Source organism: Rhinoderma darwinii, chromosome 5 (assembly GCF_050947455.1).
Source record: "Rhinoderma darwinii isolate aRhiDar2 chromosome 5, aRhiDar2.hap1, whole genome shotgun sequence".
NCBI classification, from domain to species: domain Eukaryota; kingdom Metazoa; phylum Chordata; class Amphibia; order Anura; family Rhinodermatidae; genus Rhinoderma; species Rhinoderma darwinii.
The window spans coordinates 268,271,746-268,415,924 of NC_134691.1; the positions used below are offsets into that span (position 1 = coordinate 268,271,746).

A 144,179-nucleotide genomic window follows, 5' to 3' on the forward strand; every position below is an offset into this window, starting at 1 on the left:
ATTCTAATAACATAGCCCCTGTACGATCAGCACGCAGATGAAATTGATAATATATTATACAGTGTGCATAAAAACTAGTGCAGAAAAATAGTAGTAAGTAGATTTAGCAGTAATGCAAATTTATTTATATTTAGTGGCTTAGGTGACATTGGCGTTCGCAGTGTGCTCTCGCCATTTTCTTGTGTGCTATCTCTCTATCTATCTATCATCTATCTATCTATCTATCTATCTATCTATCTATCTATCTATCTATCATCTATCTATCTATCTATCTATCTATCTATCTATCTATTATCTATCTATCTATCTATCTATCTATCTATCTATCTATCTATCTATCTATCTATCTATCTATCTATCTATCTATCTATCTATCATCTATCTATCTATCTATCTATCTATCTATCTATCTATCTATCTATCTATCTATCTATCTATCTATCTATCTATCTATCTATCTATCTATCTATCTATCTATCTATCTATCTATCTATCTATCATCTATCTATCATCTATCTATCTATCTATCTATCTATCTATCTATCTATCTATCTATCTATCTATCTATCTATCTATCTATCTATCTATCTATCTATCTATCTATCTCATATATATGTATATCCTATCTATCTATATCCTATCTATCTATCTATCTATCTATCTATCTATCTATCTATCTATCTATCTATCTATCTATCTATCTATCTATCTATCTATCTATCTATCTATCTATCTATCTATCTATCTATCTATCCATCTCATATATATTGATATATAGTATAGTCTAGGCTGGGGGGGGGGGGGGGTACTGTATGTGTGTGGCTGTGTGTTGGGGGGTGGTGTTTTTTTTTGGAGCGGCTGCATGTGTGAGGGAGGTTTGTGGGGGGAGCATCATGATGCCCCAGAATTATTAATATTCCTCCTGCATCTCTAGTTCCCGTCCCAGATCATTGACCTCCAGTTTCTTTTGCGGCGCAGGGGAGAAGACGGACGTCTGCTGTAGGTGAGTATTTTTATTTTTCATATTACTAACTTTATTTTTTTGTTTTGCAGGTTCCTCTGGACCTATTGGACTACATCGTAGATGGACTACTGCAATGATCTACGAGTTGTTATTTTAATAAAAAAATATTTTCTTATGTCTCTGTGTCTTATTAATACTTTATTAGCACCTTAGTAATGGCAGTTGTCTGTTTGACGACGTCCATTACTAAGGCGGGTCTTAGTATTAACCAGTAAAAAGGCTGGCAGTAACCCCCCCCCCCATTATTACCCTGATATCCACCGCCACCAGGGGTATCGGGAAGAGCTGGGTACAATCCAGTACCCGACCATCTGTAGTAATGGTCGGGCAGTGGGGCGGCCGCAGGTGCTATTATGAGGCTGGGAAGGGCCAAAAACAGTGCTGCTGGTATTGCTAGGCTGCTGCTGCTAGGCTGCTGCTGCTATGTTGTAACTGGCTAGTTATGAAAAAAATCAATAAATCACGTGGGGTCTCCCTCATTTTTATAACGAGCCAGATGCAACATTGACGTTGTTTTAACGCGCATAACACGGACGTGAAATACGCTCGTGTGAATAAGGCCTAAACGGCGGATGCGTGCTTTTACGCTGCATGAAAGATTAAGGCCTAATTCACACGAGCGTAGTTCACGTCAGTGTTACGCGCGTTAAAACAATGGACGTCACACGGACCTATGTAATTCAATGGGGCCATTCAGACATTCAGTGTTTTTCATGCAGCGTGTGTCCGCTGCGTGAAACTCACTGCATGTCCTATACTTGTGCGTTTTTTGCACGTCCGTGTGCTGTCCGTGATTCATGCAACAGTTGCTAAAGAAATGATGAGAAAAAGAAAACTACCTCCTTCGGTTATTTTTGCTGACGTAAAAAACGTGTGACATACGGATGACATACACGCGTAAAAAACTGAACTGCAACGCAAGAAAAACGCTGTTTTTTACGTGCGCAAAATGGACACGTGTGTGTGAATAAGGCCTAAGGCTGAGTTCACACAGGTCGGATATGCAGCGTAAAAGCACGCATCCGGCCTGTGTGCCGCAGGAATTCCGGGTGAAAAACAGCACCAAACCGTGATGCAGTTGTTCGCCCGGAATGTCTGCTGCGAAAACCTGCAGAACTTAGGCGGCCTGCTAGCAGGCCGGCCTCTTGGATGACGTCTCATCCCAGTAGACCGCTGCAGCCTGTGATTGGCTGCAGCGGTAGTCACATGGGATGAAGCATCAATATATTTTTTGTTTTCTGAGTTGCATTTTTTGCGGGAAAACTGTTCGACAACTGTTCTTTTTTTTTGCGGGATTTACCTCCCCATTGTATTTAATGGGGAAATCCTGCAACAAATAAGCAGCGTTTACGTAAATACAATTGACATGCTGCTGAATAAAACTCTGCTCCGCAGGTCAATTTGGAGCGTTTTTTTCTGCTCAGTATTTACGCAGCGTGTGGATGAGATTTGTTTTATCTCATCCACTTTTCTGCTACTGTATTTGCTGCAGAAAATCTGCAGTATTTATGCAACGTGTGAACTGACCCTGACAGCTCCATCCTGCTTGTCAGAGACACACAGGACCCGCCGACACTGAACTAGTCAGTCCTGTAGACCTGACGGATACAGGATTCAGTGCAAGATACAGCTGCTCTGTATACAGAACACAAAGCAGCTGTATCTCAAAAAGTAAAAATAATTGTTAATAAAATGTATTTAGGAAGTTGCACCAATCACTCTGATGCACAATTATTATAATTTTTTACAAAACAAAAAGATTTAAAAAAAGGTGTTCATAGCCTTTAGGCCTTATTTACACGAGTGTGTTAAACGTCCGTTGAAACAACGGCCGTCCCACGGACCTTTGTAATTCAATGGGGCCGTTCACACAGCCGTTGTTTCAACGGACCACGTGAAGGGTCCGTGAGAAAATACGACATGTCCTACCTTTTCACGCTTCACGCATCCCTCCATAGACTCTCATCTATGGGGGATGCGAGGATCACTTCAAACAGCCATATCTCGGGCTGTGGACCACCTAGAACAGTGATTCTGGTGGCATATGAAAGAGGAGATTCTAATCTTTTATATGACACCAGGATCGCAGATGTGACACAACCGGAGATATCAACAGTTGAGTACACAGTTAGGAATGGAAGCTGTATAATATATGATCACACTGTGTTGCTGGGCAGGAAAGTGGGAGAAGCTGTATGCTGATTGGACAGCGTCATACAGAAAACATTACACCGCCCAGAGTGAAAAGAAAGAGTCGCCTCCTATTTGGCTATTAGAGCGACATCAGCATATTTAGAAAAATGATCAGATCTTTGCAAATAATAATTTTTAAAAAACCAACAACAAATCACACTGGAGTTATCAGCAGCAAAGCGCCTATTAGATCAGTCAGGAGATAGGGAAATGAATTGATAAACTGGTGGACAGAGCAAACCAGTCAGGAGAATGAGGACTATCACTACACAGTTGTAAGATCTACGATCAAGCACTCTAGGAAAGCTGGGTGACAACCTTCATGGGAGTAGTTGGCAGATATATATAATAACTTCTTGATAGAATAGGACTTTTTGTGGAAAAGTATTCTTTATTGCAGGCTCCCAGCAAGCTTTCTTGGCATTTGGTTAATTTATGCTATACAATCTTTTATGCAAGCTTTCAGTGCTGTATTATTATTTCATTAATATTAATGCATCAATTCCTCCATAGATCTCTTTCATTAAAAAAAAACGACACGATCCCTCGTCACTTGTAGGCATTGGCATTCAGAAACGCGGCACGAGTGCAAAGTAGAGACGGAACCTTTCTTCCCGGCTTCCTGTTTCCGGGCGGAGGCACAGAGTGACGCACAGGAAGAGTTGGGTGACTGTCTCATGCCTCCGCAGAGGACAAGATTCTTGTGCCATTAAAGCTATACCCAGCGCTCATTATCAGTGGTAAACCTCCGGGTGGTCATGGCTGCGGGTCTGGGCTGGAGGGTTTTCTCTGCTCGGTGCACGTTGTTGGGCAGGAGGAGCTGTTCTTTGAAGGACAGGTGAGTGACAGGCAGCATGGCTCTCCCTGTATACTGCAGAGGAATGTTATGGGCATATGTATGGCTCATATAGAGCCATGTTATACTGCTTAGACATTGTATATCCTGCATTAATATGGGATCATGACATTTCTGACCGTTCCTCAATGGACAAGGTTTACAGTGCCCCTCTATAGTGCCAGTGTGAGCTGTCAGAAGATTCATCCCTTATTCTTATAATTGGCAGCTATTGTTCCCCCACAGTGCCCCCATAACTATGACCGTTTATAGAGCTGGTACATTTCACACTTTCATGCTGCGTGACATGTCGACACTTGAATTGAAGAAAGTGGTAAAAGTGGCATCGCTGATTCTAAACAGGGCCATGTGATGCGGTCATGTCTTACATGCCACAGGACGTGGCACCACATCAACCAATGACTCTAGTGTTGTCGGTACATTAGCCAGGTGTAACTGGAATGTGGCTGATCTACTGGATTATGCTGGAATAGTACTTATCTTTGGAGTTGGATTCTTTGTTTTTTGTTGACTTTTGCCCTATTTCTCCACAGCTGTACATCCAGTGTCCTACTAGTCAGATACAACGGCACCGACACTTGGTGGAATGAACATCTCTCTGAAACAAATCAACAATATCTGAAAAAGCTGACGTCACAGGAGTACAATGATATGACCACAAGCAAGCTTTGCCCTCTGAAAGATGAGCCATGGCCTTTAAAGCCCTGGGAACCAGGTACCTTAATAGATTTATAGGTTAGAAAATGCAAAACTACTGTTAACCGTGCTTAGTATTAATGAATGGTTGGCACAAGGCATTGCCAGCTTCCTGTACAAGTCTTGTACATCTGTGATAGGATAGGCCCATTTGTGTACCTCCAGTTTTATACAAATCCCTCACAGAGGAATATTACTGTCAATGCAGCCTAAGGCTCTGTTCACACATTGTTTTTGCCTTCTGTCAGCAGTATACGTTGGGATTATTTCCTGACCTATACCACTGACGGAAGTTTCCAACGTATGCCACTTCATAGGCATGCGTCGCTCATAGGCTCCCATTGTAAAAACACTAAAACGTATGCTGTGTGGTATACAGTATATATATATATAAAAAGTATGTCTCTGCATAGGAAAGTACAGCAGACTATGATTTTCCTATACAGTGGAAAAAAAAGTTCTGTGGATGTCTTATGGATACGTTCTGTACTTCCCCTTAGGAAAAAACCCTTCAAAAACTATGTGAACATATGAGCTTTACTTACATGCGACTAAATGCACACGTACACCTGGTAGTGAAGTGGTTAATAGGAGTGTGTCTCCACTAATTATTCTGCGTGAAGTCTATGCTTTATTGTTTATATTTAAATAAATATACCTGCCCTATGTAAAACAATAGTGAAGGGGATGATGTCTATACAGGGCAGAGATGGCATGGTTGTCCACAAGAAATCAACGGAGGCCAGGCCTGTTGGCACCTACTGAATAAATAGCATAAAGGGGGTATGTGAGGTTAGAATGTCTGGCATTGCAGCTCAGCCCCATTCACATGAAAGAGACAGATCTGCAATACCTGAAACAGCCCATGGACAAGAGTGCAAATGTTTCTGAGGAAAACAAAAAAGCATCCATTTTTTTTTTTTCTGAGCTCATACAATCTATTTAACCCCTTAACGCAACAAGGTTTATACGTACGTCATGGTGATTGTGGGGACACAGAAGCAGGCAACACCAGCAGCCTGGCTGTGATTGAACCTTAGATGTTGTGGTCAATAGTGACTGCGGCATCTAAGAATTTGACAGTGCGGGGCTCCCTCTGTCTACCCATTGGGGTTCTGATGGGCTACCATAGCAACCGAAGGCCTAACAAAGGATACCAGATTTGGTATGAGTATATAACTATTAGGTCATGGTATAGGCACCGCTTACTAGATTGCCTGTCAGTGTAACATTGATAGTCAATAATGCTTTAGAATTCTAAGTATTCCAAAGCATTATGTATGCAATCAAACAATCGCCGGTTCAAGTTCCCTAATGGAACACAAAAAAAGTATAAAAAAAAATATTTTTAAAGTTAAGTAAAAGAAAAAAAAAGGCTCCCACCCCCCACCCAAAATATATTAAACAATAAAAAAAATACATATAGGGCACCACCGCAATCGTAACAACTGAAAGAATAACGTTAAAATAATATATGTACTGTATGACACATGGCGTAAAAAGGTATATGGCTTTTTGTTCCCCATACTCCCAAAGGTTTTTTTTTTTTAAAGTTTATTTAATACATTTTATTATGTGTCCCCCAAAATCATGCCAATAAGAATTACTATTATTCCCGCAAAAAACAAGCCGTCATACGGCTACGTTAATGGAAAAATAAAAAGTTATCAAAACACAAAAAATAGCTTGGTCCAGAAATCCCAAGATAGGCCGTTCCAGCGTCCCTCCAATTTTATCTAGAAATGTACGTTTGCTGGGGAATGAAGAGTTTACTTACCTGGTGCCCATTCGGACGCTCCCCTGCTGACGCTCCACTGCGTGAGCAGTGCTAGCCAATCGAATAGCAGGGAGGAGTGTCTCGGATTACCGAAGCAGTGTGCATCAGGAAGTCCGGGAAGTCCTGCAACCATCTAGAATGACAGAACAGGGGGCCCGGGAATAGACGGATCGGTGGAACAAATGCAAATGGAGGGCGCCAGGCAAGTAAACTCAGCAGTCCCCAGCAAACATAATTTTTTTTTTAGCTAAAACCGAAGGGTTGTCTTCTCTTCATGTTGCCTGGGTATCTAAAGAGTGCACTGGGAAAGTAGAGCACATATTGTACAGTTTGGAGTAGGGTTACACGATGCATCGAAACGTCGATACTGTTTCAATACCGTGCACCCTCAAACGGTTCAATACTGTTATTTCATGTATTTCGATACTAAGCTGTGCTGCCACACATATTAGTATAGGAACACATGAATGTAGTGAGAGCGGGGCCGCGGCTGTGTGATACAGCCATTGACCCGCTCCTGAGTCCCGACAAGTGTGCGCGGTCAGCATGAAGTGATGTGACCAGTGTTGCACTAATGATTGCCGGCACTGAAGCCAAAACATGGTGGGCGCACTAAAAAAACACCCTCATGTTCTGTCTTCAGTGCATGCGTTCATTAGTGCAGTGCCAGCCGCATCACCTTATGCTGACCACACGCACGCGCTTATTGTCAGGAGCGGGGCAATGGCTGTATTACACAGCCGCAGCCCCGCTCTAACGGCGGAGATCAGAGAAACCGCTCATCTCCACCGTTATTCCCTTGAATGTTGTGATCAAACTGACAGCAGCATTCAAGGGGTAAATGAGAAGAAGGATGCCATTTGGATTGCGTCACAGGGAATCCCTGTGACGCGATCGAGGGACATACCATATATGGGCAGACAGCCCAGGGTCCATTGAAGGACCCCTGGACTGTCTGACCATATTTCCTGTTAGGGCATACTGAGGTATGTCCTAACAACTGCCTGTGTACAATCGGTATGTAGATATATTCCAGTACAGTAAAGTTTTTTTGTTTTTTTTTAAAGTGTGTATTTTTTTAATTTGTTATTTAACATTACATTTTTTTTTTACAATAAACATTAAAATAAGTTTTAATACTAAAATATACATATTCGGTATTGTAGCAACCGTAATAACAAATTTATAGCGTCATTTATGATATTTACACGGTTATAAAATAAAACCTGCTTTCTTTCACTTATTAATGTGAGGCTCGTGGTGTTATGAGTTTTGAACCTCCATGTGCCTCACATTAATATCAATTAACCCCATCATGTACCTCACACATTAACCCAATGTTTATTATGACTGAGGAACATGATGGGGTTAATTACTATTAATGTGAGGCACGTGGAGGTATAAAAAATTCATCACACCACGCGCCTCACATCAGGAAAACGGAGGAACTTTATTTTTATTGTTGGCAAAGTATAGTTTTGGTATCGAGTATCACAATACTACACAAAGTATCGGTATCTAAGTCCAAATTCTGGTATCGTGACATCCCTAGTTTGGAGTACTACTTGTCATGAATCTTTTGAGGAGCATTTGTATTCATTGCAGCTATTTGATGGTGGTCGGTCTCAACAAGTTTTGCATTTCTTTTTATAAATGGTATATACAGTGGGGTTTTAAAGTATAAGAACACTAGTAAAAATGCTCCTATTTTGCAGCATTTCTTTTTAAAGTTCTCTTCAGGGTTTCCAAGAATGATCTTTTATGAGCCCACAATATAAAATGTTAGGCCTCATGCACACGGCCGTGCCCTTAATCACAGCCCGTGATTGCGGGCACGGCTGGACGTGGACAGCCCCCCGCCTTTTCGGCCCGTGTATGGGAGCACGGTCCGTAAAAAGCAAAAGATAGGTCATGTCCTATGTTTTCTGGTGGCTTTGTACGGGCTGGACACCTTCCCGTAAATATAAGAGAAAGTGTCCGTGGACAATAGAAGCGAATGGTTCCGTAATTGCGGACGTGTGCATGTGATCTTACTGTTTTTCTGCCTTTCCAATGTCGCTGGTGTCGTGATGACATTTCAATCCTGTGGTGAATCACCATCTGCTGCCATGACGTTTCATCCATATTAGCGTCACCTCACATGACTCCAAATGGTAATCTAAAAACAGTTTATAAAGTAGAAAAATATGATTTTATTTTGGGCTTGTAGAAATAAATCTTTTCGAAACCACTTAAATCCAGAATTTGCCGTTACAAACTATATTATCAGCACAATAATTTAGTAGAATCCTAAATATTTTCATGAATTTTAGAATTTTCTTTTCTTTTAGTTACTGTGTGCACGTGAGCGAGCATGGACGCCACACGTTTGTGCAATACCCGATGATTCAGGTTATCCCTGCATGGTTTGAGAATGTCCAGAGCACCTTGTGATGTTACTGAATACTTGACTTTCTCACTCTTCAAGTGGCTCCATAAATTGCTTGATCTGGTTGAGTAGAGGTGACACTAGAGGGAAGTCCACGGCACAACTCTTCTATCTCTTCAAGGTTTGGATCATTATCCTGCTGTATTCTCAATTCTCCTATATAAATAACCTGAAGAATGGAGTGGTTTCTTTCCTTTGTTGGGGTGAAGTTGATTCTGTACAATGTGTCCAGTTCAAGAGTAGGCAGAGGCCGCCAGACTTGAATATTCCCACCACCATGAGACCTTTTTCCAGTGATCTAGCATGAGATGCTGGTTTAACTTGACTCCTGTCAGTGTTTGGCCTTGCTTACCTTTCTATAAGGTGCTGTTGGAACTGCTACTGATTCTTTTGACAAAACTTTGTTCACTGAGAGAGACTCCAATCAGAAAAAGTACAAGGTATTGATTTTCTGATGGTGTGATCATTTTTGGTCTGGCTGATCATTCATTGGGTACAACAGACCCAGTATCGTATTTTAGGGTGCCGTCTACAGTCCCTTTAGGACCTTACATCTTTGCCATGATTTGCTGCTTATACAGCTCTTCTTTTCTAAGAATAAATATTTGACTTCTGACACTTAGATCTGAATCCATGTTTCCAATGTCACTGCTGAGGCTTCGTACACATGGCCATATTACAGCACCGTGCTTGAGCCGTAATTTTAGAGTGAAGCTCATTTATTAATCGCTCTTACAGAAAATCACACCACTACTGCACAGAAAATACGGCATATAAAAATGGGTTTGCTTTTTTTGGGCTGGTGTGTCTGTGATGAGACAACCCCTTTAAATTTAAATACCGTCTTAGAAATAGCTCAAAATCTTGAGTATATCTTTTATGAAAACTTTTGTTTGTGCTTAGAGGTCTTCCTATCTTAAGTATTTATGGCACAAAAGAGAGAAAGGTCCAGCGATGTGTGGTATAAGTGGGGGAAACTCCGTTTCCACTTTATTGAAGATAGTACACCGACAAACAAAAAATCCAACAGAATGACGGATAACACCAGGAGAATAACGAGGTGGTTGAAATGGCAAGAAATGAAGCCTACGCGTTTCGAGCACTGGCTGTGCTCTTAATCATGGCTAAGACAAATGTCTCGTTATTCTCCTGGTGTTATCCGTCATTCTGTTGGATTTTTTGTTTGTCGGTGTACTATCTTCAATAAAGTGGAAACGGAGTTTCCCCCACTTATACCACACATCGCTGGACCTTTCTCTCTTTTTTGCCACTATTTCTTGCCGTGAGCCGTCGCGGTTGATCCGGGCGATACCGAGCACAGGAGTGTGAAGCTGGTGAGCTGGAGGTTTCCTCCCATCCCTTTTTCCTTGCTATTATTACTATTTATGGCACATCAACATACAAAATGCCTAATAAAAAAAATGACCCCATGATTTCTCCTTTTAATCTCATCCTCCTCCTCCTCTTCCTCCTCCTCCTCTTTTTGATCTGGTTTTCTCTCATTTTGCAATTAAAACTGAGGAATCTATACGTAAATCTTCTCTGTCTCCCAGGATATCAGCCATTTTCCTCCCTTCTCCTCACAATCCTGTATCTGGCTGTAAGACCATGGCTGTAGCAGGAGCCTCTGCACTAGGATACTCTGATTTTGTTAAAACCCCCTGCCCCTTTTAGCAGGGATTAACGCATGGCCACGGAGCGTACTATTGCCTGACGCCGGGCAACGTCAGGACCTTATATGTAACGCAGCAAATAATTTCCTAATGCTGGATGTTGTGTGCTGTGAGCATGTATCGCATATAGCATCCTGATGCTGATTCACGTCAATACATTGTATGCGTCGTGGCCTAAGGTGTTCGCTTGAGAAGATACGGGAGAGAAGCGGGGGGTGGTGAGATGAGTAAAAAAAATAAAATCATGTTGTTTTTTTTTGTCCGAGAGGAATAGGCCCGCCAGTGTCATCACGATTGTGGCGAGCGGAAAGGTGCAACAGATTTATTAAGAGGTGTGCATCTTATTCCAACAGAGCAGAAAGCGTATGAAGTGCCCGTCTTATTGGTCCAGTGTGTTCTTTGATCACTCCTATTAGCCAAATGGCACAATATTTATTGTGTCCTTTTGCCTAATAGGAGAATGGACATTTTGCCCTTAACTAGATGCTATTCATCTGACCGTTCCACTTTAAATGGACACTAACTTTTCAAACAATTTATGCTCCTCTAATAGTATACCGATATAAAACATTTGTCATTTACTTTCTGTTAAAATGCATTTGTTTAATCCATGCAATTTCTGTGTGAAGTTACTGCCACTAGGTGTCTCCCTACATGTAATCTGTTGTCAAGCATTGGCCATCGCTGGTTACATAGCAGACGGTGGGGATATGTCACTTCACTGCCTGGCTATAGCTTTCTATGGAGAGGGGAGCAGGAGAAGGACGGAGAGCGAGTGTGAGTCAGCAACACACATGTTGCATGTAGGTCTATGAAGGGGGTAGAGTTGAGCAGGGGGAGGAAAGAGGAGCAGATAGAAATCTTACCAGCAGTGTATGTGTGTTTCTATGTCACTCCAGTGCTGGATTCTCAGCTACACTGGTCTGTACTTCTGTATAATCTCCTCCATGCTGCTGCAGCTTCTATATACGTGATCTATATAGATAGGAGAGCAGGATTCTCCTCTCCTATGTGTGCAGTGTATAGCAGACATGATAGCAGTTAGGCTCCATCCACTATCTTTGACAACTGAGAACCTGCCGTGGGGAAAACTGCTAAATAATGGCACTAAAAAAATCATACCATATAATGGCCAGAAATAGTGTTACACACGTATGACCGCTTATTCTGAAAAGTTAGGTACGCTCTAAGCCCTACCCTTAGGCATTCACCTCCTGAAATGGAACTGATCAGCAGGAAATTACCCTGTGTTTTCTGCAGGATTTCTACAAGACTGTTTGTCAGTCTGTAGGATCTTTTGCATGTTCCTGAAACAAGTAGTGAGGGCAAGTTTATCTCATGTTTACTTTAAGCATTTATGGCATTTCTTCTGCAAACTCTTCATACAGTTTAATGGAGAGTTGTGGAATGAGCCAAGTGCTGATTGGCTCTTTCCATAAATTTCAATAGGTAAGGTTTCGTGAAAGCGCGTCCACCTCTTCATTGATGTGCGTAACTAATGTGGATGCATATGGTTCTAGCAAATAAACCCCATTCAGTAAAAGGTTTGGTGGTGGCGAATACCTGCTACAAATCCTGACAGATGGAAAGAGAAAACTGACAACCCATGGATCGAGAATTTCTGCGCTTTGACAACTTGTTTGTTTGGCTGAGTAATGATGTATCACCTTCAGTATGATGATGGTTGGAGTGCCACTTATCTCGCGGTGAGCCCCTGAACTTACGTTGGGGGTCGGGTATCAATAGCATTACTTGTATAGCATTCCCTTTAGTTGATGAATAGATTCTTTCATTAATTGCATATCTTTTTGCTCCACACGACTGAATCTCTACCTTATCACAATTCTCTGACCCCTTCGTGTATTAAAACGTTTACACGTGTAATGTAGGTAACAGCAGTGTTTTTTTTTTTATTTAGAAAAACTATCTATTTTCACCAAGTTATGAGCGATTTTAGCTTTATGCTAATGACTTTCTTAACCGCTTCCCGACATTTGACTTATCCATACGCCAAAGTCGGGTAGGGGAAGTATGGAGCGGAATGAACCCGCTCCATACGATGCCGGTGTCAGCTGTATGTTACAGCTACAGCCGACACTTCAGAGTAACGAGTGGGATCGCGCTCCAGCGCGATCCCGCTCGTTTAACTCGTTAAATGCTGCGGTCATTAGCGACCGCAGCATTTAAATCGTTAGAGGGGGTCGCCCCCCTCTTTCTAACAACTCATCGCGCCCCCGCAGCGCAATCACGCGGGGGGGGGGGGGTGATGGTTGCTATGGCTGCCTGGGGGCCTAATGAAGTCCCCCAGGTCCGCCATCTTTGTGCACCTACATTAGTATTGCAGTATATCGTGCAAACGATCTAACGGTCGCTGGTTGAAGTAAAAATGTGTTAAAGTTATTTTTTTTGTGTAAAAAAAAAAATAAAAATAAAAATATTAAAAGTTCAAAAAAACGCACCTTTTCCCATTTTCCCCCTAGAGCATAGTAAAAAAATAAATAAACATAATTGGTATCACCGCGTCCGTAAAAGTCTGAACTATAACAATATATCATTATTTAACCCGCACGGTGAACGTCGTAAAAGATAAAAAAAATTGTAAACGCCAGAATCTCTATTTTTTGGTCACCTAATCGCCCACAAAAAATGAAATAAAAAGTGATCAAACTGTCGCATGTACACCAAAATGGTATTATTAAAAACTACAGTTTTTCCGCAAAAAATAAGCCCTCATATCACTTAATCAACGGAAAAATAAAAAAGTTATGGCTCTCGGAATTTGGCGACACAAAATAAATTTTCTTTTTTACACTTCGGTTTTTACTTGAAAAAGTAGTAAAATTTAGAAAAAAACAATATATATTTGGTATCGGCGTAATCGTATTAACCCACAGAATAAAGTTAACATGTTGTATTAATTGCACAGGGAATTCCGTAAAAACGGCGCGCAAAAAACCATAGAGGAATCGCTGTCTTTTTTTATTTTTTACCCCACAAATAATTTTTTTCCCATCTTCTAGTACATTATATGGCACAATAAATGGTGCTACGAAAAACTACAACTCGTCCCGCAAAAATCAAGCCCTCATAGTAGTATATCGACGGAAAAATAAAGACGTTATGGCTTTTGGAAGGTGGGGAGGAAGAAACGAAAATGAAAGTCTGAAAAAGGGCTGCGGCAGGAAGGTTAATGCCCAACTGGGCATGTTTTTACTTTTGACCAAGTGGGCGTTGTGGAGAGAAGTGTATGACGCTGACCAATCAGTGACCAATCAGCGTCATACACTTCTCTCCATTCATGTAATCAGCACAGCGTGTGCTGTCACTTACACCCACATTAACGTTACTGAAGTGCCTTGACAGTGAATAGACATCACCTCCAGCCAGGACGGGATGTCTATTCACAATCCCGATACTTAGGTAACGTTTGTGTGGGACTTGCAGCACAGCACATCGAGATCACGTTATGCTGTCATTTACAGCGTGATCTTGCGAGATTACACTTGTTGTGCTGTAAGTCCCACACAAACGTTACCTAAGTGTTGGGATTGTGAATAGACATCCCGTCCTGGCTGGAAGGAATGTCTATTCGCTGTCAAGACACTTCAGACACTTAGAAGCTGTATCTTTAAAAATAAAAAAATGTTTTATTAGAAAAGTGATTGTAAAAGTTGCATAAAAACACTAAACACAGGCCCTAAGATGGTAAAAAATTTCCAAGTTACCTCCATTCACATCCAGCGGTGCACATCTTTCACAGCCGAAATCTGTATTGCGGGTCAAGAAGCGAGGATGGTGTGTCGTCGCCACCACTACACAGCCGGCGCAGCTCCACCTCCCCTCACTCCCCAGAGTGGCTCCAGGACAGTAGGCTAGCATGTCAGAGAAAGTGTCTCCTCATAGTGGAGCTGCTATCAGTCCGTGCAGGTGCCGAAACCGCTGGGCTGCAGCAATAGACGTCACAAGCTCAGCCTCTGATTGGCTTTCTTAGCTGTTGACATCTATTGCTGCAGACCAGTAGGGTCGGCACCCACAGCTCTGTTATCTCCAGTATGAAAATGAGTTTAAAAGCATGCCAGAGCCTTTCCAGGCAATGCAATCACCTACAGTGGCCACTGTAGATTGTGCCCACTGTAGGTGGTGTTATTGTGCAGCCTGCGGCACAAAAAAGCGCAGAATTCCAGGGAAAGGAACCAATGGTTCCCTTGCCTCGTAGCGCTATCAATTGTATCCACGTGAATACATATTGAGTCCACTTGTGACGGATCATTTTTTAACAGTCGTCACATGGATTGATTTCTCAAAAACGGCCATTAAAAAAATTATTTATTGATTTCTATGGGGGCCGTCGGGCTGTGAAAACGGCCAAAAATAGAACATGTTCTATTTTTCGATGGCCGGTATAAAAAAAAACAGTTGTGTGAATACACTCCTAGAAATCCATTGTTCTGAAAACATGTGAATATAGTCTTCTATACAAAAGTCATCTTATGAACAAAAATGTATATTTGTTATTGTAAAGGATAGCACTGCATACACTACCAAAAATAATGCAAAAAAAAAAAGTGGATAATTTTCCCATAGCAACCGGTCTGATTTCATATAGTAGTTGACCATATAGGTGCCATACTGTGTTAAGGCCCTCTTACACAGGCCGATGATCAGGCAAATGCTCGTTCCCGATAATTCCCCTTTGTAGATCTTTTTAAAGGGGTTTTCCCATCAGGGACATGTCCACAACACAGAGCGTCAGAACGAGGTTTAGGGGGCCCCAATCTAGATCCCAGAAGTGGGACACGCATCTTTCTGACATTTATGGCATATCCTGTGGATATGTCATAAATGTCTCTGATGGGAAAACCCCTTTTAATTGCGGCTAATAGATTGGTTTCTATTCGGCAGCCCGTCTCCCTGTGTAATCAGGGAGATATGCTGCCAACCTGATGGAATTGTATGGGGACGAACAATCGTTGCTTCTAGTGAAAGGAGCTAATGACCCACCCCATCTCCGGCCCTGCACTTTCCCTAACACAGTGTATTGGTTTCATCCAGGGTGTTCTTTAATAACTGTCCCCCATGATGTTTAGTGTGATTTCTGATAGATTCTCACCTTGCATTACAGGCTCCAAGAGGGTTGGTTTAATAGCAGTTAAACTTGGAATGATGCCAATATGGACCAAATCTGGGGAAAGGCATGCAGTCACCATGTTGCAAGTAAGTTTATGTGAAGCGTTTTAGCCTATAATGTATTTTACTTTCTGCTTATGCTTATCTGTTTATTGGGTTCTATATTTATGCATTTTGTGTTATTTGTAGTTCTCAATTTTTCTCCTTTCTTTAACCCCTTCACGACGGCCATACGGCTATATACGTTCCAACTGCTGATGGGGTTTAATGAGTGCAGTGCTGCTTCAGTGTGAGCAGCGCTGCACTCTAATGTCTGCCGGGGTTATAAGAGCCCCTGGACTACACACCCCAATGTAGATAGCGCCACACACAAACCCCTGTAGATAGCGCCACATAAGCTCTCTCTAGGAGAGGAATCCCTGGCCAGCTCTTTGGGGATTTCCATCCTAGAAGGAGCCCACGATGTCCCCGCTGTTAATACTGCCACCCCTGTAGATAACATCGAACCCCCTTTCCCCCTGTATATCGCGCCACCTAAAATCCCACTAGGAGCGGAATCCCCGGTGACAGATCGCTCTGTGCCAGGGATTCCGCTTCTAGAGAGAGCCCCTGACGTCACTGTCCATTTGGACAGTGACGTCAGGTGCTCGCTCTCTAGGAGCGGAATCCCTGGCTGACACTCTGACTGGGGATTCTGCTACTGTAGAAGCCCCTGCTGTCACTATCCATATATGGACAGTGACGTCAGCGGCTTTCTAGGAGCGGAATCTCCATTGTTAGATGACTCTTTGCCGATCATTCCGCTACTGGTGAAGCCCCTGGCGTCACTATCCATATATGGAGAGTGATGTCAGGGGCTACTCCTGAAGCGGAATCCCCGGCCACAGCGCTACCGATGCTGAGGCAGGGGATTACGCTTTTAGAGTTAGCCCCTAACATCAGTGTCCATATCCATATGTGAACAGAGACATCATATGGACAGAGACATCAGGGGCTCCCTCTAGGAGCTGAATCCCCGGCCAGATGGCTTCTGCTCCTACAGGGAGCTGCAGTGTTACTATTTACAGGAAGGGGCTGCCAATTATGGGGTAGGGGTGCTGATGCATACAAGGGTAGTGGCGCTATCTGCGGAGGGGAAGTGTCGCTATCTACATGGTCACTGTGGCATTATATTGGCACTATCTACAGGGGACACTGTGGCGCTATCCCACATGGGCACTCTGTGTGGCACTATGTGGGCACTAGCTACAAAAACCCTTTTGAATAAATTGCATAATTTTTTTAATTTTTAACGCCCACGAAAAATGGATGGTGAAAAAAGGTCAGACTGCAGGGAAATGGGTTCAAATTTTGAGACATATCGTCGATATTAATCCGTTGTTAATTGCCTTTTTTTTTCCACGTTGTGTAAATATAGCTATATAGCCCTCTAATCTGCTCATAACGATCCAGGGTGACCGTGTGTGAATTAATTACAGTAGTCTAGAAAATGAAAACCTCATAAGTCTTAAGAAAAACCAAAGTAAAAATAGTTGTGATATTCAAGGCGGTTGCAAAGATATTATTGTTTAAAGAAGTGCATATCAGAAATGGAAAATTTGACCTGGACACGGGCATCAATGGCCCTTGGTCATGAAAGGGTTAATATATGGCTTTCTTAGGCCCCATGCACACGAACGTAAAAACGCCCGTAATTACGGCACGTTTTTACAGGCCCATGGACTTCTATTGGCCACGGGTACCTCCCCGTATGCTTACGGGAAGGTGCCCGTGCCGTTGAGATATATAGAACATGTCCTATTTCAGGCCGTAATTACGGCACGGGCAGGCCCATAGAAGTCTATGGGGCTCCCGTAATTACGGGTGACTACGTATGTGCACCCGTAATTACGGGAGCGTTGCTAGGCGACGTCAGGGGATAGTCGCTGTCCAGGGTGCTGAAAGAGTTAAACGATCGGCAGTTAGGGTATGTGCACACACACTAATTACGTCCGTAATATACGGACGTATTTCGGCAGCAAGTTCCGGACCAAACTCAGTGCAGGGAGCCGGGCTCCTAGCATCATACTTATGTACGATGCTAGGAGTCCCTGCCTCACTGCAGGACAACTGTCACGTACTGAAAACATGATTACAGTACGGGACAGTTGTCCGGCAGCGAGGCAGGGACTCCTAGCGTCGTACATAAGTATGATGCTAGGAGCCCGGCTCCCTGCACTGAGTTCGGTCCGGAACTTGCGGCCGAAATACGTCCGTAAATTACGGACGTAATTAGTGTGTGTGCACATACCCTTACTCTTTCAGCACCCTGGACAGTGACTTCCGATCACAATATAGATGAACCTGTAAAAAAAAAAAAGACGTTCATACTTACCCAGAACTCCCTGCTACTTAATAGAGAAACGATTGCTGTACATAAAAAAAAATGTAATTTCGCAAATGTTCTATAACCTGCCTTAGACGTCACTTGAGTTTTTGCCCCATGCCTTTCAGTGTTCAGAACACAGCTCCCTTTAATTGTAACCACAGCAGTGTCCACCCTTCCCCTGTAGTAGTAAAAATTGTGTTCGCCACCCTCTTCACTGAGGCGCCTGGTTTCAGAATTGTATAATGCCTTATTCACACGACAGGGTCCCGCACGAGCCCGAGTGTCGGCCGATAAAATCGGCCGTTTTTCCCGGCCGTTTTGCATTAGTTTTGCATCAGTTCCGGGCCGGACATATCTGGACAGTGACATCAGGGGCAACTCAAGGGGAATCCCCATGTGTTCGGGGATTCCGCTTCAGGAGTTTCCCCTGATGTCACTGCCCAGATATAGACAGAGACATCAAGCGCTCTGTCCAGGAGCGGAATCCCCGAACACACGGGGATTCCGCTCCTTCAGGGAGCTAAAGTGGGGCTAGCGCAGAGCAGGGAGATACCTCCCTGCTCTGCTATAGTGGCGTCGCTACAGTAGTAGCAGCCGCAGCTGCTAGTGGCGCCATCGGCCATGGAAGGTGTCGCCGGGCCAGGGAGCTTTTAAAACAAGCAGGGGAAGGGAGCCAGCGCAGTGCTCCCTTCCACCTGCTGTACACCCCGGCCCTGCCACACAGTGTATCTCCAGCGTACAGCCATTCGTCCGAATGGCATCAACTCCTCCTCCTCACATGCACTCTGCGCTGTGAGGAGGGAGCGAGCGACGGAATACATGGCCATCACTCGGGACACATTCCGGTGGTGGCCGTGTATTACCCGGCCCCATAGACTTCTATGGGGGCCGGGTAAACGGCTGAAAATAGGACATGTCGCATTTTTTGACGGCCAGGTTTCCCGGGCCGTCAAAAAATTGGTCGTGTGAATAGCCCCATTAGGGGTCTATTGTTCCTACAGCAGCCGGGTGACGGCCGTTTTATGAACGGCCGTCACCCGGCCGGGAAACCCTGTCGTGTGAATAAGCCTTAAGGCTTAGGCTCTATGGTAACACTTGGTTGCACGACCCCAATGTTTCCAGACAATGATTGCAGCAGTTCTAACTTTGTCAGAATCCACGTAAACCGTTGCCTAGCCCTCCTAGCCCTAGCCAGGTTTTGCCCAGCTCTGGCGTATCCTATGGATTTGCCTTTAGGCTTGGTTCCCATGGGTCAGATACGCTGCGTCAGAATTGCGCAGTGTATCCAACCTGGAACCCGCAATACATTCCGTCTGAAAAACCGCACCACGTTGTGGTGCGTTTTGTTGGACAGATTTTCTTCAGTGGCAAAAAATGCTCATACTTAGGTTGTTGTTATGGCGACACATCCATCCTGTGCAGTCCGGTCCGGCCTGACTGGATGACGCTGCAGCGGTGGTCACATAGGATGTAACGTCATTCCAGGAGGCTGGCCCTATGATGTCATCCAGGCCGGCCTCCTGGGATGACGTTTTATCCCATGTGACCGGCCCTGCAGCCTGTCATCCCAGGAGGCCGGACTGAACAAAGAAACACAGACTCTGTGTAAGTATGTTTTTTGTTGTTTTTTTTGCGTTTGCATCCACGTTGAATTCAATGAGGAAACCCGCAACGAGAAATCAACTAAAACGCAGCATAAATTGGCGTGCTGCAGAACTAAATTCCGCACCGCAGGTCAATTTATTAACGTTTACGCTGCGGTTTTTTTCTGCAGCGTGGGCATGAGATTTTCTAAATTTTATCCGCTTTGCTGCTGCTGCTGTAAATGCTGCGGAATTTCCCACAGAATTCCAGAAACCGCACCCAAATGGGCTTCCCCTGGTATTGCAGCTCAACCCACAGCCCATAAGCAAGAGTGGTGGTGTTTGTTAAAAAACAGAGCCTTTTTCTAATTTTGGACAACCCCTTTAACCCTTTTGCTGCCTGGCTTTTCGTGACAAATTTTACACGTATGACATATACAAATAAACCCTGAATTAATAAAACACAAGCGTAACGATTTGTAAAAAATGCATAAGAATTCTTGTGTACAGCTAGAAGTGTGATCCAATCAGATCCTTTAATGCACAACATCTTAAAATAAAAGCTCGACCTTTGCAGAGTTCATACATGCCACTTATGTCTATTTCTTCGTGTACATCTCCTCACATAATCGCAAAAAAATACCTGAAAAGACCAAATAGCTTGGTGATCCAGATGTCGGTTAACATCGGAGTCACAAAAGGCCTCATAGGTAGCTGGAGCAACTGCAAATCTTCATACCACTTAAGTAGGAAACAACAGGCCCCCTATGTGTGACAATCACAGAACATATATCCGCTCTGGTTGGTAAGGGGATTGATACCATGTACAAAAGTTCATATATCTCACAACTGGGGGTCACTGAAAAGTTGTACACCGGAGAGATGACAGTAACAGGCTGTGTACCTTCTTCCTGCTCTCACTTGCACAGTCCCATCCTATCTCCCTCCCCTACACAGACACAGAGTATGAAGTAAGACTTTTTATCCTGATTCCTGACTTGAAATGAGTACTGCTAGAGCTTTGATCCTGGCGTCAATGCTAAGATAGCTTTAAAATGATACCAAAGGAAAGCTCTAGCCCTTTTATTCGCACCAATCGTATACATTCATGACGTACGTCCTTGGCAGTGAAAGCGTTAATTGTCAGAATTCTCATTAAAGTGAGGCTCCACATTTTAACAACATTGGCTGGAAAGTCAGCAGTGTACAGCCTGATGAGCATGTGAGCACAAAAGTGTTGCAGCGGTAATGACCTGGGCTGCAGTGGGAATTGAGGCGTACCTGCGGTTACAAATAATTTTGCATTAATCAATAGTACAAGCGAATGTAAGAAACATTGTAATATATCTTATTAGGGGAAAATTGCCTTTTCCTCCTCTTATTAGGCTACTTTAAGGTAGCCGTAAACATTAAAATTTTATAAGCCAATGGGACCCACAGCCATGTCAAGAAATCTCATCTACACGTTGCTGTTTTTTTCTGCACGAAAAAAGACCTGCGGGGTATATTTTTAAATCCGTATCCTGTTAATTTATCTTGCCTTTCCGCTTGCGAATTGCATCTGATTAGTTTTAAAAAAGTAAAAATAAAAACGCACCTATTTCCACATCAAAAAGAAAAAAGAACCGCTCCTAAAAACGCATCAAACGCACTTTTAGGTGTGAGTTTTACCTGCGGAATGTGGTTTTGATGTGGATTTTCTGCACCAAATTTCGCAATGGGTGTATTTAGCCTATTTTTATTTTTTTTTTGATGATTTCCAAGGTGGTGGGAGATTTCTCTAAGCTATAAACCGCACACACTGCGCAATAGGTGAATAAAGCAAACGTAAAAAATGGATATAAGTGGGTAACGGTGGTAAATTATTCTTTATCAATGTGGTGACCCATATCTTCTGGGAGTAGTCGGAGTACAGTAATCAAAGGCTCCGTTGTCCCTTTCGTTTTTCATGACCATGTTGACAGCAGTGACCGCTGCGGATATGGTTGAAGGAAAAGGTGATTACATCGTTCATCACCACATAAAAACGACAAAGATAAGTTTTCTAAAAGTCAACGTTGATTAAAAGTGACACTTTTTATTTGTTTACTGCGAGATGAAATAACTGCTTTCCATACTCTGCTTCTGAGACGTCTCCTGCTGTACATGACTGGCAGTCAGATTTAGTCTGGCAAGCGCTCAGTGAATGCTACTGCACACGGGAAATGGAAGTGTGAAATCTTCCATTGTTACCCAGCTTCATATTTTATTCCTGTTTTAATTCAGAGATACTGTATCTGTAGTCAAGCTTTGTCACATTTGGTTAAATCCAAAAGGAAATTATGTATGAGTATACTCTAAAGCAACAGCGCCACCTACCTGCGTGCTCGTCTTGGTATAAAACACTCATCTGGAACCTAGAGGCTAATAATATACGGTAAGGACCACTACACAGTAATATTGTTTTCTTTTGCACTTTTATTGGTGAACTTTGTGTTTTAGATTTGGGAATTGCATAATCGCCTGTTTCCTACTGAACTTCTATTTCTCAAATCACTGACTTTTTTTTTTATTTTTAGCTGGAATGATTGTTGTAGTAAAGAACTGCAACTGCAGGGAAATCGTATTATCAGCTCTCCTAAAAGCAATTTACAGCCATTGCATCCTTTCTGTGGGAAGGGGCCGGCACAGTGTGGTGATGACCTTTACAGCAGCCCTTCTGTATACAATGCCTGCATTCTGCTGATGGCACCAGAAAGAGCAGCCATGGCTAATTTGGTTGCCCCTATTTACCCTAATCACTCCAAATTGTAAAGGAACAAATAAAATAGGACAATAGACACAGTATTAGGGAAATTCTAATTCCATAAAGTCATACTCATTATAGTCTGTGAGGTCTTAGGTGCAGTTTGCCATTGGTATTGCATTGTAGAGCTGCTTTCCCTGTAGAACAAATAAAGAAGAAACATGGTCACTAGTTGGGTTTCATGGTTCTGTAGTTTTTAGTTTTTTTTTTTTAACCCTGTAGAACTACTATTTAGGTTTTGTTAACATTTTAAGTTATTAGAGTTTTACAGTATTAAACAATATAAACCTTTTTTTGTTTTTTTATTTTCAATTTTCACTTCTGAGTCCGCATGTAGTAAGCCCAAAAAAATAACTAAAAGTGGTTTAGGCAGCAAACGCTACTCCGCTGTTAGCGTAAAGCGATCACATAACAGTACTGTAAATCAGCTGTCATTGGAGTTTTTATATCCTACTATAGGGTTTTTTTCCATAATCAATATTTCTCACCTATCCACAGAATAGGTGATAAATATCTGATTGGTGGGGGTCCGACTGCTGGGTCCTCCACCGATCACGAGAACGGGCATACCTTGCTATTCCTGGGTGCCCCATCGGAATGGAGCAGTAGTGCGCATGCTCAGCCACCGCTTCATTCATTTCTGTGGGGCTGCCGAAGAAACCCTTTATGCAATATATGTAATTAAAGCATGTCAAATAAAGAATAAATAAAGCATAATAAACAAAGACCTTGCGTTGCTTCTCCATCGTGGCGTACACTATATCATATCTTAACTAGACTTATGTTGCACCTCCAGTCATCTACCCTTAAGTACAAGTACATTTCGTTGAAATTCCTGCCGGCTTATTTACCTACTAGCCTCTGTTTCTGTATCGAGGTCGTGGCCTGGAATCATGTGTGCAATTTTTCCCTATTGCGTCTCGGAAGAAGGGAAATGAAACTGCCCCACAGTTGAAAGAAAGCTTAAATTTCGTTTCCTTAGTTTGTGCCGCTTTCACCCGGTACATTTTCATTATATAAGATAATGGTTCCCTGGGTTGTTTCCACACTAACTCGATTGATTTTCTGCCCGCTGCAGCAATGAAACGAAGCAAGCGGTTTTTATCCACATTGGGAGTATCTTTATTTATAAAGCAAAGAATTGCCCAATGTCGCGTTAAGCAGAAACGAGCTGACTAGATGTTTGGCTATAAATGTGCGCACACTGTTCCAAAAAAAAATAATCAGAATTTGAGAGCATTTCCACAAATAATGGTACAAATTAGCGCAAATCACATTTGAAGCAACAAGTGTGGCAGAGACCCATTCTGTATCTCTTAGATGGTGTCGAGTATGCCCTGTGTATTACTTTTAGGCAACATTTCCGTATATCGCGCAGAGGGCAATAATGTATGGTCTTTTTCTATTGGAGGAAAATGGAGGCATCCAATGCCAGGTCATCTTGACTTCATTTGTTTAGGTTATTTGTGATACTATAGTACCAGACCGAATGTAAATAATACATTTGTGCAATATGAGACTTCCGCGAGGCGATGGTCAATACTAGCATTCTGAATTGTGACAATATTTTCCTTATGTAACTCTGGGTCTATAGGTGATTTAAGAAGGGGAATGGGGTACTAGGCTATTTTATCTGGAGTTCCGACAAGGAGAGAATTCTTTTCTCTGAGGGTTGAATGGGATGGTGCAGTGAGGTAATCCTACGAGCAGGTTCACTATAGAAAATCCTGTGGGATTTGACGTGTCGAAAATTTGTGTTAAAAGAATTAGAAACGATGCAGTGGAGAACTAATGTTTAAAATCTCGCAGGGTTCAAATCTTTTGACCACGTTTTTCCTCGTCGATATTAATAAAGGGTTGGTCTTTATGTCCATCGGTAAGATGTCATAGGGTAAGTGAAGAAGGTTCATCAGGGAAATATTGGGAACAAATTTTTGTTCTAGCCTTTTTACTGTGTAGAATGAAGTGGAATATGTCCAGTCTGTAAATATTAGTGTCAAGGCCGCCAAGTTATACAATCTTTCATTGGGCAAGTTAAACCCGCCATTTAATTTAAGTGGTTTGCCACACCATTGACTATGTTTGCTCTAGTCCCATAAGACTGGATCGTTTACAGCTGTTATTGTGCTGTATATTTTTTCACGTCTTCTGTACCTCTGCCAGGAGAAAATTATCAGTCAGAGTATCGACTGCAGGGGCGGGGGGGGGGGGGGGGTGATGGCGGTCACATGATGTGATATGGAGGATCTCACTGTGAAATCTACAGTTGTGGATCTCCGAGATGTAAAGGCCAGTGGCCCAGAGTCGAAGTCTATTAATATAAAGGAAAAGATCTCAGAACTGGCCTTCAGTGAAGGTCCTCCTTATGCTGATATTTGTGTGGAATCTTGGAGAGAAATGCACAGTCTTTGACTGCTGTGAGGCAGGGTCTGTATGAGTATTTATAGAGGGTCTCCTTGCATGGCTGTTAAGCTAGGAATTAGTCATCGGTTGTCACCGCTTGTCCCCTCGATGGATGCATTCACAGGGGAGGTGTCTTCCCTGTACCGGGCTACATATAGCTGCTGGACTCTCTAATAACGGGGGTTTCTGCTCCCACGGCAGGTAATCCGCACAGTGGGGACCAGGGTTATGCAAATCTTTGTTCTCTGCCTGGCTGCGGCTGGCCGATGCGCTAAGCAAGATGGCAATGGCTAAAGCAGCCACACACTAGTCTGCACTAGTGATGTCAGCCGGTCCAGGACAGAAACCATAAGTCAGGAGGGTCTCCGCTGCTGTAGTAAAGATCCGTTGAGCGGTCGGGTCAATATGCAGTCTCCCCTTGTCTATCCCCACTACTTCACAAATTCCCACGTGGAGAGGTTGGGACGCAAGATGGCGCCGCATAGAGTTGCGGTTCTAGGTGTGCGTAATTGAGACTTCCTGGGGGGTGCTGAAAGTCAACTCACCACTGTCAACCGATGGTCAGCCACTCTCTCCCGGTTGCAATGGGGACCAGATGGCGCTGTGTGAACAGGTCTGCAGTTTTCTTTGCAGTGATTTGGGAGCTGTAATAAAATGCTGTGGTACTGCAATTTTTAAAACCATTGTCATGCCTTATTAGTTGCAGTTTTGTTGCGGTTACCAGCGTTTTTACATGTGGTACCCCATGAGGTGTTACGAAGAACATAAATAGTAGGTAAGTAAGGCACTAACAAATGACCAAACTTTAATATATATTTGTATGTTTTTTACACTGACCATCAATATCATACAATTTTTTTTGCTTATTTAGCATTCTGTTTATCCACTTTTCTAATTTAAAGCTAAAAACATATTCCAATCCTATCTTTATCTACTTTCAGGTCCAAGACTGTCATGTGATTAAGTTTACACCAAAAGAGGATGCTGGCGAAAGAAGCGCTACTCTCACTGTAGGAGGAAAAAATGTATCTCCCTTCTATGTAAGTTTTATCCTTACTATTAAATAATTTTACATACATTTCATGTAAATTACACTTTATTCAGCATTGGTGGGTTTTCTACTGAATGGGGCTGCGCTGCAGTACCAGGCACAGACGCATGTGTGGGTGCGCTGCTGTGTTTTGTACAACAGTAAAGGGGCCGTGGCACTCCCAACATCCTCCGTGGCCCCTTTGTTCTGCAAATCGGTGGGGGTCCTAGGGGTGGAATTTACACCAATCACACCTTGATGCCATGCCCTAAGGATAAAACCCCCTTTAAGGTCATGTTCACACAATGGCTTTTAACAGATTGCTTCCGCAACTAAATCCGCCCATAAACTGCGTTCATTTCAATTGGTAGTTCTCCATAGTTCATACGTCGCAGATTTTTCCCACGTCGTGGGAGGGGGGGGGGGGGATTACATGGCAATTCTTGATGCAGTTTCCACACGGAAACCGCATGGAAAACTGCAAATCTATGGCAGAAATCAAAGGGTCAGCATCGGATTTCTGAATCATATCTGGAATTTGGATACCAAAACATATTCTTTCTCTTTTTTTCTTTTTACCAAAACATCTACCTAATCCAAATATTAATACGTTTGCGACACCTATAATATTCAAGCGGTGCATCTTTATTTTAACCCATAAAACCCCTCCCGAACATCCGCCGTAAATGTATACGGCGCGGATCGGGTGGGGGAGTATGCAGCCATGGTCAATAGCGACTGCGGCATCTAAGTGGTTAGGAATCCCCCTGTAACGTTGCAATGGCCCCCCGCGACGCGATCGTGGGGTGTCGACAGTCGGCATGGCAACCTTCTTCCGGCAGGGCTTCATAGTAGCCTGTCAGTATAATGATATACTGCAATACAATAGTATTGCAGTATATCATGCAGGAGATCCAATGATCGCCGGTTTAAGCCCCCTAGGGGGGGGACTAATAAAAAAGTTAAATACAGAAAAATGTAAAATTATTTTTTTGTTATTGCTATAATCGTATTGACCCGCAGAATAAAGTTAACATGCCGTTTTTACCGCACGGTAAAAACAAAAGATTGAGGAATCACTGTCTTTATTTTTTTTTTTTTTTTTCTCCTATTTTACCTCGCAAATATATATATTTTTTCCAGTTTCTCACTATATTATATGGTACAATTAATGGTGCTGTAAAAATCTGCAACTTGTCCCGCGAAAAACAAGCCCCCATACGGCTGCGTTGCTTTATAAAAGTATCCAATATCGACGGAAAAATAACCGTTATGGCTTTTGGAAGTGAGAAGGAAAAAAACTACATTGAAAACCTTAAAAATAGAAGGGTTTGATACGGTCATTATAAGTTTTCTTTAATAATGTGAAAGCTAGATCAATAAGTCAATTGGTGTTTCATTGATTGCTATATGCATTGGTAAAATGAAGACAACCCCTTTCCGTATTCCATATCGGCCATTCATTTGAACCTACGACCTGTAATACTAGGTTTTCCCTGCATTGCTTGCTGTAGTGGAAATGTCTCGCCAAATGTGGTTTCCCCCACCATAACCGCTAATAGCCAGGGGCTAGAGAAGCCAACGAGAAGCCAACTTCTGTTTTAAAGGCTGCTTTAAGCCCTCTATATCCTCTAAAATTCCTTTTAATATGGCATCTGATAGTCTGGCACTTGTCTCCTGCACCAATCTGCCAGATTGATCCTGGTATGTGATTTCATGTAAACGACTGGGCATAAATAGCAAATCAGGATACTTGTTTATATGATAAGAATAGTCCTTAGTGGATTTTATGTTCCTTTTTTGTTTTTTTGCAGTAATATACCACAGCCACCAAAATGCAGAATTTTTTTATTTTTTTTACTGTACCCTTACTGGATTGGATTTGATCTCTGCTCCTGACTGCTTCAGGTGTTAATGTTCTACACTTTCCGTGTCACTGTGTTCTCTTTCTTCCTTTACATTGACTGAGTAATTTTGGCCCTATTTCATACATGATATCTCCTGTGTTAATGTGAGTCAACGGAATACCACGTAATAGCGAATAACCGAGTTTTTACTTTCTGCATGCATTGGACTTTGTATGAAGATTTCTGCTGCATTTTCTTTTTCGTTTTCCTGGCTACAGCACGTTGTGTTGGCTTTTCTTTCATGTGACCTGTCCTAATACATGGGATTATTCAAGTGTGACCACAGATGACCCACTAAATTGCTTGCTGAGAAATTAGGATTGTTCTCCCAATTCCAGTTGTTTTGGTTCAATATCAGACTGCAGACCTATGTGCAGTCTACATGTGTATGCTAATATATTATATTTATATAATTATATATTAGTGCATGTGTTGCTTTATAAAAGCAGCCTATTTCGCTAGCAGTACATGCAATGTTTAGTAATAATTTGTCAGCATTTGCATAAAAAAAAAAAATGGAAGGTTATTAACAAGTTAAGACAAATGTTCATCAAGTTAAACCATTGACTTCATTCACACTGGTGTTCAGGGGGATCAGTTTTCCACTCTGTCTTTATTTCCCCAAAATTAGGCAACTAGGACGCAGCACTGTGTAATGCACACGGCAGCTTCTGTAGAACCTCCTTTTAAAAGTGAGCGAGCAATTTATGTCAGTCAGTGGTTGACACAGGAGAAGAATACACGACCGCTTTTGCAGTTAGAAATTAACCGCACCTATGTTGCGCCACTTGTTGTTGCCCCTCCTACTGGATATACACCTCCTACAGATACTGAGCTTATACAGGCTTCGTTTAGTTTCCGTAGGAGGCAGACACCCCTGTTGGTTCAGCAGACTGTCTTTACGCTTGCTGACATTTCTGGTGGGCGCTCGGTGTCAACCTCACTGCTCCATTGTCTCCCTGACAAAATGTCACCAACCAGCCGAAGGGTCGACCCTCCTGCTCCCCACCTGTGTCCCAACTCACATGCAGATGGCACAAGGAGGGTGGGTATCCCTGCTGGTCCTATGCCTTTGGAAGTGAAGCCGACTTGACTTTAGTATCGAGCACATCCCGTGGCGCTCATTACGTGGGCACTATTACTTTTTTACTTTGTCTTCATCTGCCGGCCAACTTTTTACTGATCCTGGCAGCCGTTTTCTGTCCCTCTTCTCCTGCGTATTGGGCATGCTTCCCGACTTCTGGTCCCCACCAGTGATTGGTGCACAGCTACGACTGCTGGCATCCAATCGTTTTAACTCTAAAACTGTTAATAACCTTTTTTCGTACAGTCCATTGTGGGATACAACCCCCACCGATCTGTTTTTGCAGTTGATATGGTTGTCCATTGACTACGGTTTCTTATTTGGTTCTGATATTATTTTATTTTTTTACTCTGTGTTCTGCTTCTCCTACTTCTTCTGTACACACTGAATTAGCTCAGTGCCTATAGATATCCTGCAGGAGGGGCCAACACATTTTTCCTCTTTTACAGATGTGAATGGAAAATTTACCTTGTGTATTCTAATCGGACTTATTGAAATAAGCGATCTGGATAAGGATTCTGTCCTGATGGAAAAATAACCCCTTTTAATATAATCCTCTCTAACCGATATATTAAGTGGAACCCTCAAACAATATAAATGTATGCCTTAAAACAGCAATTTGGATATGCATTATATGTCTTTGGTCAAAATACCCCTTTAAGAAGGGGAGTAGAGTTTTAATACCGAAGATTTCCCTGAATTTTCCGTGCTTTGGTTCCAAACTACCAGAAGGCACATATGTCTATTTTGTCCGAACTAGGCTAACATGACTTCTCTGAAGATGGTTGATCACATGTTTAAAACTGCCTATAAAAATCTACTTTTACCAGGAGGCAAGACACCCACCTCACCTCCAAAGTTTTACTTACCTTTTCCCTGCCTTTCTAGAGATCCATGTGGGTCGTTCTACAGGGGACTCCTTGAGCAGGGCTGCACTTTCAGGATCCGAGCGGCGGTTGTAATGAGCCACCTAAAAAGCTGTACAGCAAAAAAACTCCATATGCAGAGTTCTCTGTGCAAGTAGCCAGGGGCTCCTGACAACTGCTTCTTGGGACCTGAACGTGCAGCCATGCTGAAGGAGCTGCCTGTATGAAAACCTCCCTGAATCTCTGAAACGGCTGGTAAACGGTAATTTTAACCTTCGGCCTCATGCCCACTTCACTTTTTTTCATCAGGGTTCTATCCGTTGTTTTAACTGATACCACCCTGAACCGTGCGGCGGTTCCGTCAAAAATAGTGCAGGTGCTACTCCTGCCCGTTTTTGACAGAACATTCTCGGCCTTTGCATCGACTTGGTCCATGAAACAACGGACTGCACACGGAAGCCATATCATTAGCGGCCGTTCAAAGGCCAACGGAAGTGTGCATGAGGCCTTAGGTTTGTTGTGGGCACCATTTTCTCTAGCTTTTTCTTAATGTTTTTAATTTTATTAACTTTTTTTTTTATTCACTTTCACATCACAGAAACCAGAATCTGTACTGGAATTTTACAGCGAGGCCGGAGTCCCACCTAAGCAGAAAATCAGTGTATTCAGAGTGTCTGACAATGCCATTCTCAAGCCAGGTAAAGCATTATAAGAACTGCTAAATTTTTAACTTTCTTAAAGGGAACCTGTCACCAGCATTTCACCTATTAAACCAGCAATAACTGGTGGTAGTGGGTGAAAAATCATTTCTATATAACCTACAATTGTCTACTTGGGCTCCATGCACACGACCGTATTTTTCATCCGTAATTACGGACCCATTCATTTCTATTGGCCACGGACACCTTTCAGTATTTTTAATGCTGAAAAAATGATAGAACCTGTCCTGTTCTTGTCAGTAATTACGACAAGGACTCTCCCATAGAAGTCTATGGGAGCTTCCGTTAATACGGACGACTACTGATGTGCATACATATTTATGGAAGCATTGCTAGGCAACATGTTGATGACATCATTTGCAACCTCCCTCTTTTAGTAAGGATCCGTATATACCGTATATGTGGATGCTTACTGATCCGTATTTACGTAAAGTATTTCGGGATAGAGGAAAATACTGGCGTGTGCATGGTGTCCTTAGTCGGCTCTGTAGCTTTAGTATTCAGCTTTTTAGTGTTCCCACACCGTATGCTAATGAGCATAAGAGTCATATCTTCATTCCTCAAGTCTTCCCGAGGTAATCCCGCCTCCTTACTTTTGATTGACAGCTCGTCGCCTTCCTCCAGCACACAAAATCCTGCGCTTGTGCATTGATGTCCTCTTCTGGTGTGTGCGCACTAAGGGGCACCGGATTGTTACAATAAAAAGCGCTAAATGTTTGCAGACCGTTATTTACAGTCGGAGGAGGAGTTTGAGAGGGGATAACGGCAATTAACTTTTGATAGCCGCGTCCAGTGAGGCATAAGTAAAGTTCAATAGGTGAAATGCTGGTGACAGGTTCCCTTTAAAGGCTATGTGCATCTCTGTAGCGATATTTTTTGCTTTTATCCCAATGCATCTGAAATGAAAAATTAAGTAACTTTGCAAATGGCCTTTAAAAATGTTGTACCACGTTGTGTGTACAGCTTCTATGCAAACCTCTGCATCCCCATGGTAACAAACGAACTCTGTGTAATGTGATCCTGCACGCATCTGTTTAACATAACCTTTTTTTAACATGCGTTCAGTTGCTTCGCAAGAAGTAGGAACAGATAAAAGGGAGTATGACTGCAGGATCAGACTACACCAGGGTCTGTTACCATGGCGATGCATAGGTCTGCATTGGAGCTATAGATACAGAACCAAAGGATATTCTTAATCAAAACTGCTGCTACTTCCCTTTTTTTTTTCTTCTTTTTATTTTAAATTGGTTGCAAAGGTGGACATGGCCCTTTAACCCTCTCGCTGCTTAAACAATTTACCCATATTTTCTGAAAGAAGCCATCTATCACTTTTCACTCATGGGCGCCTTCATGCAATTTTGCATCAATGTGTAACATTTTGGAAAAATTGCCATCTTAGATACCACTTATGCCGATGTCCGCATGGAGATGCAGTTAAAGTAGGAAGTTTACATACACCGTACCCACCTTAGCTCCGTTTTTCACAATTGCTGACATTTAAAGGGGATCTACCAGCAGTTTGAAGGTCTCAAAACCACTGACAAAGCGATATAGGGAAGGAGAGGGCATTGTAAACACATCTTTGATCTCAGTCATACAAGTTGCATGACCGAGAATTTCCCCTGTGGTCGCAAGTGCTACACTCTGCTCTGAGTGAGGGCTATATCGGCCAATCAGTAGACCGCTAGAGCCCTCACTCAGAGCAGATCGGTAGGGCTGTATGCGTGCTGTGAGGAGAAGCCAGGAGCATTTCCACATAAAGTGCCCGACTCCGTGGCATTTGCAACTACTGCGCCGGGGCAATCTAACATCGATTTTTCGGTCATGCAACTTGCATAATCGAGACAAAAGTATAGTTACAATGCCCTCCTCATCCCCTATATTGCTCTGGGGCCTCAAAGCTGCTGACAGATTATCTTTAATTCTAGGTCACATTCCCTCTCTTAGGTCAGTTAGGATCACTGCTATATTTCAAGAATGTGAAATGTCAGAATAATACTAGATAGTGATTTATTTAAGATTTTATTTCTGTCATGACATTTCCAGTAGCTCAGAAGTTTACATGCACGTATTTGGTAGCATTGCCTTTAAATTGTCTCGAACTTGGGTCACACATTTTGGGCAGCCTTCTCACAATAAGTTGATGAAATTATAGCCCATTTCTCTTGTCAGAACTGGTGTAACAGAGTCCGGTTTGAAGGCCTGCCTGCTCGCACATGCTTTTTCTGTTCTGACCATAAATTTGCTATTTAATTGAGGTTTAGAGCTTTGTGATAGCCACTCCGTTACCTTCACTTTGTTGTCCTTAAATGGACACTGACTTCTCAAATAACTTCTGCTAATCTAATAGTATACCTGATATATATCAACTTTATTTACTGTTAAAATGTAGTTTTATCCATGCAAATTCTGTGAAGTTGCTGCCACTAGTTGTCTCCCTTCCCATAATTTGCTGTCCAACCCATGTTGTCAAACAAAATCTGTCTCTAGTTACAGAGCAGAGGAGACTGACTTCTTAAAGTGGGGATGTGTCTCTTCACAACCTGCCCATAGAAGTTTTTGGAGAGGAGGGAGTAGTAGCAGAGAGAGAGACACATATGCTGCCACACTTAGAAGTCTATGGAGGGGTAGCAGGAGGAGCGGCCAGGGAGATAAAGAGACACAGACACACTGCTGCACATGGAAGTCTATAAGGAGAGGAGGGGGAGCATAGTGAGACACATGCACACTGCCCATAGAAGTCTATGGAAATGAGTGCAGGAGCAGAGAGGAGACACAGGCTGCTGGTAAGAGTTATGTCACCCCAGTGCTGGATTAACAGCAACACTTCTCATTACTGCTTCATAATCTCCTCCATGTTGTTGCTCCTTCTATATATTTAATAGATAGAAGAGCAGGATTCTTCTCTTCTTATCTCTGTGTGCAGTGTATAGAAGACATGATAGCCTAAGCTCCACCTACTAGCTCAGAGACAACTGAGAATTAGAGGGAGAGCCTGCAGAGGGGAAAACTGATAAAAAAAATTCCATTTACAACTCTCAGAATTTCCAGAAATAGTGTTATTTGTAAAGTACACACATATGACCGTTTATTCTGAAAAGTTAGTTTTTCTTTAAGCAGATTTGCCACAACTTTGGAAGTATGCTTGGCATCATTGTGTATTTGGAAGACCCATTTGCACTTTAATGTCTTGCTTCAATATCGCTACATAATTTTCCTTCCTCATAATGTCATCTATTTTGTGAAGTGCACCAGTCCCTGTTGCAACAAAGCACCCTTACAATATGATAATCACAGCACAGCGTGATCTTGTGAGATCACGCTGTGCTGTGTAAGTCCCACGAAAACTTTACCGAAGTGTCGGGCGTGTGAATAGACATCGCGTCCTGGCTGGAGGCAATGTCTATTCACTCTCAAGAAGCTTCAATAAAGTTAATGTGGGCGTATGTAACAGCACAGCGTGATCTCGCGAGATAACGCTGTGCTGAGCACAAATAGACATGAATGGAGAGAAGTGTATGACGCTGATTGGTCAGCGTCATACACTTCTCTTTACAACGCCCACTTGGTCAAAAGTTAAAAACCGCCCAGTTGTCTATTAAGAAACTAATTGTCATAAATCTAACATTGTTCATAACTTGCTTAAAAATGATTGTTTTTCAAAATAAGCGCCGATCAGATTATGGATTGGGGGCGCTACCTTATTCACTGGGTCATACCACTACACTACGGAAATATGGGTAAGCAGAATATGGAGGTTATGTTAGGTCATCTACACTCTATTTACACTGTCTATGCTCATTCAGTGTAGACTCTAACTTTACTGCCTGTCTTATCTGACACACACTCTCTATCTGGGCATACCTTGCTAAGTTTAGGATTAATGATTGATGTGTCTCTATATATATATATATATATATATATATATATATATATATATATATATATTCTATTTTGTCCACCTATATTTGTGACATATTGTGTCATATTGTGATCCAGTTATAAAGGCCTGTTTTAGATTCTTATGTTCTTTTGATTTGTAATAAAGATTTTCTATTTTTCAACCTTCTTTTGATAGCTATGGACTCTTTGTTTCTCCTGTTTATATATGCCGATCAGATTATGTAGGAGGTAGGGCACTCATAATGAGGTGGCAGAGCCTCTTTAAGGTATAGTTTTAATTCAGCTAATACTTTCCCTTTAAATATAATAAGCATTTAAGATGTATCTATACTGGTGCAAAGTAAAGGTGGAGCAATAGCCCTTAGCATCCAATCCGGTTTCAGCTCTCATTTTTCAGAGGCCCTTTTTTTTTTTTCCTCTTTAAAGCTGCAATCTGCTTGGTTGCTATGAACAACTGCTCCTCTTTCTCTTGCGCTGGTTTTCATAACTCTATCCAAGTTTCTTTGTTTGCTTGTTAAACATGCCAGTAGTTTGCTTAAAGAGGCTCTGTCACCAGATTTTCAAACCCCTATCTCCTATTGCAGCAGATCGGCGCTGCAATGTAGATTAGTCACGTGTTTTTTTTTTTTAAAACAAGCATTTTTGGGCAAGTTATGAGCATTTTTATATTTATGCAAATGAGCCTTTCTTAAGTACAACTGGGCGTGTTGTTTAAAGTTAAGTCCAAGTGGGCGTGTATTGTGTGTGTACATCTGGGCGTTTTTACTTGTTTTACTAGCTGGGCGTTGTGAATAGAAGTGTATGATGCTGACGAATCAGCATCATCCACTTCTCTTCGTTAACACCCAGCTTCTGGCAGTGCACAGACACACAGCGTGTTCTCAAGAGATCACGCTGTGACATCACTTCCTGCCCCAGGTCCTGCATCGTGTCGGACGAGCGAGGACACATCGGCACCAGGCGACAGAGGCTACATTGACTTACCTGCAAACGCCGATGCTGCTGCAGAATCAACTGTAGCCTCTGGTGCCGATGTGTCCTCGCTCGTCCGACACGATGCAGGACCTGGGGCAGGAAGTGAGTGACGTCACAGCGTGATCTCTCGAGAACACGCTGTGTGTCTGTGCACTGCCAGAAGCTGGGTGTTAACGAAGAGAAGTGGATGATGATTCGTCAGCATCATACACTTCTATTCACAACGCCCAGCTAGTAAAACAAGTAAAAACGCCCAGATGTACACACACAATACACGCCCACTTGGACTTAACTTTAAACAACACGCCCAGTTGTACTTAAGAAAGGCTCATTTGCATAAATATAAAAATGCTCATAACTTGCCCAAAAATGCTCGTTTAAAAAAAAAAAAACACGTTACTGTAATCTACATTGCAGCGCCGATCTGCTGCAATAGGAGATAGGGGTTTGAAAATCTGGTGACAGAGCCTCTAAGTTTTCTTTAGTAGTGTTTTGAGTACATTTTATATTTACATTGGGTTTTGCTTCCCCATCTAGGTACTCCCCTTTATGCTGGACATTTCAGGCCTGGACAGTATGTGGATGTCACTGCTAAAACGTAAGTCTTTCTTTTTATGCTTTCATTATGAATCCTTCAATATAGTGCAGTGTTTTTTGGCAAAATTCTTGTAAAGGTTCTATTTGTATTTTTAGTAAATCCTAACAATATTTGTTATCCACCTTAGAAACTTTTCTTGATATTGGAGACAACAGATAATGCTATGGAGTGGGAAGGCTTGAATATATCATAATCTGCAGCAAGTCTGCACCATGGGTATTTCCAATTTAGACATTCTATGACATGGAATTTGCAATTATTGACAATAATATGTCTGATAGATGTCAGTCCCAACTCTGGGAATCCCAACCTTTTTAGGAAACAGCGATCATCGAACCCTGTCCCATCTGTTGAGGTAGCCAACGCACTCAGGCAGAGAATGAACTGCTCTCTCCATTCTGTTCTGTTACATAAACCGCAGAGAAAGTGCAGCGGCCTCTGGCATATCGACCTGGATGCAGCGGCTGGGACGCGGGGTCATGTGACCCCTGTTCTGTAGTTATCTGCACCTATCAGATATTTATGGCATATCCTGTAGATATGCCAGAAATTTATAAATTGGGGAAACCCCTTTAAAGGGACAGGCCAGAGTACACTGATCAGATATTTAGTTTCTGGAATATCGGACAACTGCCATTTTCTGATATTTCTCCAGCTGTTTAATTTCTCTTTCTATCTCTTTAAGAGACCTCTTTTCTATTTTCCTGAAATTCTAACAATTTGAATGTTGTCAGTATGCGAAATCAATAATTTTGAGTAGCATTTTGATGCAACACATGATAAAAATGTCCAACTTGCACCTCAAAGCGAAAGGTTGCATTTGTTTTCCTCTATTTAAAATGTCACTGTCTATTAGGCTCAGCGTATATATCTTCCTGTCATGCCAAAAATGTTGGTAATGGACCTGTTTAACATGTCTTGAATATTGAATCGTGTTTTGGGAAGCGCGTTTTGAGGACGTGGCCTGCATCTTGCTAAATTTTAGAGCTTGTATGTATATTATTTATCCGCACCTAGGTAAAGAGTCTAATAGTCTGACAAAGTTGCATAATAACCGAAAAGCACAATTAGAATGGAGATGGCAGGGAGCCAGTCAAGGATAAGCATATGCCATCCCAGACCGGGTCCCCATCAACCCACGGAAATGAGGGGATGCAGGGATCGGCCCGCAATGGGGTGACTAGAGAGCGCATTAATCACACAAGGCAATAATTAAGGGATTGGTTTAGACACTGGTATAGAGTCATCAAACCGATAATCCTATGTAAGAAAAAGGGGAAGGGGCGGGGGGGGGGGTGGGATTTTTTCCCAATATCATAAGAACATATTAAATTTGATCTCATTATTCAATCCACCTGGCATCAATGTGCCCAGTGTATATATCCACATAGTCTCCTTTTGCAGAAGTACTCTATTTCTGTCTCCTCCTCTCCTCTTAACTCCTTAACGCCGAAGGACGGATATATCCGTCCTCAGCAGCTGCTAGTTCGCACAGGAGGACGGATATATCCGTCCTGTGATGACGCGGGTACTGCCAGTGTACCCACGCGATCAGCGGCAGGAGCACGGCTGTTATACACAGCCTGGCTCCTGCTGCAACTGCCGGAATCGAAGCGCGCTCCGATTCCGGCAGTTTAACCCATTAAATGCCGCTGTCAATAGTGACAGCGGCATCTAATGTGTTTGACAGAGGGAGGGAGCTCCCTCTGTGACCCGATCGGCGCCCCCCCAAACAAATCTCTTGTCGCCGTCGGGTTTCCATGACAGCCGGGGGTCTAACAAAGACCCCCAGGTCTGTCTTCCGCAACTGCCTGTTAGGCGATGCCGGAGGCATGACCTAACAGGTTGCCTGTCAGTTTTACACTGACAGGCAATAATGCTTTGGTATACTAAGTATACCAAAGCATTATATATGCGATCGGCAGATCGCATAGTGAAGTCCCCTGGTGGGACTTAACAAAAAAATGTCAATCTGTTAAATAAAGTTTGTTGAAAAAAAAATAATAATAATTACAGTCAAAATCAAATAAAACTACTTTTTTTGCCCAAAAAGTGGTTTAATTCAGTAAAAGTGTCAAAACAAATCACACATACACATATAAGGTATCCCCGCGATCGTAACAACTTGACCAATAAAATGAACACATTAATTAAACCGCCGGATGAACGGCGTCCAAAAAAAACGCAAAAGACAACAGCAAAATTCTCTCTTTTCTCCCATTCCCCCCATAAAAAATTAAATAAAAGTTAATCTATAAGTCCTATGTACCCCAAAATAGTACTAATGAAAACTACACATTGGCCCGCAAAAATCAAGCCCACATACGACCACATCGACGGAAAAATAAAAACGTTACGGCTCTTGGAATGCGGCGATGCAAAAACAAGTAATTTTTTTCTAAAATGGGTTTTATTGTGCAAATGTAGGAAAACATATAAAACCTTTACATATTTGGTATCCCCGTAATCGTGCCGACCCATAGAATAAAGTTAACATGTTATTTACGCTGCATAGTAAACGGCGTAAATTTTATAACGTGAAAATTAATGCTGGAATAGCTGCTTATTTTCAATACTCTCCTAAAATAAAGTTAATAAAAGTTAATCAATATATTGTAAGCATCTAAAAATGGTACAGTTACAAAATACAACTCATCCCGCAAAAAACAAGCCCTTATACGGCGATGTCGACGGAATAAAAAAAAAGTTACGACTCTTGGAATGCGACCATGAAAAAACAAAAAATAATCCTTGGTCATTAACGTGCAAAATGGCCCGGTCATTAAGGGGTTAAATAGATGTTATCTCCCCATACATTTTAAACCAGAGGGAGATTGATGGTGATAGGGCTGCCAAAGGACTTTTCATTTCACCCTTTTTAACATCAGATATGTGTTCACCAATACATATCTGAAGTTCACGTATAGTTTTCCTTCCCTATGTACATTTTGTTGCAGGGGCAGGTGATACAGTATACCACCATACAAGAATGACAATTAATAAAAGTTTGTACTCCATACTCCTTTTTCCCCTTGGCATCCATAAATGCATCCGTTTTCAGGACATATTTACAATAGGGACAGGTTCCACATTTAAACGTGGCCTGAGTTTCTCTTGTTTTTCTCCTGAATTCCGAATCAACCAAGATATCTTTGAGATTAGGAGCTCTTTTAGACACCATACGCAGTGATGAGCCCACCAGCATCCCAATTCTAGGGTTCAATGTCAAATGTGACCAATTTTTTAACATAAGGTTACGTAATATATATATTTATATTTAGTCCTTCTCAATGAATTAGAATATCATCAAAAAGTTAATTTATTTCAGTAATGCAATTCAAAAAGTGAAACTCATATTATATATATTCATTGCACACAGAGTGATCTATTTCCAGCATTTTTTTCTTTTAATGTTGAAGGTTATAGCTAACAGTTAATGAAAACCGAAAATTTAGTCTCTCAGAAAATTAGAATATTGGGTAAAAGTTGAAGATTGCAGACTCATGATGTCGCACTCTAATCAGCTAATCAACACAAAACACCTGAAAAGGTTTCCTAAGCCTTTAACCCCTTCCCGACCGCCCACCGTCTTTTGATGTCAGGCAATGCAGGTCCCCAGTCTACAGCGCCGTCTTTTGGTGTCGCTGTAGATCAGGCTGATGAGCGCTCGTGTGAGCGCTCATTCTCTAAGCAGGAGCTGTAAGGAACAGCTCCTGATCTCCGAGCAGCCTCCTGAACACACCTGGGGTCGGAAAACATTCCAACCCCAGCTGTTGAACCCTTTTGTTTAAAACTCTATACATAATATTTTCCATGTGAAACTCCACTCAGTCACCTGATATGCGTATTTAATCTTTCTTTTTTCTTTTACGTTATAGTTACATTTCTCTATATGTGCGTAATCCTAAAAATGTATGTTTACAGCCAAAAATGCGCCTTCATCTCTAATGTGAATATTTTCTCAGCCTTTGTTGGAATATTCCTGGCTCCGTGCTGTTTCCTTGATTATTATCCCTGAATCACCCAGGACGAGAGCGGCAGTAAGCGCCTTCAGTGATTGATCGAGTCTGGCACATCATTTCTATTTTATGAAGGTTTTCAGTCTTACACAGCGAACACTGAAAGGAGTTTTACCAGGCAGACAAATCATACTGTAAAGATGGTAGAGCATGCACAGAACCCAAAGGAATTTATACTGTATTGTACGATTTAATAAAAAGCTAATATTTTAGGCCGCCTGCACCGTGGAAAGTGGGAATGTGGGAATTGGAAACGGAAGATTATTTCTGGTATTCTGCATGCAGCTAAGATCATTTTTTTAAGTACCATATTTTCTTCTGTATATCCCATAGAGAAAACAAGCAGTTGTATAGCGTTTCTTTCTTATACATTCCCATATTGCGCCAATGACAAATCGCATTTGCAGCAAATCCTTTCTGTTCTGCTGGGTAAGATCAAGATGCCTACGAAACACCGGTCAGCCAACCACCGTTTCAGTACATTTATCCACATGTACATAAGAAGTCATCGGTAGTCGTGCCTTCTGTATTAGACTACATGCACATGACCGTTTGTATTTTGCGGTCCATAAATAACGGATGCGCAAAACACGGACCGCACACTGATGGCATCCGTGTGCTGTCCGTGGTTTTCACGTCGCCGTGCACTTGAATGGGTGAAACAGACAGGAATAGGACCTGCTCTTAGTTTTGCGGCTTGATCCGTGAAAACTACGGTCATGTGCATGGGGCCATAGAAAGGAATGGGTCAGTGTGCCATCAGTTAAAAAAAACGGATAGCACCCTGACGAAAACAGAGCTTAAGAGACTGCCCCTCTATACTACACTTGCTTTTTTTTCATGACTTACCGTAAAAAAACTGATATTTTACTGAATTCACCTTTGAATCTACAGACTATTATTTCTATACTTAAAGTGAAATGCCCTTATTTGAAGCAACTATAATGAATGGATAGGGGAGTTACATAAATAACCTAACCTTTCATTAACCCCTTAACGACCCTGACAGTTTTCATTTTCACGTTTTTGTTTTTCACTCCCCGTCTTCCAGGAGCCGTAACGTTTTTATTTTCCCCTCAATAGAGTGCTGTAAGGGCTTATTTTATGTACTTGGAAATGGGGAAAAATTATTTGTAGGGTGGAATTGGGAAAAATGTAATTCTCCATTTTGTTTTTTGGGTTTTGTTTTTACGGATTTCACCATACGGTAAAAACGACAACTTAAATTTATTCTGTGTCTTAATACGATTGCGATGATACCAAATTTATATAGGGTTTTACTACTTTTAGAAAAGGAAGAACTATTTGTTTAAAAAAAAAATTTTGTTTCACCACATTCCGAGAGCTATAACTTTTTTTTTTATTTTTCCGTCGATTGAGCGGGTTGAGGGCTTATTTTTTTGCAGGACGAGCCAGAGGTTTTTTTTGGTACATACGATTTCTTGATCACTTTTTTTTGATCAGTTTTTTTTTTTGTCGTTTTTTTGGCACAAATGTGACCAAAAAACAGTGATTTGGTTGTTTTAAGTTTACATTTTTTTTACGCCGTTAACCGTGCGAGTTAAATAATTCTATATTTTAATAGTTCGGACTTTTACGGACGTGTTGATACCAGTTTTGTTTATTTACATTGTATTTTTTTTACACTCTTGAAAAATATATTTTTTGTATTTTTTTTACACATTTTATTAGTCTCCCTAGGGGACTTGAACCAGAGATCGTTAGATCGCTGGTACAATACATTGCAATACAAATGTATTGCAGTATATTGTTGTTTTTGCAGGCTTCTGCTAAGCCCTGCCGGAGGCTTAGCAGAGGCAGACAGAAGGCAGACCTGGGGGCCTTTATTAGGCCCCTGGGAAGCCAAGACAACAGTCGGCACCCTCCGGTTGCATTGTGGGGGGGAGGGGTGTTGGGCTGTTGGAATAATCTCCCTCCAATTGATGTCAATGGGAGGTCAGAGACGGAAATGCCCGAAGAAAGGGCATGTCTCTTATTTTTACCGCCAACGGGGGAAAAAACGCCTCCGCCTTCCATTGAAATCGATGGGAAGCGATTTCGTCATTTTTTTTTGGCACAGTTCCCGAAAAAAACGACTAAATGCTCAGTGTAAACTAGCCCTTAGGGTCACCCTCATTGCTCAAATCAATTTTGGTAGAAAGTTGATTCATTGCTGGGTATTATATTGTTGTCAACCTTTCAATACATGTATTATGTGATTACATCTTATCACTTTGTTGTACTTAAAGAGGATCTGTCCGCTCTTTTTCTAGAACTTTAAGTTGTGCCGTTCCTTTGTTATTCCTCTTATAAATTTATAAATAAATTGACAACTGGGTGTTACTAGTCTCCTCGTCAATGGGGTGTATCACTATACAGTCTCAGGCCTCATGCACACGAACATATTTTTTTCCTTCCGTAAATACGGGTCCTTGGTCACACGTAGTCGACCTGTATTGCACCAGTATTTACGGACCCGTGCCCGTAATTATGGGTCTGGTGTCACCAGTATTCCACCCGTATTTACGGGCACGTTTTCGCTGCAAACTTGCACTGCACTAATCGGCAGCCCTTCTCTCTATCAGTGCAGGGTAGAGAGAAGGGACCGCCCTTTCCGCAGTAAAAGTAAAAGAAATTCATACTTACCCGGCCGTTGTCTTGGTGACGCGTCCTTCTTTCGACATCCAGCCCGACCTCCCTGCATGACGCGGCAGTCACATGGGCTGAAACGTCATCCCAGGAGGCCGGACTGGAGGAAGAAGCAGGGAGTTCTGGGTAAGTATGAACGTCTTTTTTTTAAAAAATTTTTTTACAGGTTGATCTGTATTGTGATCGGTAGTTTCTGTCCAGGGTGCTGAAAGACTTACTGCCGATCGTTTAACTCTTTCAGCACCCTGGACAGTGACTATCCCCTGACGTCGCCTAGCAACGCTCCGTAATTACGGGTGCACACACGTAGTCACCCATAATTACGGGAGCCCCATAGACTTCTATGGGCCTGCCCGTGCCGTAATTACGGCCTAAAATAGGACATTTTCTATATTTTTCAACGGCACGGGCACCTTCCCATTAGCATACGGGGAGGCACCCGTGGCCAATAGAAGTCTATGGGCCCGTAATTACGTTCTATGGGCCCTGTTTTTACGTTCGTGTTCATGGGGCCTAACTCTTAGCACTGGTGGGACAGTGTCAGTCTGTAGGGACACCCCCCCCCCCCCAACTGGTCACAACTAGTTGTCAATTAATTCATCAATTTCTAGGAGGAATAATAGAGGAATGGCGCAACATAGAGTTCTAAGAAAAGATGTTCCAGAATTGCTGTTAAATGAGGAAAGCAAGTACAATATGTACTAAAACAGACATGTCAGTAGAGGTGAAGGGTCCTCTTAAAGTTTTTCACCTTTTATTCTACCGTATGTGATATTTGATCTTTGTCAGTGCTGTCTTGACATTAATTCTAGTAGATCAGTCTTAGACAGTTTAGAATTGAACGGAGTGAAGCCCTTAGCTGTCATAATTTCTAATCAGAATTTTGCTTGTATACATCTCCCTATTGCAGCCTAAGTCAGGTAAGTCAATTATAGGAAATTATTTCCTTGTACTGTAATGAGTCTATATTCAGAATTTGTCTTCTGCTTCCTTTTTACATCGAAGTTACTCTCCAAAAGTCATATTAATTTCTTTTAGCAAAAATCACAGCGCTTTTACCTTTTTTTTTTTTTTTTGTACAGACATCTGATGTGGTTGTTCCGTAAAAATTATACATTTAGTAGGTGGTCCACTTATTATGCTGATTGTGGGGGGGTCAAATATCCTAAGCATAGGCCATCAAGATTAGAAGTCCTCAAAAATCCCTTTAAGCTCCTAGTTACAAGAAATAGAATGGCATCAGGTCAGAATATTATGCAGGAACATATTATTTTTATATTCCGTGATACAACGGCAGGGCTGACAACTGATCTCTTGGAAAAGAAAGATCGTCAAACGACCGAATACCTTGTCATTCAGGTTGCATAGGTGCTACTGGGCATATACATTGGCAGGTAAATAAGGGCCTGTTCACATCACCGTTCGCTTTCCGTTCCGGGGTTCCGTCTGAGGTTTCCGTCGGGTGAACCCCGCAACGGAAAGTGAAAGTGAAGCTACAGCTTCCGTTTGAGTCACCATTGATATCAATGGTGACGGAAGCATTGCTAATGGTTTCCGTTCGTCACCATTCCGGCAGGTTTCCGGTTTTCCGACGGAATCAATAGCGCAGTCGACTCCGCTATTGATTCCGTTGTTAAAACGGAAATCTGCCGGAATGGTGACGAACGGAAACCATTAGCAATGTTTCCGTCACCATTGATATCACTGGTGACGGAAACGGAAGCTGTAGTTTCACTTTCCGTTGCGGGGTTCACCCGGCGGAAACCTCAGACGGAACCCCGGAACGGAAAGCTAACGCTGATGTGAACAGGCCCTTAGTGTGTATGTATTATTCTAGGTACACACAAATAAGTGTATACATTTTTGTTAGTATTTGTTGATTGCACGTCAGATATCCTGGCATTTGTTGAACATTGCTCTATGTTATCAGCCATTTACCATCAGAGAGATGCTGACCGCTGTGTCCTTTAGTAGGATTACTGGTTCGGAAGTTTACTGTGTGTAGTCAAATATTCCCGTCCAAATCTTGTTAAACTCCTTAAACTAAAGTCCTGGGAGTTTACGTATGTAAGTGAAGAAGGGATAAGGATTGATCACCTGTGATAAAATAAATATATATATATATATATATATATATATATATATATATATACTGTTCTTCCGCATTGCCTCTGGTTGTAGCAGCTGTTTACTCACAATGGAGTTATAAGCTGGAAAGGTCATATCCCCATGGTGGTTTTGTCTTTCTGGATGAAAGTGATTGTGCCAGTATCATGCGGTGCTTTGGAAACACTGGTATAGCACGGAGGTGACATTTAGCAGGTAGTGTCTTTGATGTACAGTCGCGCAGAATATCGCTATCCTGCTCGCCACTGCTGGAATTGTTTACTGGGTTGTAAACAGCTGAGCTGGAGGGCACTAATAGATCATTTTTTTTCTTATACAAAGTTAGTGTTTAGGCTAAATAGTCTACTTTTCCCCCACTTCTCTGTCCACCTGTTTATTATTATTTATTATTAGATATATTTTGTATAATGGGAGTCAATGTAGGTGTACCGTTGTATACGTTCAGTGGCACCCTTCAAACATGCACACCTAAAGTAATGGCCAAATACCGTATGAACAGACCCTCCTTTCTTTTGTCGGAAGCGTTGTTCATACCTGCACCGTGTCTTCTGTTTTTACAGGATCCATTATGATCCATTTTGTAACTGATCCTGCTAAATTTCTATCGAATCGTTCTATGCTATCCTGGCCGTCAAAAAGGGCAACGGTGACCTGACAGGCTCTGTTCACATTTATGTTAGTTCTTTCCTAAGGTACAATACTGTGCAGGGATCTAGCGCAATACAGTCTTTTAGAAAGAGAATAGGAGTCCTGTAAACCCAGTTACTACGCAGAAGCCGAGCACTGGACGTATAAAAGTCAACTTCCACTTGAATTTCCAAGGGATTTGTTTGGTTTTAGAGGAAAAGCACAGCCCCGACTAGTATATTTCTATAATGTTAATATGGGATTATTTGTCCTTTTTGATATTTCATTGATCCTAATATAGGAGGAGATCTAGTTGCAGTATAATCGTGTATCGGACATCCTTATTACGGCTCATCTGTTTTCTGTAAAGTGTGGATGAGCCCAGTTCTAAATCTGTTGTGGAGGGATACAGTGTGTTCTGCCCTCGCAGTACCAGTCCCTGCTAAAAGCCCCTCTGTCCTTCACAAAATGGTGTTGCAATTTCGGTTTATTGCTTACTATCTAAAGGGTTTATGAGCACAGAGAGCAGCAAATGGATATCCGAACAATGGCGTGCAGGCCAGCAGAAGAGAAATCACTTGACGAGAACTGCCTTGTAAGACTTTTAATAATTCACCGTTTCCATCTCTACACAAATTGAAAGTGCTCCGAGACGCTGGGTGTGCACAGCACTTCACCGTGTTAACCCATTGTCTCTAACTACAGGACAAGTGGCAGGATAGCTCTCAAGTTACATCTATGCTGTGCTAGGCTTGGGCAACATAGAGTTAATGCTTTGGAATAAATTAACAAATCATGCTATTACTCAGCCCTATGTGTCTATCGTAAGATGTAAAACCCACTGTCGGCTCATTATGTATATGTGCGTGCTTGCGTGTGCGTGTGTGTGTGTGTGTGTATATATATATATATATATATATATATATATATATATATATATATATATATGAGACTAAAAATGACAGATCTATATATATATATATATATATATATATATATATAATAAAACAACTTTTATAGTGCGTAGCCATTGATATCATTAGTGCAGTTTTAATTACTATATACCTTCCAAGAAATGGACTGAGCCCGTCTACTGCAAGTTGCAATTACTACTAGTTGAAATTATATTGAATGAATGACACTGTCATTCTGTTAGCTTGAGGTTCCTTTAGGTAATACAAAAAATTGATATGTAAAATGTAAAGGTGTACCTAAAAAGGTCCAAAATTCTCTGCAGGTTAATCTCCTAATATATCTTAACAGGGGTCAGAGCTCCGGCTTTCTGTTTCAGAGCTCCAAATCCTTTGCGCAGCTGTAGAGATTAGGCTCTGTGCACATCATGTTTTTGCTTTTGTCGGGAGAGCTCCCAACGTACATGCTAAATGTGTCCATAGGGGCTCCTTTAGTCCAACGGAGGCAAAAAGTGTATCCATTTGGCCTCAGTCAGGCTGGTATAAGTCGGTATACTTTTTTTTGGGGCGTGGGGGGCTGGAATAAAGTGGAAGACTACAATATTCAATCCTGTAAGAAAAAAGTATTTTAATGTGGGAGCCTGTGTTTGACATATGCCACTTTTATGAATGGCATACGGCGCAAGTGAACGTTTAACGTATATGTTATGGGCTTTTTTTAATAGCTTTCCATGACGTAGATGTTAAACGTACACCATTAAACTCTGTGGTGACGTTTGCCACTGTTAAGGCATCAGTTACAGCTTAGATTTAATGTATACTTTGGAAGCTTTACACGGCATATATGATAAATGTGGGGACGAAAAATATTAGACGATAACATTTTGTGCGCCTGCAGCTGCCACTAGGGGGAGTTTACTAAACACTGATTCATACATCTCCTGTTTTAACTCTATGATAAAACCAACTTCAGGAACTCCAGCTCCTCGTCGTCTCCTGGTAGCGCACTGAATTTTATCTTTTAACTTTATGGTTGTATCAAGGGAAGCCGGAGATTTGGAGCTCTGAAATGGAGAAAAAACAGATCTCTGCTCTCAGTCGTACAATTCATTCATTGTTTGCTTCAATACGGAAGAAAATCTGACCAGAACAGAGTTTTATCCTCTTCAAGTAAACCGTGAAGGATTAAGTGAATACACGTAGAGCTCCAAATCTCCTTCTCTTCATATAATCATATAATGTAAGGAATTGCTACACAGAGTATGATGTTAAGATTGTATAACCCGTATCGCCACTGCGCAGGAGAATAGCAACTCTTGGCGGAGGTGCCTAAGGTCGTATCCTCACCGATCATAATATTATCGCATATACTAGCAATATGTCATAACATTAAATGATGTGAATACCCTTTAATGCTGTTGAAGGAATAGGTTTTTAGAACATAAAGCTTATCCATTATAAAAATTAAAAGTTATACACATCTCTAGTCTACTTTGTGTATCAATTTAGTTCTTACATCTGATTGTAGTCATTGAATGGGATCCTCCGTAGTTTCCAGAGAATGAAAATCTGCCATCTGTTACTATAGTGAGAAAATTCCATTTTAATAATAAACATTGGGATAGATTTAACGCCTCATTCACATCGTGTTTTGGCACTACGTCAGGCTGGTATATGTAAGTATAATTTTTTTATTTTTTTTTTAAGGATCCAATAGCTTAGTAGATTATGCTATTCTATCCTGAGGGATCCTGCAAAAAAAATGTATGTCGTGAGATATGTTTCTTTTAACATAGGAGCCAATGGGTGACTGATGCCACTGTATGGCATCTGTCACAGGTATACGTTAAACGTATATGCCAGGGGACTCGAGACACCACTGTCCATATATGGGCTGTGATGTCATGGGCTTCTACAGAGCTGGAGTCTCCGGCCAGAGCGCTTCCGATGCTGTGGCCTGAAACTCTGGCATTGTAGCTCCTAAACCTCACTGGAGCATCTGACAGCTGACATCAGGAGCTTCTCCTGGCACAGCGCTTCAGGTAGCACTCTGCCCAGGGGGTTCGGGCGACGTATTCCACTGCCTATAAACTAGGCTTTATATTCAAAGTGATCAGGTTTCTGGCTCAAATATATTAACGGCTTTAGACACATTTGACAAAGGGAAAACTTATCGGGAAAGGGGAGTGGGCTAGTGTAAGGGGCATGGCTTAAAACGTGTCACCGTGCGGCAAAAATTCACGTAAATTTTGGCGATAAAAATGGTGTATACTAAGCCAAGGTATAGGTGGTATAAGAAAGAGAACGGAGTCTAGCATATTAAGCAAGATGCATCAAATTGATAATACAGCATGCGCCATTTTGATAAATTTGGAATATTCCCTGACTACCATGTCTAAGTTTAAGCGGTCTAAAACTTAGACAGTATTATTAAATCTCCCCCATTAAGTATACACCGTGTTCCAAATTATTATGCACATTGGATTTAAGTGTCATAAACATTTAATTATTAGTTTTTCAATTAAACTCATGGATGGTATTGTGTCTTAGGGTATGTTCACACGTAGTCAACAAAAACGTCTGAAAATCCAGAGCTGTTTTCAAGGGAAAACAGACCCTGCTTTTCAGACGTTTTTTTACCAACTCGCATTTTTCGCAGCGTTTTTCGCGCCGTTTTCACTGCGTTTTTTACGTCCGTTTTTGGAGCTGTTTTCATTGGAGTCTTAGAGAAAACAGCTCCAAAAACGTCCAAAGAAGTGTCCTGCACTTCTTTTGACGAGGCTGTATTTTTACGCGTCGTCGTTTGACAGCTGTCAAACGACGACGCGTAAATAACAGGTCGTCTGCACAGTACGTCGGCAAACCCATTCAAATGAATGGGCAGATGTTTGCCGACGTATTGGAGCCGTATTTTCAGACTTAAAACTAGGCATAATACGCCTCGTATACGTCTGAAATTTGGCCGTGTGAACATACCCTTAGGGCTCTTTGGATCATTGTAATCAATCTCAGACACCTGTGATAATTAGTTTGCCAGGTGTGCCCAATCAAAGGAAAACTACTTACGAAGGACGTTCCACATTATTAAGCGGGCCACAGGTTTCAAGCAATATGGGAAAGAAAAGGGATCTCTCTGCTGCTGAAAAGCGTGAAATAGTGCAATACCTTGGACAAGGTATGAAAACATTGGATATTTCAAGAAAACTTAAGCGTGATCATCGTACTGTGAAAAGATCTGTGGCTGATTCAGAGCACAGACGGGTTCGGTCAGATAAAGGCATAATTAGGAAGGTTTCTGCCAGACAAATTAATAGGATTAGGAGAGCAGCTGCTAAAATGCCATTGCAAAGCAGCAAACAGATATTTGAAGCCGCTGGTGCCTCTGGAGTCCCGCGAACCTCAAGGTGTAGGATCCTCCAGAGGTTTGCAAGTGTGCATAAAGCTATTATTCGGCCACCCCTAAACAATGCTCACAAGCAGAAACGGTTGCAGTGGACTCAGAAATACATGAAGACTAATTTTCAAACCGTGTTGAGTGCCGTGCAACCCTGGATGGTCCAGATGGATGGAGTAGTGGATGGTTGGTGAATGGCCACCATGTCCCAACAAGGCTGCAACGTCGGCAAGGAGGTGGCGGAGTCATGTTTTGGGCTGGAATCATGGGGAGAGAGCTGGTAGGCCCCTTTAGGGTCCCTGACGGTGTGAAAATGACCCCTGCAAAGTACGTAGAGTTTATGACTGACCACTTTCTTCCGTGGTACAAAAAGAACCGTGCCTTCCGTTACGAAATTATCTTCATGTATGACAATGCACCATCTCATGCTGCAAAGAATACCTCTGTCATTGGCTGCTAGGGGCATAAAAGGAGAGAAACTCATGGTGTGGCCCCCATGTTCCCCTGACCTCAACCCTATTGAGAATCTTTGGAGCATCCTCAAGCAAAATATCTATGAGGGTGGGAGGCAGTTCACTTCAAAACAGAAGCTCTGGGAGGCTATTCTGACATCCTGCAAAAATATTCAAGCAGAAACTGTCCAAATACTCACAAATTCAATGGATGCAAGAATTGTGAAGGTGATATCAAAGAAGGGGTCCTATGTTAACATGTAACTTGGCCTGCTAAGTTTTTGTTTTTTTTTGATTGAAAGAGCTTTTGATTTCTGTAAATATGACCTCCTGATGCTGCAAATGCAACAAATTACCATTTTAGTTCTCTTTACAACCTTTAAAATGTTTTGATCTCTGTTGTGCATAATAATTTGAAACCGTGCATTTTGAGTTTTTTTACTTCTAAAATAAAAATCTGTTATCATTAGGAGATTTGTTCAATAAAATTTGCATTATACTCCAACGGTTGATGGCTTGAAGATTATACTGCCTGTCATTTGCATCGACTATTTAGGAAAATCAGCGAAAAAAAACATTTGCATAATATTTTGGAACGTGGTGTAATAGCACCATTTAAAAATATTTGTTTGCCCGACCTATTAAGTGCTCCTATGTTTAGACAGATCCAAAGTTTGTGTCAAGATACTGTAAGGGTCAGTTCACACTGAGTTTTTTTTTGACACGGAAACCGCGTCGGAAAACGCGCCAAAAAACGGCGGAATATGCCTCCTATTGATGTCAATGGGAGGCTGAGGCGTTTTTTTTTCCAGCGAGCTGAAAAAACGGCTCGCGGGAAGAAGAAGCGACATGCCCTATCTTCGGGCGTTTATGTCTCTGACCTCCCATCGACATCAATGGGAGGCAGAGAAAGCGTATTTTGCGTAGTTTTTTTTGCCCGCGGCGCTCAATGGCCGTGGGCACAAACACCGCGAAAATCGGCGTGCAGCCAGAGCAAAATCTACTTCAAAATTCCAAACGTTGACTATGTATAGATGTCTAGTATTATTCATGTGTGTAGTGTACTGGATATGTTCCAAAGAGGTTTCCTCTTTTCTTTCAGTCTTGTGAAGTGTACATTTACATCTGAATGTATGCATTGCCCCTGGGGAGCCTGTTTAGCCAACCTTTTCGGAGAGCATAGAAAGAACTTGACTCTAATTGATTAGACTCCTGTGTCCTCCTCCCAGGTTGTATTAGGTATATTGACTTTTTTTTTTTACATTTTATTTATTTATTTATTTATTTATTTCTTAAAGCACCCAGAATGTCACATTTTAAGTAAAACTGTCAACCACGTTTACAGATAGACTGATTTCTCCAAAGCATCAAATGAACTACTAGCATTGAAAAGACCATACTATATTTTCTGCGTACCTTTCTTTTTTGTAAGGCTGTGTCCACACGGGGCAGATACGCCACGTAAAGTTACACTGCGTATCCGCCCCGATGACTGTGGTGCAGTTTTTCGTCCGGAATGTCCGCTGCGGAAACTGCAGCACTTAGCCGGCCTTCTAGCAGGCTGGCCTCCTGGGATGACGTTTCATCCCATGAGACCGCTGTAGCCTGTGATTGGCTGCAGCGGCGGTCACATGGGATGAAGCGTAATCCCAGGAGGCTGACACTCTGACGTCATCCGGGCCCGACTCATGGGATGACGTTTCATCCCATGTGACCTCCGCTACAGCCTGTGATTGGCTGCAGCGGTCACATGGGATGAAACGTCATCCCAGGAGGCCGGCCTGGACGAAGCAACACAGACTTCTGGGTAAGTATAAGATCAGATTTTCTGAGTTGCGTTTTTTGCGGCGGGATTGCTGCGATTCTACCGCAAAAAAATGCAACAACTGCTATTTGTTGCAGATTTTACCTCCCCATTGAATTCAATGGTCAAAAGCCGCAACAAATACGCAGCGTTTTTTCGCAAATACAATTGACGAATAAAATTCCGCACCACATGTCCATTTCTGAGCGGTTTTTCCGCTCAGTATTTACGCAGAGTGTGGATGAGATTTGTTCTATCTCACCCACTTTTGCTGCTACTGTATTATCCTGCGGATTTTTCACAACGAATTCCGTTGCGGAAAATCTGCAGTATTTACGCAACGTGTGAACTGACACTAAAGCTCGAGAATTATAGTCTCTATTCAGTTTAGCCTATGAAAGTTGTCATTAACGTAACATTCCTATGACTATTTTTTCATGATTTTATTGGTTATACCATAATAAAATTTAAGTTATGTTTTTCTTGAGAAGAATGAACCCCAAGTTTCCTAAAGACTATGTGTTGACTTCCTACAGGTGCCCCTAGAGGGAGCTTACTGCATACTGTGCTGTTATTGAAGTCAATGTACAGTATGCAGTAAGCGCCTCAGCTCCCTCTAGTGGTGGCTGAAGGTTGGCACCATTTTTTCTTTTTAACCCACACTATATAAACAAAAGTATTAGGACACCTACACATTACACTTTCACCCCATTATTAATCCATAGGTATTGATATTAGAGGGGTTTGAGTCAGATCACACATTCCCTTAAAGGGAACCTGTCACCAGCATTTCACCTATTAAACCAGCAATACCTGGTGGTAGTGGGTGAAAAATAATTTCTATATAACTTATAATTGTCGTCTTAGTCGGGTCTGTAGCTTTAGTATTCAGTTTTTTAGTGTTCCCACGCCGTATGCTAATGAGCAGAAAAGAGTCAGATCTTCATTCCTCAAGTCTTCCCGAGTTCTTCCCGCCTCCTTACTTTTGATTGACCGCTCCTCGCCTTTCCCAGCACACTAAATCCTGCACTTGTACATTGATGTCCTCTTCTGGTGTGTGCGCACAAAGGGACACCGGATTATTACGATAAAAGTCGCAAAGAGTTTGCAGACCGTTATTTACAGTTGGAGGAGGAGTTTAGGAGAGGGGATAGCGGTAATGAACTTTTTATAGCAGCGTCCAGTGAGGGATAAGTAAAGTTCAATAGGTGAAATGCTGGTGACAGGTTCCCTTTAATACGTATACCAATCACGGGCTGCAGCGGTCTCCTGGGATGAAAGGTCATCCCAGGAGGCCTAGTCAGCAGTTTTCCGCAGCGGACATTCCGGGCGAAAAACTGCACCACAGTTCTCAAATGATGCGCGACCCGGTATTGGTCCACGGCCCGGTGGTTGGGGATCACTTATCTACAGTAAATCCCCTTATTAAGCAAACAAAAAATGGACGCAAGTTAAATGTTCACCTACTTTGTAGTGATTGCCCAAAAAAAACTTGGAGAGTGAATAGCCAACACAGGACCGATAACTGACAGATAATATGTTGAGATTTCGATCTGCCACGTTGCATATTTTAGGCCACTAGTTGATCATAAATTGTACAGCAGATCCTTTTTTTTTTCTTAAAAATGGGCATTTCTTTTTTTTTCTCAATACGTTTGGTGTCACCTCATTGTGTCTGACAACCACTTTAAAACTCAAATCTGTGGTGTTTGCTTCCGCAGCACATGTACTAAAATTGCAAATGATACAGAAAAGATTAGCATGGCCCTTGCACAAGGACACGCAAGTAGTTGGTGAAGCGTTCCGTATTTTTTTTTTCCATGTTGATGGCAGCACGGCTACATCTACCTCTAGTGGCTGAAAATATCTCCTCCTGAAGCTAAAGAATGGTTGTCCAAAATAGAACAAATATATAAAGTGGAAGAATTAGCCAGATGGGTATTTTGGAAACATTCCACCCTGGCTCGATTAGCAGAAACATATCGTTCCTGCCAACTAGACAGACCCTACGTACGTGAAAGAAAATGTTTTTTGTTTTTTTTCCCCATATCTTTCCTGTGACTCGTAAATATGGTAAGAGACCTATCATAACACTGAGCTAGGCAAGTTGTTACATCTTCATCCTTTCATTTCTCCCGATCCAGAGAAAATATTACTTTTCCCACACTATTAGATTATTTTATGGAACTTGTTTTTTTTTTTTTTTTTTTTAAATCTTGGTACAATAAACTCCACCAATAACAACATGTCTCGATAATACTATAATACTTATGACTAGCTCTGATCTGAAGCTTTGACAAAAAAAAAAAAGCTGCTGTTTTTCAAACTTTGTCTGGATGTTGACTCATTCTTGCTATATCTGTGTTCTAAATAATAGATTTAAAAAAAATAAAATAAAAAAGTCTCAAATCCATGGTCCGCTAAGCATTCACTCAATACCAATAAAAGCAACCCTGTATATACATCAGTGATGCCCACCATTCAAGTTCATATGGCACAACTGCCGTCCCTAGGACAAGGATTAGGTATGAGCGCCCCAGTATGCGAAGCTCCATGCCCAACCATGAAGAACGACACGGTCTTGTCATGTCACTGGGGTATGTTTTTTTCCATCTCCAAGACTTGTATAGAGTGTACCTTTTATGTATATGTATCTATATATGCACCTTTTTTTTTTTTTTATGCCAGTGCAGTGTTCCCTTTATATTTATTTTGTCAGGTTAAGATATAGATACCTCATTTTGCATTGGAGCTCATGCACATGCAAAGCAGCCCCTGAAACACCCTGTATAGCGGTGTATGGAATCCATATGGGTCTGTATTACTCCGTGAGGCACCATATTGTCTTGCGATGGGGCATGAAGAATTGTTTTTGTGGTACAGTAAGCAGGTACATTTATTAGTTACCTTTTAATGAATATAATACCTTTTTGTTTAATTTATCAATATCCTTGGAATATTTATATTTTGTTCATCGTTCGGTGTTAAGTGCCATTAACCACTTATATACCGGAGTTTACTGCCCATGTACAAGTACTGCAGATGTAAGGCTGAATATCCGAAGCTTTTAACTGCTATAAGACAAAATCAGCCTGAAGCAGATGTGCGTACAGTCTCCTGCCTCTAATAGAGGACATTATCTGCTTTTAGATCTTGTCTCTGGAATCTTATTATAAGATGATCTTGATATCTAGACAGCCTTTTTTTTTTTTTCCCCTTTAAAGATTAATCGCATGTAGTCCTACTCCTTTTTTTTTTTAAATGCATGTTTTGTTTTTCTTATATTAGTTGGTATAACCTCGTTACTCCTAGTAGCTTCTGGGGTTTTTATTCTTTTTTTTATTTTATATTTTTTTTAAATGTCCATCTCTGCAGTTAAATACTTCACTTGGCGCTGGCAGTAAATGTTTGATTGGGTTGGCACAGACAGTCCTTTTTATGACCGGCAAGGTTCTTTGATCTGAATCTGTGTTTGGTCTCCAAATGATCTGAATATCTTTTTTTTTTTTCCCACCAAGAGCATATTTATTTTGTGTTTATTATTCTGGCCAAATGTTCACTTATCAGTTGCAACTGGAAATATTCTGCTTTCTAATGTACTATTCTGTATCTAGTTAGATATGTTCTGCTAACTAATCATAGATACACATATATCGAATGGAAATAACCCAATATTTAAATATCGTTGCCATTGTTACTATAATGTTTCTAATGCATTGAAAAGGCAGAGTCTGATCTGTAATACTACAGATTTATAGATAGCATTCATATAGAATAGTTTTGTTTTTTTTTTTGTTTTTTTTTTTGTTTTTTTTTTACTGGAATGACTCAATTGTCAAAGATGCAAATCTGTGGGGAAGGAGTTCTAGATCTGCAAACATGAGCAGAAAAAAAAATGTGAACATCTAGTTAACATAGAAATGGAAGGATAAAGAGAGGCTTTTCAGCTCAAAGGCCGAAACATTCCGTTTGAATACCCTGATTCCCTAATTGTTATATAAGGTCACCGCTGTTCAAGCTATTACCCAATGTATTCTGAAGAGTATGTTGAAAGATGTAGGTACTGTATAACCCGTAAACATTTGGGTGAACATGTACTTTCCCTGCGAGGATTTCCACAATTTAATCCTTTTAGCCTTGCAATCGGTATTGATCTCGGAGCTGATGGGTTAAACTTCCTGTGTAATGTGATCGCCAGCTCCGGCAATGCAATCGCTGGGGATGGCATCGTGATCCCCTGTAGCCCGTCTAAGGTTTTCAGGACGGTCATTTGTAAGACCACGTAAGGATATATGAATGTAGACATGAAATGCCAACCCAAAAGGGTTCATATAGAAATTACAACTCCTCACGCAAAAAATATGGCCCTATACAACTGGCACAGTTACATAGTTAGTACGGGTTGAAAAAAGACTCCTGTCCATCAAGTTCAACCAAGGGATGTGAGAAGGTAAGGGATAAAACAAAATTTCTACACATTGACAAAGGAGCTGATATTTTTTCCTTCTAGGAAATTATCGAAGTCTTTTTTTTAATGCCATCTACTGTCCCTGCTGTGACAGCCCCTGCAGTAGGCTATTCCATAGATTCACAGTTCTCACTGTAAAGAAGTTAAAAACATGCCGGCGCACACACAAAAATAGTTTCTTGTCCTTAAGAGGGTTTTACGAGCTTATAAAAAAATAATACAGAAAAGTACCTATATGTGTCTGAAAGCTCACCAGATTATAGCTCAAAAGTAGTTATTTTTCATTATTTTCTTTTACCCAGCCCTGTACTGCATGTGTTTTGTTGCTTCCAGGGCTTTCTGTGGGTGGTAATACCATGTACAGAACTACATGATTTCTCTCCGATCTCACAGACCTAGTCTATGTTTGCAGTTGCCTGCATGCCCCTCTATTACAAGGTGCAAGGTAGTTCTAGAATTACTCACTGCCTGTTACTGAGACACATCTCTGCTGTTCTGCTGCTAGGCTCTGTACACTCTGCTGTCCAGCATTCAAAACACATCCCCGACAGGGGGAGAGCAGGGAGTAGTGACGATAAGAGGCATGCGATGTGTGACGTCCTATCACTACGTGTTCAGTGTACGGAACATCATACAAGCAGGAGATAAACCCTGGGAGCCTGGTCATGTGACTGGTTTAGACTTCGTTCACATCTGCGTTCCGGTTTTCAATTGTTCTGCTCCGTCAAAGAAAAGCTGTACGCGCCAGATCCGTCACATCAGACACCAACGGCTTCTTCTTTCATAGTGTCTGTCATTTTACCGGACAAGTAGTGCAGCATGCAGCACTATTTTGTCTGACATTTCTCACCATAGATATGACATAAATGTCTTAGATGGGAATACCCCTTTAAGTGTCTGGGGAAACCTGGCTGACAACCTATGCTTACTTTGATTGCGGTCATATTGGTTGTTATGCAGATTTTTTAGGGAAAAAAAAACGACGAGATACGAAATACAGTTTTTATCAATTTCAGACAGGAAAACAGATTTTCGTGGTAATTTCTATTGTGCATTTTCAGGATACCATATGATTAAAAAGCCACGGAGTGATCCAATTAATTTGGGACATACAGTTTTCTTGCTAACCCACTTTCCAGATGAGATGTTTGTGCCATTATATAATGAGCACTTTCTCTGCTTAGGTTGGCATCATCAGGTGAGCTGTCCCAGTGGGCATCATGCCTGCTAAAAACATCCATATACTTACAGAAGCAGCTGCAAAGTACCCCGGCCAGTGAGTGCTCTAATTGGCATTTACTGCTGTTCGGGACTATTCTATTTCAGTGGAGGCTCGAGAAGAAGGCAGATTTATTTAACACATTTGTAATGTTACACTAAACAATGAAATTACGCATATTATGACACTGACATGATTTGTGACACCTGATGCCAGCCTATAAGCACCTGAGAAATATTCATATTTTGTGTTTACCTAGATGCTAGACAGATCAGATATAGCAATTGTTTGTAAATGGTTGTAAATTTACTAACATGACCTCTTGGGACCGTTTCCTACTGTGTAGTTGCATTCAAAAGCAGAATCTTCCAAAATATGAACTACATCCGTTAAAAAGCAAAAACAAACAGAAAAAAAGCTTTACCGCAACAAGTGCGACTTATTGTTTCCCTATGGGAAAGAAGTTGCGCGCTAGTCGCAGTAATGTCGCAACTCATGGAGGACCAGCCTTAGCTGAAGAAAAAGAGTAGATCTGTAAGGAAATCCGAAAATAATATACTCTTTTTTTTTTTTTTTTTTTTTTTTTATACTAAGCTTTGGCACGGTTCACATCTGCCTTATATTTTCGGTTTTATTATGGAAACCACGATAGAGTGCCGGATTTATCTTACAACGGATGACACCACCACCTGACAAACACCTTTGACTTGGGTACAGTCATAGTGTCCATTGTTTCAAAGGGGAAAAATAGCCTTCGATGCAGATGTTGAACAGAGCTGGTTATGGAGTTGTGAACAGAACAAGTTATTTCTCTAGGCATTTAAAACTAAAGGGTATCTGTCACCTGACCAAACCTGTGATGTTACGACATACATACGATGTGCAGACTTATTGTTTTCTGGGAGGATTGGGGACCATTTAATGGGTGAATTTTATGAATTCCTTAAAGGGGTTTTACCATCTTAGACCTTTATGGCTATCCACAGGATATGCTATAAATGTCCAATAGATACGGGTTCCACCTCTTGGACCCGCACCTATTTCTAGAACGGGGTCACCTGACCCTCATCCTACGATGTCCCGCTGATCCTCGGTCACTGTCTGACGAGGTGGTCGGGAGTATGGAAACAGCCAAGCAAACTGATGAACGCTGTTTCTGTAATTCCAATAGGAAAGAATGGGAGTAACAGAAACTGCGTAGCGTGGCGAGCTACGCTCTTTTCTAAGCTCCCGAGTTCCAGAAACAGCGTAGCTCACCATTCTACGCTGTTTTCGTATTCTTGACCACCTCGTCAGACAGTGGCCAGGGAGCAGTGGGAGCCACACAGAGTAGGACGAGGGTCAGGGAGCTCCGTTCTAGCGGTAGATGCTGGTCCCTCCTCTGGGGCCCACACCTATCTGATCAAAGGGAAAACCCCTTTTAAGATTATTGGTTCTGTTCACTGAAAATTAACCAAATATTGACTGTGAATGTAAGGATCGTGGAGTATTCATTGTTATCTTGTATAAAAATGTTCAATTGCCAGATTAAAACTACATGATCCGTATCTAGAGGCCTCTTTTAAATAGAAGATTACACCCATTACTTACAGGTGCATAAACAAATTATACAGCCATGGAATCTCCTTAAAAGTAGATGAGCTGTAGAATGAGTCAATGTTTGTCAAAGTGAAATTGTCATAGCATGGTGGCACATTTCCAACAAGTTATTTGGGCACATCTCTGCCATTCTCAAGCGCACTTTTTGTGAAGTAGAAATGTCTAGGTACAACAACACACTAGCAAGTAGGGCCATTGAAGCTCACAGAATGGGATCGTTTAAGGGGTTGTCATCTGTTCTCCTCAAGCAGGTCTGCTGAAATCCCCGCAAATTTAAAATAATGGGTGACCATGTAATAGATGGTCATGTTGACGCCTTTACAGAGGGAGCTGCTCTTTACAGATGCTCTTCACTTAGAAAGGCGGGTCCCAAGCAGGGGACTATGATGTCCATATGGCCTAATAGGGCAAACTAATAGGACAACCCCTGTAAGTATTTTAAGTAAATGAGCACTACCTAGTTTCAAACTGCCTCTTGACCAGTCTCAAAACAAAAACTGTAAGGAGCTTGAATCAGATTTTCAAGGCCAAGCACTCACATAAAAACCTGATATGAATAAGGTCGACGTGAAGCGTTGACTAAAGCAAACCCTGCATCCTACATAGAGGATAATGTAAAAAATACCAGCATTGTAAATCTACATAAACAAGCATATAGACGCACCAGCGTCACACCCATATGTGGCTGTTGAACATCTCATTCTAAAACATCATGGGCATTAATAAAGAGATGGACCATCCAGCCTCCACTCGGTGAGGCTGAGCACAGCACTAAAAAAATCAATATCCAGAATATTAAAATCATCATTTAACTAAGATTAACTATTTATCTGTTAAGGTGTTTGTTTTTTTTCCTCGACCCGAAAGAAATCAAAGGTTATTTTTGTGATTTTCTGTGTTTACAGGATTGGTAAAGGATTTCAAGGAGTCATGAAGAGATGGGGATTTAAAGGCCAGCCAGCATCACATGGGCAGACTAAAACACACCGTAGGCCAGGAGCTATTGCTGGGGGTGTAAGTCAATGAATTCAAGTGTATTGTATCATCGGCAAATTATTAAATGTATTAAAATATAGATGATATTTTTTTTTCTCGCATACTAAGTTAGTTGTTTGCATTAGAGAACCCCTTTACTACAGTCATGCCTGAATGTTTTTGGTTTTAAGGGGAGTCCGACTTTAAAGAGGCTCTGTCACCAGATTTTGCAACCCCTATCTGCTATTGCAGCAGATCGGCGCTGCAATGTAGATAACTGCAGCGTTTGCAGGTAAGTAGCTACATCGACTTACCTGCAAACGCCGATGCTGCTGCAGAATCAACTGTAGCCTCTGGTGCCGATGTGGCCGACACGATGCAGGACCTGGGGCAGGAAGTGAGTGACATCACAGCGTGATCTCTCGAGAACATGCTGTGTGTCTGCACTGCCAGAAGCTGGGTGTTAACGAACAGAAGTGGATGATGCTGATTCGTCAGCATCATACACTCCCAGTCCTAACGCCCAGCTAGTAAAAGAAGTAAAAACGCCCCGATGTACACACATAATACACGCCCAGTTGGACTTTTACTGTAAACACGCCCAGTTGGACTTTAGCAAGCCTCAAAAAAATAAAAACGTTACTGTAATCTACATTGCAGCGCCTATCTGCTGCAATAGCAGATAGGGGTTGCAAAATCTGGTGACAGAGCCTCTTTAAACCCTTTTCACTGGATGTCTAATTCAAAATCGTGATTAATTGAACATGTAACCTCGATTATGATCGATATAGGCCATGCCTCCTTTGCATACCACGCCCCCTATTTGCATGCTATGCCATTGAACTAATATTTATTTATTTATGAACTATTATTTTTTGGCAGCACATACCCTGTTTACGCAGAGAAATGTGCTGCCGGCAAGTGTCCGGTTTTTGAGCCGCATAAACGATGCCATCAGCCGATAAGAGCGTTTGCCTGTGTAAAATCGCCTTTAGACCAGGCAGTCAGAAGACGCGCCACATTTATCAAAGTGGTGCATGCTGTATGCGAAATCTGCCATATCTTGTTACACACTTTTCTTTTCCTTATACCACCTTTTGTTTGGCTTAGTTTGCGTCAGTTTTTTTGTGCCAAAACTTTGATGTAATCTTGGCACACACTGGCATAATTTAAAGGGGTTTTCCAATCCCTAATAATTGATGGCATATCCTCAAACAGCCGTTCGGCGGGGGTCCCAGAAGTCGTACCCCGACCCATCAGCTATTAATGGCCTATCCTGAGAATTGGCCATCAATTTTTAGGGATTGGAAAAACCCCTCCCTTTACATTTAAGTCGTGTTCTCTGGCCGAGCACGGTGCAATGAGTCTCTAAAACCGTTTATAAATGTGGCACACAGCATATGCGCCAGAATCCTGGTGAATTTTGAATCGTAAATATGCTCCAATGTGCAGGTTTTTCACATGTCAGTTTTACATTCATGCGTGTTCCAAATTTTTGAAACGTGCAACATTTTCAGAGTAAAAATCCTTTGTTTTACTATACGTGTGCAAAGTTACAGATACAGCATTTTTAATTTATTTTATGACATTTTGTGTTTACGTTTTGGGCTCCAGTGAGCATTCTTCAAAAACGTAAGTGTGTTGTAGTGTCTTAAAAATGGAGAAAAACTCAATTTCGTTTTTGGCCGGTCAACGCTGTCTTTGTATGTAGATAATGTTCTTTATTTGAGCTTTAGCTTCCTAAGTGAATATATTCATGTTTTCTTTAACAGGATCCAGCTCGTGTGTTCCCAGGTACAAAATTGCCTGGTCCGTTGGGAAACTTCTACAGGACTTCTCATGCACTCAAGGTCTGTTGTTCTCTAGTTGGGATTTCTTCGCCAGTTTTAACAATGTTTTGCGTTCACATAGTGTTTAAAATGCTGCTTTTTTTCCTATCTTCCTTGAATACCTGTGTTTTCTTCTTGTATGATCTAGGTATGGAGAGTGAATACAAAACACAACATTCTTTACATCAATGGTTCTGTCCCTGGGCATACCAATTGTTTAGTTAAGGTAAGGTTTTTGTTTTCCTGGTTTCCACAATATATTGGAGATGTTTGTTGTTTTTTTTTAAAGGGAATGTGTCGCTAGAAAAATATATATATATTATTTTTTTTAGTTATACTGTTAGTATGTAAAGGATTACACATTGTTCTAATTTTTTCACAAGTCAGGAAATATTATAAATTCTATTCTAATTTATAACATTTCCATGTGCTGGTCACTAGAGGAAGCAATTCCCAAAATTGCTAATTGGCATGTGGTAAAGCAACCTCATTGCTTTATGCTGCAAAATTCGAGAAGACACACTCGCTCTAGTGTCCTCACACAATCCCCCCCTCCTTTCTCCTGGCTAGTGCCAGGAGAAAGGAGGGGGTTGAATGTTCAAACCTCCTACACTGTGTGCTGCCATTTTTGGAGCGAATGCACAGTGTAGGAGGATTAGATACAGTGTAATCACACTATAACACGAACATACACACACATCACATACACAAACATGACTTACCTGCCCCTGCCGCTATCGCCGCTCCCTCCACTCCTAGTCCTTGCTTCTGAACATATGGACGGAAGCCGCGACCGTAAGTAGTCATCTTACTGTACGGCCACAGCTTCCGGTCCAAATGAAAATGGCGCCGGATGTCGCTCTGCCGAAGACCTTCCCTTTGGACGGTGTGGGAGCGGCACATGCTCCGTTCCCACACAGACGGCGTACACTATAGTAAATGGAACGGCTCCCGTTCGCATGCTCTATGGGGATGTATGTGGTGTATTCCATCTCTGTATGTGTCGTTAATCGACACATACAGAGATGAAAAAAAAAATTGCAGCCCCCATAGAGAAGTAAAATAAAGAAAAAAGTACAACACAAAAATACAAATAAATAAAATTTACTTTAATGGCATAATAAAAGCAATAACATATATAAAAAAAAAATTCTGTGACGCTTTCCCTTTTAAGTTCAGGAAATTGTAGGTGCTGTAGTTAATTAATCCCTTCCCTATTTGGCCACTTTTGACCTTCCTGACAGAGCCTTATTTTTCAACTCTGACATGTTACTTTATCTGGTAATAACTTCGGAATGCTTTTACCTATCCAAGCGATTCTGAGATTGTTTTCTCGTGACTCATTGGACTGTTACTGGCAAAATTTGCTCAATATATTCAGTATTTCATTGTGAAAAATTGCAAAAATTTGTATTTTTCGAAATTTAAATGTATCTGCTGGTAAGACAGGCCATTATACCACACAAAATATTTGCTAATTAATATCCCCCATATGACTACTTTAGATTGGCATCGGTTTTTTTCCTTACATTTTTCTAGCATGTTACAAGGCTTAGAACTTTAGCTGCAATTTCTCACATTTTCAAGAAAATTTCAAAAGGCTATATTTTCAGGGGCTAATTCAGAAGTGAAGTGGCTTTGAGAGCCTTATATATTAGAAACACCCAATAAGTCACCCTATTTTAAAAACTGCACCCCTCAAAATATTCAATACCGAATTTAGAAAGTTTCTTAACCCTTTAGACATTTCACAAGAATTAAAGCAAAGTAGAGGTGAAATGTACAAATTTTTATTTTATTTTATTTTGCAGACATTAATTTTTTTATCCAAATTTTTTTTTTTTAAACTCAACTCCATATTTATTGCCTAGATTCTGCAGGTTTTAGAAATATCCCACATGTGACCCTAGTGTGCTACTGGACTGAAGCACAGGCCTCAGAACCAAAGGTGCGGCTAGTGAATTTTGGGGCCTCCTTTTTATGAGAATATATTTTAGGCACCATGTAAGGTTTGAAGAGGTCTTGTGATGCCGAAACAGTGGAAACCCCTCACAAGTGACCCCATTTTGGAAACTACACCCCTTGAGGAAATTATCTAGGGGTATAGTGAGCATTTTGACCCCACGGGTATTTTGCAGAAATTATTGGAAGTGGGCCGTGGAAATGAAAATCTACATTTTTTTTTTTTTCAAAGAAAATGTAGGTTTAGCTAATTTTCTTTTCATTCCCACAAGGACTAAATGAGAAAAAGCACCGCAACATTTGGGAAGCAATTTCTCCCGAGTAAAACAGTACCCCACATGTGGTCATAAACGTATGTTTGGACACACAGCAGGGCTTAGAAGGGAAAGAGCGCTTTCGGAGCTCAAATTTAGCAGGAATGGTTTGCGGAGGCCATGTCACATTTGCAAAGCCCCTGAGGGACCAAAGCCGTGAAAACGTCCAAAAACTGACTCCATTTAGGGAACTACACCCCTTGAGGAATTCATCTATTGGGGTAGTGAACATTTGGACCCCACAGCTCTTTCATAGATTTTATTGGGATTGGGCAGTGAAAATAAAAACAATCCTTTTTCTTCAATAAGACGTAGCTGTAGCTCAACATTTTTCATTTTCTCAACAAATAAAGGAAACCCCAACATTTGTAAAGCAACTTGTCTAGAGTACAGAAATACCCCATATGTGATCATAAACTGCTGTTTTGGCACACTGGAAGGATCAGAAGAGAAGGAGCGCCATTTGGCTTTAGGAGTACAGATTTTACTGGATTGATTTCTTGACACCATGTGGCATTTGCAAAGCCCCTAAGGTACCAGTACAGTGAAAACTCCCGAAAAGGGACTCCATTCACGAAACTACACCACGTGAAGAATTAATGTAGGGGTTTAGTGAGCATTTTAACCCCCACAGGTGTTTCATTGACTTTATTAGAATTGGGCAGTAAAAATAAAATAAAATAAAAAATTATAATTTTCTTAACAAATAAAGGAAAATAAGAACCCTAACATTTGTAAAGCAAGTTCTCCCGAGTACGGCAATACCTCATTTGTGGTCCTAAATTACTGTTTGAGCACACGGCGGGGATCAGAAGGGAAGGGGCACCATTTGGCTTTTGGAGTGCAGATTTTACTGGATTGGTTTCTGGGCACTATGTTGCATTTGCAAAGCACCTGTGGGACCACAACAGTGGAAACCCCCCAGAAGTGACCCCATTTTGGAAACTACACCTCAAGGTATTCACCTAGGGGTGTAGTCAGCATGTGTTTTGCTGAAATTAGCGTGCACTCTGTTGCAGAGTGAAAATGGGAGTTTTTGCATAGACATGCCAATATGTGATGCCCAGCTTGTGCCACCTTAACAAGACAGCTCTATAATTATTATGCGGTGTTTCCCAGTTTTAGAAACACCCTACATGTGGCCCTAATCTTTTGCCTAGACGTTCGACCAGGCTCAGGAGTGAAAGAGTACCATGCGCAGTTGAGGCCTAATTTGGTGATTTACAAAGTATTGGTTAACAATTGCAGGGCTCTGATGTGAAATAATAAAAGAAACCATTGAGAAGTGACCCCATTTTGGAATCTACACCCCTCAAGGCATTTATTAAGGGGTGTAGTGAGCATTTTCACCCCACAGGTCTTTTCCATAAATGATTGCTCTGCGAATGGTGGAAAGTAAAAATTTTAATTTTTCCCTAGATATGCCATTTCAGTTGCAAATATGTCATGCCCAGCTTGTGCCCCATGAAACACACACCGCAAAAATTGTTAAAAGGGTTCTCCCGGGTATGGCGATTCCATATATGTGGAAGTAAACAGATGTTTGGGCACACTGTAGGGCTCAGAAGTGAGGGAGCACCATTTGGCTTTTGGAGTGTGGATTTTGCTTGGTAGTAGTTTTGTTTGGAGTCTTACTGGTATTTCAGTGTATAATGTGGGGGTACATGTAAGCTGTGCGGAGTAGATCAGGGGCATAGTCAGGTGGTATAATAATGGGGTAAAATAATCCATATATGTGTGTTACGCTGTGAAGCAAACCTTTATGCACAGGCCAGTGTCGCACTGATAAATTATGTCCTTTCTTATCCCCCTTTTGTTACACACTCCGCATCTTTGCAGTTTGGGGAATTGTGCTGGGAAGTATTGTCCTGGTATAATACGGGCACCCTCGCTTCCAGCAGATATGTTTGGGTCCTGCCCTTCCTGGTTCCCTAATTTTAGGGCCTTGATAAATCGCCTCTTGAAACAGAAGAAATGTTCCCCTCGGGCTGGCACAGCTGCATATATTTTTATTTCCTGACTCATTGAAGCCTTAACTAATTCATTTTTTCATAGACGTAGTGCCATGAGGGCTGTTTTTTTGCTGGACACGCTGTAGTTATTGTTGGTACCATTTTGGGGTAAATGCGACTTTTTGATCACTTTTTATCCTTTTTTTTTTTTAGAAGGCAAGGTGACCAAAAACCAGCAATTCTGGCATAGTTTTTTACGTTTTCTTTTTTACGCCGTTTAGCATGCGTTATAAATTCCATGTTAAATTTGGTCTGCGGTCCACTACGATTCAGGCGATACCTAATTTATAACACTTTTTTTTTATCTTTTTTGCACAATTAAAATTACTTCTCTAAAAAGAATGTATTTTTTCTGTCGCCATGTTGTGAGAGCCATAACGTTTTAATTTTTTAGTCGACTGAGCTGTATGAGGGCTTGTTTTTTGTGAGACGAGCTGTAGCCTTTATAGGTACCATCTTTGGATACATGCGACTTTTTGATCACTTTTTATTCCAATTTTATTTTTTTTACACCGTTCACGGCGTTGAATAAATAAATTTTTTATAGCCCAGGCAGTTACGGACGCGGCGATACCAAATATGTATGGTTTATTTTATTTTTTTCAATAATAAAGGACTTGATCAGGGAAAAAGGTCAATTGTGTTTTTATTTTATTGCTTAAAACTTTTATTATATTTTATCCAACGTTTTATTTGACCTTTTCTTTTTTTTTTTTTTTTTACACTTTTCTTTAGTCCCACTAGGGGACTTGAGGGTCCAACTGACAGATTATTTTTCAATACATTGCACTACCGGTGTAGTGTAATGTATTAGATCTGTTAGTCATTCACTGACAGCCGATTAGGCTTTGTCTCCGTGCGGGGCCTAATTGGCTTCCGTAATGGCAGAGCAGGAGACCATTCTTAAGCCTCCTGTTGCCTTAGCAGCAGTCGGCAGCCTTGCTATGGCATGGCAAGGCCTGCCGGTCTTCTACCAACCACAAAGATGCAGCGATGGTTCTATGCAAAGGAAGGTGCCGACTTTACAAACGTTAAAATATCTCTTTAGAAATTCTCTTAGTTTGCCCACTGGCCTTATCATTTTTTGGCCTTTATAATATGCAAATCTAGGAGATTTTTTTAATCTCAAACCAAATTTCAGATCCCCTTTTAGTAATCCCCCAATATTTAGTTATAGTACAGCTTATTATTTTGAAGTGACATTCGTAAGTGGAGACAAACATAGTCCTTTTATCACTCCAAAAAAAATTGAGATAGATTTTTTTATGTTTTACTGCTTTTACAAGGAAAAAAATGATTGTTAAAAATAAAATTTTAGTTTTGCCGCCGTATTCTGAGGGCCATAACTTCTTCTTTTAATTTTCCTCTGAGCGATATGAAGGTTTTTGGGTTTTTTCGGGGCGAGCTGTAGGTACCATTAGTACCATTGAGACTTTTTGATTAGTTTGTTATTCCATTTTCTTGTGGGGAGATGAAGTGACCAAAAAACAGCGATTCGCCAGTTTTATTTTTTGACGGCGTTTTCCGTGCAGACTAAATAATGATATATTGTAATAGTTCAGACTTTTACGGAGGCATCAATGCCAGTTATGTTAATTTTTTATTTTATTTTAATTTGTGCTTGAGGAAAAAAAAGGAAAAGGGTTATTTTTTTTTGTAGCTTTTATTTTTTTTATTTATTAAACCGTTGTTTTACTGTTTTTTCACTTTTCCCCCTAGGGGACTTAAACCAGCGATCGTTGGATCGATTGCACGATATACTGCAATACTAATGTATTGCAGTATCTTGTGATACTCAGTCTCCTATGAAGCTCTGCCTGGAGCAGGTCTTTATAGGAGTACAAAGATGGTGGACATGGGGACCTTCATCATGCCCCTAGACTGCCATGTCAAACAACGGCGATCCCCCGATCGTGTAGCGGGGAGGCCGTTGGAAAGTTACAGGGGGCCTCCCCCTGTTTCGATCAATTTTAAATGCCACGGTCGCTATTGAACGCTGCATTTAACAGGTTAAACAAGCGGGATCCTGCTCGTTATTTTGAAGTGTCGACTGTGAGACACAGCCGACACACTCGCTCTATGAGCCCACTCCATACACTCCCACCCGACGTGCGCTGTGTTCATATACGGCAGATGTCGGGAAGGGGTTAATAAGATCTCACTTAGGCACACCTGGACATCTTCTCTAGGGTAACCTCGTTTTACAAATTTTTCGATCAAATTCTCTATATTCTTATGGTATTCTACATCGTTACTACAGGTTTTATGGGCATGTAAGAACTGACTTCTTGGTATACCTTTGATTGTTTGGGGGGAGTGGAAACGGTCTTCTCAATAGATTTGGTTTTGAATATAATATAGTAAATAATAATAAATTATGTCCAGTAGGTTTCCTCATTTATACATTAAAAAAAATGCATAATTTCAGCATCTGCTTCTAATAAAAATTCTAGCAGTACAGGTTATTAAGATATATGACGAATTTGTCTAATTCTTCACAACTGCCACTCCAAAGCAGAAATATGTTATCCACGTAACGAAGCCAAAGTTTCACGTGGTGACAATGGTCGTCATTAGTCAAATATGCTTTTTCAAATGAATACATAAATATATTTGCATAACTTGGAGCTGCAAAGGAGCTCATCGAAGTCCCCAGCAGCCACAAGTAAAAGTTGGTTCCAAACGTAAAGTAATTTTTGTAAGCACCAAATCTAGCAGTGTCGTTAGGAATTGTATTTGTACGTTAGTCAAAGAAGCATCTTAACATAATTTATGCCCAACTATCGTAATACCTTAATTATACGGAATATTAGTGTAAAGGTTCTTGATGTCAAGTGTACAAAAAGCGTGATGTCAAACGTTTGAATCCTTTATAAAAAAAAAAAAAAAGACTGGTATTTTTTAGACAGTCTGACAAATTTTTCACTATTTTATGCGAATAGGAATCCACATAAATTGCCAGTAGTTAGAGCACCGAGTTGACGCCAGAGATTATTTGGCGTCCTGAAGGTTTTTATAGGTCTCTCTGGACCTTATGGTAGTAGTTATAAAATAGGCACTCATGCAAATCCATTTACAATAGACTTTCAGGTTTTAATCCATAATCTCCAATTTAAAGGCTCCTTCTCTGATTTGATCGCTTTCACGCTCAATACTTAAAGCGTACCTGCAATGACATTGCCTAAAAATCATTTTTTCACAGCGGAATAGAGCCTTTTACTACAATTCCAACGATACCTATATACAGATAGCTATTTCCTAGCCCGAGATCCAGCCATAATACCTGTCAGACTGTAAAAGTAAAATCATCTCTTGCTGCATATTGAAATGGGCAGGCATTTCCTGATTGTGACATCAGCTAAGGGAATTGAAGCCAGAGCTTGTCCCCTTATATACCAGGATACTTTGCTTTTAACTTGTGCACTAGCAAATCAGCTCAGCCAATCAGGTCACAGAATCTCCTGCTGCAATCTCTCCCCAGCACATAGTATCCATACAGACATCTTCTGCAAGGCAAGTGTAAAGACCGATAACCGCTCCAATCACTGGATCCCTGCATCATGCTAACATATAGCATGTCTGATATTAAAGTTACCATTTTATGAGACCACATATATAGCCAAAGGTAAAGAAGCAGCACCGATCTTTCAGATCCGTTGAGTCGGTGCAATATTCCAGTTGGAGGACGTAACCAGTGTCCCTAGAAATTAATCAAATTCTCCAAAACACGAGACAGCGCTCCTTGGTTAGTGGAAAAAGGTGAAAATAAACCCTTTTTTCACTAACCAAGGAGTGCTGTCTCGTGTTTTGGAGGATTTGATATAATATGTATGTATGTATGTACGAAATGCATATGAAAACATGTTATGTATGCATATGAACATGTTTTCAGTACGTGACAGTTTTTCGGCAGCGACTTCTAGCGTCTTAGATAACGATGATGCTAGGAGCCCGGCTCCCTGCAGTGTGCTCAGTATGGAAAATGTGGCCGACCTGCGGACCGTATATCACGGACTGAACACGCTCGTGTGAATCCGGCCTTAGGGTTATGATTAAGAGTTCTGGTTTTTTTGTGTTTTTTTCGATTATTCCTTCTCTCTTCTGCTTAGTTATAGACCTGGCTATGTAGGTAGCCAAGTGTCTCTCTCTCTTAAACTTATTTAATTTACTTTGTAAGTTGGATGTTGAGAAGAACAAGGACTACAATCCAGCGCTTGAAGGAAAGTAAAAGGAATCGACGTTCCATTTTATTAGTGTATCAAATATTAAAAGAAATGCCACACATGCCATGACTAAGGACACAGGACGTGTCGGAAACACGTAGGCAAATTAACAGAGGCGATTTCAACCCTCCCCCTTGCTTTTTTGCAGTTTGTCTTATATTGCATTTCTTTTAATATTTGATACACTAAGTAAAGTGGACCGTCTATTCCTTTTACCTACCTTCAAGTGCTGGATTATAGTCCTTGTTCTTCTCTGCTGTTTGCTGCTGGCTGAGCGGGATCCCGGGCGCTGCCTATCGAAGATACAACCAACGGTGAGCTGGATGATTTCCCCCCCCCCCCCCTTCCCTATACTAATTTTTTGCTAAGTTGGATGTTAATATTACTATGTTGGTTTTTAAATTCTTCATGCATGCAATTGTATTCCTCCAGGGATCTTTTTTTTCTGAAAGTCATCTTCAAGCTTAAACATTACTTTTTGTGTAGTATTAACTTTTTCAAAATATGGAAGGAGAATTGAAAAAGAATGTGAATGTGATTTCAGGTGATGTTTTTGTACATCTGGTGCATGCCACTGCGTAAAACACACCTGAAAATATATTTGGCAACATCTTCCGACACCAAATATGTGTGCATTTGTTACACGCTGGGCGCAGGGTGGAGCTTACAATGAATGGTGCGCAAACTGGCGTTCGACCATTAGAGATGTTGAGAAGTGCCATAACACGTTAAAGGGGTTGTCCAGTCCCAAAAAATTGATGGCCTATCCTCACAACTTCCGGGATACAGCTGTCTAGAATCACATAGCTAAATGCCGCCGGGGAGCGGCAAATAAGCTAACTCTGCAGGACGTTCTGGAACGTCCTTGCAGAGTTAAGTGCAGAACGTCCAGACGTTTATAGTCTATGGGCAGTCCACAACTGGTTAAAAGGGTTGTCCAGTTTCATAAAAATAATCTTATTTTTTTGTATAATTAAAAGTTATACAATTATCTATATATTTTCTTTCTGTATTCCTCACGGTTTTTAAGATCTCTGCTTGTTGTTATTTAACAAGAACATTCATTGTTTACGTCCAGTGGATACAATTCTGTCCATGGTCATGTGATGGACCTACAGGTGCTGGGATCGTTGGTTACATCATGTGTATCAGAGCTGTGTTTTGTAATGATCCCAGCACCTGTGTGTTAATCACATGACCATGGACAGAATTGTATCCCCCTAGAAGTAAACTATGAATGTTCTTACTGAATAACAACAAGCAGAGATCTTGAAAACCATGGGGAATTAATTGTATATTGGACAAATTTTAAAAATACACAAACTAAGATAAACTTGCTAAAAGTTAGAAGCCCCTCCAGCCAGTTAGAGGTGTTGCAAACCTAGAAGCATTAGATCCAGAGAGTATCGATTGCTTAGAGCAGGCCATTGCTGATGGTATAGGGCATCATCTTTCATTAAAACGGGACTCAAAGGACTTCGAAGTCCTCTTGGGATTTATTGAACCTTAGTGTATTCTGCTAATGTCAATGCATGCAGAGATAGACTGACTTCTTTTTTTCTTAAAGAGGCTCTGTCACCACATTATAAGTGCCCTGTCTCCTATATAAGGAGATCGGCGCTGTAATGTAGGTGACAGTAATGCTTTTTATTTAAAAAAAAAAAACGATCTATTTTCACAACGTTCGGAGCGATTTTGGTTTATGCTAATGAGTTGCTTAATGCCCAAGTGGGCGTATTTTTACTTTCGACCAAGTGGGCGTTGTACAGACCAATCGGCATCATGCACTCCTCTCCATTCATTTAGACAGCAGAATCGCGTTCTTACTAGAACATGATCTGCAGCCACATACACATCGATTCTGCTTGATTAACATTAATCAAGTGTCCTGATAATGAATACACATGACCATCCAGCCTGGACGTCATGTGTATTCAGAATCCTGACACTTCTGAATCTTTTCTGTGAGATTTACAGCAAGGGAAGCGAAATCTCGTTTACCTCCGTAATCTCGCGAGATTTCGTATCCGTTGCTGGAATCTCACAGAAAAGATTCTGAATACACATGACATCCAGGCTGGATGGTCATGTGTATTCATTATCAGGACACTGGATTAATGTTAATCAAGCAGAATCGCTGTGTATGTGGCTGCAGATCATGTTCTAGTAAGAACGCGATTCTGCTGTCTAAATGAATGGAGAGGAGTGCATGATGCCGATTGGTCAGCGTCATGCACTCCTCTGTACAACGCCCACTTGGTCGAAAGTAAAAATACGCCCACTTGGGCATTAAGCAACTCCTTAGCATAAACCAAAATCGCTCCTAACGTTGTGAAAATAGATCGTTTTTAAAAAAAATAAAAAGCATTACTGTCACCTACATTATAGCGCCGATCTCCTTATGTAGGAGACAGGGCACTTATAATGTGGTGACAGAGCCTCTTATGTGGTTCTAATTTCCTTGGGAAATCTATTTTGATCTTCTTTATTTTATTTAAAGTTAATCTGGCAGATTCAGCCGACTAACGGATAGTGGGGGTTTTTTTTTCGCCTCCGTAAATGCTGCAAACCTCTTTGAACAAAAATCAAGTATTACAAAAAACAAAGCAAATTACATATTTGTATAGTTAATTTAAATTGGTCATGAGAGATACAATGTATTCCAAGCAAATACGTTTAACCAATATAAATATAACATCAATAGTGTTAAGAACATGTAAAATAAAGGGATCTCTCCACCCTCAAATCACAGTATGCATGCTATCCGGTTTAACTTGCAATTTGTTCCATATTATATTTATTTCTTTTCAGCAAAATGACTAGCATAAACATCAACGGTAGTAAAAAAAAAAATTCAACCGTTGTGCAGAGAATGTCCATATAATGTTTCTTGTACTAACAAAGTCCACATGGAGATGCTGCTGGAGGGGAGTTTGGCATCAGCATGCAGATGCACATTTCCAGGAACTGCCCTTTTTCTCAAGCCTGCGTGGTACTCTCTATCCCATGTTTAAATAGCAATCCTATTTAACCTCCTGTGATATTCACAGCCTATTTCTATTCAAAGGTATAATATTACAATACAAAATCATTATACAATGATTATAGAGCAGCGTCTCTATGTGGACTTCATTTGCTTAAGGTATATTATATGGACATTCCATGGACCTTATGCACAATGGATTCCTGTACTTTGTACCTCCTGATCACCGTTGCTGCTGTATTTATATTGATCAAAAGTCTTTCCTTGGAATACATTGTATTTCTCGTGACTAATTAAAATGAACTATACAAATGACATTTTGAACAAATCTCAAGTTTTACAGAAAAGCAAGCGTAGAAGTTTGCATTTACAGAGGCGGAAAGAAACATTCCTTCAGTCGACTGACTGCCGTATTACCTGAAATAAATAGATTTTAGATCTGATGAATCTAGTGTACTTCCCTTAAAAATCCATACTAAAAATGGCTATATTATTCTCCATTTTCCTGTCTGATATTAGTTATAATTTTATGAGACCGTGTGTGTGTGTGTGTGTGTGTGTGTGTGTATATATATATATATATATATAAAATGTAATCTCAGTCGCTGCCCTTCTAGAGCTGACAAGCTCTTAATCAGTGAGTCTCCTCCGCACCATGCTGAAACCTCGCACATTCTTAGTACACGCTGCAGTCTTCATGGCTCTGCAGTCAGGGAACCAGTATTTCAGCAACAGTTTTATTGTGGAGTTACAGCATCTACTTCAATATGCTGCTTTCTTTTACTTGCTTGCTGCCTTGATTGCAGCTTGTACTGAATATGTGTTCAATTTCAGCATTGTGCAGGGGAGGAGGGACAGAAAAAAATTCTTATAAATACACTTGGACTTATAGAAATTCTAATTTTAATATCAAGCAGGAAAACTTAGAGAGGATTATAAAGCCATTTTGACACAGTTTTTTTTTTTTTAAGTAAGTAAGTACACCAGCTTCATCAGGTCTAAGAGATCTATTTAATAATCAATGCAGTTTGTACGTGAAATCTGGTGACAGATCATCGTTAAATAAGACACCAAAATCTATTTCCCAAGGAAATTAGAGCAACTGATGAAAAAAGAATTCAGTCTATCATTGCATGCATCAACATTAGCAGAATACATTAAGGTTCAACGAATCCCAAGAGGACTTCAAAGTCCTTTTGAGTACCATTTAATTGAAAGATGATGCCCTATACCATCAGCGATGTTTGCACTAAGTAATCGAATCTCTGGATCTAATGCTTCTTACTGCGCAATACCTGCAACTAGCAAGTAATAATACACAAAATGAGAAGTGTTTAAGCTTAAAAGGGGTTGTCTGGTTTCAGCAAATGTTATTTTTTGTATAATTAAAAGTTATAAAATTGTCCTTAATTTCTTTTTTAATTCGTCACGGTTTTCGAGATCTCTGCTTGTTGTTATACAGTAGGAACCTTCATTGTTTACTTCCAGTGGATACAATTCTGTCCATTGCCATGTGATGCACACAGGTGTACTCGTTAGTTACCTATGTGTATCAGAGTTGTGTCTTCGAACAATCCCAGCACCTGTGTGTCCATCACATGACCATGGACAGAATTATATCACTGGAAGTAAACAATGAATAATCCTACTGAATAACAACAAGCCGAGATCTTGAAAACCGTGAGCAATTCATACAGAAAGTCTAATGGAAAATTGTATAGCTTTTAACTATACAAAAAATAACATTAATTTCTAAAAACAGAGCATCCAAGATGACTTTTAGAAATCCATCTCCCTGGAGGAATGTAAACGCACGCATGAAAAATTAAAAAAACAATATAGATAAAATAGAACATCCATCTCACAAAGTAAATTGAAAATATTTGAGACACTCGTGACCACCTACATAACCAGGTGTATAACTGAGCAGAGAAGAGAGGGAATAATAAAAAAAAAAAACAGAACTGATAATCCGAACCCTGATGCGGATATTTAATCCACTGTTTTAGAGGCAAGTGCGAAAAGAAACGAAAGTATGACGCTACGGTCATCAGCTTAAATGGAAACAGATTTTTTTAGGCAAAGTAACTACTTCCCAATGCACAAATCAGAGACCGACGAGAGGCAAAACCAAACACCAGACTAAGAGAGGTGAGCAAACCATCGACCTTTCCTTTAAGACATTGATCTATTCTGAAATAACTGTGATCGAGCAGAGACAACTCTTAGTACCTCAATTTAACTTTATGGTAGTTTTTATTTGCGGGAGCCTCCATTTAAAAATCTATTATTAAGATGTATTTTATAAAAGTAATATTCCACATTCTTCGTATTCAAAGTTAATTTTATTCAGATAACACCAGCAGTGTTTTTGATTCCTATTAACAGGTTGAAATTGCTATAATAGAAAAATGGGGAAACTGTAAGAAACATACTATAATAAGATACAGTAAGGAAGCCAGAAAATCAAGCTCTCCAGAACCTAAAGATAGATGATTCTATTATTATTGTAAAAATGGCAGATAAAGGTGGTGCCACAGTGATTATGGATAAAACTTTATATTCAGTGAAGCAAAAAGTCTGTTTACAGATGAATACCTTAACCCAGGGGTCTCAAACTCGGCCGGGTAAGTGGGCCGCATATAGAAAAAATGGGAAGTTGACGGGCCGCATTACTTTCAAATTTGATACAATACAAAATTATTGTTAATCAATTAGTTATTTGAACTACTATAACACTATATTACTAGAATAATAATACTACATTACTATAATAATAGCGCTAGGTTTAAAATTTGAGATATTTCTCCACGTGCTTATTGCAACAATCCAGCTTTCCAGTTTAAGTGTCGCTAAATGCATTCCGGCGGCTCAGTTAGCACACATGTCAAGATTGGGCAGCTCCTTTTTAGATAGTGCCGCAGTGCCCTCTGTGGATGCTGCCGCAGTGCCCTCTGTGGATGCTGCCGCAGTGCCCTCTGTGGATGCTGCCGCAGTGCCCTCTGTGGATGCTGCCGCAGTGCCCTCTGTGGATGCTGCCGCAGTGCCCTCTGTGGATGCTGCCGCAGTGCCCTCTGTGGATGCTGCCGCAGTGCCCTCTGTGGATGCTGCCGCAGTGCCCTCTGTGGATGCTGCAACACACCCCTAGATAAGGCCACAGTGCCCTCTGTTGAGGATGCCATAGTGCCCTCTGTAGAGGCTGCCCCAGTGCCCTCTGTAGAGGCTGCCCCAGTGCCCTCTGTAGAGGCTGCCCCAGTGCCCTCTGTAGAGGCTGCCCCAGTGCCCTCTGTAGAGGCTGCCCCAGTGCCCTCTGTAGAGGCTGCCCCAGTGCCCTCTGTAGAGGCTGCCCCAGTGATGTCAGGGGCTTGCCCAGAGCTGGAGTCCCAGTCAGAGCGCTAGTAGGCTGTTCCTGGGACTCCAGCTGTGCTCCTGACATCACTGGGACTCCTTCTCTGGGGAAGCCCCTGACATCATTGTCGGTGTATGGACAGCGATGTCAGAGGCTTCCCCAGAGTCCCGGAGCAGAGCCGATAATAGCGCTCTGCCCGGGACTCAGCTCTGGGGAAGACCCTGACACACTGTCCATATATGGGCAGCGATGTCGGGGAATTCCACAGAGTCCCGGAGCAGAGCCGACACCAACGCTCTGCTCGGGACTCCGGCTCTGGGGAAGCCCCAGACATCGCTGTTCATATGTGGACAGCGATGTCAGGGAATTCCACAGAGTCCAGGAGCAGAGCCGACACCAGCGCTCTGCTCCGCTCTGGGCAAGACCCTGACACACTGTCCATATATGGGCAGCGATGTCAGGGAATTCCACAGAGTCCCGGAGCAGAGCCGACACCAGCGCTCTGCTCGGGACTCCGGCTCTGGGGAAGCCCCAGACATCGCTGTTCATATGTGGACAGCGATGTCAGGGAATTCCGCAGAGCCGACACCAGCGCTCTGCTCCGCTCTGGGCAAGACCCTGACACACTGTCCATATATGGGCAGCGATGTCAGGGAATTCCACAGAGTCCCGGAGCAGAGCCGACACCAGCGCTCTGCTCGGGACTCCGGCTCTGGGGAAGCCCCAGGCATCGCTGTTCATATGTGGACTGCGATGTCAGGGAATTCCACAAAGTCCAGGAGCAGAGCCGACACCAGCGCTCTGCTCCGCTCTGGGCAAGACCCTGACACTGTCCATATATGGGCAGCGATGTCAGGGCATTCCAGAGAGTCCCGGAGCAGAGCCGACACCAGCGCTCTGCTCGGGACTCCGGCTCTGGGGAAGCTCCAGACATCGCTGTTCATATGTGGACAGCGATGTCAGGGAATTCCACAGAGTCCAGGAGCAGAGCCGACACCAGCGCTCTGCTCCGCTCTGGGCAAGACCCTGACACTGTCCATATATGGGCAGCGATGTCAGGGAATTCCACAGAGTCCCGGAGCAGAGCCGACACCAGCGCTCTGCTCGGGACTCCGGCTCTGGGGAAGCCCCAGACATCGCTGTTCATATGTGGACAGCGATGTCAGGGAATTCGAGTCTCGGAGCAGAGCCGATACTAGCGGCTCTGTGTCCCGCGGGCCGCAGATGACAGCCCCAGGGGCCGCATGCTTGAGACCCCTGCCTTAACCCCTTAGCAACCAGCCTATTTTAGGCCCTAATGACCAACCTGTTTTATTCATTTTTCAATAGTCGCATTCAAAGAGTTATAACTTTTTTTATTTTTCTGTTGACATCGCTGTATGAGGGCTTGTTTTTTGCGGGATTAGTTATACTTTTTAATAGCACCATTTTAGGGTACATATAATTTTTTTTATTAACTTTTTTTTTTGGGGGGGGGGGATTATAAAAAATACCTGAAATTCCACCGTAGTTCTATGCGTTTTAAATTGACGCCGTTCACTGTGCAGCGAAAATAACATGTTAACTTTATTCTATGGGTCGGTACGATTACGGCGATACCACATATGTATAGTTTTTTTTATGTTTTACGACTTTTGCACAATAAACACCTTTGAACTAAAATTATTTGTTTTTGCATCGTCTTTCCAAGAGCCGTAAGTTTTTTATTTTTCTATCAATGTAGTGATTTTTTGGGCTTGTTTGTTGCGGGACGAGACGTAGTTTTGATTGGTACCGTTTTGGGGTGCATGGGACTTATTGATTCATTTTTATTATGACTTTTTTGGTGGGCGATGGAAAAAAATTGCAATTTCACCATTGTTTTTTGCGTTTTTTTTTTTACAGTGTTCACCTTGCGGTTTAAATTTCAAATTAACTTTATTAAGTGAGTCATTACGGTCGCGGCGATACCATATATGTGTACTTTTATTTCTTTTTTACACTTTTACTAAATAAAACCACTTTTTATGAAAAAAAAATAGTTTTATTTATTTTTTTACTGTCATTTTTATTAATAATCTTTGTCACATTAATTATTTTTTTTAGTCCCACTAGGGGACTTTACTATGCGATCTTCAGATCGCTGCTATAATGCTTTGGTATACTTTGTATACCAGAGCATTATTGCCTGTCAGAGTAAATATGTCCAGGGCAGACCTGGGGGCTTTTATCAGGCCCCCGGCTGCCATGACACCCCATCGGAGACCCGCGATTGCATTTGCGGGCCGCCGATGGGTGACATAGGGAGCTCACTCCCTCTGTAAACAAGTTAAATGCCGCGGTCGCTATTGACAGCGGCATTTAACCCCTTAAGGACGCAGCCTAGTTTGGGCCTTAAGGCTCAGAGCCCATTTTTCAAATCTGACATATTTCACTTTATGTGGTAATAACGTCGGAATGCTTAAACCTATCCAAGCGATTCTGAGATTGTTTTCTCGTGACACTTTGGGCTTCATGTTCGTGGTAAAATTTGGTCGATATATTCAGTCTTTATTTGTGAAAAATTGCAAAATTTAGAGAAAATTTACAAAAAATAGCATTTTTCAGAATTTAAATGCATCTGCTTGAAAAACAGACGGTTATACCACCCAAAATAGTTACTAGTTCACATTTCCCATATGTCTACTTTAGATTGGCATCGTTTTTTGAACATTATTTTATTTTTCTTGGACGTTACAAGGTTTAGAACATAAACAGCAATTTCTCATATTCTTAAGAAAATTTCAAAAGCCTTTTTTTGAAGGTGCCAGTTCAGTTCTGAAGTGGATTTGAGGGGCCTATGTATTAGAAACCCCCATAAAACACCCCATTTTAAAAACTAGACCCCTCAAAGTATTCAAAACAGCATATAGAAAGTTTTTTAACCCTTCAGGCATTTCACAGGAATTAAAGCAAAGTGGAAATGAAATTTGCAAATTTCATTTTTTCTGCTGAATTTCAATTTTATTCAATTTTTTTTTAGTAACAGAGAAGGTTTTACCAGAGAAACACTACTAAATATGTATTGTCCAGATTCTGCAGTTTTTAGAAATGTCCCACATGTGGCCCTACTGCGCTCGTGGACTAAAACACAAGCCCTAGAAGCAAAGAAGCACCTAGTGCATTTTGAGGCCTCTTTTTTATTAGAATATATTTTAGGCAGCATGCCAGGTTTGAAGAGGCGTTGAGGTATCAAAACAATGGAAACCCACCAGAAGTGACCCCATTTTGGAAATTACACCCCTCAAGGAATTCATTTATGGTTTTTGTTATCATTTTGACCGCACAGTTTTTTCACAGCACCTATTTGAATTGGGCTGTGAAATGAAAAAAATGATATTTTTTCCAATAAAATGTCATTTTTGATCAAATTTTCTTATTTTCACAGGGAACAACATACCCCATTTTGTTGCCCAATTTGTCCTTAGTGCGGCAATACCCCATTTGTGGTGATAAACTGCCGTTTGGGCCCATGGGAGGGCTCAGAAGGAAAGGAGCGCTATGTGTTTGTTGGAGTCCAGATTTTGCTGGATTGGTTTTCGGGTGCCATGTCGCATTTGCAGAGCCCCAGAGGTATCAAAGCAATGGAAACCCACCCGAAGTGACCCCATTTTGGAAACTACACCCCTCAAGGAATTCATTTATGGTTTTTGTTATCATTTTGACCGCACAGGTTTTTCACAGCACCTATTTGAATTGGGCTGTGAAATGAAACAAATGATATTTTTTCCAATAAGATGTCATTTTTGATCAAAATTTCTTATTTTCACAGGGAACAACATACCCCATTTTGTTGCCCAATTTGTCCTTAGTGCGGCAATACCCCATTTGTGGTGATAAACTGCCGTTTGGGCCCATGGGAGGGCTCAGACGGAAAGGAGCGCTATGTGTTTGTTGGAGTCCAGATTTTGCTGGATTGGTTTTCGGGTGCCATGTTGCATTTGCAGAGCCCCAGAGGTATCAAAGCAATGGAAACCCACCAGAAGTGACCCCATTTTGGAAACTACACCCCTCAAGGAATTCATTTATGGTTTTTGTTATCATTTTGACCGCACAGTTTTTTCACAGCACCTATTTGAATTGGGCTGTGAAATGAAAAAAATGATATTTTTTCCAATAAGATGTCATTTTTGATCAAAATTTCTTATTTTCACAAGGAACAACATACCCCATTTTGTTGCCCAATTTGTCCTTAGTGCGGCAATACCCCATTTGTGGTGATAAACTGCCCTTTGGGCCCATGGGAGGGCTCAGAAGGAAAGGACCACCATTTGGCCTACTGGAGCTTTTCTGGTGCTAAGTCATGTATGCAGAAGCCCCTGAGGTACCAGTACAGTTGAAACCCCCGAGAAGTGACCCCATTTTAAAAACTACACCCCTTAAGACATTCATCTAGAGGTGTAGTGAGCATTTTGACCCCACAGGTACTGTGTAAAAGATAATGCGCAGCAGATGGTGCAGTGTGAGATTTGCAATTTTATATATGTATATGCCATTTCAGTGTCCAATATAGTGTGCCCAGCATGCGCCACCGGAGATATACACCCCTTAAATTGTAATGTGGGTTCTCCTGGGTACGACAATACCCTACATGTGGCTGTTATCAGCTGCCTGGCCATACGGCAGGGCTCAGGAGGGAAAGATGAGGGGGGTAAGCTGTGCGGAGTGCATCAGGGTAAATTAAAAATCAAGGGATGTATGATACATTTTAAAACAATCTTTTATACAGAGCCCTGGTTTTTCGGGACACGTGTCACATTGGTATATTGTGTTCTTCCTTATCCCCCTCTTATAGCAGACTCTGCACCTCTTTTGACTCTTTCCCTTTCCACCGGTTTGGGGACCTTCTCCTGGAAAGTGTTGCCCTGGTACGATGCGTGTGGCCTCGCTTCCAGAAGTACTGGGTGCCCCCCCTTCCTGGTCCCTAAAGATTAGATCTTGAAATTCCAGGAAAGTTCCCCTCTGGCCTGCACATCGACGTAGCACGTACGCATTGTACAATGCCATCTGTATGATGTGCCCGGCCAGCTTCTTATACCACACCGCATGGCGCTGTAGGGCTTCAGGACTTGATTTGACAAGTCCATCCCTCCCATGTACCTATTGTAGTCCAGGATGCAGTCTGGTTTGGGGGTGGCCTTTCCTTCATATATCCTAAACCTGTAGGTATACCCTGATGCACTCTCGCACAGCTTATACATCTTCACGCCATACCTTGCCCTCTTACCTGGCAGGTACTGGCGGAATTGAACCCTCCCTTTAAAATGTACCAGGGACTCATCAATAGAAAAACACTTCTCGGGGGTGTATGCTTGGGAAAACCGGGCACTGGAACGGTCTAATAGGGGTCTCCGTTTATACAAACGGTCAAAACTGGGGTCATCTCGGAGTGGGCACGGCTCATTATCAGTATAATGTAAGAAGCGAAGTATTGCCTCATTTATTTATTTTTTTAGGTTCCAGTTCATTTCTGAAGTTGCTTTGAGGGGCCCATATATTAGAAACCCCTATCAAACACCCCATTTTAGAAACTAGACCCCTCAAAGTATTCACAACAGCATTTAGAAAGTTTATGAACCCTTTAGGTGTTTCACAGAAATTTAGAGCAAAGTAGAGGTGAAATTTACTCTTTTTATACCATTTTTTTTATAACACAAAAGGATTTATCAGTGAAACGCAACTCAATACTTATTGCCCAGATTCTGCAGTTTAGAGAAATATCCCACATGTGGCCCTAGTGCGGTAATGGACTGAAGCACCGGCCTCCGAAGCAAAGGAGCACCTAGAGGATTTTGAGCCCTCTTTTTTATTAGGCACCATGTCCGGTTTGAAGAGGTCTTGTGGTGCCAAAACATTGGAAACCCCCCAAAAGTGACCCCAATTTGGAAACTAGACCCCTTGAGGAATCCATTGTAGTTTTCTTGGGGTGCATGCGGCTTTTTGATCAGTTTTTATTCCATTTTTAGGTGGCGTGGTGACTAATAAACAGCAATTCTACTATTGTTTTTGTATACTTTTTTTTTTACAGCGTTCACCGTGCGCTATAAATGACATATTCACTTTATTCTGCGGGGCGATACGATCACGGCGATACCAGATGTTTATAGTTTTTTTTTATGTCTTATGGCGTTTGCACAATAAAATACGTTTTGTAAACAATCATTCACTTTTTGTGTTACCTTATTCTAAGCGCCATAACGTTTTTATTTTTCAATCAATAAAGGCGTGCGAGGACTTTTTTTTTGCGTAACGAACTGTATTTTCCATCAGTACCATTTTTAGGTACATGCGACTTTTTGATCTCTTTTTATTCCATTTTTTGGGAGGTGAAGTGACCAAACAATTGTGATTGTGGTACGGTTTATTAATATTTTTTTTTACGGCGTTCACCGTGCGGGATAAATAACAAAATAATTTTGTAGCTCAGGCCGTTACGGACGCGGCGATACCAATTATGTATAGTTTATTTGTTTGTTTATATATTTTTATTAATAATAAAGGACTGATAAGGGAAAAAGTGGGACTTTTACTTTTATTACTTTTAAAACTTTTATTTTCTTATTTTTACACATCTTTTTTTAACTTTTTTTTTACTTTATTACTTTGTCCCACTAGGGGACATGAGGGCAGGAGGCCCTGATCGCTATTCTAATACACTGCACTACATGCGTAGTGCAGTGTATTAGAACTGTCAGCTACTCACTGACAGCAAGCATAGTGGGTCCTGACGTTGTCAGGACCCACTAGGCTTCCGTCTATGGCATAGCCGGACGCCATTGTTTGGTGTCCGGTTGCCATAGTCACCATCGCCGGCCGCTATCGCGTAGCAGGCCGGCGATGGCAGCTTAACCCCTAAAAAGCCGCGATCTCTATAGAACGCGGCTTTTAAGGGGTTAATCAGCGGGGACACAGCGATCGGTCCCCGCTGTAGGAGCTGTGACAGCTGCTGAACAAGACAGCAGCGTCACAGCTCCTGTATGTGTCGGGAGGACGGCCGAAACGGCCGTTACTCCCGAGACGTACTATTACGGCATGGAGCGCGAACGATACAGCTGCCATGACGTAATAGTACGTCAAGGAGCGGGAAGGGGTTAACGGGTTAAACGGCCGCGATCGAAGTAAACTTCGATCGCGGGTGTTGGAGCAGGAGCCCGACTATCCTCAGACAGCATAGCCCCGGCTCCAATCTGCACGGGACACCCGTGCAGGACTTAGACTGGGCCACTGTGATAAGGCGGCAGCCTAGCCCAGGGCCCCTTAGTGACAACCATGAAAAGGCGTATTGGTGGTCACTAAGGGGTTAAAGGGTTTTCCCACGATTAGCATTTATCATCTAATTACAGAATAGGTGATAAATGTATGTTTTCTGGGGGCCCCACCGATCTCTAGTTCCTCCTCACTGCACGATCGCTGTGAGGATTTTGAATGGAGCTACAGTCGCGCATGTCCGCTGCCGCTCTATTTAAAGTCTATGGGAATGACGGAAATAGACAAGCGCTGTACTCGGCTGTCTTCCAGATTTGTGAGTGCATTTTTTTTTTTTTATTCTTTATTTTTGCAATTCTTATAGTAAGTTTGCATAAAATAAAGTAAAAGCTGTACAAACCATACAAAAACAACCGGTTGGACATTCTGTAGGAAAGCTTTGGCGCAAATTACCTCAGCCAAGTATAGTAGCAAAAAACAGATGGCTGAAAACCACATGAATACCTCTAAGCTCTGAAGTCATAAGACCCATGGACCAATAGAAGAAAAGGAAAGTAAGAGGGTGACGGAGGGGGGATGACAGAGAAAAAAAAGGAGGTGGAGGAGGATGGGAACATGTAGGGGGAATGGGGGACAATCCAGGGCATCAAACCACAACAGTGCCATGGAAGCTCAGATGAGAGGGTATACAAACCAGGTCACACATGTTTGGTAAAATGTATCGTAGGAGTTAGTAATGGGGGACGTTAAATTTTCCATCAGCATGAGATCATTGACCTTTGAAATCCAGAGGGACAAGGAAGGTGTAGTTTATTTCCATTTGTGCGAAATGCAGTGACGCGCTGCCATCACTAAAAAGGCGAAGCAGCGAGCGTTTGTATGTCTTGAAAGGCATATCTTAGTGATGGAAAAGGAATAGGACCGAGTCCAAGGTGACGTCTATACCAGTGACCTCACGAATCACGCTCTTAACACCATCCCAATATGATTCTAATAATGAGCAGTGATCGCGAGGCCCAGTGAGATTGCATTTGAATGAACATTGCTCAGCAATCAGAACACATGATCAGAGAATGAAAGAAAAAACGGTTCTTGGGAAAGACAATGAGTAAAAATGTAGCTGAAACTACAGACTTTAATGGGATGGACCATAAAGTTTTCAACTTCCGCTGGCTAGAGCACATCGAAGGCATTGATGAAGAATCTATAAAAATAAAACTTCTCCAAAGAGAGGTTTAATGGATCTGCAATTAGGCCTTATTCACACGAACGTGAAAATCACGCGTGTCGCACTGACCTATGTTAGTGAATGGGGCCGTTCAGACTGTCAGTGATTTTCACACAGCGTACGTGCGCTGCGTAAAACTCACGACATGTCCTATACTTGCCCGTGTTTCGCGCAGCACGCACCCATTGAAGTCAATGGGTGCGTGCAAATCCCGCACAGCACACGGAAGCACTTCCGGGTGATGCGCGTTTCGCGCAACAGCTGGTAAAGAAGAGAAGGGAAGCCTAAAATCCCCTTCTTCTTTACTGTGTCGTCACATAAAATGGGAGTGTCATAATGATGTTGGCTGCGTGAAAATCGCGCAGCCACGCACCATATACAGATGCCCCACGGACCTTTTGCGCGTGCAAAACCCAGCGTTTTTTGCGCGCGCAATATGCACACGTTCGTGTGAATAAGGCTTTAATTTGTAATGTCTTCAGACCCTTTCAAATTTTTCGCATTTTGTTATGTTGAGGCCTTGTGCTAAATAAGAAAAATTCAAGTTTTTCCCCATCATTCTGCATTAATACCACATAATGACTAATTGATTGAAAAGAAAGAACTAAAATATTGCATTGACAGAAGTATTCAGACCTTTACTCCAAACTTTCACACATTTGACAACGATAACCGCCTCCTGTCTTCTTGGGTATAATGCCACAAGGTTTGCACTCCTGGATTTGGGGATTTTCTGCAATTCTTCTCTGCAGATCCTCTCAAGCGCTGTCAGGTTGGATGGGGAATGTCGGTGGACAGCCATGTTCAGGTCTTTCAAGAGATATTCTATTGGGTTCAAGTCAGGGCTCTGGCTGGGCCACTCAAGGACATTTACAGAGTTATCCCTAAGCCACTCCTGTGTTGTCTTGGCTGTGTGCTTAGGGTCATTGTTTTGTTGAAGGGTGAACCTTTTGGCCCAGTTTGAGGTCCAGAGCACTCTGGATCAGGTTTTCATTAAGAATATCTCTATACTTTGCTCCATTAATCTTTCCCTCAACCCTGACCAGTCTCCCTCTTCCAGCCGCTGAAAAACACCCCCATAGCATGATGTTGCCACCACCATGCTTCACTGTTGAGATGGTATTGGGCAATTGATGAGTGCTTGGTTTCCTCCAGACATGACGCTTAGAATTGAGGCCAAAAAGTTCAATCTTGGTTTCATCAGACCACAGAATCTTGTTTCTCACAGTCTGAGTCCTTTTAGGTGCTTTCTGCAAACCCCAGGTTGGCTTTCATGTGTCTTACTGAGGAGAGGCTTCTTTCTGGCCACTCTGCCATAAAGCCCCGATAGATGGAGTTCTGCAGGAATGGTTGATCTTCAGGAAGCTTCTCTCATCTCTACCCAGGATCTTTGGAGCACAACCAGAGTGACCAAGGCCTCAACATAACAAAACGATAAAAAATTGAAAGGGTCTGAAGACTTTCCGAATGCACTGTATCTTTTAGATTCTTAAAACCCTATGGGATTAAACTTAAAGAGGCTCTGTCACCACATTATAAGTGCCCTATCTCCTACATAATAAGATGGGCGCTGTAATATAGGTGACAGCAGTGTTTTTTATTTCGAAAAATTATCTATTTTCACCAAGTTATGAGCGATTTTAGCTTTATGCTAATTACTTTCTTAATGGACAACTGGGCGTGTTTTTACTTTTGACCAAGTGGGCGTTGTAAAGAGGAGTGTATGACGCTGACCAATCAGCGTCATACACTACACTTCTCTCCATTCATTTAATCAGCGCATAGTGAACCTGCGTCGTTCACTATGTGAAGTCACATACTCCCACATTACCGTTACTGAAGTGTCTTGACAGTGAATAGACATTCCTTCCAGCCAGGATGGGATGTCTATTCACAATCCCGACACTTCGGTAATGTTTGTGTGGTACTTACCGCACAGCAAGCGTAATCTCGCGAGATCATGCTGTAAATGACAGCTTACAGCGAGATTACGCTTGCTGTGCTGTAAGTACCACACAAACGTTACCGAAGTGTCGGGATTGTGAATAGACATCCTGTCCTGGCTGGAAGAAATGTTTATTCACTGTCAAGACACTTCAATAACAGTAATGAGTGAGTATGTGACCGCACATAGTGAACAACGCAGGGTCACTATGTGCAGAGTAAATGAATGGAGAGAAGTGCATGACGCTGATTGGTCAGCGTCATACTTTTCTTTACAACGCCCACTTGGTCAAAAGTAAAAACACGCCCAGTTGTCTATGCAGCTGAATTTCGGAATGGCACTTTTTTTTTTTTAACATAGGAAATATCCAGCTCTGATGTAGCAAGTCTTTTCATAATAAAAATGGCTAAAAACGGAACATGCCTTTTGTATGCAGTGAGTAGCCTGTGACCTGGTTCTCTGTGTCTAATTTTCTTGCTAACAATTTTAACAAAGTTAAATTCAGCAATTTTGTTTCCGTGTATACGGTTTTGCTGAAGGGGAACATAATCATCCTTTCAAAGAGCATATAAGCGCTGAAATCACACACCGTATGCAAATATAATTTAAAAGGAGTTACTAAAAAGTGATTTTAGACTAATTAGCACCGTTTCATCACCATTGAGATCAATGGTGAGAGAAACGGAAGCTACGTTTTCAGTTTGCCTTTCCGTTGAGGGGTTAACCCGACGGAAACTTCTGACGGAACCCCTCAACAGAAGGGCAACGCTGATGTGAACAGGCCCTAAAAGTTATGTACACCTTTGAAAACAGTTTTTTTTTTGTTTGTTTGTTTTTATAAAAATGCCTATCCGTGTGTTTGTTGCTACATTGTAGTTACTTTTTCTTAAATTATTTTTACTTTTTCAGTTACAGCTGCTTTGTATTCTGTATACAGAGCAGTTGTGCCTTGCACCTGAATACCGTGTTTCCCCGAAAGTAAGACAGTGTCTTACTTTCTTTTTATCCCCAAAAGCCCCACCATGTCTTACTTTCGGGGTATGTCTTATATTGGAAAAAAAAGAAAAGACGTTCATACTTACCAAGAACTTCCTGCTTCCTCCAGTCCGGTCTCCCGGCCGTTGCCTTGGTGACGCGTCCCTCTCGACATCCGGCCTGACATCCCTGGATGACGTTTCAGGCCATGTGACCGCTGCAGCCAATCACAGGTCAATCACAGGCTGCAGCGGTCACATGGACTGCCGCATCATCCAGGGATGTCGGGCTGGATGTGAAGAGAGGGACGCGTCACCAAGACAACGGCCGGGTAAGTATGAATTTCTTTAACTTTTATCCTGCATTACCGTATTTCGGCGCGGTGACGTATGGAGAGGGGGGCGGCGCGGAAGTGGGCAGGAGGCGGCAATACCCCCGTGTTTCCCAGAAAGTAAGACATATGTCTTACTTTCGGGGTACGGCTTATATTAGCCGACCCCCCTGAAACCCCCGATACGTCTTACAATCGGGGGTGTCTTACTATCGGGGAAACACGGTAGTAAGGGTATGTGCGCACACACTAATTACGTCCGTAAATGACGGACGTATTTCGGCCGCAAGTACCGGACCGAACACAGTGCAGGGAGCCGGGCTCCTAGCATCATAGTTATGTACGATGCTAGGAGCCCCTGCCTCTCCGTGGAACTGCTGTCCCGTACTGAAAACATGATTACAGTACGGGACAGTTGCCCTGCAGAGAGGCAGGGACTCCTAGCATCGTACATAACTATGATGCTAGGAGCCCGGCTCCCTGCACTGAGTTCGGTCCGGGACTTGCGGCCGAAATACGTCCGTCAATTACGGACGTAATTAGTGTGTGTGCACATACCCTAACAGAACATGCTGTAATGCAAGCTTACATGTCATTGCAAGCATCCTTGGATCAACTATCTAAGAACTTTTGGTGTAAAGGGGTTGTGTAAGATTAGAAAAAAAGAGTCAACTTTTTCCCAGGAGTGCGACTCTTGTCCATGGGCTGTACCTCGTATTAAAGCTCAGCCTCATTCACTTAGTGCTGAGCTGCAATATCAGATTCAAACCATTGAAACAAGTGGCGCTGTTTGTGTAGGTAAAAAGAAAAGCAGCAGACCCTTTTTTCCTAATCTTAAATAACCTCTTTAATGGAATATACAGTATAAAGTAAAATATGCTGCTGAATCTTGATAATAAGAAAACTTCAAGATATCAAAAATGTATACTTAAAAGTTCAAAATGACTTTTTGGGTCTTACAACAAGTTAATAATAAAGAAAGTATTTTTAAGCAAGTACTGCACAGTACCTGGAATATCCACTGTATAAATCGAGAGGTCTAGTTTGTGCACAGTATATACCATTTTCACTTTCTGTTCCATCTCCGAGAACCTGTAAGTGTTGAACTTTGAAGTGTATAACTTTCCTTTCAGAGGCACCACATGAATACAAAACTGCCAATCTCCTGTCAGCCCGTCACTTAGCGAGCGAACACGCAACTCCTCTTCCTTTTGAAACGATCTGCCTGGCAACATAGGATGCATTCTTTAAGAAAACGCCGTTGATTTTTTTTTATTCTATAGACACTATTTCTCTTACCTTATTCTGGGGTTTCTTGAGGTGTTTGTTAGAGATGATGAATTGATTTTTACTTTTTTGTCTTGGAGGTCGCAACCGACCTGTAACTTGTTAGTGAGATGAGCTTGCTGACCTCTGTACGTTTTTACTGTAAAGTCTGTTTCATCTCATTTCACATTAGATATTTCTGTCTCGCAGTACATAAGTCAAGTAATCCATCTCCATTTCCTTACTTTTCTATGATGTCCTTTTAAAAAATACTTATTATCCTACAATTGTGCAGCTATTGTTCTAAAACCTATTAATGTCAAATGAGGGACGATGTGCTTTTTAAAGGTGCTGTTCCAAACGTTATGGTAATGAGCTGTCTGGCCTGAAAGTGGTTTCGCTATCAGCAGAAGTTATTGACCTCCATTAAACTTTCTGTAACTACGATACTTTTTAATGAAGAGCGTCCACCCAACCAGTACCGGCCCTTTGTTGGAATCTTAGGGCTGAACGCCTAATAAAATTACTTTTATAAGATGCCTTAAAGTGTAGCTAAAAGTTCGACAAACTTCTGACATGTCATAGTGACATGTCAGAAGTTTGGATTGGTGGGAGCCAAGCACAGAGACCCCCACCAATCGCTAGAACGAAGCAGCTGAAGTGCTCTTGTGCGCGCTCCGCCGCTTCGGGTCTGTTCGGCTTTTTCCGGAAATAAATGTATCGGTCAATACAAAGTCTATGAGCCCGTACTCAGATACATCGGTTTTCCGGAAAAATCCGAACAGAAACTAAGCAGCTGAGCGCTCACACTAGTGCTTTAGCTGCTTCGTTCTAGCGATTGGTGGGGATCTCCCACCAATCGGACCCCCACCAATCCAAACTTCTGACATGTCACTATGAAGTTTGTTGAACGGTTAGCTACACTTTAATGGAGTTCTTATTTGGAACAAGCACTTTAAATAAATCTCCCAATAATTACATTAATTGAATTGTTCTTAATTGAACAGTGAGTCACAGTTTTCAGTTATTCGGAGGGACATTAAAGGGAACCTGTCACGTTGAACATGCTGCCTGATCTGTGTGCTGTATGTTATAGAGCAGGAGGGGCTGAGTAGATTGATGTATGGTTTGTGGGAAAAGATTCATTATAACTTGTAATTTTATATATTTAAATCCCTGCACTTTTTGGCCTTAAGAGTCCAGTGGGCAGTCCTGCTCAGTGATTGACAGTTATTTTCGTATGCACCCTCATACAGGGAAGGCTGTCAGTCACTGAGTAGGACTGCCCAGTGTTAGCAGTTATTTAAATGAATAAATTTGAAGTTATACTGAATTAATTCCCACAAGACTCTTTAACAATCTGCTCATCTTCTCTTACTCTATATACAGCATGTTCAACGTGACCGTTTCTCTTTACGGAATAAACACTTTTAAAAGTAGAAATGATCAGATAGAAAGTCCATAGAAATTTTAAGCACAGTTTTTACCTCTCTCTCCACTTTTGGACTTTGCGAACAATAGGTTTTTGGAAAACGGGTGAAGCTTAGGCTGCTGCTCCATCACTGAGCAAAACTAAGACATGCCCTTTAGTCAAACTCCAACCCTTCGGACATGCCAATTAAAACATGGAGAAACCAAAGTGAGAAAGGTCCGTGCTTCTCTGCCATGTTGAAAGGAAGTAAACCATGAACTGGGCTGGTGTATGTTAGGGGTAATGGTCCCGGTTTATACCATAAGATATATGCACTCACATTTGGGAGACAAAAAACTGCTTATCTCACATGTGGAACTATAGATAGTGGATGGCTTGTCGTACCGGATCAGTCGCTAGGGTCTGCTCACTTGGACCTTGTCTGCCAGTTAACAACATTCACTTGGCTAGCTGGTTAATAGTATAGAAATATGTATTTATTGAAAAGGATTACGCTTCATCAGTATAAAACCATGAAAAAAGGAATTCAACAAAATAGGAGATCTGAGTGATTTTTTAATAATCGTTAAACCTTGAGCTCGTAAAGGAGTTGTCCAGCGCATACACATTATTCCTTAACTCAAAGAGTATCGGGCAGTAGTTTATTAATGCCCTATCTCCTAACTAATCTAATAGGTGCTTTTCTGCTGATAACTACAGTGCAATTTTTTTCAAAAACATTCATTATGTGCAAAGTTATGAGCATTTTTCTAAATATGCTAATTTGGCTCTATTAGCCAAATGGGAGGTGACTCTCTTTTCACTCTGGAGGGTGTAATGTTTTCTGTATGACCAATCAGCATCCAGCTTCTCCCCCTTCCCTGCCCAGCAACATAGTGTGATCATCTAGTATACAGCTTCCATTCCCCACTGTTTTCAACCGGTGATATTCTGTGAGATTTTCGTTTTTGACTCTCTGCCTTTCAGCAACTAACTATAGCTTTTTTTCCTTTTTTTTTATTCATTGACGTGGCTATAAGAGGCCTTGTTTTATTTGGAAGAAATTATACTTTTTACTGCGTCGTTTGCACCACATCTGTATGGTTATAGCAGACCATCACCACTAATATACCAGAAATTAGAGGTGCTACATGTTTGAATATCATAAATAGTTACACAACAAAAAAAGACGCATAGAAGACGAGCACACCTTAAAAAATTATAATTAAAATGTGCTTTAATACACCGCAAAAAAAAGGACAGATTAATAAGTTAAAATCCACAAAACAGGGATTCACTCTAAGGGCAGATACACACGAACGTTGCGTTTTTGCGCGCGCAAACAACGCTGCGTTTTGCGCGCGCAAAAACCATTTGACAGCTGCGTGTGTCATCCGTGTCTGATACGCGGCTGCGTGATTTTCGCGCAGCCGCCATCATAGAGATGAGGCTAGTCGACGCCCGTCACTGTCCAAGGTGCTGAAAGAGCTAACTGATCGGCAGTATCTCTTTCAGCACCCTCGACAGTGAATGCCGAACACAATATCGCAAAACCTGTAGAAAAAAAAGAAAAAGTTCGTACTTACCGAGAACTTCCCGGCCGTTGCCTTGGTGACGCGTCCTTGGTGACGCGTCCTTGGTGATGCGCCTCTCTTGACATCGGGCCCCACCTCCCTGGATGACGCGCCAGTCCATGTGACCGCTTCAGCCTGTGCTTGGCCTGTGATTGGCTGGAGCTGTCACTTGGACTTAATTGTCATCCCGGGAGGTCAGACTGGAGGAAGACGCCGGGAGTTATCGGTAAGTCAGAACTTCGTTTTTTTTTCTACAGGTTCATGTATATTGGGATCGGAAGTCACGGTCCATGGTGCTGAAACAGTTTAACTCTTTCAGCACCATGGACAGTGACTATCTCCTGACGTCGCGTACCGATAATTTTTTTGCCGGGTTCGGCCAAAACGATTTCGGCCGAACCCGGTGAAGTTCGGTTCGCTTGTCCGGCTTCGCTCATCGCAAAGACACTCCGTTTGGATGTTCGGAAACAGAAAAGCACGTGGTGCTTTTCTGTTTTCATTCATCCTTTTCACTGCCGTTGCGCAAATCACGCTCGTCCCACGGAAGTGCTTCCGTGTGGTGCGCGTGATTTTCACGCACCCATTGACTTCAATGGGTGCGTGATGCGCGAAATACGCAGAGTTATTGAACCTGTCGCGCTTTTTGCGCAGCAGACAAACGCTGTGCAAAAAGCACGGACTGTCTGTACTGCCCCATAGACTTGTATTGGTCCATGCGTGCCGCGTGAAAACCACGCGGCCCGCACGGACCGAATACACGCTCGTGTGAATCCCCCCTAATGGTGTTGTCTCGCTTTGGCATATATAGACCAGTATGCAAACATTACACAAATTCGATGAATAGAAAAATATTGGCTGAGATAGTTACAGATCTAGTTAGAGTAGCATATCTCTTTTTCTAATTACTTTTGAAAATAATAATTTGCCTTTTTCGTTTGTGTGCGTGTGTGTGCGCGCGCGCCTGTAACGTTAGTTACCTTGATTGTTAAAGGGTTATTCACAACTTAAACATTTATGTCTACAGGATTGGCTATCAATGTTTGATAGATGCGTGTCCCTGCACCTATCTCCAGTACAGGGGTCATCGAACTCCATCCCACCTAGTGCGGCTGAAGGATTCCTACAGAAACAGCTGAGGCCACTTGTTTGGCTGTTTCTGTAACGGTATGTTCACAATGCTTATTTTCATCCGTTTTTCGGGCCGTAAACGCCCCGAAAAATGGCAAAAAATGCAGAGGCTGAACGCCTCCAGACATCTGCCCATTGATTTCAATGGGAAAAAAGGCATTCCGTTCCCACGGGGCGTTTTTTGCGCGGCCGTTTATAAAACCGACGCGTAAAAAAACGCCCCATAAAAGTGTGTCACTTATTGAGCCGTTTTTCAAGCTGTTTTTCATTGTCTCAATAGAAAAACAGCTCCAAAAAACGCTTGATGCATAAAAAAAACGGCTGATAATCAGTCTGTTTTCCCTTGAAAACAGCTCCGTATTTTACAGCCATTTTTAGTCTAGCGTGTGAACATACCCTAAGGCTTCATGCACACGACCATAGTCGTGTGCACGGTCTGTGAATAAGACGTGGACGGGCCACAGAGTGTCCTCTGCAGGTTGTCAGCAACCACGGACAGTGCACACACAAGATGTGCATTGACTTAAAGGAGCCCGGACCGCAATTGCATTCTGTAAGATGACATCCTATTTTTTTTGCGGTCCGGGCTCGTGGAAACCATGGTTGTGTGCATAGGCAGTTGCGGATCATATGCGGAACGCATATGCACGGTCGTGTGCATGAGGCCTTACCCTCATAAGAATGAATGGAGAGATATGGCCACTTCTCTGTTAATTTACCAGCTGGATGCAGCGGTTAAGGTTGTTTAAAATCATTGATTGAAAATGTTGTCTCACCGGATTTGAGACAGCCATGTTGCAAATCTGGGATCATCTTTGAAATCCACTCAGCAGCACCAAGTGGCCATGACGTGAGGAGAGTGGTCATGTGCCTTGGCCAAAACCATCTCTATTCCAATGAGAGAGTCCATTTCAGTGGTCCATTTTTTAAAGGTGTATTCAGAGGTTGCGGTACAGTTTGTTTTTTGTTTTTTACTGGGCTTCACATGCCATGAGCATTTAATGGGTTAGTAGAAATAACTTTCGCCAGTCGTCTACCGACAACAGCTCTGTAAGTTACTTGTTTCGGAAGATATGTGTCTTTATCTCTCCAAATACTTATACAAAATTCCATTCAGAAGTATGCTGAGAGAGCATGTCCTCAGCCATCCTGTGTGATGACTGACACTTGCTGATCTGCTCAGTGCTGCTGTATGTAGTATTAACCCATTGACGCCGCAGCCAGTTTTAAATTTTTAGATTTTTATTTTTGCCTCCTGGCCTTTCAAGAGCCATATTTTTTTTTTATCTTTCTGTTGACATAGCCATATGGGAGCTTATTTTTTTGTGGCACAAGTTGTTTTTTTTTAATGGTACCATATAGTTTACTGAGAAACTTTTAAAAAGGTGGTGCGGTAGAATGGGGGAAAAAAAAACGCAATTCCTCCATTTTACGGCGTTCACTACATGGTAAAATTACATGTAAACTTTTTTCTGCCGGTCAATTTGATTGCGACAATACCAAATTTATATAGTGTTTTTTTTTTTATGTTTGACTAATTTTACAAAATAAGAACAATTTCTTAAAAAAAAAAAAATTTGCTATATTCTGAGACCATAAATATTTTCCTTAATAGAGCTGTTTGTGGGTTTATTTTTTTGCAGAGCAAGCTGTAATTAATACAATTTTGGGGAACATTTGACTTTATGATCAATTTTTTTATTCCTCTGTCTAACGATTTAGATGCCATGGTGGTTAAATGGCCAAGATCGGACATCTCCTCCAATCCGGGCCGTTAGAGCTAGGTGTCAGCTGTCATATACAGCTGATAGCCGCCGCGTATGGAATGGGCTCTGCTCCTAATCTTGCTCCATACATATGTTGCATCTGCTGTGCATGTACGGTGGATGTTGCAAAAGAGGTTAACCCCTTAAAACTAAACTATTCTGCCTTTAGTCCTATGTTTTCCTGTTAAGCCACTGGCCATCAGTGTGTTTACCCGTGTTCTTTATTGCTGCTGTTGACTGCACCACATATACTAGTCCTTCACAATGAATTAGAATATCATCAAAAAGTTTATTTATTTCAGTAATTCAATTCAAAAAGTGAAACTCACATATTATATAGATTCATTACACACAGAGTGATCTATTTCCAGAATTTTTTTCTTTTAATGTTGATGATTATGGATAACAGTTAATGAAAACACAAAAGGTAGTGTCTCAGAAAATTAGAATATTATATAAGCCCAATTTCAAAAATGAATTTTAATACCGAAATGTTGGCCTACTGAAAAGTATGTACAGTATATGCCCTCAATACTTGGCCGGGGCTTCTTTTGCATGAATTACTGCATAAATGCGGCGTGGCATGGAGGCGATCAGCCTGTGGCACTGCTGAGGTGTTATGGAAGCCCAGGTTGCTTTGATAGCGGCCTTCAGCATGTCTGCATTGTTGGGTCTGGTGTCTCTCATCTTCCTCTTGACAATACCCCATAGATTCTCTATGGGGTTTAGGTCAGGCGAGTTTGCCAAAAGTGCCAATACTTGGTTTAATAACCGCCGTATCACTGTGCTTGATTGGCCAGCAGTGTGGGCAAGTGCCAAGTCCTGCTGGAAAATGAAATCTGCATCTCCATAAAGCTTGTCAGCAGAAGGAAGCATGAAGTGCTCGAAAATGTCCTGGTAGACGCTGCGTTGACTCTGGACTTGATATAACACGCAGGAAATAGATCACTTTGTGTGTAATGAATCTATATAATATAGGAGTTTACATTTTTGAATTGAATTACTGAAAAAAATTAACTTTTTGATGCTATTCTAATTAATTGAGAAGGACTAGTAATCTTTGACTGACCTCACAAGGGCTCCTTCAGCTAGACCGAAATAACATCCTCTAGTATGATAACCCTCTGAGCGGCAGGCTTTACATAGTATAACGGGCAGGAGCATGTAAATACTAAAGCATTTGTGTTCAGAGGGTTAACATGGCAGACGCTGTTATCTGTGCCTAGCTGTAGGAGCCCGGGTGTCGGAGCTGCTGCTGATCAGTAGGTGAGCGCTCCCCATAGTCAACTAGCAGCGGTTTTACACTACAGATTAATTTCAGTGAGTAAACAGTAAAACAAATCTATTATAAAGTTTTGTTTTTTTTTGCACATGCAGCCAGAAGAAATTTACGATGAAGAATCTCAGTTCAATGCGCCCTCTGTCAAATAATCTTAGCCAATTGATATCATTATTAATATAGGTGTAGTCATCAGATCACCGAGCTTCTGTAATGTATGAAGGACAGAGGTTTCCCTTTCTACTTTCTATTTCTAAACTTATAAAGGGGATCTACTCTTTATCTGTGGATTGATCTTATTTGGAGAGATATTCGTTACAGAATATACCGCGCGTGTATATATACAGCAGTTTATAAATATTCATTAAAAAGCCATCATGAAGAACTCCTTTATAAAGACCCTAACTCCTTTCTCCATTGATTTTTTTTTTTTCTTTTATAGATTTTCTAGGTGGTCACATTTTTTGTAGGATTCTTGCCTTGCAAATACACTTTTTTTTTTTTTTTTTTTTTTTTTTTTTTGCTTCGAACATTTCTTTTATTTTCAATAGTATTAAACCTACAGGGAACTATAACTGAAGTTCCTATACAGGGAGGAAAAAAAAAACTGTTGTATTCACAAACATGAATGGTCCTGACAGACGTGAATAGATTTCAAACTGCATAAACGGTTCTCTGCCAGCTGGGAAAAGTGGCTTCCCTTTGCTGTCACATTCGGAACAGTTTTTGCATAAGGGCTGCTTTGAGACGTGGAACAAGTGGTTGCTGAGAGAAGGTGTTGCTTTTGTGTTTTTTATACTGTGAAAATTGGTGATCATTCTCTATACAGGTTACGTACAGATTGAGGAGGCTTGTTTGTTGTTTCTTTGCTTGATATCAGAGATCATGTTTATCCCCAACATCTCCTTCATCCAGAAATATCAAAAATACTCTTTGCCACAAAGCTGCACCTTGAAGCATATGGTCACCTTTTGACAAGATTTTACATACTGATTTTGTATTGGAGTCCAGAGCTGCAATTATAATTCTGTAGGCTTCTGAGTTCAAATCGCTCACCTTGCTTGATACACTTCTGTTACCACGCGGCGCATTTACAAAATTGTAGGAGGTGGCACACTCTTTGCTGTAGGATTTTTGAAAAATCTCTAGACCCAACATGGTTGAAAAATACACTTGAGGCGTTCAATAAAAAAACACAAATACAAACTTCAATTAAAAAAAACAAAAACTAAAATCATCCACTGGCCATGATTCCAGAAGCGAAGTACTTTGAAGTACAATAAAGGAATTCTGAGTCTGCAGAAATGCCCAGAGCAGGATTTAGGCGTACAAGCAATCCAGCTTAAAGGGGTTGTTTTTTTTTCAGGAAACCAGTTTGTCACTACAGTCAAAAAGCCATAGCCTCGAATAAAAATAAAAGCACATCAAAAGGTAAAGGGGACATGTTATGTGTATTAGTAATGTATGGAAAAAATACTGAATGTCATACATTTTGAGTGGATGTTTAGAGTACACTGTTATATTAGATGAAATACAGGTAGGTCTTGGGAGTTTTGTAATTTATTAGTTAAAATTAAAAGCTGTGGACATCTTTTATGTTGTTTTTTTTATAAATAACTTTTATTTAAAAAAAAAAATGCACTGTTTCACTTCAGCAGCTTTTATGCGTTACAGTATTCCCATTCCCAGCCGAATCCGACAGTGAGCTGCTGTGACGGCTCAGTCTCTCTGCAGTAGCTCCTGTGTATTCTACTAGTGCACACAAAGCAGATGAATCCCAAAGTCCAGTGGAGCTACGCAAGAGAAGGAAATGTCCACAGTTCCTCCATATAACTAGTCGTAAATAACTCTGCAGCTGCACAATGGATCCACAAAGTCCAAAATAGAGTTGTTAGTAGTCACTCACCCCCCTTGTTTATACGAAAGGGAAAATGGTGTGTTAAAGGAATGCCTGTGACGTATGTCATATAGTGAAACGTGTCACCCATAGGCTGCCATGTTAAAAACAAGAAAACATGTATACCACGCGGTATACTTTTTTTTTACGGGATTCCGTTGTATGGAACAGGGTAGTCTACTGCACTGTTCAATTCCTCAAAACGAAGGTATACTGACGTATACCAACCTGACTAGGCCGAAAGGAGACAAAATTCAAATATTACACAGGGCAATAAGCGGGAGTGAGTGTTCTGTGAACGCTCGTTTGCCCCATAATTGGCCAGTGTAAAAGGGCCTTGAGACTCAGTTGACAGTGAAAAGTGCAAGATTTTAGTAGGTTTTATTTAACATAGATGTCATTGAAAATTCAACAAACATCACCCAAAATTCTTTAGATCAAGTTAAGTCAACTTATTATTTTATCAATGGAGGGCTGTACTGAAGCCACAATTTTGATTTCCCCTTTTTTTTACTCCGTGTCTGTCAGTTATTGTAATAAGCACAATAAATAATGTGTATATTCCGTCCCACATTTGTTTAATCATTCCAAGTTATTTTACCCATTAACCATTTTGTCACAGACCGGTAAATTATAGGAATAGCAATAATGTGCTAAAAAAAATAAATATATAAAATAAGAAATGAGATCATTTTGTTTTCTAGGTCACGGACACAAAACTTGCTTTAAAACAAAAAGGCTTTGAAAATCTTCCATTCCCTACATATTTTGCTGATGGAGATGAAGAGCTGCCAGAAGACCTTTACGATGAAGAAGTATTCCAGTTCAATGAGCCCTCTGTCAAATACTCTTAGCATATCTTACATCTTTATTCACATAGGTGTTGTCATCCGATCACTGAGCTTCTGTAGTTTATGAAGGACAGAGGTTTCCAAAGGGTTTCCCCTTCTACTGCTGCCACTTCTGTTTTTGAAGAACAGAGAGACATTAACAGGTTTGTTCATAAGCGGCTATTCAGATGGATTTTTTTTATGGATCTTGTGGATACCTAAAAGCCAGTGATTTATAACTATCATTGCTTCGAGTTCTCTAACATGATATAAACGGTGAAATAAAGATTATTTGTTAATGATTGCATTTTGTTTATAAGAAGAACATACATGCCGCTCTATCGATGGCTTCCCATACTTTCTCTCTTAATCCGACATATCCGAGATGTATAACATGAGATTTCGAAACACATGTAAAAAAAAAAAAGTATACCTCTGACTGATGCCATCTGTAAGACATCCGTTGCCCCTAGACGCCTATGTTAAAATTAAAATGTATATGTCACGACTATCCAGAAAAAAAAGTATACATTAAACATATACGATTTTTTTAACATAGGTGTGTGTGTGTGTGAGCGACTAATTGCATCCGTTGGCCATCTGTCGCCCATGAACTATATGTTTTTCACTGGATGTCTCTGACGGATGACTTCGGTCACCCATAGACTTCCATGTTAAAGAAAAATATACGTTTAACGTTCACTTTCATCATAACGTTCATCAAGCTCAGCCAAGGGATGGAAGAAAGGGAAGGGATATGGTTAAACTTTAGAACTTTGTTTTACCGCTATTGATCCAGAGGTAGGTAAAAAAACAAAATCTAAAACATGAACCAATCTGCCCTTTAAAAGGAAAAATGTTCCTATTGATGCTAAGTGGCGATCAAATTGGATCAACATTCAAACAAGAATTTTTCCTTATAACTAGGAGTCTCCATGCCCCTTATTAGTTTAGTAGTTCTTCTTTGTATTTTTTCCAACTCCAATGCATCCTTACTATGATTTGCATATTCAGATGAGGCCACACTGATGCTTTGTAAAGTGATATGTCCCTGTCCTGCTAGTCCATGCCTCTTTTAATACATGACAATATCTTGCTGGCCTTAGAAGCAGCTGATTGACATTGCATGCTTTTATTTAGTCTATGATTTATGATGCTGTTATTTATTCTATAGCCCCGATCCTTCTCAACCAGGGCTGGCATTAGGGGGGGGACTGGGCAATTGCCCAAGGTCCCCATCCTCTTAGGGCCCCGGGCCTGCCTGTGGCTGCTACGGGGCCTGCGCTGCCCAGCCCAAAATATGCTTTCTGAATTGACTGCATTATGGATACAGTAAGGGTGTGTTCACATTAATGTCTTCCGTCAGACCTTTCTGTCAGGGGAACCCACGAACGCAAACCAAATGGAAATCATAGCTTCCGTTTGTATTACCATTGCTTTCAATGGTAATGTTTCCGTTGCAAATGTTTTCCATTTGTCTCCGTTCTGTAAGTTTTCAGTTTTTTGGGACGGAATCAATAGCGCAGTCGACTGCGCTATTGTTTCCGCCCAAAAAATCCTTTCACAGGAATTAAAGCAAAATGGAGCTATAATTTATAAATTCATTTTTTTTTCTGGAAGATTTTCAATTTAACCAATTTATTACAATAACGCAGCCGGTGTTAACAGAAAAACACAACTCAATATTTATTACACAGATTCTGTAGTCTTCAAAAATATCCCACATGTGGCCCTAGTGTGCTACTGGACTAAAACACAGGCCTCTGAAATGAAGGAGCACCTAGTGGATTTTGGGGCCTCCTTTTTATTGTGATGTTTTCCACGCACCATTTCATGTTTGAAAAGGCCTTGAGGTGCCAAAACATTAAATACACCCAAAAACATACCCAATTTTGGAAACTATACCCCTCAAGGAATGTTCTAGGGGTATAGTGACCATTTTGACCCCACAGGTTTTTCGTAGAATTTATTAGAATTGGGCAGTGAAAATTAAAGATTTTTTTTTCCCAATAATATGTAGTTTTAGCTAAATGTTTTATTTCCGCGAGGAATTCAGGAGAAAAAACACCCCAAAAATTATTAGGCCGTTTCACATGAGCATGGCATATGTGGTCATAAAGTACTGTTTGGGCACATGGCAGCGCTCCGAAGAGTAAGAGCAGAGCGCCTTTTAGCTTTTGGAGCGAAGATATTTCTGGAATGGTTTTCTGATGAGCCCCTGAGGTACCAGTACAGTGAAAACCCCCAAAACATGACCCCATTTTGGAATCTACACTACTTAAGGAATTAATCTGTTGTGGTGAGCATTTTGACCCCACAAGTGTTTCAGCGAATTTATTAGAATGGATTGTAGAAGAGAAAGCAAAAAATAAAAAAAATAGTGAGACATAAATGGCGCTGCTGGTATAAGGGTGGGAAAAAATAGGAGATATTAAGATAGCATAAGCTTTATTGCAAGAGGCTACGGGTTTTGACGCTGAACTAGCATCATCAGGCCAAGTATACAGAACAGTCAAAAAAAGTCTCCTTATATGAAGGTGGTGTGATCACAAACACCAGGGTTTTGAAAAAAAACGCCAAATTTGGGGTCAGAGTCCGACTGACGTCACATGTGGGGAACATGTAACGTCGTGTTCCCCACGTGAGCCAACATGTAACGTCAGAGTCGGACTCTGACCCCAAATTTGGCGTTTTTGTTTCAAAACCCTGGTGTTTTTGTATTTCTTTCCACCCTTATACCAGCAGCGCCATTTATGGTTTACTGTTTTTTGTTTTTTTTGCTTTTCTACTATTAACCCCAGCGGTAACTAATTCTAGTTACATAGTTACATAGTTACATAGTTAGTACGGCTGAAAAAAGACACATGTCCATCAAGTTCAACCAAGGGAAGGGAAAAGGGAAGGAAAAATTTCTACACATAGGAGCTAATATTTTTTTGTTCTAGGAAATTATCTAACCCTTTTTTAAAGCCATCTACTGTCCCTGCTGTGACCAGCTCCTGCGGTAGGCTATTCCATAAATTCACAGTTCTCACTGTAAAGAAGCCTTGTCGCCTCTGCAGCTTGAACCTTTTTTTCTCCAGACGGAGGGAGTGCCCCCTTGTTTTTTGAGGGGGTTTTACAAGGAACAGGATTTCACCATATTTTTTGTATGTGCCATTAATATATTTATATAAGTTAATCATGTCCCCCCTTAGTCTTCTTTTTTCAAGGCTAAATAGGTTTAATTCTTTCAATCTTTCCTCATAACTTAAATTCTCCATGCCCCTTATTAGCTTCGTTGCTCTTCTTTGTATTTTTTCCAACTCCAGGGCATCCTTTCTATGAACTGGAGCCCAGAACTGAACTGCATATTCTAGATGAGGCCTCACTAATGCTTTGTAAAGTGGCATTATTACATCCCTGTCCCGCGAGTCCATGCCTCTTTTAATACACGACAATATCCTGCTGGCCTTTGAAGCAGCTGATTGACACTGCATGCTGTTATTGAGTTTATGATTTACAAGTACACCCAGATCCTTCTCAACAAGTGAATCCGCCAGTGTAGCGCCCCCTAGGACATATGATGCATGCAGGTTGTTGGTACCAAGATGCATAACTTTACATTTATCTACATTAAACTTCATTTGCCAAGTGGACGCCCAAACACTTAGTTTGTTTAAATCTGCCTGTAATTCATGAACATCTTCCATAGTCTGAACTATATTACATAGCTTGGTGTCATCTGCAAAAATAGAAATAGTGCTATTAATCCCTTCCTCTATATCATTAATAAATAAGTTGAATAATAGTGGTCCCAGCACTGAACCCTGGGGTACACCACTTATAACCGGGGACCATTCAGAGAAGGAATCATTGACCACAACCCTCTGGATACGGTCCTTGAGCCAATTCTCAATCCAATTACAAACTATATTTTCTAAACCTATAGTCCTTAATTTACCCATTAGGCGTCTATGGGGGACAGTGTCAAATGCCTTTGCAAAGTCTAAAAACACTAAATCCACAGCGGCCCCTCTGTCTAGACTTCTGCTCACCTCTTCATAAAAACAGATTAGGTTAGTTTGACAACTTCTGTCCTTCGTAAAACCGTGCTGGCTGTCACTTATAATGCTATTTATTGTCACATAATCCTGTATATAGTCCCTCAATAGCCCCTCAAACATTTTCCCCACGATGGATGTTAAGCTTACTGGTCTATAATTACCCGGGGAAGACCTAGAGCCCTTTTTGAAAATAGGCACCACATTTGCCCTGCGCCAGTCCCTTGGCACTATACCAGTCACTAGAGATTCTCTGAATATTATGAAAAGGGGGACAGAAATAACTGAACTAAGCTCTTTAAGAATTCTAGGGTGTAACCCATCTGGTCCCGGAGCCTTGTGCACATTTATTTTATTTAATTTAGTTTGGACCATCTCTACATTCATCCAATTCAGTATATCAACTGATATATTAACAGCACTGGCACCGGCTACATCAGCTGCTCTTTCTTCTGTTGTATATACAGAGCTAAAGAACCCATTTAGTAACTCTGCCTTCTCTTGATCCCCTGTGATCAACTCCCCATTACCATTATCTAGGGGTCCTACATGTTCAGACCTGGGCTTTTTTGCATTTATATACTTGAAGAATTTTTTAGGATTTGTTTTACTATCCCTGGCCACCTGCCTTTCATTTTGTATTTTTGCTAATTTTATTACATTTTTACAGATTTTATTAAGCTCTTTATATTTTACAAAGGCTACAGCTGTACCCTCAGATTTGTATTTTTTAAATGCCCTTTTTTTGTCATGTATTGCCCCTTTCACAGAAGGTGTAAGCCATGTGGGGTTTAATTTGAGTCGTTTATACTTATTACCTGTAGGAATAAATTTTGCACTATAATAACTCAAAGTAGATTTGAAAATCTCCCATTTATCATTTGTTCCATTATTTGACATTAGTTCTTCCCAGTCTATATCCTGAATTGCAGCCCTCATCCTGGGGAAATTGGCTTTCTTAAAATTAAATGTTTTTGCCCTCCCAGCCTGCGTTTGTTTTTTACAGTATAGGTAAAATGTAACTATATTATGATCACTGTTACCGAGGTTTTCACGAACATTGACATTCCCAACAAGATCTGCATTATTAGAAATGACCAGATCCAACAGAGCTTCACCTCTAGTCGGGTCTTCCACAAACTGGCCCATAAAATTTTCCTGCAACAGGTTGAGGAAATGTCTCCCCTTTGCAGTTGAAGCCGAACCATGACACCAATTAATATCCCGGAAATTAAAATCTCCCATTATCACTACAGTACCCGCCTGTGCAGCCCGCTCCATCTGTTTATATATCTGACCTTCCATCTCCTCAGTTATATTGGGGGGTCTATAGATTACACCAAAAGTAATTTTTTCAGTGTTTACCTCCCTTTCTAGTTCCACCCACAAGGTTTCAACCTCCTCACAGTCTTCACCCACTATTGTCTCTTTCACACTCGCCTTCATATCACTTTTCACATACAGACATACACCACCACCTTTCCTATTTGTCCTGTCTTTACGAAAAAGTGTAAAACCCTGTAGATTTACAGCCCAGTCATGTGAAGAGTCTAGCCATGTTTCAGCAACACCAACTATATCTATATTTTCTTCCAGTATCAAGGCCTCCAGCTCCCCCATTTTGCTTGCTAGACTTCTGGCATTTGCGAACATACACTTTAACTTGCCTGTCAGTTTTTCACTTTTATTATCAGAAATGTGATTTGACATTAATCGGTCCTTTTTATTTACACTGATGTTTTGCAACGAAAGGATCTCCTTATCTTGTTGTCTAGTCCTCTCCCCACATTCTGTTTCTCCCCCCACCAATATAGTCTGACCCCTCTCTAACCTGGCTACCCCTTTTTTTTCTACATTGACCTCCCTCCTCAGCCCTAGTTTAAATACTCCACCACCCCAGCTAGAATTCTCTCCCCCAGCACAGCGGACCCCCTTCCATTTAGGTGCAAATCATCTGCAGAATACAGTTTGTACCCCAATGAAAAGTCAGCCCAGTGCTCTAGGAACCCAAATCCTTCTCCTCTACACCAAGACTTCAGCCATGCATTTAACTCCCTAAGCTCCCGCTGTCTTTCCTGTGATGCGCATGGCACAGGCAGTATTCCTGAGAATACAACCTTGGAGGTCCTTCCCTTCAGCTTGTAGCCTAGTTCTTTAAAATTATTCTTAAGGCTCCTCCACCTACCATTTATTCTGTCGTTGGTACCGACATGGACCACGACAGCTGGATCATCACCAGCCCCTCCCAGCAATTTGTCCACCCGTTCCACCACATGCCGAACCCTGGCACCAGGGAGACAGCAAACCATTCGGTTGAGGCGGTCTTGGCGACAAATTATTCTATCCGTCTTCCTGATTATAGAATCCCCTACAACTATCAATTGTCTTGGCTTGCCTGCATTACCATCCCGCCGACTACTAGCTGGGCTGTTCTCCCGGCTGTTAGGGAGATCAGTATCCACTAGGGCTGCCTTTTCTGAGACTGACACCCTCGCATCATCACCCAACCTGGCAATTTTGCTTGGAATGCCAGAAACCGGATCGGCCTTCCTTGTCTTTGACCCCTTTCTACTGCCCCTAACTACATTAACCCAGCTACTTACCTGATCCTGCTCACCCATGTCTTCACCCTCCAGTTCTAACCCACTAACTGCATGCTCTGTGAGCAGCAAGCTCCGCTCAAAATTGTCTATCCTCCTCAGTGTTGCATTCTGCTCCTCCAGATCTCTAATACGAGCTTCCAGGTGAACAACATGCTCACATCTGCCACAGAGATATTCACCCTGGAACTCCGGCTCCAGTCGTGTATACATATGACAAACTGTGCACTGAAGAAAACCTCCAATCTTGCTATCCATTATCCAAGTTACACCAAAGCAGCGAACAATTGTCAAAGAAAAAGAAAAGAAGAGTACTTACTGGGGCTTCAACTCCGGTTTTAGAACTCCACTTAGTTCACAAGCCACTTAAACCACCAAGCTCAGAAAGAGCAAGCTCAAAATGAGGTCTGCTGACTAATTTATACCACCTGTGTCCAGTTAACCCCTTCCCCCTCGTCAGCTGTTCAGCTGGGACGAATCATTTGCCAAGCCCTGTCAAGCGATTACTTCCGGGTTATTAGCGTCCAATATGAGTTTCCTGTGAGTTAGCCTTTGCACGCCTGCGTACTCACATAAACAAGCCTTTAGTTACCGGTTTTGAACCAGGCTGCAGTGGCTTTATGGTTCTTTTTCATTCCATTATAGAGTTATGCTTATGGCTGCACAACCTCAATAGGGCAGCACAATTACTCCTGGTGATCTGCACTATTTGGTGCCGTGCTTTTTTCGCTTTTATTTCTTACAATTGAACTGTAAAAATGGAAAGATAAAATTTTTGCCAAGAATATGTAGTTTTAGCTCAAACTTTTCATTTTTTTACAAGGACTATAAGAGAAAAAGCACCCAAATGTTTGTAGAGCATTTTCTCCTGAGTACAGCAATTACCCTTGTGTGGTCATAAACTGCTGTTTGGGCACACGGCAAGGCTTAGCAGGGAAGGAGTGCCATTTGGCTTTTGCAGATAAGATTTTGCTGAATTGGTTTCTGGGGGCTATGTCACATTTGAAGAGCTCCTGAAGTACCAGTACAGTAGAAACTACACCCCTCAAGGAATGTATCTAGGGGTGTAGTGAGCATCTTGACCCCTCAGGTGTTTTATAGAATTTATTAGAATTGGGCCGAAAATGAAAAAATGTTTTCCCAATAATATGAAGTTTTAGCTCATAATTTTTCATTTTAATAAGGAATACAGAAGAAAAGGCACCCCAAAATTTGTTACACAATTTCTCCTGAGTAGGGAAATACCCCATATGTGGTTGTAAACTGCTGTTTGGACACATGGCAAGCGAAAGAGCGCAATTCAGTTTTTGGAGTAAAGATTTTACAAACTAGTTTTTTTAAGCCATGTTGCATTGCGCTGAGGTACCAGTGCCGTGAAAACCCCCGAGAGGTGACCCCATTTGGGAAACTAAACCCCTTTAAGAAATTTATCATGAGGTGTAATGAGCATTTTGACCAAACACCTGTTTGGCAGAAATTAGTACGCAATGGAGATTGCAGATTGAAAATTTTCAATTTTACACATAACATATATGCTATTTCAGTGCCCAATATGTTGTGCCACTGGAGAGAGACACCTGATAAATTGTTAAGCAGGTCCTCTGGAGTACAGTAATAACTCATATGTCATAAACTGCTGATTGGGCACACTGTCAGGCTCGGAAGGACTGCCATTTGGCTTTTGGATTTTGCTTGGTAGTAGGATTGTTTAGGATTTTACTTGTATTTCAGATTACAATGTGGGAGCATATGTAAGCTTAGTGCAGTATATCCGTGCATAAAAACGTATTATAATAATGGGGTAAATAATAAAATTATCATCGATATTGACGTGCGCTTTGGACCAATCCTTTATACACAGACAAGTTTGTTTTTTTGGGGCATGTGTCACATTTCTAAAGGGTGTCCGTGGTATTGTACAAAATATCCGCACTCTAGTAATCCCTAATCTGTGACTTCTTCACTAGCCCCATATGCAGCACCTAGACCCCAAAATGTAATAGTCTCCGCTGCATCTACGGGGTCCACCTGTGGGGCCTAGCAAATGATGACGTGGGGTTTTAGGTGAAGAACTGCTAAACATATAAAGTGTAAGTATGAGAGTCATAACTTTTTATTTTTCCTTTGACGTATCTGTGGCAGGGCTTGATTTTTATGGGACGATCTGTATTTTTTTATTAGTATCATTTTGGGGTACATGCGATTTCTTGATCAGTTTTTATTCAATTTTTTTGGGAGGTGAGGAGACCAAAAAACAGCAATTCTGGCACTTTTTTTTTTTTTTTATAAAAAAAATAAATAAATTATGGCATTCAACGTTTATTTTATTCTGCAGTTCATTACGGCGATACTAAATTTATACAGTTTTTAAATGTTTTACTACTTTTACACAATAAAACACTTTTTTTCTAAATAAAATAATGTTTTAGTTTCACCATATTCTGAGAGCCATCACTTTTTATTTTTTTTTGTCTACGGAGCAGACGTGAGTGAGTGCTTGTTTTTTGTGTAAAAAACTACAGGGGTTTTTTTTGTACTACTGTGGGGTACTTGTGACTTTTTGATCACTTTTTAATGATCAAGGTGACCAAAAAAGTAAATTCTGCCATTGTTTTTTTTATTAAATTTTTTTACGGTGTTCGCCATTCGGGATCAATAATATACATTTTTATAGTTCAGGCCGATACGAACGCAGCGATACCATTTATGTATAGTTGGTTTTTTTTTTCAATTATAAAGGACTTGATCAGGGAAACGGTGATTCTTGTTTTTATTACTTAAAAAAACATTTTTTCTAAAACATTTTTACTTTTTTTTAACACTTACTAGGGGACTTGAAGGCCTGATCTTCTGATCCCTTGTACAATAAACTGCATTACTTACAGCATATTGTAACTGATTTTTCAACGGACAGTCTATTAGGCAGGACCTAATAGGCTTCCGTATATGGCCAACCAGGAGGCATTGTTAGCCATAGCAACCATCGGCACCACACGATCGCTCGTGGGGGGCTGATGGGGTTCAGAGGGAGCCCCCTCCCTTTCTATCAACCACTTAGATGCTGCAGTCGCTATTGATCGCGGCATTTAAGGGGTTAAATGGTGGCGATCGGAGATAACTGTGATCTTTGCCGTGGCAGCGGGATGTCGGCTGTCTATTACATAACAGTATGCCCATTTGCGTTAAGGCATGGTTACAATGGCCGTACAGTTACACCCATATGTGGGAGGGGGGTTAAACCTCATTTGCCAAGTGCATGCCCATCAACTTAGATGTGATCACTTTTAGGGTAAAATCTCAGTGTTTTGCTGCAATATTTTGTCAGTTTTTTGAGCCAAAGCCAGAAGTGGATCCAAAAGGAAGGAAAGGTATAAACAAAATCCTGATGCATCTCCTTTCTTTTGTGTCCACTTATGGGTTTTGGCTAAAAAAACAAAAAAACACACAAACTGTGTGATCCTGGATTTAAGTTTATTCTGTAACTTCGAGACAAACTGGATCAGCTCTCAGCCGAGCCGTCAGTTATGCTGAACTGACAGATTCAGCTGACCGCGCTCGATGCTGCTTCTATGTGTACAGAAAGCTCCATCTTGAATACTATACAAAATTTTGAATAAATGTAAATTCGAAAAATGTTTATAATCGCCAATTACATAAAAAAAATTAAAATGGCTGGGAGGGTTTTCATAGCCTTTAACTCATCTATAACCTGACATATCTTGAGATGTATGGTACCAGATGTTAAACAAACATGTAAAACAGAAAATGTATGGCTGTCGGCCATCTGTTGTCCATAGGCTCCCATGTTAAAAATGTGTCAACATATTTTTACTGGTTGGCGCAAGATTTTATGAAATTGCGATCATGACAAATTGTATAACTTGACACAATTCAAGAAAAGTTAAAGGTGGATACATATGTGCACAGAGAAACAGTATAATGGAAAGATTTGTACTTCTTCCGTGTTTTGGACCCACATCTGGTTTTGGCTTACAAACACTGATTACTGTAAATGTGCAAGTGTTTCTAATTTTAAAAAAATCATACAAAGTCCCAATACCCATGTTTTCTTAAAGGACACAAGGCATGTAGTGAAAATGCCACATAGAACTTTACACTCATGCAATTTTGCATCAAAGCGTAATATTTTGTACAAAAAAAAAAAAACATAAAACTTCATGTTTATAGCTTAAATGCTATGTACACATTTCAAATTCACTTTTTATATATTAAAAAGGTGTATTCATGTGTTTGGTGTTACTTTACAAATACTTTTTATTAAAAATTTGTTTTACTTTTTTAGCTACAGCGGCTCTGTATTCTCTATACAGAGCAGCTGAATCTAGCACTAGTCACTGAATCAGTCAGTCCAGCAGACCTGACTGGTTAAGTCATAGCGGGTCCACCTGTAATCTATCAGATCTAAGTTATGAACTTAGATGGGATAGTTTACAGGTGGATCCTGCGTGTCTCTGACATGCAGGACCCGCTGTCGCTGAACCCATCATGTCCACAGGATTGACGGATTCAATGAATAGCGCTAGATACAGCTTCTCTGTATAGAGAATACAGAGCAGCTGTAGCTAAAAAAGTTTAAAAAAAAATATTAACAAGTATTTGTAAAGTTGGACCAATCACAGATACCTTTTTATTAGAAAAAAAATATTCCTTTTAAAGTCTGACACAAGCAGAGCCTTAGGGGTATAAAACCTACTAAAAATGAACTGTTAAGCTGTGCAGAATTCATACCTGCCACTTATGCGTAAATCTACATGCACATACAGTATCTCCACACAATCCTCAAAACTGTAGAAACCAAAATCATAGTAGTATGAGTACGACAAATGATGTGATTTCACTTAGGGGCTTTCTTACTCCTTTATTAGAAAAAAAATGAAACATCAAGGATTACACTTAGATTTCTCTGAGTGGAAGGGGATCAGCTTAATATTACCTGTGTTTATGCAGAAACCATGATTAAAGGGCACCTGTCACCAGCATTTCACCTATTAAACCAGCAATACCTGGTGGTAGTGGGTGAAAAATCATTTCTATATAACCTATAATTGTCTTCTTAGTAGGCTCTGTAGCTTTAGTATTCAGCTTTTTAGTGTTCCCACACCGTATGCTAATGAGCATAAAAGAGTCAAACCTTCGTTTGAAAATAGTCAAATCTTAGTTTGAAAAGAGTCATATCTTCAATTCTCAAGTGTTTTCGAGTTTACCCCGCCTCCTTACTTTTGATTGACCGCTCCACGCCTTCCCCCAGCACACACAATCCTGCGCTTATGCACTGATGTTCTCTTCTGGTGTGGGCGCACAAAGGGACACCGGATTATTATGATAAAAGGCGCAAAATGTTTGCAGACCGTTATTTACAGTCGGAGAAGGAGTTTAGGAGAGGGGATAACGGCAATGTACTTTTTATAGCAGTGGCCAGTGAGGGATAAGTAACGTTCAATAGGTGAAATGCTGGTGACAGGTTCCCTTTAAGTTTTACCTTATTGCTTGCCAAATGTGCCTGACACAACAAATACTACAAACACAAAGCATCCTCGTGGTCGCCTTTAATTCACAATCCCTCTCAGGAAGGGCACACCGTGTTTTCCACTTTTTGACAGAGAACGGCAAGCTATCCATTCTCTACCAACACATTCCTCAGGTATATTGATGTTAAAAGGGTACCTCCATATATGACAGCTTGTGGCAACTGCAGTCTTCCAAGTGGTCTTGTATCCATGGCAGCCGTAAAAAGCCAGCAGCAACTCCTGCAAATCACTTTTTAATTATAATATGAGTATTTAAAGGTGTTCCCTGAAACACTGCAGACTCTCATAGGTTAAGATTTATTTTATTGTATCAAGCACAAAGCTAAACTTGACTGGTTATCCTACAAAAAAACAAAGCATACTGATTACAGTCTTAGAGCTCATACACACTTGCATTTTCGAGATCCATATTCTTTCTGTATAGAACAGGTCAGGAATCTGGAGCCATTGGCATTCTATGGGGCCATTTACACATCTGCATAGGTAATAGTGAAACAATATGGACATAATATAGTTACAACGCTGATATAAATGCTGAGCGGAATGCAGATAAAATAATCCACGTTTGGGATCAGTATGGTGCTACTGCTTGTACATAGAGTAGAGTGGAGCCGGTCACTAGTGTTCCCTATAAGGTGCGCTACCACGCACCTTCCACGATCCGCCCGCTCACTAAACTTTAAAGCACGCGGGCGGATGCAGTGGCGTCGCTTGCACCGGAAGGGGCTCTGGTGCTAGCGACAGCCACATTCACTTGTATAGCCTTGTAGGCCTGCAGCCTATAAGGCGCTGGGAGTCGCGCAGGCAAGGGTGATGACGTCACATCATCACGCCGGTCTGCGCATGGGTCCTGTCGGAGAGGCACTGTAGTGTTTTTTAAGGAACTGTGTGGCAGTATATACAGGGGGAGGGGGGGCCTGTGTAGCGCTATTTACAAGGAGAGAGGTGGGCTGTGTAGCACTATATACAAGGGGAAGAGGGGGCTATGTAGCGCTATTTACAAGGGGAGGAAGGGGGCTGTGTAGCTCTATATACAAGGGGAGGAGGGGGGCTGTGTAGCGCTATATACAAGGGGAGAGGGGTTGTGTAGCGCTATATACAGGGGGAGGGGGGCTGTGTAGCACTATATACAAGGGGAGGAGGGGGCTGTGTAGCGCTATAGACATGGGGAGAGGGGGCTGTGTAGCGCTATATTCAGGGGGGAATTTGCTGTGCAGTGCTATATACAAGAGGAGGAGGGGGGCTGTGTAGCACTATATACAGGGGGGAATTGCTGTGTAGCACTATATACAAGGGGAGGGGGCCTGTGTAGCACTATATACACAAGGGGAAGAGGGGGCCTGTGTAGCACTATATACACAAGGGGAAGAGGGGGGCTGTGTAGCACTATATACAAGGGGAGGGGGCCTGTGTAGCACTATATACACAAGGGGAAGAGGGGTGCTATGTAGCACTATATATAAGGGGAGAGGGGCTGTGTAGCACTATATACAGGGAGGAATTTCTGTGTGGCCCCATCTACAGGGTGGTCTGTGTGGCACTATCTATAGGGGGGCTGTGTGGCAGTATCTACAAGGGGTGGTCTGCGTGTGGCGCTGTCTGCAGGGGGTGACGCTATCTACAGGCGGATGTGTGACACTATTTACAGGGGGGTGACGCTGTCTACAGGGGATGTGTGGCACTCTCTACAGGGGGTCTGTGGCACTATCTACATGGTGTGTATGTGCGTCGCTATTTACCTATAGGGGCAGTGGTGTAATGAGGGATTCTTTCATTGATGCCTATAATTGGTGTTTATAACTGTCTATTTTACTGCTGTACTTGTAATATTATGGTATTTAAAAAAAAAATAGTTTAAGGAAGTTTTTTTATTCTCTTATTTAGTCGCTATATTAGTGTTTACTGGGGGTATTACTTTTGGTCATCAGATCGCCCACCATTGATGGAGACTTGCCCTGCTCCCTAACTGCCCCGCTCAGGAGCTGCCAAGACTTAGAGGGAACATTGCTGGTCACATGACAGAGTCGTGTCGTCATCAAGGAAGACTGCAAATAGACTTCCAGTGCCCCACCAGCGCTATAAAAATCTAGTAAAATCTCATAATCATCGCGACGGGGAACCGGAATGTATATTAGCGAGTAAATTCACATACTGCAATGAGAACACTGCTACTACTTTTCAGTCCCCACATAACCCCTTTAACTTTGTATAAAGCAAGCGGAGCAGATTGATATATAGTTTTGGGCAAAAAAGTTTTGGAAAACCTGTAGTTTATTTAAATCTCTACTCACTGTGGGCTAAAGAGTCCAGTGGGCGGGCTCAATCATTGATTAACACCCTGTATGCGTGTGCATACAAACACAGCTGCCAATCAGCGTAGGACCGCGCACTTAAAGAGACTCTGTCACCACATTATAAGTGCCCTATCTCCTACATAAGGAGATGGGCGCTGTAATGTAGGTGACAGTAATGCTTTTTATTTAAAAAAACGATCTTTTTTCACAAAGTTAGGAGCGATTTAAGCTTATGCTAATGACCTTTCTTAATGCCCAAGTGGGCGTACTTTTACTTTCGACCAAGTGGGCGTTGTACAGAGGAGTGCATGACGCTCCATTCATTTACACTGTACTAGTGATATAGATATATCGCTATGTGCAGGCTCATACACAAGCCCTAACATTACTAGTGTCCTGATAATGTAGAAATGAATGTAGAAATGAATGGAGCACTGGTCACGCATGCACACAAGCGGGACCGGCGCTCCATTCATTTCTACGGAGCTGCCGACACAGACCCCGGATGTCCGAGGTTTGTGATGGAGAACTTCAGGGGACTTTCAGTCCCCCGTTCTCCCTATCGCTGCCAGCGATCACACATGTATCCCCTGTCCTGTGGATAGGGGATACATGTCTTTTGCTTAATGGCAGACCGGGGAGATACCTCCCTGCTCTGCCGTACTGTTCAGTGGCGTCCCGCTGTAGCAGCCATAGCGGCTGCTAGCGGAGCCTCCGGCCATGGTGGGGGCCCGTGCCGCTACTGCTGCTACGGCGGTAGTTACGCCACTGCAGGGACTCCTAGTGTCGTACATAACTATGATGCTAGGAGCCCGGCTCCCTGCAGTGTGTTCGGTCCTGGACTTGCGGCCGAAATACGTTACATCCTTTACGGACGTAACATGCTCGTGTGAACCCAGCCTAACTCTGAAGACCTAAGTTAGCAGTGATTTAAATCGATAAAGCACAGGTTGTCCTGATTCTTTTCACACCGAAGTATATATCCATCTGCTCAACTCCTGTTCTATAACATGTTGCCTGTAGATTGGACTTCACGTTTGATGTGACAACCCCTCTAAAGTGGTTATCTAACTAAGACAACCCCTTCTTAAAAAACAAAGCCGGCTTTTCTAACCCTCGATTGCCAGGGAGAAGCCACATTTGCTCACTCATTCGTAACAATAGATAGTGGCCACTCAAATGTTCCAGAACAGTTTAATTTGCTGCACCTGGGACTTGTTTGCTGGCTGATCTGCTAGTTGTGAGACTGCAAGCAAAGTTTTGCTGAGTGGAGCAAGTGTGCAGTAAAGTGCGTTTTTGCAGATAAGTGCATAGTTAAACAAAGGGCCATAGTTTAAAGGTAATGTGTCGCTAGAAAAATGTTTATTTTTTTTTTTAGTTAAACAGTTAGTGTATAAGTGATTTAAACATTGTTCTAATTTTTTTAATTTTTTCACGAGTCAGGAAATATTATAAATTAGATTCTAATTTATAACATTTCCCAGTGCTGGTCACTAGATGGAGCAATTCCCAAAATTGCAGCATTGGCATGTGGTAAAGCAACCACATTGCTTTATGCTGCAAAATTTGAGAATACACACTCGCTCTAGTGAGCTCACAGAATCCCCCCTCCTTTATCCTGGCTAGTGCCAGGAGAAAGGAGAGGATTGAACGGTCAAACCTCCTACACTGTGTGTCGCCATTTTTTGAGCTATCACACAGTGTAGTAGGTTTACATACAGTAGTAATCACACACTAAAACACGTACATACACAGAACTAACTTACCTGCTTCTGCCTCCGCCGCTCCCTCCAGTCCGTCTGCTGCCGCTGCTCCAAGTGCACAAGTCCGGAAGCCGCGACCGGAAGTAGTAATCTTACTGTCCAGCCGCGGCTTCCGGTCCACAAGAAAATGGCGCCGGACGTCGCTCGGCCGAAGACCTTCAATTTGGACTGTGTGGGAGCGGCGCATGCGCCGTTCCCACACAGACGGCGTACAGCATAGTGGATGGAACGGGCCCCGTTCGCATTCACTATGGGGCTGTATGTGTCGTTAATCGACACATACAGAGATGGAAAAAAAATGGCAGCCCCCATAGACAAGAAAAAGTGAAAAAATAAAAAAAAGTAAAACAAACACACAAATAAATAAAAAAAATGTTTAATAAAACACTAAAAGCAAATTGATATAAAAAAAAAAAATTTCGCGACACTTGTCCTTTAACAAAAGGAAATAGGGAAATAAGGTTTGGTTGATTTTCTTTGTGCATTGCTTGGTATTCTGTACTACAACATTTGTTTTTATTTGTCTTGCTATACTGTTTATCCCCATTTAAAAATGTGCTCCTTGGACAATGCTACCAGGTGTGTGTCTTGTGTGATGTATGCATGCCTTGAACAGCCGTTTGAGGGTGAATATCTTTGCACTAGATGCACGCATGTTGTGTATTTGGAGCTCCAGGTATTGGATATAAATATGCAGTTTGCAACATTTAGGAGCATTGCTAGCTTGGAGAGAAGTTTAGAGCTCACTGAGCAAACACTGACTGGGGCCAGCAAGATTGAGGTGGGTGGAGGCGGGCAAGCTTAGGATCCAGAGATTAGTAGCTGGGTAAAGTGTTAGAGGAAGGGGTAGGGGAAAAAGTGCCAGGGAGGCTAGCCCTGAACTGGCACAACCTAGTAAATATCCCTGTTTGGCTGATATTAGGGATGCAAGTCCAGGATCAGCATCACTACAGAAGGGCGTTGCTCCTAGCAACCAGGACAAGGACTGCTGTAGGAAGGATGGAAGTAAGAGTACAGCACAGATCAGACAGGTGCTGGTGGTAGGGGATTCTATTATTAGGCGGACAGATAAGATCATCTGTTGCCACGACTGTGAATGCCGAACAGTGTGTTGTCTGCCGGGTGCTCGGGTTCGGCATAATGCGGATCGAATATACAGGTTGCTGGGTAGGGTTGGGGAAGACCCGGCAGTCATGGTACACGTCGGTACCAATGACTAAGTCAGTGGGAGATGAAAGGTCCTTCAAAGAGACTTTAGGGAACTAGTAGAGAAACTGAAGTCCAGGACCTCCAAGGTAGTGTTTTCAGAAATGCTACCAGTACCACAAGCATCACTATAAAGACAGCGGGAGATTAGGGAGCATTGGCGGATCATCATATGGGCGGTTCGGGCAGCCGCCCGAGGCACCCAGGGGAACCATGGCCGCCCGAACTGCACATAATCTTAAAAACTATGCAGCGCACTTGCGCTGCTAACTGTCGCTGCGGAGATGGGGAGACAGTGCAGGGAGAGCAATTCAGGGTGGGCTTAGGCGGGATAGTGAAAGCTACACCTCTCTACATAAAAGTGCTCTGAATAGTAGGCTAAAGGACCTTTGATGACGTCATGCCCATGTGACCCCGCCCATCAATCAGGTCCTTCTACCACAGTGAAGAAGCAGAATATCTGCAGGGGAGAAGGCCCGCCCACCAGTCAGGTCTTTACACAGAGCCCCAGGCTGGTTAGTGCTTTTCCAAACCTCCATCCCTTCATCCATCTCTTCATCAATTCATCCCTTCATTACCCCCTCCCTTCATCACTCACGTACTCCCTCCCTTCATCACTCCCTCCATCACTCCCTCCATCTCTTCATTACTCCCTCCATCACTTACTCCCTACATCACTCACTTCCTCCGTTCATCCCTCCATCACTCACTCACTCCCTTCATCCCTCCATCACTCACTCCTTCCCTCCATAACTCACTCCATCACTCAATCCCTACATCCCTCCATCATTCACTCCCTCCCTTCATCCCTCCATCACTCACTCCCTGCATCACTCACTCTCTAACTTCATCCCTCCATCACTCCCTCCCTTCATCACTGCAGTATGTGGCGCTATCTACAGGGGGTTGTGTGTGGCGCTATATGCAGGGGGCTGTGTGGCGCTATCTACATGGGGGTGTTTGTGTGGTGCTATCTATAGGGGGTGTGGGGATCTACAGGGGGATTGTGTGGCGCTATCTACAGGGGCTGTGTGTGACGCTATCTACAGGGGCTGTGTGTGTGATGCCTATCTACAGGGGCTCTGTGTGTCACGCTCTCTACAGAGGGGTGTGTGCGTGACGCTATCTACAGGGGGCAGTGTGTGGCACTATCTACAGGGGCCTTTGTGCATGTGGTACTTTACAGTGTTTGACACAATTACATTCAGGGGCGCAGTGTATGGTGCTATTGTATTTAGAGGCACAGTGTGCCTCCATCACTCAGTCACTCCCTCCATCACTCCCTCCCTTCATCACTGCGGTGTGTGGCGCTATCTACAGGGGGATGTGTGTGATGCGATCTACAGGGGGCTGTTTGTGGTTCTATCTACAGGGGTTGTGTGGTGCTATCTACATGAGGGTATGTGTGGCGCTATCTACAGGGGAATATGTGTGACGCTATCTGCAGGGGGTGTGTGGCACTATATAGGGGGCTGCGTGTGATGCTATCTACAGGAGGGTATGTGTGGCGCTATCTACAGGGGGCTGTGTGTTACTATCTATAGGGGGCTTTGTGTGATGCTATTTACATGGGGGTGTTTGTGTGGCGCTATCTATAGGTGGTGTGGCGCTATCTACAGGGGCTCTGTGTGTGACGCTATCTACAGGGCTTTGTGTGTGACGCCTATCTACAGGGGCTCTGTGTGTGATGCTATCTACAGGGGCTGTGGGTGTGACCATATCTACAAGGGGATGTGTGTGACGCTCCCTACAGGGGGGGTGTGACGCGATCTACAGGGGGCTTTGTGTGGCACTATCTACAGGGGCCTTTGTTCATGTGGTGCTTTACTTTACAGTTTTTTTACACAATTACATTCAGGGGCGCAGTGTATGGTGCTATTGTATTTAGAGGCACAGTGTGTGGCACCATGATAATTTTATCTTCGTTTGTAGGTGTAGAAATGTTGGAAAAGTGAGAAACAGAAGACATCTAAGTGGCATATTCTGCAGAAATGGGTCATGGCCGGGTGAAGTCGTCATGAAGTCTGGACCGGATGGAGAAGAAAAGAGGAAAAAAGTTACCAGAATCTGAGAAGTCATCACCTGTGAGTCACTAGATTTATAGAGAATCTGTCACCGCTCCTGACATGTTTATTATCGGAAATCCTTGTGTTTCTCAAAAAGTCTTTGTGCAGTCCAGGACTGATAGACAAATGTGTGTTACTTTTCCCCTTGTCAGGAGGATGGGTTCACCCTGCACAGTGTGATACTGTTAGCGATGGTTGGAGACTGTCAGTATGTAGGGACACAGCCTTTTGACAAGGGGAATCGTAACACCCATTTGTTAATGCTTGCACAAAAAGGTAGCCTTAACAATAGTTACGGCACGGCGGGGGAGAAGGGGGGCAACAAGTTTGGGTAACAGCCCAGGGCCTATAGTCTACTTAATCCACCACTGTTAGTGAGTTAAATAAGTGACTTAGAAATTGGTGCAGGAAGGAAGGGTTTGGGTTCATGGAGAATTGGGCTGACTTCTCTATCGGCTACCGGCTCTATGGTAGGGACGGGCTTCATCTAAATGGGGAGGGTGTGGCTGTGCTTTGGAAAGAATAGTTAGACGGCTGGAGGAGCTTTTAAACTAGGATCTGGAGGGAGGGTGGGGATGAACAAGCGGGGTTAGATAGAGAACATAGGCAGTGGGATACAGAAGTTGTTAATGGGATTTAGTTGAGGCTGGGGATAGCAAGCTGATTAGGGAGGTGACTAGGAATAAATATGGACCTAAGAATGTTAAAGGTGACGGTAAGATTAAATGTATGCTGGCAAATGCAAGAATTCTTGCAAGTAAAATGCACAAGTTTGAGATTCTTATGACCGACATGGATTATGATGTAGTGGGCATAACAGAAGCCTGGCTGGATGAGAGCCATGACTGGGTAACATATGTGGAGGACTACACAGTATTTAGAAGGGATAAAAAAGATGGAGGGTCTGTTTGTAAAATCCAGCCTAAGACCAGTTCCGAATGAAGACATTGGGGAAAACTGTGACAGTGTGGTGTCTTTGGGTAAATATTCATGGAGCGGTAAATAACGGTAAACTGTTAATTGGAATTTGTTATAAGCCACCGAACATAGCGGAACAGACTGAGGATGAAATGCAACTAATTGAAAAGGCTACAAATAATAATGGGGTCCTTATTATGGGGGATTTTAATTATCCTGACATTAATTGGGATATAGAGGCCACTGGATGTGCTAAAAGCTGGAAGTTTTTATACACAATTCAAAACCATTATTTCACTCAGTTGGTTAATAAACCAAGGAGAGGGGATAATGTGCTGGATCTGGTCTTATCTAATAGACCACACACAATATCAGATGTGGAGGTCCGGGAGCACGTGGGTAATAGTGACCATAATATAGTAAGATTTAATATAATATTCAATAAAACAATATGAAGGGGAGAAACAAAATCCTGGAATTTTAGGAAAGCAAAATTAACTGAGGGAAGCACTTAGTTGTGTTGACTCGGATCATGTAATGGTAAAAAGGAATACTGAAGCTAAATGGGGAGTTTTTAAAGATATATGTTAACAAAATGTCTAGAAATTTAAGGAGACCAATATGGATGAATACAGAATTACTGAATATAATAAGACAAAAAGCATTCAAAATATTATTGAAGACTGAGAGCTCAGCAAAAGCTTTCCAGACTTCAAAATCTCAATAGAAAATGTAAAAATGAAATCAAGTTAGCAAAGTTATCTACAGAAAAACAAATTGCTAACGATATTAAAATTAATATCAAACATTTTTATAAATATAGTAATGCAAAAAATAAAAATAAATCGGATAATATTGGGCCTCTTAAAGATGAGCATGGGAATACAATTGTAGAGGACAAAGGGCGCGCTGAGATATTAAACACATACTTTTCCTCTGTCTTTACTGATAAGCTCCCAGTGCCAAATATTCAGGGGGACAGTGATAAAGGTTCCCCACCCAATATTAGCTGCTTAACACAGGAGGAAGTACAGCTGAATCTGAGCAAATTAAATATTGATAAAGCCCCTGGCCCAGACGGCATTCATCAAAGGGTATTAAGGGAATTGAGCTCAGTAATGGACAGACCGTTGTATCTCATCTTCTTAGACTCTCTTGTAACAGGATCAGTTCCACAGGGTTGGAGGACGGCTGGTGTTGTACCGATATTTGAGAAGGGTAAGAAGGTGGAACCGAGTAACTACCGTCCAGTAAGTTTGTCATCTGTGATATGTAAAGTATTTGAGAGTATTCTAAGAGATGAACTGCAACAGTATATAGCAGAGAAAAGTCTAATAATTGATAACCAACATGGATTCATGAAAAACAGGTCGTGCCTAACTAACATGCTCGGTTTATATGAGAAAGTAAGTGCAAATCTGGATGTTGGTTTTCCGGCTGATGTGATTTATTTGGATTTTGCAAAAGTATTTGATGCTGTTACACACAACAGTCTTGTTCTGAAGCTACAGGGACTGAGGGACCATAAGTGGGTAAAGAATTGGTTAAGGGACAGAAAACAGAGAGTCGTTATAAATACTTACTCAAAATGGGCTGAATTCAGCAGCGGGGTACCACAAGGTTCGGTGCTAGGCCCAATTCTTTTTAATCTCTTTATTAATGACCTTGTGGATGGGATTGATAGCAAGGTGTCAGTTTTTGCTGACGATACAAAACTTTGTACGATACTTAAAACTCAACTTGACTATAAAATATTACAGAAAGACCTAGATAAGCTGGCAGCATGGGCAAAAACATGGCAGATGAAATGTAATGTGGATAAATGTAAAGTAATGCACTTAGGATGCAATAATAGCATTAATTCATATACATTAAATAGAATAAAACTGGGGATAACGGAACAATCGAACGACCTGGGTATTCTGCTAAGCAGCAGCACTCAATGTCAAGTAGCAGCTGCAAAAGCAAATAGGATTTTAGGATGTATAAAAACCCGTGATTCAAATATAAATCCCTTGTAAGGCCACATCTTGAATATGGAATTCAGTTTTGGGCTCCACATTGTAAAAAGGATATAGGAGAACTGGAGAAGAAAAATTGTAAGCCCCACGCAAGTCTAGTTTAGAGAAAATCCTGGCTCCTCATATACGGTCAAACAGTTCGGATATTAGTGGCAACGGGTATTTGCTCTTGACCGTGATCTGGTTAAGACCACAGTAGTCAATGCAGAGTCGAAGAGATCCGTCTCTCTTCTAACGAAGAAGAAACCGGCCCCGGCCGGGAGGAAGACTTTCGTATGAAACTCCTCTCCAGATTCTCCTTGATATAGGCCGACATGGATTGAGTCTCTGGCAAGGAGAGAGGATATACCCATCCACAGGGAGGAGAAGCATTTGGAACCAGTTCAATCGGACTGTCGTAAGACCGGTATGGAGGAAGCATACCAGCCTCCTTTTTGCTGAAGACGTCAGCAAAATGAGTAGGTAATCCTGCTAATGACTGAGACAAAGGAGGCTGGATGGAATGGATCTGTAACAGGCAGCGGTGGGGATGTTTGGGACCTCATTGGAGAATTTCTCCAGAATTCCAATCCAGAACTGGAGCATGCAACTGGAGCCAAGGCAGGCCCAGTAGAACTGGATTGACGGCTTTAGGCAAGACAAGGAAGGTAATCAGTTCAGTATGAAGGGCTCCAACTTGGAGCTTCATTGGCTTGGTCTCAGACACAATCGGATCTGGCAGAGGAAGACCATACACCGAGGCTGCAGCCTAAGACGTCTCCAAAGGAACAGTGGGCAACTGGAGATGATCCACTAGGTCTTGCTGGATGAAGTTTGCCGCGGATCCTGAGTCCAGATAGGCAGAGACCCAGTGCGTTTTCTCGCCAGACACTATGGTCACGGAATGGACAGTTTGGAAGAGAATTTTTTATTTAGTGCCGTTCCGCCTAGGGCTGTCTCTCCAACCAATCCTAGACACTGGAGTTTTTTTGGCTTCTTGGGACACAAACGCACAACATGACCTCCAAGGCAGCAATACAGACAAAGTCCTGAAGTGCGTCTGCGATGTTTCTTCTGGGTAGACAATTTGACCCAGTCCACCCGCATAGGCTTCTCTGGTGGAACAACTGATGAGCACAGTAGGGTTTGCTGGAAAGTACCCGGGATCACTCCCGGATCCTCATGTCAATCCGGGTGGCTAGTAGAATGAGATCATCCAGGGTAGGTGGCCAATCACGATCGGCAATCTCGTCTTTAATCCCAGAAGACTGTCCCTGCCAGAATGTAGCCACCAAGGCCTCGTTCCTCCAGGTTAGTTCTGCAGCCAGGGTACAGAACTGAATGGCATACTAGCCCACGGAGATGTAGGGTCAGCAGGGATGCAGTAGCAGAAGAGACTCTCCCAGGTTCCTCAAATATAGTACGGAAAGTCTGTACGAAACACTGCAAGCCATGGGTCTCTGGTTCCTGACATTCCCAAATGGGGTTCGACCCATGCCAGGGCCTTGCCATTAAGGAGAGAGAATATGAATGCAACCCTTGCGTCATCAGAGGGGAAGGCCTTTGCGTGTAGTCTGAAGTGGATCTTGCACTGGTTCAGAAATCCTCTGCAGGACCTCGTGTCTCCATCATAGCGAGGAGGCAGTGGCATGGAACATCGGAGGTCGGCACTGGTACTGACAGGAGGTGTAGCAAGAAGAACAGCAGGAACAGGTGGTGTGATGACACCCAGCCGATGTGCAATGGCGTTCACCACCAGGAGGAGTTGGTCTTGTCGTGACCTGAAGGTCTCGCATGTCTGCCTGCATGGCTTGTGATGTTGTCGTGGTCTTAGGTAGATCAGCGGGATCCATTGTCTGAGCGTACTATCATAATCTGTGGGTATGTGGACCCACCAAGCCATACCGCCGTAGCGGAGTAGCAGCTAGCCAAACAACAATAGTACCCAATCAATAGTACCCAATCAAGTCCAGCACTACCAAGTCCAGCACAACCTGAAATAGTCCAGACAGTCGCAGCGGCTAGGCACAGATAGAACTTTGACGGCAGAGGATGCCACAGGTGTACGACAGCAGGCGTGACCGATGGCACAACACGACTCAAACACTCAATAGGGCTCAGGAACCAACACAGCACAGGATACAGGAACAGGTAGTAGGGCACGGGAACACTTGGGAACAGGATAACACTATGGGACCAGGAAGGGTTTGACATGTCTGTAGTCAACACTGAATACCTCTGAGGAATTCAGTGTTGACTACAGACATGTCAAACCCTTCCTGGTAGGCAAATACATAAGTATACCAACATGTGGTTGATGTATTATTCCTAAAAACAACAAGTTTTAGGTTTGACCGCAGCAGTCAATCACTGGCAGTGATTATGTGCCGTACACAATGATCATAGTTCTGCGGACAGTGGTTGATGGCATTGGTTGCGTGTTGGTATGGCTTTTCATCATTGCTTACTTGGAGCAGTAGGGAATTTCATTGGGTTATCTGGGTTTCTAAAATGTATGGCCTATTCTTAGGAGAGGCCATCAATATTAGATCAGTGGGGGTCTGACTCTGCACTCCTGCCGTTCAACTGTTTGAAGGGACCAGGCTGCTCATTCACTTTTATGGGACGGTGGTGCAATACCTTGCCTGCTTCAAATGCAACAGCGCATGCAAGTACGAACAAGGAGAGCCATGTAATCAATAAAGAGGCTGCGGCACTCACAGAAGCACCGCAGCCCCTTCAAACAGCTGATCTACGGGGGTGCCGAGAGTCAGACCCCTACCGATCTAATATGGATGGCCTATGCAGAGGACAGGCCATCAATTTTAGAAATCCGGAGAACCCCTTTAAGAGGTGAGTATGGGTTTATTCATTTAAGACAACTCCCAGAGTTTTTCTTTTTTAAACCCACAAAAAAACCTTTAATTTACACACTCAAATTGAGAGTAGGGTATTACTTCTTAAAGAGGACGTATCACTTCTTGGAAAACCTTAATGAAGTAATAAGAGACCAAAATATAAATCGAACCCGTGTGAACAAAGCCTAAGGCCGGATTCACACGAGCGTGTGCGTTTTGCGCGCGCAAAAGGTACTTAACAGCTCCGTGTGTCAGCCCCGTATGATGCACGGCTGCGTGATTTTCGCGCAGCCGCCATCATTATGACACTCCGTTTTTATGTTTGTAAACAGAAAAGCACGTGGTGCTTTTCTGTTTTCATTCATAGATTTACAGCTGTTGCGCGAATCACGCGCGTCCCACGGAAGTGCTTCCGTGTGGTGCGCATGATTTTCACGCACCCATTGACTTCAATGGGTGCGTGATGCGCGAAATACGCACAAAGAACGGACATGTCGTGAGTATTTCGCAGCGGAATCACGCTGCATAAAAATCACGCAACTGTCTGCACGGCCCCATAGACTAATATAGGTCCGTGCGACGCGCGTGAAAATAACGCGCATTGCACGGACGTATATCCCGTTCGTCTGAATAAGCCCTCATACTGAGGGAAATCCTCAGTTCTAATAATGATATATAATGTATATAGAAAACAATTCTTATCATTTAATCTACTGCTACATTTTGTGTTCATCTCAAAATTAATAGGTTCATTTGAACCCCTTCCCGACATCCGCCGTATATATACGGCGCCAACGGGCAGGGGTTCCCGCAAAGCTCAGTACCATTACATCGCGGTGATAGTGCGGGCTCAGGAGCTGAGCCCGCACCATCACTGCCGGGTTCCAGCTGTAAGTTATAGCTGTCACCCTGGTGATCGCTGGGTTGCCAGTGGCTGCAATGGCAAATGGAGGCGTAATACTGGCCTCCCGGTCTGCCAGCAATGGAAGCCTCCTATGCCCCGCTCGGAGGCGGGGCCTAAAAGGCTTCCGGTACCAACAGCAAGATGACGCCGGCTCAGAAGCTAGGCCGGTGTCATCAGCAGTGGGTGTCCACTGTATGTTACAGCGGACACACCACTGTAATGGCGGGAACCGGAGCTAGCCCCGATCCCTGCCATTAACTCCTTAGATGCAGCGATCTAAAGTGATCGCTGCATCTTAGTGGTTTGTAGCAAATTGGCAGCCCTGCCATGCGATCGCAGGGCTGCTGACTGCTACTATGGCAACAGGAGGCCTAACAATGGCCTCCTGGTCCTCCATTACGGAATCAGATTAAGCCCCGCCCGGAGGAGGAGCCAGATCAGCTTGCTGTCAGTGAACAACTGATAGTTCTGATACATTGCACTACATAGGTAGTGCAATGTATTCGAACAGCAATGAAACAGTTGGACTTGAGGCTTCGGGAGCTTCAAATTTCTTATTCGATGGCGTTTCCAGCATGTTTGAGAGTTCTGCATCAGGCCAAGACTGTTTTTTTCAACACTCCGATGGAGGCTGATGAATGGCTGACTTCACTGGGTCGCTCTCCTAGACGCTAGAATTGAAACTTTCAGCACTGTTTGGAACTGTTCACCGTGTACATTTTTTTCTATCTACCTTCCTGAGCGGGATTTCATTTTGGACTTCCAGATGAGTATACGCCTGTATAGTCTTTGAGATTGCGTCCTCATGCTAATTTTGCCTCTTACTAAACTTGTAGTTTGCCTTTTATAAGTTCTAGGGGAAGATTTAAGGGACAATCAGTAGAACTAATGATTATTAGTATTGTATTGAAGTATCTGGTATTGAGTTACGGGCGACTCGAAGTGTATTATTTATATGTGTCCTCTCACTGGGATAATCTAAATTCTGCAATGTCTATCGTTAGCGGTCAATTATCCACGATTTTGTGAATCATAATGCTGGTTCTTTTTTCTTTTGCTTTTCCTTTTTTTGCTCACCTGTATTAGCTATCTGTTACATAGGTGATCCCCCGTTTTGCCTCAACTATCACGTCTGTGATACAAAAACGCGCAACACTTAGTGCCTAGCACTGATTGTTCTATATTTGTTATAGTTTATAACCTAACTGATTCACTTCTTAATTGAATTGACGGTATTTCTTATTGTTCTCTTACTGTATTATTATTTACTTTTGGCATATCATGGCATTAACTATTCTATCTGTAAATGTAAGAGGTCTGGGAGACTCCCATAAGAGGAATCAAACTTTTTAATTTATCCGACAACATGGTCCGCAGATATTCTGCCTTCAGGAGACGCATCTCATACATTCTATTGCCCATTGTTTGAATATAACATGGATTCAGTGGTCGGCCCATTCTACACATAGTACATATTCCAGAGGGGTTTCCATTTTAATCCACAGATCGCTCAGATGGGAACCTGATGTGGTGCAGACAGACAAGGAGGGCAGGTCGATTTTCATACATGCTTGGATAGAGGGTCAGCAGTTTGTACTGATTGGACTTTATCTTCCTCCTCCAGCTTCCATGACTGCTTTATGAGGCGGCTAAATTTGCATCTAAATTTCCCACGGCTGGGGTGCTTTGTATGGGAGACTTCAACCTTCTATTAGACCCTTCCACAGACAAGTTTTACCCTGGAGTTGTACCTGGAAATCTGCCTCGGGCTTCTCCTCTGGCTGAATTCTTGGGGGAGATGGGCTGGCTGGACATGTGGAGACAACGTCATCCAAATGGGCGCGAGTATACATGCTTCACACCTGGGAGAAATTCACTGTCTAGGATTGTTTATGTGTGCAGTAATTCCAAAATATACAGTATGTTGGAGCTGATTTCCCATTTCCCCCGAGCGATGTCGGATCACTCACCTATATTAGTGAAGCTCAACCTACATCCTCATCAGCTTTATAGAGGACCTAGAAGATTCATCCATTCTGGCTCACGTTATTTGGGGAACAGGATCACATCCCAGATCAATTGATGGTGTTCTTTGCAGAGAATCTCCCCATTGAAAATCATTCAGCACTATGGGACGCACTGAAAGCCTATCTACGAGGGTGTTTACAGTCCTCGATCTCCTATCATAAGAGACAATCCTCTAGGATGGAACAGATGCTGGCTACTGAGTGTACAACATTGGAAGCTGCATTTATAGAGGATCCCACCCCGCTCAACCAGCAGACTTGGCTACAAAAAGGACGGGAATATGTACATCTCATTCATGAAAAAACTAAACGTCGCATATTCTTTTCTAATCAGAAATACTTTGAACTTGGCAACCAATCCAGTAGTCTGTTGGCGCATCTTGTCCATAGTAATTCTGCCTCACCGGCCATATTACGCATTCACTCAGTAACAGGTGACATAGTACACGACAATGAGCAAATTCTGGCACGTTTCTCAGAATTTTACAAGGAACTCTATGACTCTAAACTACAGGTGTCCTCACTAAATATCAAGGATTACCTGTTGGGACTGGACGTCCCGAAGCTAACGGAGTCTCAGAGAGAGTTTATGGATGCTCCTATTACTCCTAATTCAGATTAACAGAAGCTCTGTCCTCTATGGCAAGGGGCAAGTCATGGAATACCTCTGGAAGTACACACTAAATATCAGGACCAGCTACTACCACAGTTACTCCATGTTTTAAATACATATTTTGGAAAAGGGATCCTGCCGGAGTCATTGTACTCCTGAAACCAGATAAGTCACCATTGGATTGTGGGTCCTATAGGCATAACGCTCTGCTCAATACAGATTACAAATTGCTGACTAAAGCACTGGAGCTCAGATTGAATTCCGTCATCACTGATATTATCCATCCTCATCAATCCGGATTCATTCCTGGGAGGAGTACGTCCGATAATTTGCGGAGAGTCCAGACGGTGGCGCAGATAGGCGAGCGCAACAACAACGACTGGGCCTTGGCCTCCTTGGACGCCGCTAAGGCTTTCGACTCTATTGAATGGCCTTACCTAACTAGCGTTCTTTCCAGCTTTGGCTTTGGACATTTGTGTCATGGATACAGATCATATACAAACATCCGAAAGCTAGTATAGCGTTGAATGGCCTAACATCTGCCTCCTTTGAACTTGGTTGGGGAACGAGACAAGGATGCCCCCTGTCACGCCTGCTCTTTGCTATGGCGATGGAGCCGCTGGCACTACTCATCAGATCGGATTCTGAGGTGCAGGGTGTTTCGCATGCGGCAGGAGAGGGCCGTATTGCTCTGTATGCAGATGACATTATCCTGTTTGTTTCGCAGATACAGTCTTCCCTCCCTAGAACGATGCATCTTATTAACACTTTTGGAAATTACTCAGGACTTCGTATTAATTGGTCAAAGTCGACCATTTTGTTTCTTCGTTCTGGGGATTCGCAACCTGTGGGCTTCACAAGAGCAGGTCTTGCTGTAGTTGATAATTTTAAGTACTTGGGAATACACTTTCTCTGCAACTCAATGTTTATCCTCTATTGACCATCTTCAGAGAAAAATGTAAGATATGGGCAGCCCTTCCATTGTCATTCATGGGCCGAATTAATTTGATAAAAATGGTGATACTCCCAAAGAGTCTTTATATTCTGAAACATGTTTTCACTCCTATACCAAAGTGCTTCTTCAGACAACTGGAGTCACAAATCATTTCCTTTATATGGGGAAGGTCTAGGTCAAAACTGGCCATACATAAGCTACAAAGACCAAAGGAAATGGCTGGTATTTCTCTCCCAGATATTTACCTCTACTATTTGGCTGGCCAACTCAAATATCTTGGAGCCTGGACTCAAGCAAGTCCTCCACCGGGCCTTGAGGGCATATTAATGGACTATTCTGCGCATAGCTCCTTGTGGCCGGTGTTGTTTCATCAGGGAGTGCCTGGGACTTCTTTACTACCTATCTGTAGGGTGGCAAGAGGAGTTTGGAAGGTGGCTATGACTATTTCGAGTTCCTCTGACATTCCTGCGGAAACTCCTCTGTGGCATAATATCGTCTTGTAGTCTTTAGTTACATACCCGGATGCCACATACTGGATTAATGTGGGCATACAAGTGATTGGGGACGTGTATGATAATGTCGTCTTGTCTTTTGAACAAATGCAGGAAAAATTTCAGCTTCCAAGACAGCATTTCTTCAGATATCTACAGTTGCGCCATCTTCTTGCTGCACAGTTTCCGGGACAGCGCCAGCCAATCTCCTCCTATCCTCTCATCGGGGTGGTCAGGTCTCAGGGCCCCAGAGGTCTCATCTCTGCTATCTATGCTCACCTACTTGAAAAGAAGGCTACTGCAGCTCCGCTGCCAATTGTTTCCACGTGGTCCCAGCTGATTCCATCGCTGACAGAAGAGACTATTAAGGACTTATTGCAATCTCATTTACATGTATCTCCCGCAACCAATAATAAGCTCATCCAATTGTACTATATCCATCAGGCGTATCTGACGCCTCAACGATAATTTAAAATGAACTGCATGTCTGAACCCTCCTGTCCGAAATGTTTTCATGCTCCAGCTGATTTTTGACATATGGTGTGGATGTGTCCCCAGATTCAGTCCTATTGGTCAGAGATCATCGGATTCCTTAACTTAATGCTGCCCTCTCCTGTTATGAGGTCCCCAGAGCTGTGTTTATTTGGAATACTGAATGAAGATATATGGTCCTGTCATACTAGAATCTTTCTGCAAGAGACTTTATTTTTGGCTCGTAAAGGCATATCTATGAGACGGATGGATCGGCGACCTCCTAAGGTGGCAATTTGGAAACAGATGGTTAACTCTACTGTATTGTATGAACGTCTCATTTTCAAACATAGAAATCGGTCTGACAAATTTCATAAGATATGGGACTTGTGGTGCAGCTATTCGTATACTACATACTCCTCCGGGGAGCTGGGCAGGGCAGTGGACGCGATGGGGGGAGAGGGGAAGGTAGATGTGATCTTTTTGTCTGTTAGCGGTGGATCTCCCGGACCTCTTGCGTATGAACATATCTGTATGTGCCTTATGATATATATGCTCTATTTTATGACTTTCTTTTCCTTTTTCTTTTATGCCTCATTTATGTAGTGGTGTTTCTACAGTGTGGTAATATTGTTAAGTTATGTCTAGCACCTGCGAGTGTGTAAAAGGAGCCTTTATATATAATAAATATATAATGAATACTCACTTACTTACTACACACTCACCCACGTGTGTACAAGGGCTGGTATAATAGCTGGGTTTCACCTACTTGGTCGCCCACTATTACTACCGCCTTTATAATCAGGGTCACTAGGGTTATGCCTAGTTCCCCTACCTTTTCCTTATACTAACGTCGATCTAATTGCTTTAGCGGCTACTCAAGGGAATAGGACCGTACAATAAATACAATTGTATAGTAAATAAAGGGTAATATTTATTACTAACAATAATCACACTTACATATAAAATGCACCAAACACAGAACACATTAACCGATCACCGTATAGTATCAGTATATCCCAATACATATAACACGTTAATATATATTGAGTATACTCACACTATACGTAGTACAGTATAAACGCGATATCCTATGTTATGCCTCCACCCACATACCTAAACATACATATGAATACAGTTACGTTACAATCCAATACACGCTCACTATTTCTGTATCACTCCCTCCTAATATAGCTTTCCCTATACTCTAAGGGTTAATAGCAAGGGTTACCAGGGACAGCAGGAGGATAAAGGGTTAACTTAGGAAAGGGTTAAAGTAAGGAGGGGGAGAACATAACGTGTAGCTGCTGCTACACGTGGATACTTAGCAGTCCATGTGGTACAAGTTGGTGTGGTCTCTCAGCAAGGGCCATGAGCAGGCCAGGAGGGAAGAGGAGACCCTTAGTGGAGTTGGGGAGCAGGAACAAGAGAGTGAGCTTTGGGAAAGTTTGTCCTTTTAAACCTCCCCGTGCACACCTGTGTGACCTCACAGGCTCATGCACGTGAAAGTGAGGGGCCTGGGCCACATGGAATACCATTATCTAATAGGGGGATGGGTATACACCTTTCTGGAGGGACAAATCTATATATTTCTACACTCACATGTATATAGATAGAAATATATAAAACACTTCCCTTTACAATCCCCCTGTTGTCGGGAACACGACAATGAAATTTGTGGAAGTGTTTGTTCTGTATTACCCCCTCAACCTTGTTACTGGTAATGGTCGTAGATGGAATGAAGTATACTATTGGACCTAGATACGTGACATCAGCTATCTCCTCAAAGACACTTTCCCGCCAATCCTCCGACTCTGGAGTCTAGTGTCAAAATAAAAGAAACCTCACAGTTCATAGAATGAAGTTGAAATGAAATCTCTTAGTCCATAGAACGAGGTTGAAACAAAACCTTCACAGTCCATAGAACTCAGTCTCAAGGTCGATTGAAACTCCCAGTCTCTATCCTTGATCTTCTTCTTTCTTGGATCTTGATCTTTCTTATAAAGCTTTTCCACTTTAGCGGCGTCAGCAGGTCTCTTAGCAGCCGATCCCATTTGAGCATGCCAACCCGTGTAAGGTTACTTGTGCCCTCACACGGTCAGTCTTGGAATGGCTTAGCCCGCCTTTCGACAACCTTTGTACGCAATCCGTTATCTTTCCAAATCTTTTCAGTATCTTGATTGCAGACAAAACAATCTTTGTGACTTGTGCACTCACACGGTCAGCCTTGGAATGGCTTAGCCCGCCTTCCGACAACCTGTGTACGCAATCCGTTATCTTTCCAAATCTTTTCAGTATCTTGATTGAAGACGAAACAATCTTTGTGGGCCGATATCCATGTCTCTATCATGGCAGGTTAACATCCCCGAGGAGGAGATGATGTCTTAGTACCCAGGAATCTACTGTGGGGTGGAGCATCGCCTTCCATTTCCCCTCTGACATTCAATCCATCATCGTATTGACCATACCAGTTCTCAGGTTGAGGTAGCAAATACCTACCAGGGTGTGTGTGTACCTTACCTGTCCCTAAGGGTTCCTACACACTACCCACTCATACATACAAAATTTAAAATAATCAAACATACAAAAATATTCCGCCCAAACCATAGGTATATGTACATATAGAGATTCATGCTCAACCAGCATCTCTCACTACTCCTCCATAAACACGTGAAAGGTACACATGTAAATGGGGTGACTACAGGCTGTAAATATATATCCACCTACACGTACATACTCACTCGCTGTGGGACGGGCACGTCCTCACTGAGTATACCTATGTTGCGGACACATATCTACACCTAGAATGTCTATATGTACACCTTGAAAGTTTTTGTACGACACATTGATACATATTACATTACACAAATATACATAAACTTCACGATTACGGGTCACAGGACAGTATTGCTGTTAAGTCCTTAGTCCAAGTTCATGCTTTTACGCTTGACCTAATTTACTTGGTCGGCAAGTCCTTTCACCCATCAGTACTATCACAGGGTGGATGAGCAGGTTGAAGAAGAAAATTGCTTTGGGGTTGTAGCCAAACAGGCTCTCCCATCAGGACACCTCTGAGTCTCTTTTCAGGGAATGGGATGGAGGCTCGATTCTCAGACTCTTTAAGCTCCTCCACGATATCCTCTTCCTCACTGAACTCGGGATCATCTGGAGTCTTATAGGAGCATCTGAGCGGATATCGAGCCTCTACTCAGGGGTGACTGGAGTTCTTCTGTTCTGCTACATCGATACCTGTGATAAATCAAAAAGGTACAATGCTCCTTGGAGGAGTATTCCTCTTCCGGTGCAATTAGTCGCACAGATGGTGTGGTAAACATATTGCACTCGGTACCAACCCCAATACCCTTGACCCATGTATCTTAAGCTTGAAGAGGGTATTGGGTTGACCTTCATCTCACAGGTCCCCTTAGTATCTCAACACTGGTGTCTAAGCACCCGGTCCTAACTACCTTGGCAGAGGATCGTATCCTCCTCCTTTCAACATCCATCTGTACAGACAGATATGGATGGCTGCTCTTATAGGTTAGGATATCTGAGGGGAGTTGTAGATGATGTACCATTTTGTGGATCTTCACAATTCTCATGTTTGTGGAACTATATCCCCATCTTACCAAACCCATTATCTTAAAATCAAGATATGGGTGTAATGCCAGGGTAACCTCCCCCTGTCAAACCTAAAGGACCACTCCAGTTAAACACAAAAGAATCAGCCATACTGTTATTCGCTGTTTTTAATTGCACTCACATTAGGCCTCAGATGGAGTTGTGTTACCTGTCTGAACCCCCCAGGTCTAGGTGCACAGAATAACATAAAACACTACACTGTGAATTTATGTTATCTGTTCGCACTGCTCAACCTGAGTTCACAGTATAATAACAACTTCAACGTTATCCTAATAGAGAGCAATTAAAACATTGGGCGATTATAGATGTAAATGTATCATCATAACAAGCAAATACATCACTATTCATTGGCTGGTTCTTCAGTTGTATTTCCTGGAGTGGTTTTCTAATTATGCATTATAAATACAGGCAACACCCATATAGTATAAGTAAATAACTACTGATAACCAGGAATATACCACAATAGAATCTGTGAAGGAGCCACAAAAGAAAACACAATGACAACAAAAGAACTGTGAACAAACAACAGAGCATACAGGAAAAGGGAGACCATAAACACTTAAGTATGGACATGTAAATTATGGCCTACTTAAAATTCACAGTTGAATTCCAAACCAGTTGTGGTTCGTTATTCAGTTCTTTGAACACATTGTTTAGCAAATGTGTGGGGGAGATACTCATGTAGCCATTTTGTCCTTTCCTATAGTCACAATTTGATGTAATGTGGCCATTTTCTATTGTTTCATTACTAGGCTTTCCACGGTTGCTCATACCATGGCAGTTTCTAGCAATATGTCCCATCTGACCACATTTAAAACATTTAACAGGACCACCTTGCTTAGTACCCAAAGACTTGCAGTACTTTGCAATATGGCCTGAGCCGGCACATGCAAAACATTTAACAGTACATGCTCTGCTGGACTTAGGGCAGTCACCAGTGCATGATCTCTTAAAGTTCTGCATGGCTAGGGCCGCACTTCTGACTATCGTACGCTTACATTTGTGTAACACTTTCGTAACAATGTTACCTTTAGGATTCCGGATGGGATCACGATTCGGGACATCTGATCCATCACTCTTTCTACTCCCCCCTTTTTGCCCTGTAGAGGGCAAACTTACAGCAGAATCAGGCCTTGAAAAAGACAAGGCCGGTAACATTTTTGAGAAATCTTTTATGATGTTTTGCATACTGGCAACCAATTGTGACCTAGCAGCAAGCTCATCATTTAACTTGGCAATGATCGCATCCGTAGATGCCGCCTTATCCTTAAACGCATTGATCACAGCATAAGACCCAGTCAGCTGTGCATCAATATCATCACCACGATTTTTCAAAACTATCACCTGCGATTCCAGCATGCAAATTTGCTTATCTCTATCAATGTTACATTGAGAATTCTCTGCCAGTTGTGTCTGCAAAGCACAAACCTGCTTCACATTGTTGACACAACACTGGCAGTGAAGATTTGGGGAATCACTCTTCATTTCTGAGTGATCAGGCTTCCACGTCTCTTCATAAACACATATTAGTTTAGCGAGCATGTGGAGCCTTTTGGAGGTTTTGTTAAAAACACTCCTCTTGCTTATGCACATCTTATCATGCGCATAAGCCTCATCCAGCAGAGTGGACCACAGCATTCCTGCTGACTTGTATGTAGAGGGGGTTACTGGGTTGAATGAACTATGTTTAGAAAGTTTTTTAAGTGTGGAGAAATCCATACTTACTCTATCAGAAGTCCTCTTGGTTACTGCATAAGACTCTAATGTATTGCTCGATCGCCCGACGATTTGTCGCCGTAGATCAGCACACCGCAAAGCAAAATAAAAACGTTAATACCTTAGAAAAACAAAACAAAAAACAATAGGTTCGCTGTTCTCAGTTGTATCCTGTATTAAGCCTTAAATAAAATTGTGTTACTCGTCCAAACTTCAAGGTCTGGGCGCACATCATAACATAACACTTCACTGTGTAAGTATGTTATCAGTACACGCCTCTCCGCCTATCTTAGTTCACGTTATAACACAATTTTATTGTACAAAACACAGAAATAAATTGAAAACAGTTCGGGCCTTGGCTCGCCAAATGTAAAAGGGCTCATATATATATATATATATATATATATATATATATATATATATATGCATGTTCACTTACTTACTACACACTCACCCACGTGTGTACAAGGGCTGGTATAATAGCTGGGTTTCACCTACTTGGTCGCCCACTATTACTACCGCCTTTATAATCAGGGTCACTAGGGTTATGCCTAGTTCCCCTACCTTTTCCTTATACTAACGTCGATCTAATTGCTTTGCTTCTACTCAACGGAATAAGACCGTACAATAAATACAATTGTATAGTAAATAAAGGGTAATATTTATTACTAACAATAATCACACTTACATATAAAATGCACCAAACACAGAACACATTAACCGATCACCGTATAGTATCAGTATATCCCAATACATAGAACACGTTAATATATATTGAGTATACTCACACTATACGTAGTACAGTATAAACACGATATCCTATGTTATGCCTCCACCCACATACCTAAACATACATATGAATACAGTTACGTTACAATCCAATACACGCTCACTATTTCTGTATCACTCCCTCCTAATATAGCTTTCCCTATACTCTAAGGGTTAATAGCAAGGGTTACCAGGGACAGCAGGAGGATAAAGGGTTAACTTAGGAAAGGGTTAAAGTAAGGAGGGGGAGAACATAACGTGTAGCTGCTGCTACACGTGGATACTTAGCAGTCCATGTGGTACAAGTTGGTGTGGTCTCTCAGCAAGGGCCATGAGCAGGCCAGGAGGGAAGAGGAGACCCTTAGTGGAGTTGGGGAGCAGGAACAAGAGAGTGAGCTTTGGGAAAGTTTGTCCTTTTAAACCTCCCCGTGCACACCTGTGTGACCTCACAGGCTCATGCACGTGAAAGGGAGGGGCCTGGGCCACATGGAATACCATTATCTAATAGGGGGATGGGTATACACCTTTCTGGAGGGACAAATCTATATATTTCTACACTCACATGTATATAGATAGAAATATATAAAACACTTCCCTTTACAGAGTGCTTTGTTACAATAATTGGAACTCTGTTGTCCTTTACCTTTTATACCTCATACTGTGATTAAACAAATTTACTTTGCAATAAAACAAGTTTAAAAAAAAAACAAAAAAACGTTGGACTTTCAAGTCCCCTAGTGGGACTAAAAAAAGTGTAAAAAAGTAAAAATAAAAGTTGTAAAAAATAAAATAAAAGTTTCAAGTAATAAAATAAAACACAATCGCCCTTTTTCACTTATCAAGTATTTTATTATTGAAAACAATTAATAAACCATACATATTTGGTATCGCCGCATCCGTAACGATCTGAACTATAAAAGTATTGTTATTTATTCTGTGCAGCGAATGGCATTAAAAAAAAAAACCATTGCCAGAAGTGCTGTTTTTTTGGTCACTTTGTCTTACAAAAATTTTAATAAAAAGTGATCAAAAAGTCGCAGGTATGCAAAAATTGTACCTATAAAAACTATAGCTCGTCTCGCAAAAAACAAGCTCATACAGCTCCATCGACGAAAAAATAAAAAAAGTTATGGTTCTCACAACATGGCGACAGAAAAAATACATTCTCTATACAAAAGTAATTTTATTGTGCAAAAAGTTGTATAACATAAAAAAGTGCTATAACTTTGGTATCGCCGGAATCATACTGACCCGCAGAATAAAGTTAACATGTAATATATGATGCGTGGTGAACACTATATAAAAAAACCGAAATAAAACTATGCCGGAATTGCTGTTTTTTGGTCCCCTTGCCTCCCAAAATAAAGGATAAAAAGTGATCAAAAAGTCGCATGTACCCCAAAATAGGTACAAATAAAAACTACATCTTGTCCCGCCAAAAACGGCTCCCATACCACTCCGTCTATGAAAAAATAAAATAAGTTAGGGCTCCAATAAGTCACGAAAGAGAAATATGCAGTAGTGCCGGCCCGAGGGGAACATTTCTTCTGTTTCACGAGGCGATTTATCAAGGCCCTAAAATTAGGGAACCAGGAAAGGGAGGACTCAGACATATCTGCTGGAAGCGAAGGCACCCATATTATACCAGTACAACACTTCCCAGCAAAATTCCCCAAACTCCAAAGGTGTAGAGTGTGTACCACAAGGGAGATATGAAAGGACACCGTTTATTAGTGCGACACTGGTCTGTGCATAAAGGTTTGCTTCACAGCGTAACACACATCTATGGATTGTTTTACCCAATTATTATACCACCTGACTATGCCCCAGATGTACTCTGCCCAGCTTACATATGCCACCACATTATAAAGTAAAATACCAGTAAAACTCCAAACAAAACTACTACCAAGCAAAATCCAGGCTCCAAATGGCGCTCCCTCCCTTCTGAATCCTACATCTTGCCCAAACAGCTGTTTACTTCCTTTTATTATTTCACAGCAGAGCCTCTGCAATTGTGAACCAATGCTTTGTAAGTCGCTAAATTAGGCCTCAATTTCGCATGGTACTCTTTCAATCCTGAGCCCTGTCAAATGTCCAGGCAAAAGATTAGGGCCCCATGTATGGTGTTTCTAAAACCGGGAAACAAAGCATAATAATTGAGAGCTGTCTTGTTATGGTGGCACAGGCTGGCCACCACATATTGTCAAATCTATGGAAAAATTCCCATTTTCACTCTGCAACATCGATGGAACACTAATTTCTGGAAAACACCTGCAGGGTTAACATGCTGACTTCACCCCTAGGTGAATACCTTGAGGGATGTAGTTTCCAAAATGTGGTAACTTTTTGGGGAGTTTCCACTGTTTTGGTCCCACAGGGGCTTTGCAAATGCGACATAGTGCCCAGAAACCAATCCAGCAAAATCTGCACTCCAAAAGCCAAATGGCGCTCCTTCCCTTCTGAGCCCTACTGTGTGCCCAAACAGCCGTTTATGACCACATGTGGGGTATTGCCGTACTCTGGAGAAGTTGCTTTACAAATGTTGGAGGGCTTTTTCTTCTTTATTCCTTGTGGAAATAGATCTATGAAACAGCTGTGGGTTCAAAATGCTCACTACACCCCTAGATGAATTCCTTGTGGGTGTAGTTTCTAAAATGGAGTCTTTTTTGGGGGTGTTTCCTTTGTTTTGGCATCACAAGACCTCTTCAAACCTAACATGGTGCTTAAAATATAATCCAATCAAAAAGAAGGCCCCAAAATCCTCTAGGTGCTCTTTTGCTTCTGAGGCCTGTGTTTCAGTCCATTAGGACACTAGGGCCACATGTGGGATATTTCTAAAAACTGCAGAATCTGGGCAATAAATATTCAGTTGTATTCCTCTTCTAAAACCTGCTGTGTTACAAAAAAAAAAATGAATTCAAAATAAATTAATTTCTGCAAAAACAAAAAAGAAACTTGTAAATTTCACCTTACTTTGCTTTTAATTCTTGTGAAACGCCTAAAGGGTTAAGCAACTTTCTAAACGCTGTTTTGAATACTTTGAGGGGTGCAGTTTTTAAAATGGGGTGAAGTATACGGGATTTTTAATATATAGGGCCCTCAAAACCACTTCAGTCCATGAAGAAAAAGCCTTTTGACATTTTCTTGAAAACGTGAGAAATTGCTGCTAAAGTTCTAAGCCTTGTAACGGCCTAGAAAAATAAAAGGACGTTCAAAAACCGATGCCACAAGTAGACATGTGGTAAATGTTAACTAGTAACTATTTTGTGTGGTATTACTATTGGTTTTACAAGCAGATACATTTAAATTTTAAAAAAATAATAATTTTTGCAAATTTTCTCAATTTTGGTGTTTCTCACAAATAAATATTACATTTATCTACTAAATTTTTTCACTAACATAAAGTCCTATATGTCACGATAAAACAATCTCAGAATCGCTTCGATAGGTAAAACAATTCCAAAGTTATTACCACATAAAGTGACACATGTCAGATTTGAAAAATAAGGTCACAGCGGGAAGGGGTTAAGGCCCGTTTCACATACCACTCTTTGAAGTGTTATTGGTGGCTTTTTCTGTATTATCCCCCCCCCCCCCCATTAAAATGCTGTGGCCAGATGTTTGTTAAAAGTCTATGGTGAAATATGAAGATATCTACATAACCAGCATTTTGGTTACATAGTTACATAGTTAGTACGGCTGAAAAAAGACACATGTCCATCAAGTTCAACCAAGGGACGGGAAAAGGGAAGGAAAAATTTCTACACATAGGAGCTAATATTTTTTTGTTCTAGGAAATTATCTAACCCTTTTTTAAAGCCATCTACTGTCCCTGCTGTGACCAGCTCCTGCGGTAGGCTATTCCATAGATTCACAGTTCTCACGGTAAAGAAGCCTTGTCGCCTCTGCAGCTTGAACCTTTTTTTCTCCAGACGGAGGGAGTGCCCCCTTGTTTTTTGAGGGGGTTTTACAAGGAACAGGATTTCACCATATTTTTTGTATGTGCCATTAATATATTTATATAAGTTAATCATGTCCCCCCTTAGTCGTCTTTTTTCAAGGCTAAATAGGTTTAATTCTTTCAATCTTTCCTCATAACTTAAATTCTCCATGCCCCTAATTAGCTTCGTTGCTCTTCTTTGTATTTTTTCCAACTCCAGGGCATCCTTTCTATGAACTGGAGCCCAGAACTGAACTGCATATTCTAGATGAGGCCTCACTAATGCTTTGTAAAGTGGTAATATTACATCCCTGTCCCGTGAGTCCATGCCTCTTTTAATACACGACAAAATCCTGCTGGCCTTTGAAGCAGCTGATTGACACTGCATGCTGTTATTTAGTTTATGATTTACAAGTACACCCAGATCCTTCTCAACAAGTGAATCCGCCAGTGTAGCTCCCCCTAGGACATATGATGCATGCAGGTTGTTGGTACCCAGATGCATAACTTTACATTTATCTACATTAAACTTCATCTGCCAAGTGGACGCCCAAACACTTAGTTTGTTTAAATCTGCCTGCAATTCATGAACATCTTCCATAGACGGAACTATATTACATAGCTTGGTGTCATCTGCAAAAATAGAAATAGTGCTATTAATCCCATCCTCTATATCATTAATAAATAAGTTGAATAATAGTGGTCCCAGCACTGAACCCTGGGGTACACCACTTATAACTGGGGACCATTCAGAGTAGGAATCATTGACCACAACCCTCTGGATACGGTCCTTGAGCCAATTCTCAATCCAATTACAAACTATATTTTCTAAACCTATAGTCCTTAATTTACCCATTAGACGTCTATGGGGGACAGTGTCAAATGCCTTTGCAAAGTCCAAAAACACTAAATCCACAGCGGCCCCTCTGTCTAGACTTCTGCTCACCTCTTCATAAAAACAGATTAGGTTAGTTTGACAACTTCTGTCCTTAGTAAAACCGTGCTGGCTGTCACTTATAATGCTATTTATTGTCACATAATCCTGTATATAGTCCCTCAATAGCCCCTCAAATATTTTCCCCACGATGGATGTTAAGCTTACTGGTCTATAATTACCCGGGGAAGACCTAGAGCCCTTTTTGAAAATAGGCACCACATTTGCGCTGCGCCAGTCCCTTGGCACTATACCAGTCACTAGAGATTCTCTGAATATTATGAAAAGGGGGACAGAAATAACTGAACTAAGCTCTTTAAGAATTCTAGGGTGTAACCCATCTGGTCCCGGGGCCTTGTGCACATTTATTTTATTTAATTTAGCTTGGACCATATCTACATTCATCCAATTCAGTATATCAACTGATATACTAACAGCACTGGCACCGGCTACATCAGCTGCTCTTTCTTCTGTTGTATATACAGAGCTAAAGAACCCATTTAGTAACTCTGCCTTCTCTTGATCCCCTGTGATCAACTCCCCATTACCATTATCTAGGGGTCCTACATGTTCAGACCTTGGCTTTTTAGCATTTATATACTTGAAGAATTTTTTGGGATTTGTTTTACTATCCTTGGCCACCTGCCTTTCATTTTGTATTTTTGCTAATTTTATTACCTTTTTACAGATTTTATTAAGCTCTTTATATTTTACAAAGGCTGCAGATGTACCCTCAGATTTGTATTTTTTAAATGCCCTTTTTTTGTTGTGTATTGCCCCTTTCACAGAAGGTGTAAGCCATGTGGGGTTTAATTTGAGTCGTTTATACTTGTTACCTATAGGAATAAATTTTGCACTATAATAACTCAAAGTAGATTTGAAAATCTCCCATTTATCATTTGTTCCATTATTTGACATTAGTTCTTCCCAGTCCATATCCTGAATTGCAGCCCTCATCCTGGGGAAATTGGCTTTCTTAAAATTAAATGTTTTTGCCCTCCCAGCCTGCGTATGTTTTTTACAGTATAGGTAAAATGTAACTATATTATGATCACTGTTACCGAGGTTTTCACGAACATTGACATTCCCAACAAGTTCTGCATTATTAGAAATGACCAGATCCAACAGAGCTTCACCTCTAGTCGGGTCTTCCACAAACTGGCCCATAAAATTTTCCTGCAACAGGTTGAGGAAATGTCTCCCCTTTGCAGTTGAAGCCGAACCATGACACCAATTAATATCCCGGAAATTAAAATCTCCCATTATCACTACAGTACCCGCCTGTGCAGCCCGCTCCATCTGTTTATATAGCTGAACTTCCATCTCCTCAGTTATATTGCGGGGTCTATAGATTACACCAAAAGTAATTTTTTCAGTGTTTACCTCCCTTTCTAGTTCCACCCACAAGGTTTCAACCTCCTCACAGTATTCACCCACTATTGTCTCTTTCAGACTCGCCTTCATATCATTTCTCACATACAGACATACACCACCACCTTTCCTATTTGTCCTGTCTTTCCGAAAAAGTGTAAAACCCTGTAGATTTACAGCCCAGTCATGTGAAGAGTCTTCCAGTATCAAGGCCTCCAGCTCCCCCATTTTGCTTGCTAGACTTCTGGCATTTGTGAACATACACTTTAACTTGCCTGTCAGTTTTTCACTTTTATTATCAGAAATGTGATTTGACATTAATCGGGCCTTTTTATTTACACTGATGTTTTTTAACGAAAGGATCTCCTTATCTTGTTGTCTAGTCCTCTCCCCACATTCTGTTTCTCCCCCCACCAATATAGTCTGACCCCTCTCTAACCCGGCTACCCCTTTTTTTTCTACATTGACCTCCCTCCTCAGCCCTAGTTTAAATACTCCGCCACCCCAGCTAGAATTCTCTCCCCCAGCACAGCGGACCCCCTTCCATTTAGGTGCAAATCATCTGCAGAATACAGTTTGTACCCCAATGAAAAGTCAGCCCAGTGCTCTAGGAACCCAAATCCTTCTCCTCTACACCAAGACTTCAGCCATGCATTTAACTCCCTGAGCTCCCGCTGTCTTTCCTGTGATGCGCATGGCACAGGCAGTATTCCTGAGAATACTACTTTGGAGGTCCTTCCCTTCAGCTTGTATCCTAGTTCTTTAAAATTATTCTTAAGGCTCCTCCACCTACCATTTATTCTGTCGTTGGTACCGACATGGACCACGACAGCTGGATCATCACCAGCCCCTCCCAGCAATTTGTCCACCCGTTCCACCACATGCCGAATCCTGGCACCAGGGAGACAGCAAACCATTCGGTTGAGGTGGTCTTGGCGACAAATTATTCTATCAGTCTTCCTGATTATAGAATCACCTACGACTATCAATTGTCTTGGCTTACCTGCATTACCATCCCACCGACTACTAGATGGGCTGTTCTCCCAGCTGTTAGAGAGATCAGTATCCACTAGGGCTGCCATTTCTTAGACTGACACCCTCGCATCATCACCCAACTTGGCAATTTTGCCTGGAATGTCAGAAACCGGATCGGCCTTCCTTTTCTTTGACCCCTTTCTACTGCCCCTAACTACATTAACCCAGCTACTTACCTGATCCTGCTCACCCATGTCTTCACCCTCCAGTTCTAACCCACTAACTGCATGCTCCGTGAGCAGCAAGCTCA

At 41.8% G+C, this 144,179-nt stretch overlaps 1 protein-coding gene and 1 non-coding gene across 3 annotated transcripts; both read left to right on the forward strand.

Moving 5' to 3' along the window:
• Positions 1-3,822: 3,822 nt before the first annotated feature.
• MRPL3 (mitochondrial ribosomal protein L3) lies at positions 3,823-100,064 on the forward strand. 2 transcript variants are annotated; one of them, XM_075828599.1, is made up of 11 exons: positions 3,823-4,055; positions 4,607-4,788; positions 15,770-15,861; positions 25,855-25,953; positions 30,399-30,498; positions 35,935-35,995; positions 60,170-60,278; positions 62,012-62,089; positions 62,217-62,294; positions 98,405-98,469; positions 99,640-99,728. In XM_075828599.1, the coding sequence occupies exons 1-10, from the start codon at positions 3,976-3,978 to the stop codon at positions 98,447-98,449; spliced, it is 924 nt and encodes a 307-aa protein (XP_075684714.1). In that variant the 5' UTR covers positions 3,823-3,975; the 3' UTR covers positions 98,450-98,469; positions 99,640-99,728. The 2 variants fall into 2 exon arrangements, with proteins under 2 accessions (XP_075684714.1, XP_075684713.1); XM_075828598.1 differs by lacking the exon at positions 98,405-98,469 and having other exon boundaries at positions 3,824-4,055; positions 99,640-100,064.
• Positions 53,684-53,791, forward strand: LOC142654757 (U6 spliceosomal RNA). The gene has a single exon (XR_012849098.1). It is a non-coding gene; the product is annotated as a U6 spliceosomal RNA (small nuclear RNA).
• Positions 100,065-144,179: the final 44,115 nt, after the last annotated feature.

What these genes read in the sequence shown, in the direction of transcription:
- MRPL3 (XM_075828598.1), top strand. Translation starts at nt 3,976, where the DNA reads ATGGCTGCGGGTCTGGGCTGGAGGGTTTTCTCTGCTCGGTGCACGTTG. An exon ending in AGCTGTTCTTTGAAGGACAG is followed by an intron (nt 4,056 to 4,606) that starts GTGAGTGACAGG and finishes ATTTCTCCACAG; the next exon opens with CTGTACATCCAGTGTCCTAC. An exon ending in GGACTTCTCATGCACTCAAG is followed by an intron (nt 62,090 to 62,216) that starts GTCTGTTGTTCT and finishes TGTATGATCTAG; the next exon opens with GTATGGAGAGTGAATACAAA.